This window comes from Hydra vulgaris, chromosome 09 (genome assembly GCF_038396675.1).
Source record: "Hydra vulgaris chromosome 09, alternate assembly HydraT2T_AEP".
Classification (NCBI taxonomy): domain Eukaryota; kingdom Metazoa; phylum Cnidaria; class Hydrozoa; order Anthoathecata; family Hydridae; genus Hydra; species Hydra vulgaris.
The window spans coordinates 35,024,511-35,168,689 of NC_088928.1; the positions used below are offsets into that span (position 1 = coordinate 35,024,511).

General features: G+C 28.0%; 6 protein-coding genes across 13 annotated transcripts in view; 4 read left to right on the forward strand and 2 right to left on the reverse strand.

Moving 5' to 3' along the window:
* The first annotated feature begins 11,987 nt into the window (after nucleotides 1-11,987).
* LOC100207390 (26S proteasome non-ATPase regulatory subunit 8) lies at nucleotides 11,988-27,220 on the forward strand. Its single transcript, XM_065805507.1, has 9 exons — nucleotides 11,988-12,136; nucleotides 16,796-16,865; nucleotides 16,970-17,072; nucleotides 18,132-18,225; nucleotides 18,298-18,369; nucleotides 23,116-23,142; nucleotides 23,257-23,330; nucleotides 23,426-23,537; nucleotides 26,989-27,220. The coding sequence occupies exons 1-9, from the start codon at nucleotides 12,029-12,031 to the stop codon at nucleotides 27,118-27,120; spliced, it is 792 nt and encodes a 263-aa protein (XP_065661579.1). The 5' UTR covers nucleotides 11,988-12,028; the 3' UTR covers nucleotides 27,121-27,220.
* A 1,706-nt stretch (nucleotides 27,221-28,926) lies between these two features.
* LOC100203807 (protein FAM98A) lies at nucleotides 28,927-57,003 on the forward strand. 2 transcript variants are annotated; one of them, XM_065805506.1, is made up of 14 exons: nucleotides 28,927-29,063; nucleotides 29,438-29,577; nucleotides 29,769-29,819; nucleotides 29,899-29,967; nucleotides 30,377-30,444; nucleotides 42,219-42,317; nucleotides 42,572-42,652; nucleotides 42,766-42,882; nucleotides 42,961-43,060; nucleotides 45,087-45,169; nucleotides 49,036-49,132; nucleotides 49,209-49,256; nucleotides 49,996-50,102; nucleotides 56,969-57,003. In XM_065805506.1, the coding sequence occupies exons 1-13, from the start codon at nucleotides 29,026-29,028 to the stop codon at nucleotides 50,079-50,081; spliced, it is 1,077 nt and encodes a 358-aa protein (XP_065661578.1). In that variant the 5' UTR covers nucleotides 28,927-29,025; the 3' UTR covers nucleotides 50,082-50,102; nucleotides 56,969-57,003. The 2 variants fall into 2 exon arrangements, with proteins under 2 accessions (XP_065661578.1, XP_065661577.1); XM_065805505.1 differs by lacking the exon at nucleotides 56,969-57,003 and adding an exon at nucleotides 56,748-56,945.
* Nucleotides 57,004-65,665: 8,662 nt separating this feature from the next.
* Nucleotides 65,666-74,652, reverse strand: LOC100208554 (interaptin). 4 transcript variants are annotated; one of them, XM_065805502.1, is made up of 10 exons: nucleotides 74,318-74,652; nucleotides 74,122-74,148; nucleotides 72,711-72,772; nucleotides 72,122-72,297; nucleotides 70,210-70,660; nucleotides 69,091-69,383; nucleotides 68,733-69,001; nucleotides 66,530-67,680; nucleotides 66,359-66,461; nucleotides 65,666-66,275 (listed from the first exon to the last, which is right to left on the reverse strand). In XM_065805502.1, exons 1-10 carry the CDS (start codon nucleotides 74,471-74,473, stop codon nucleotides 65,736-65,738), a joined length of 3,228 nt encoding a protein of 1,075 aa, XP_065661574.1. In that variant the 5' UTR covers nucleotides 74,474-74,652; the 3' UTR covers nucleotides 65,666-65,735. The 4 variants fall into 4 exon arrangements, with proteins under 4 accessions (XP_065661574.1, XP_065661573.1, XP_065661576.1 ...); XM_065805501.1 differs by having other exon boundaries at nucleotides 66,353-66,461; XM_065805504.1 differs by lacking the exon at nucleotides 74,122-74,148 and having other exon boundaries at nucleotides 74,318-74,606.
* A 2,705-nt stretch (nucleotides 74,653-77,357) lies between these two features.
* LOC136085431 (uncharacterized) lies at nucleotides 77,358-78,923 on the forward strand. The gene has a single exon (XM_065806738.1). It carries the CDS (start codon nucleotides 77,358-77,360, stop codon nucleotides 78,921-78,923), a length of 1,566 nt encoding a protein of 521 aa, XP_065662810.1.
* A 24,419-nt stretch (nucleotides 78,924-103,342) lies between these two features.
* LOC100215684 (disintegrin and metalloproteinase domain-containing protein 9) lies at nucleotides 103,343-130,910 on the forward strand. Of its 3 annotated transcripts, none has more exons than XM_065805508.1 (6): nucleotides 103,343-104,215; nucleotides 110,239-110,512; nucleotides 111,839-112,073; nucleotides 112,270-112,506; nucleotides 112,647-112,830; nucleotides 130,485-130,910. In XM_065805508.1, exons 1-6 carry the CDS (start codon nucleotides 103,432-103,434, stop codon nucleotides 130,874-130,876), a joined length of 2,106 nt encoding a protein of 701 aa, XP_065661580.1. In that variant the 5' UTR covers nucleotides 103,343-103,431; the 3' UTR covers nucleotides 130,877-130,910. The 3 variants fall into 3 exon arrangements, with proteins under 3 accessions (XP_065661580.1, XP_065661581.1, XP_065661582.1); XM_065805509.1 differs by lacking the exon at nucleotides 130,485-130,910 and adding an exon at nucleotides 127,746-128,457 and having other exon boundaries at nucleotides 103,353-104,215; XM_065805510.1 differs by lacking the exon at nucleotides 103,343-104,215 and adding an exon at nucleotides 106,323-106,476.
* Nucleotides 127,530-144,179, reverse strand: part of LOC100201493 (uncharacterized) — a 21,119-nt gene continuing 4,469 nt past the window's right edge. The window contains exons 3-5 of one of the 2 annotated variants that reach the window (XM_065805511.1): nucleotides 130,906-131,010; nucleotides 130,566-130,802; nucleotides 127,530-128,362 (exon numbers count right to left, since the gene is read on the reverse strand). In XM_065805511.1, the coding sequence (XP_065661583.1) occupies nucleotides 130,941-131,010 (70 nt within the window). In that variant the 3' untranslated portion in view covers nucleotides 127,530-128,362; nucleotides 130,566-130,802; nucleotides 130,906-130,940. The remainder of the gene's footprint in view (nucleotides 128,363-130,565; nucleotides 130,803-130,905; nucleotides 131,011-144,179) is intronic. The other variant, XM_065805512.1, reaches the window with a different exon arrangement.

A 144,179-nucleotide genomic window follows, 5' to 3' on the forward strand; every position in this document is an offset into this window, starting at 1 on the left:
AAAAAGTGTGGCCACGTGCCCCCTGCCCCCTCCCCTACCCGCATTCATCCTCGTCGGTCCTGAAGTCCACAAGTGTTTTTAAATTTGTTTATTTCCGAAATTAGGATTTTTTAACTGGAAAAAGCGCTTTCGAAGAGCATTGTTTGTTCAACGGCAAACGGCTTTACCTTTAACTGCAACCTTGATTTTATTTCCCTCCTCCTCAAATTTTCTTTTCAATACTTTTGAGCATTGAAGTTTGGCACCTCGTCTACCTTGATATCAAAAGAAATTTACATCCATATTTTCAGTGTTTTGATTTCAAATAATTATTTTATATAAATTTCTTAATTTCAAGTTTGAAGTATTAAATAAAAAATAAAAGATTCGCCCTACCTTTGTCAAGTTCTTCTATTAAATTTTTTCTTCTCGTTGTGACAGTAGAAGGTTGGGGTAATCCATAATCTTTCAGTTTAATCATTTTAAATTAGTTGAACTTTGTTATCAAATCAATAAACTAAGAAAGGAAAATAATCTATTCTGAAACTATTTGAGTTCATACACATATATCATTTGAAAATATTATGATTCTGATGTTCCAAAACTAAACTTTTACTTCCTTAAAAGATACATTTGTTGTTCAGGATTTAAATGATGTCTCTAAAGGAAAATTATTTTTTTTAGATTGTCAAGTTATTCAAACACCATGTCAAACTCAAATTACAAACATAAATCTGGTGCTCAAAAGAGAAAATATAAAAATGAGATAAGATCAAAAGAACCTCTTGGTTGTCAATCAATAACCAAATTTTTCCGATATGGAAACGAGGATTCTTCTAATGGTAAAATTGAGTATTTCAGAGAGCATAACTTTAGCATTGATGTCAGAGCTGAAGATTATTTTGAAATAAATTCAATAGGTGAAAAATCAGACAAACGAAATGCGCATGGATCCACTGCTTCTGAGAGACAAGACACAAGAGATAAGTCTAACGATGGTGTGGCGGAAAAAGAATTAAACGTAGATGATACTTCTGATTCTAATGTAATCAAAAACACTGAAATAAATCTTGATGACCCTGGTACAAGGCCCAAATTGATTTCAGATGGACAGCGCCAATATATAGTAACACTTTACAGCTTTGGGGAAGTTAGGCAGATACATGAAAAGTTACCTAAATTTTTATCAATTTTAAGTATTTTGCAAAAATAAATTTCTTTGAAAAAATATTTTGCGGGAAAAAAAAATTCCCCCTCCCCAAAAAAAAGAGACCGCAGACGGGCCCAGCATAAGACGCTGTTTTAGAATGTGGGGGCTATTGAGAGTGTTATTTATTATAAATAAATGTTTTGCATTCTATATATTTCTTTTTCATTTTCTTTATACAATTTAGAGTACCAGCACATGATGTTCAAGATGGTATCAAAGATTCTTGAAAACCAGGAGCTCATTATCGCAAAAAATAAATAACCCTATAGTAATTTGGCAATCAAGCAATTGGAAACTAATGCCAAGTATGAGGATTTCATAAAATATTTAGAGGATGATTCGGTTCGACTTGATTTGATAAATACTTTGTCTTTACATTTTAAAAAATAAAAATTATTACTTTAATATAATTTCACTATTTTAATTTTGAAAATTTTTTTGAGTTTTTTTAGTTGCTTAAAATTGTAAACATCTTGCGAGATTGGTTATGAATAGGTTTTTTTAAATTATATTTTTGTATGAGCAATCGTTTTTTGTATTTTTCTGTATTAAATATATTCTTTAAGTATAGTAGTTGTTGCAACCAATAGTGGCAAACTGTTTATTATTAATAAATATGTATCTATATATATATATAACCCTTTTTATAAGTTGGAAATCGCTTCTTAGCTTTAATTGATCTACGTTTTTTAGTAGGACACAGGCTTCATTAAGTTTTTAATTGAAACTATATTAAAGTTAGCTATAGTTGCATGTATAATGTCAAATCTTTAATAAATACACAAAACAACAAGATTTTACAGCACGATGAAAATATAGCATCAAAGCAATGCAACTGCATAAACAAAATTCGTCCATTAAATAACCAATGCCTTTCTAACAACATCGTATACCAAGCCACTGTAAGCTCTGGAGATCCTGAATTCAAAAATAAAGTTTATTTCGGTATAAGTGAAACCGCATTTAAAATAAGATATGCCAACCATCTTAAATCTTTCAATGCACCCAAATATAAAAATGACACTGAATTTTCTAAAGAAATATGGAAACTAAAATGATGTATTAAAAGTTCGACGTTGTCCATCGAAAAGATGTCTTACTCAAGATTGCTTAAAGATGTTTAAACTCTAGACAGATAAAAACGTCGTATTTTAACGTCCTAAAAACGTTTTTATTCATAACGTCTTTTAGGCTTATTTTAAACGGCTTTTAGGTATTTATTTAGATAAAAATTAGCGTCTAAAAAACGTCTTAAAATGGTCACCTTTGTCCGTCGATAAAACGTTTTACAGAATACTGCTTCAATACGTCGTACTCAAAGCAGCCTAAAGATTTATAATTTATGGTGGAATGAATTTTTGGTATAAAGAGTTATAATTTACGGTGGAACGAGTTTTGACGTTACAAAAACAAAACAAAAAAAGACGTCAAAGAGATTAGTCTTAAAGAATTTTTTTGAATGCTGGCATTTTTGATATTATTTCATGTCTTTTATTAAGTAAATTTTTTTCTCTGTATAATGATATATGAAATTTCTCGCGGAAATAAAGATTACAAACTTTTGATGCTTGATTGTTGGGCTAACATCGTGCTATTATCAGAAGATAAAATCTAAAAATATAAAACCTGTGATTACATAGAAATGTAATCATAGGTTTTATACTTTTAGATTTTAGTTTCTATATTTCTTTAGAAAGTTCAGTGTCATTTTTATATTTGGGTGCATTGAAAGATTTAAGATGGTTGGCATATCTTATTTTAAATGCGGTTTCACTTATACCGAAATAAACTTTATTTTCGAATTCAGGATCTCCAGAGCTTACAGTGGCTTGGTATACGATGTTGTTAGAAAGGCATTAGTTATTTAATGGACAAATTTTGTCTATACAGTTGCATTGTTTTGATGCTATATTTTCATCGTGTTGTAAAATCTTGTTGTTTTGTGTATTTATTAAAGATTTGACATTAAGCATGCAACTATAGCTAACTTTAATATAGTTTCAATTAAAAACTTAATGAAGCCTGTGTCCTACTGAAAAACGTGGATCAATTAAAGCTAAGAAGCGATTTCAAATTTTAGTTTCAACATTTTTGCTAAACGGGGTTTGTACCATATAATTTAATGTTTGCGATGTGTTTTTATTTTTATTTTTGTTTATTTGCGGTTGGTAGGTTAGTTTCGAATCGTATCCTGATTTAGTAAAGTCTCTTCATACAGAAAAATGGAATTATTAAACACAGTTTCATTTACTTCCATAGTTGATAATCTTATTTCAATAGCGCAAGGGATTTCTTTTAAAGTATTAGGTGGATGGTTTGAATCAGAATGAACATACAAAAGTAGGTCATTAGGTTTACAATATGGTTTATAAGAACTGTTAATCAGGTTTAATGTTACATCAAGATAATTGACAATTTTAATATTACATTGGATGGAGATAAGTAGGTTGTTACTTGTAAAAATATGCGTAAAATTCTTTTTGATTTTTCCATTTGTTAGCCGCTTTTGTTTTCAAAAATAGCAAACTCGTCGTCACGATACAAGCCAAAATTATTTTTATAGTGATTTTGAGAGAACTGAAATAATATAAAAATACCAACTAGTTCGTAAACTTTAGCTCCATCAAATGTTCCCATTGAATCATCAAATAATCCGCCTCTTTTCTTTATCCAGGCTTCATCGTGAAGTTGTTGAAATGGTGAATCGTGAAATCTCAAAGTGGAAGGCATTCAAAGAAATTTTTACTTTCCTTATTCGACACCGGAACTAAAATCTTTGACGTCTTTTTATTTTGTTTTGTTATTGTAATGTCAGAAATTGCTCCACCGTAGTTTTAATATGTATTTTTTAAACGGTTTTTACGTTACGAATTATTCACAATGGCTGATGATTGCCGAAAGGCATGAAACTCAGAGCTCCATCAAAAGTTGTTTTTATTCATTTTATATTAATAAATAAGTACTGCTCTATTATTTAGTAGTATTGAGCACTCTTAAACGTACAAGAGTATTTGCATTATTATTATTATATTACAATAATACATTATCTTTTTATGTACGAATATGTATATATATATATGTATATATATATATATATATATATATATATATATATATATATATATATATATATATATATATGTATATATATATATATATATATATATATATATATATATATATATATATATATATATATATATATATATATATATATATATATATATATATATATATATATATATATATATTAGGGGCGTTCACTATGCAAAGAAATTTTAAAGCCATCCAACTTGAATTTTTTTCCAATTTTATTGTTTGTGTACAATGTGAAAATTTTTATTATCACATTTTATTAACTATTTCAGAGCCCCCTCAAAACCCCTAAAGATAAGCCTCGATTTCCTGTACAAAACAATATCTTTTTTTAGTTGAAACAAAAAAAAATAAGTACACTGAATCACTTTTTTCTAGTTATTAAAAATTAAATGACAGAAATCAAGCCAAACATAAGCAGCTTGTATAATATGTGCTATACTACGCAGTTAAACCGAGCTTGTTCTTTTTTGTTAACAGTTATAGTGAAAATATCTAAATGCTTATAATGTCATTGTCCAAGAGTCTTTTTGCCCAAAATCAGGATTCTGCTTCCTGCAATTTTTGACGCCCTGCAGTAACCAATCTTTTTGTTGCATATCATTGGTTATGGTTGAGGCAAATTCTGAAATTAGTTTCACTTCTCTTTCTGTGGTATCTTTTACAACTTTTTCCGAACAAAAAATTTTTCAGCTTTTTGATATCCTGGTTACTCTTTCCACTGTTTAATTAAATTAGCAAGCCAATCTGTTTTTGGTACCAGGTAAAAAATAACTAGACAATGTGTAAGATTTAGGTCCCAGAAGATTTGACAAATATGTTTGACGAATGATTTTACAAAAAACTGGCTTTCCAAGACGAAAATATTCAGGTACTTAAACTCCCAAGAGTTTGGCTGCCATATCATTTTTCAAAGTGGAACTAATATGTTTGCTGAAAAAAGCAAATTGAACTACCACTTCTGTCAAATACCAACGGTGATTATTTATTTTGTAAAGACAAACATCAGCAACTTCTTCATCTATTTTGTTGTAGTCCAACATGTCGTAGATGAATTGCAGGTCATTCATAGGTGCATCAGCACCGATGCTAGCTTTTGTCCAAGCTGGTGTGTTGAAACGCAAGTAGATGTTTAAGAAGCTGTATGGTCTGTTTTTTTGATGCTTTACAACCAGGTGACTAAAACAGCTAAAGTTTCGATTGGCAAATGTTTATTCAATGTAGGCCAGGAAGTTTTAAATTCAGCAAAGAATTTATTCGCTGGACCAAAAATGTTTCAAAATAGTTTATTCCGAACTGATCCGACAAAGATTTCAAGAATGTGGTGCCAACAGACAAAGTAAAGAAGTATTCGAACTAAGTTTTCTTCAATCAATTTAGCAGCACCATTGTGGGTACTATTACTGGCAGTGGTATCAAATACCAATGCCACAACATTGTTGCTTAGATCCAAAGCTTCTGAAAGATCTAATGTTGCATTTGCTCGAGCCTTTCCTTTCAAATTAACGAGAGCAGGAACACCGAGCAACTTTCCTTCATTGTATTCTCGAGTATCTGACACAAGCACTGCTAACATTTTTATGTTGCACATCTAGCATATCTTTTAGCAATTTTCCGTCCCAGTGAAGGAAACCAAACTGAAGTGGGTTGAGCCTCACATTATCTATAACACTCACAGCAATCCTCTATTAACTTAACATACTTCGACAAGATTTTGATGTGGAAATATCAAAATTGTCCAAATTTCCAGCAGCAGCTTTAATTACAGCAGACACAATTGTATTTGTTTTCTTATCAGCAATTTTAGCTTGTCTGCTGCAGACTGTATTTGCAATCGCATTGCGGAATTTTTTTGGGGGAGGTGAAGAGTACCAAATTCTGATCGTCTTTTCGTAGGAGGTTCATTTTTCAATTCACAGTCGCACCCTAAACCAATATCTACTTCAGCAACATCAATATTTTTCTCAATATTATGTTCTTTATCATTAACTTCCATGTCCTCAACATCACAAGCATTCCATCTATCTTCTTTTTCTTCTCTTTCATTTTCTTTATGGCAGAGTATGATTTTCCTATCTAACCTCTTGCATTTTTACTTTTTTTTTTTTTTTTTTTTTTTGTAGTTATTTTAGGTGCTCCCAGAAGTCCTTACGGTCTTATCACAGAGCACCGCGGGAGAGCATTTAACGGGAAGTTCACGCCTCCTTCCGTACCAAAGTCGCTTGTTGAGCTGGAGCTGGCGTCGAACCTCGGACCTCTGGGTTCTGAGCCAGAACTCTAACCACTGCGCCACGGCTGCTCGAACTTTAATCTCTTTAACCATCATTTTTCTTTTGGGTTGTAAAAAGCCTGAGTTTCACGATTTCCTGTATGACATCAGGTGATCCAATATCAAAAAGACTATCCAACTTGGACAAGAAGTTATACGTCTTCCGCCGGCATCACTTTTGGAATTCTTTTCTTTAACTAGCAGTTCTACTAGTTTCAAAAACACATAAGATCTAACACCAAATCTTGTCTTTGTCTTGATGCGTGCCATGTTCCAGAAAGTTACAACTGCATCGGCAACTATAGAGCCAATCTCTTAATTTGTCACATGATTTCGGGCATTTTCTTCATCGCGTTGTAGAAAAAGAAAAAAAGCACGAGAGGTCTTTTGAAGAAGATTATGATGAAGACGGTAAAAGCTGGTTAGTTAAATCTGACAAAAACTGGAAGTGGTTGGCATATATATATATATATATATATATATATATATATATATATATATATATATATATATATATATATATATATATATATATATATATATATATGTTTGCATATAAAGTTTCCAAACCATTCAAATTTACTTTTTCCCATTCTAGTGTTTGTGTACAATGTAAAAATTGTTCATATTACATTTTAATAACTATTTTAGAGCCCCATTAAAACCCCTAAAGATAATCCTCAATTTCTTGTATAAAACAGTTGCAAATTTTTGCATTGATTACAAATTTCATAAACAAGCAAATTAATATTGTGATATTGACACAATTTGATATGCACTATTAATATGTATATATTAATAGAACTATTTTTAGAAATTGACGATTGTACCTCTCCACTTAGAAACCCGTGACGTCGGGTTTGAAAATTGGAAGGAAGGGGGTTCGAAATAAAAATTAAGAGGGACTAAGGCAGCCAGAATCAGAACTTGAGTAGAAAAAATTAAAATTTTTTCTACTCAAATTCTGATTCTGGCTAAACCCCCTCCGCCCCCTGTTTCTACGCCAGGGTATATATATATATATATAACAATAATAATAACTAGCTGTCATGACGCGTCATGACGGGTCTAGGGGAGTTTATTTGACCCCTACCTCTATTTTTATATTTTTTCAGCTATTTATCTACCCTCTATTTCTTTACTTTAATTTCTTTTTAATAAATGGTAGAAAAATTTTAATTTTGCTTATTTAAATATTGTTCTTAGAGCAAAAAAAAAATAAATATGCACACATTATTTGCATGCTTAGAACTCATTAGAAATCTTAATCCGTTTATCTTTTTCAAAAGAAAAGTCTCACCTTCTTGCTTTAAAAAAGAAAATCGTCTTTTTAATGTCCTTTTTAATGGGAGTTGCGTAATATTTCTTGCGGCGTTTTCAAAATTCAAGGCTTAGAATATAAAATTTCAACTGATATGGGTCACGGGGAATATGGGTCACTGGGAATATGGGTCACATTTTTTTTTAAATTTTCTCACTTTCATTTGTTACAGTGTATAATATCTTAAAGTATTTTATGTATATCATAAAGTATGTTAGATATATTATATCTATAAAACTGTTTTATTTTGTATTTTAGAATAATAAAAAATTAATTAAAAAAAAAAAAAAGGTTCCAGAGTTCAAACCACGACGCTCTGCTTCTGAAAGTTTACAATCTAACCACTTGGCCACACAGGCATGATGTTTGATGAAGATGTTAAAACTATTCAAGAAATAAAACACTTTATAAAAAGGTAAAAAAATTTATATTAATCAAAGTTCTGCAGTTTTCAAGCAAAAGTAAAACTGTAAAATTTGATATACTTGTATGCTGTAACTGTAAAACTTGATATACTTGTATGTTTTAATATGTTTTAACATTACATTATTTGAAGTCTACATAAGTTAGATTTTTGCATACACTTTCGTTCACATTTCCTAATACAAAAAGTGCTGCGACTCTTTCTCGGCATTACCTCGATTTCAAAAATGCAAACTAACAAATATAGTTTAACATTAGGGAAGAATAAAAGAAGATAAAAATAAAACTTAAAAAGGATCATTCAGGAATTATTTTTTTTCAAGAGTATTTTCCAAAATTGTTTACTATTGCTTTGCTTTCCAACACTGAACTGCCCAAAAACTTAAACTGACTCGACTAAATTGTGTTAAATATCCAACTATATTTGTCAAAAACCGACTATAACTTCAAAATCATTTTTTTCCACCTCCCGCAATTCCCCTCTTCCCTAAAATTGCCTCTGAGTATCTTCATTTATAACATTTTCTGAATCTCGAATTTGTATCTTTATTTATAACATTTTCTGAATCTCGGAGTCTGTTAGGGTAAATATATATTGTCCGACTTAGCAATTGTCCGAGTTTAGTAAAGCTTTCGTTATGTCGAATATCTTTGAAAATGTCCGACTTACCAAGATTTCGATACTTACCGAGAGAGAATGACACAGGAATGTTTTGATGTCGGGTGTTTAAAAACCACATATAACATGCTTTATCCAAATCCTCATTTAGGGAGGCTTAAATCCTCACACATTTTTTTGACTTCTGAATATATTGTGTTTTTTTTGTTTTTGACCATCCAGACAATGTTTGTTTTGGAATCCCATATTTCTTTCATATGGATAAAAATAATTTCCATTTGTCGAGTTCTTTTAAAATTATGTATTTTTTAAAATACATAATTCTAAAAGAAATTAGGTTCATCTTTAATTAAATAAAACTTAATTAAAGATAAACCAAATCAAAGATATCAGTGAAAAAGTTTAGATTATTAAATTATATTTGACGCAAATGTACTTTTATTTAATTTTCGAACGTTCTAAGTTTCGAATTTTTATTGATTTTTATGGGTTTAAATATTTTTGAACTTTTAATATAACAGTCATTAACAAATAATATTTTATCGAAGCAGAACCGTAGAATTGGGCTCGCGAGAGGTGCGGTCGCACAGGGCAGAAATTTTTGCATAATTTGGAAACTATATTTATACCTACACATATAATATAAATTATATGTATAGTATACATTAGTTTGAACTTTAATGTAAAATAAAATTGCTAAAATGTAATCCCTTTTTGGCCGCGTACAATTAATTACCACTATTTTTCAAGCTCAACTATTAGATGGGATAAATTAATGACAAATATTACCATCTTATTAAAAGGTCACAGTAATACAAGATGGTCTCCAAAGAAAGAAGCTGTCTGTCCGTTGTACAATCAAATTGACATAATCAAGTTTTTCCAAATATTAGTGAAGATTTCAGTTTAAATCCACACACAGTATATGGTGCAAAAGATATATAATTTATATCAAATTTATTTTGAGTTTATCTGCTTTCTGGATGTATGGTGCAAGATTCTAACTTTGATGGACAGAGAAAACAATAACTTGCAATCAAAGAGTATGTCTGTTGATGTTGCCTCAAAAAGACTGAAAAGTTTAGTCAATTCTACTCAAAAACTTAGAGAAAAGGGAATCAGTTCAACATTTGCAACAGCCAGGATGCTGGTAACTAAAATTGGAATTGATTCACACTTTCCATTGAAGAGGAGGCGAAGAGTAAAACGCATGAGTTTTAATGAGTCACAAGATGATAGTTCCTTACTTCAACCTGAGAGTGAATTTGAGAGACAAAGTGTTTTAGTCCCAACACAATTAAAATAGCGCTTTGAAAAATTATCTATAATTTCATTTGTCTTTGAATTTCTCAGGGGAGATTCTTTGTCATGTGTTTTTATGAATTAATAAAAAAAAAGTGCAATGCATCTAGCAAAAATGTACCTCAAAGATGTGGATAAAAATGAATTAATTTCTTAAGTGGAAAGTTTCAAATTTCAAGCAGAATCTTTAATGGATAATCTAAAAAATACAAAACTATTTAAGGTCTTCAATGGGCCAAGGCAGATTTTCAAATTTGTTTATCATCTCAATTGAATTAACATTGACAAATTCACTTAATAATGATGATGTTATAAATGATTTCGCATTATTGAAGGCCAGAAGAGTAAACTTAAAATGACATTTGGAAACATTGAAACATTGTTATTATTAAAGTTTAATAAAAATTAAAATTAGTTTGACCTTTTTTCTTTTAAGGGGGGCGTCAAATTTTAGTCTTGCACCGGGCGTCGTTTTGGTTTGCTACGGCACTGAATCGAAGTTTAACTGAATCGAAGATATCAGTGAACATTTTTCGTTACGTTTAGTTAAATTTGACGCAAAGGTATTTTATTTTCGAGCTTTTAAAGTTTGGAATTTTTAAAGAAATACTGGAAGTTTTGTTATTATACACACTTATATCCAATTCAAAATAAAAGTCCTAGTTAAGCGAAGTTTTTTTGCGAAAGGGACCCCAATAAACAGTACAAGTTAGTAAATGTCCGACTTATCCGGGGTCCTAGTTAACGGAATTCTTCTGTCTAACCAAGAATAATTAAGGAAGAAACTTTCGTATATAATAACGGAAAATCGCGTAAGCATTTTTCTGCCGGCCATAAAAGTAGCTTAGGTACATAGATAAGTTTAGGTACATAGATACAGTTTAGATAAAGTATACAGTTTAGATATGCATAACAGATAATTGATTAGTATAGCTTATACTGCTATAGATTTTTAAAAGCTTTTTAAGTCTGTTAATACTCTGCTATAGTAGACTGAAAAATGTCTGATTATTCAATTGTAATTATTTATTTTATTATACTTATTTTTTGAATTTAGTCACAATTTTTAAATTAAAATCAATTTTTAAAATAGCGTAATTCTGTTAAAAAAAGTTTATCACTTATGAATAATACAAGTTAGACCCAAAGAGGACAAATAGTATGCTTTAACAATTTTCAAACTACATTTATCTAATTTCAACAACTTTACATATTTCTAATAATATTTATCAACTAATTATTTTTCTCCTTTTTGAGTGTTTGGTTATACCTATTTTAGGAGGCTGGTGGTTGATGCTTTATAATTGTGGTGCTAATTTTAATTTTTGTCACAAAAAAATTATATATAATATGTAAATCTTTTTCTAATATTTGAAGTACATATTTAAACATTGATTCCATACTGTAGCCCAAAATTCTAATATAGGGTGTAACATAGGTGTTAACTGTCTATAAAATTTAAAACTTTAGGATTCCATTTCTTGAATGTTTTTTTGAGTGCACCAAGTATAAGTTTGTTTTTAAAATTCTTTTACTGATACCAGCAGTACATACATATATGTGCATATTACACCTAACATACATACGTACATATATGTGCATATTACACCTAACATACATACATATATGTGCATATTATGCCTGAAAATATGTTTGTCTTTAGTCTGTAAGAAAATGTTTATATTGAAAGCATAAAAAAAGCTCTTACATTTCTTCAAAATAATAATAATTTTGATCAAAAAATAGTTTATTTATACTACAATATTATAGTGAAAAATACTACTTTTTATATTTTTAGAAAAGTTATAAATGACAACTATAGGTCCTGTCCTACCAATGTATCAGAGTTTAATAAAAGAATGGGCAGAAAAGCCTGTAAATCTTGACAAAGTTGGTAAACTTTTAACAAGTATGAAGGTAAAAATAATTTAGTTTATATTTTAAAAAGTTAATTTTTTGTATCTCATTAATAACTTACAAAAAATTTGTGTGTATGTTATTAATGACATTGGTTTTTATGTTTATTTGACATATGATTAATGGCATATTAATATTTTTTTTTTTTTTCAATAATTTTTTAAAAGCGTGGGTGTAATATAATTCTTTATTGAGCTCACTTATTTTTATAGTTTTTTAGAAGAAATTTATTTTAGAAATCAATTCCATTTTTTTGCTTAATAAACATTCTTGGTTCGCATGTGTAATTATTTCAAAGTTTTCTTGTAGGCATAGTATGCGTTTTTGGAATATTACTATAGGTAGGTGCTGTTTTAAGAATGGACCAATTTAATATGAAATCATCAATATTTTTATTTTTCAATTCCCATATGCATTTTGACAGCATGCCCCTATAACTTTTTAAAGTGAACAAGGTTGCATTATCTAATTTTTATTAGGTAAATATCTTGATTAATGTTTGTTTATCATTGCTGTATTGCTATTTAGTATATTTTATTTTATTTGCATTGTAACAAGCTTTATCTCAATTGGTTACTTTGTCACAAAAAAAAATAAAGTGTCAATTCGCAATGTTAACGTCTTAATTGTTGTTTTTTTTAATTTTTTAAAGTGTAAACAATTGAGACATAATGTAATATAACTAAGTCTAGATTTGAGACATAACTAAAATACATCTCAAATATAGACTTAAGGTTGCGTTAAACCTTAATTGGTTACATTTAAAGAGGTAAAAAAAAAAAATGTAACGTAAAAAAATTTAAATTTGAGATGTATTTTAATTATGTTTCAATTCTTAAATGTTTTACGCTACGTCTCGATTGATTACACTTTTAAGGGTAATAAAACAAGTAGTTAAATTGCTTAAGTAACATTCAGTGCAATTTACTTATATGCAGTGAAACATAAAAATGTGAACACTCAGTGCAGTTATTTATATATATAAACATAAAACATTTAAAAAGATACCATAGGTGACAATGTTTTATCTCAATAGGTCAAAATGTTATGTATCTTGAAAAAAATGTTATGTATCTTGAAAAATATATATATTATAGTTGCGTATATATTATTAGATATATATTATAAATATAATATAATGTATAAATATATATTATAGTTGTGTTTTTAACTTAGTTTGTAAAAAAATACGACCTTGCCAAAGCAAAAATAATATTTACACGCGTATCTAATAGCTTAGATAAAATCTATTTTGATAAACAGTTTAAAAATTTGTTCGTTCAAACTTAAACTACATAACACAAAAACAATTTTAAAAGTACTAAAAAAAAAAGAAGTATTGAATCCAAGTTTCAAAAATTCAAATTTTTATTGCAAATGCCTTTCCATATAATTACTTGCTCTTTGGCTTGGAACTCTTTTAGTTATATCAATTAATTTCAACTATTTCAGATTCATTTTTTTAACTTTTCATATAAGAAAAAAAAATTAAAAAAATATTAATTAAACTTTTTATATATGAAAATAGGGACAAACGCAAAACAAAATAATATAAAATAGTCAATCGTTTTAATAAAAAAGCAATCTAAGATAGACTTAAATATATATTTATAAAAGATCAATTGTTTAAATAAATTGATCTAAAATTAAATTTGGTCAAGTAAACCTTTTTTTTAAAAGGGATTCTCAAGTGCTGAGACAAACTATGTTTATTTTGTAAATAAACATTAGAAAATAAGTTTTGAGTTTATTGAAAATACCAAAGCAATTTATTTATTGAGGTATTAACAAAAAACATTTGTTATTTTCCCATTATACTTCTGGTAGAGAGGTTAATATAAACTCCATGAATCTGCATAGTTTTTTCCGTTGTAAAAATATCTGGGTTGAATATTAAATGTACTTAACACAGAGTTTTTTAAATGTTTTACATAATTACACTATTAGAATGCGTTTCCCCCTTTTATAAAAAAACGTTTCGTGCATCAACTGGAGACTTTTGACAAAATAAAAGTTGTAATTAAAATACCGCTTTTCTACTTTGTTTTATTTTTATTTCTAAAAAAATATTTCCTTTTTTATTTCTATGAAATCAAATTTATTTGAATTATAACTTACAAAATAAATTTAAAAAAAAAGAAAGTATTTTTGGTTTTAAATGTTTATTAGCAGAACTTGTTTTTAACAATTATGAGTATAATTTTGAAATTTGCATATCTTATATTTATAGCACTAATATTAGTTTTGTTTTTAAAATAAAAAAATATAAGTTAGACTTTTAAAGTGTTTACTTTTCGTGTTATTTTTATTTAGTTATTATATGTTTTACAAAAGGTTACATATAAGTATATAAAGGCATTCTTCTACATTAAAATTAATAGCAAAAAGAAAAACCCAAACATAATGTTTATAAACTTGAGTTTAAGTTATTTGAAAGAATGTTTTTGTATTGACGTCATTTATTAACTACAAAAGCGCATTAATCAGACCAGTATTTAAAAAAAAAGAGAAAAAATAGTGGTGTTAAAATTTATAAAGTTTTTGCTAATTTCTCAAGAAATAATTTGTTCTGTAAAGTTTAATTAACATGAAACTTATTTTTCAAGGATTATTTATGATATAAACACATTATGTTTTGGCACTTAGGGATCACTTTAACAATTTTTTTAGAAAATATTACAATGCTAGATTAAATAAACATCAGAAAAACAAACGTTACTAACAGTTGACTTTCTGATGCATTTATGATTCAAAGCATTACAGTGTAACCAACCCTCGGAATTAGGGTCAGCATTCGACAATGCTGACCTAACTGCCGATCTGAAAGTGTTTGAGGTCGGAAAAAAATTGCCGACCTCGTTTCTATGTTTTATGGTAAGACCTTTGTATAAAAAATTTTTTGTCAACCTTAAAAGATTGAGATCGGCAAATTATTGCCAACCTCATTTTTCCTAATTCCGAGGGTTGGTGTAACTAACAGAACTAAAATGTCATCAATTATCATAAGGATTTTATTTTCTTCATTAGTTTTTTTCTTTCAGTCACAGCAGTTAGCAAGTCAGCCATAGAACAAGAAAATTGAAAACTAAATTTTCAATTTTCTTGGGAACCGCAACCAGTAAACCAGGTTTTTTTAGTTTTCTCAAAACCAAAAACCGTTTTTTTTTTTCTTTCTAAAAAACTGAAAAACCAGTTGTCAATTATACATTACTAAATAGATAAATAGCTTGAAGATTTCTTGTTGTGACAAGCTTTTGAAAAGCACTTTGATATTGCATTTAGTTTTATTTATTTCATATTTTTTCTACCAGTTATTATTAGATTACATACTGACATTATCTTTAACAATATTTAACTTTTAAAATACTTATAATAATCAAAATAATCCAAAAAAGACAAAAACCACTAATTGAAGTATTTTGTCAACTTTTTTTTGTTTTTGTTTTTTTAATTGTGTTTAATTTTTTGTTATTGTTGTTAATTATTTTATTAATCAATCAATTACAAAAAAATTAAAATAATATAAAAAACAACAAAAACAATTTTTTTTTCTTTTTTTTTTGACTTTAGTATTACTTTAAATATTATAAATCGTTGTATCTTTTTTACATTATTTACAATACTTTTACATTATGCTTTTGTAAAACAAAGTTTTCATGTGATCACATTCATAATTTTCAGTTGAGAATAGTATATTCAGTTATAAATAGTATAAAAATAAAAAATAAGTTATTGAGTTGCCACAAATAAAAAGGAAAAAAGAGTAATAAAACTTAAAATAAAAATAATAAAACTAAAAGAAAACAAAGAAAAACAAAACTTTCTGAAAAAGTTTACGCTTGATTTTTTTTTTTTTTTCATAAAGTAAAAAAAATTGCTAGATAAAGATCGAAAATAAAATAAAATAGCAAGCTAAAGATCGAAAAAAAATTTATTTAAAAATTAAATTTGCACGAAATTTTTACTTTTGTTAATTTATTATTAAAAACAGTGAACTTTTTATTGCTAACAAGCTTGGGTTAACTTTATTGTAAATATAGTTATGTAACTATTTTATATTAATATTGTAAATCGGAAAAATGTAAATAAATAAAAATAAAAAAAAAGATATGTACATTAATAAAAATTAATGTTTAATAATTAATGAAAAAAATTAGTTTCTTTATTTTGGCTTAAGCATGAAAAATTTTCTTTAGTTTACAGACGTAATTATGTTCAGTATATTCGGTTTTTGCCAAGCTCTAATATCTGTAGTTTTTAAAAATTTAAACCACAAATGCCATTTTTCAGTAGGAAGGAAAACAAGATTCAGTCAATCAATTATTAAAAAGTTTTAAGAGATTTGAAGAGAGTTCTGGAGAACACTTTTGTAAGACTATGACAGGAATGTTGTCTGGACCACAAGCCATAAGAGTTTAATTGTGATATAATTAAAGCAATGGAAGCTGGAATGATTTAAATGTCTGATAATGGGTTAACCTGTTTAACTGGAATGAGTATGAAGAGTATGGTCCAGTTCAGGAATTCAAGAGAATTCTTATTAAAAAAATTATTTAACTAAATTATATAAAACTTGTATCTAAATTTAAAATTATTTAAAAGTTTTTTAATCACGACTTACTTGTTGCTTTGTTTGAAATGCAATCTATATATTTTTAGCTTGCTTTGACTGAGCTGCAATTTATGCCTACAGGAGTAGTACCATCGCACCAAGAGTTGATTTTAGCACGTTAGTTTTCAAAAAATATTGTTTCTTTTTTTTATTTTTAATTGTTAAATAATATTTAATTAATCAAATATAACGAATAATATTTTTGAAGCTTTTTTTTTTAGGAGATGTATTAGAAATTGGAGTGCATTGGAGCATAGCAAAAAAAGATATACCTTCATTTGAACGTTATATGTCACAGTTAAAATGCTATTATTTTGATTTTAGGTAAATAAAAGTCTGGTTTATATAGTAATTTTGACAGTTGATCAATGTCAACCTTTAACTTTAACAGATAAAAAAGAAAAAGAACACTGAAAAACATGAAAAATTTTTTTGTTTTCCCAATCTTAAATCCTTAGTTGATGTAAGTACATATCCAAACTTTTTTCATGAAACATAATAATATTGCAAATAAGTGGCTCAAAAGTCATAGTAATAAATATATAAAAAATTTGGGGGGAGAGGGGATATGTGAGGATATTTTAAGGGAACCAAAGTTTCATATTTTGTTATTTTCAACTGATTTTATACCATGTTCTGATTGTTAGTGCAAATAATAGCGGTATCCCGATCTATTTAATTTACTTATAAATGAGCCTGTTTTATCATTATATTATATTACATTATGTTACATTTCTTACATACTCTTAGGTGCTTAATTCACGGAGGGGGCATTTATTAATTGTGGAATTTTTTATAAAAAATTTTCTTTGCAAATACAATGTTCTGTTTAGATGTTTAAATTTGTTTTGATGCATTGTGAGCTCATTAACTAAGTAATTACTCTAACTATAAATCAATGCTCACCTTATTCTTTAGTATTTTGTTAGATGTAATATTTTTTCTAATGCATTTCCAAAACATCATGCCTAATGTTATAAGGTACTGTTTGCAGGAAGTAGCTCCTTTTAATTATTCCAGGTCAGTTCAGGTTCATAATCGTCACGATCACCCTGCTACTAATATAGTGTAACCCAGTACTATCTATCCCATGCTTTGCTGCCTTGTAGGATGTGCTTTTTAGGCAAAGGTTAGCAGAAGCAAACTTCGACTTGAAAATCCCGTGCCTGGGATCTTGCTTGAGTAAAGGCAAAGGTGTCTCAATGAAAATACTCATCTTGGACAGGTGTTAACTGCATCGAATTACTGTCTTGCAGGAGGCCTCTTAGAAAAAGACTTTAGTAGATATAACCTGGAGTTACATTGAAGCATCCTAATGCTTTTTATAGGTAATTTTGAAGACTTTTAATATACAGGTATATTTATATATGATTATATTTTTAGTGGAATTGTACCCCAGTCACCCTACATGTATCAGTTACTTGGACTTAATCTGATGAGATTCCTGGCACAAAATCGACTTGCTGAGTTTCATACAGTAAGGATTTATTTTTTTTTTCAAATTTTCAAATTATTTTCAAAGAGATAAATATTATCTTGTTTTTATCAGGAACTAGAATTATTACCAGCAAAAGAACTTTATGACAATGTTTATTTAAAATGTCCAGTTCAACTTGAGCAGGTATGTTGTTGCTTTATATATATATATATATATATATATATATATATATATATATATATATATATATATATATATATATATATATATATATATTATATATATATATATATTTATATATATATATATATATATTTACATATATATATATATATTTATATATATATATATATATATATATATATATATATATAATATATATATATATATATATATATATAAAGCGTGTACATGAAATAAATGTGAAAGAATAAGCACGTCTTTTTTTTTCAGTGGTTGTATCAAAATCTTTTTAATTGTTTTGTATTTTGTTTACAACGTGTTATGGTTTCAAAAATATTTTAGTTTTTGGATTTAACTTGAAATTAGTTTTAAAAATGACAAAAGAAGAAGACGTAAGAGGAAAAATTATGCACAAATATTTACAAAATCCTAATAGTAGCTACAATTCGATGGCAAAATTGTTGCAAATACATTCATACACCGTTAGTTGTGTTATTCAACATTTTTCTCAAACAAAATTAATCAAACGCAAATCTGATGGTGAAAGAAAGGAAGGTTTTAAAGATATAAAACTAGTTAGAAAACTGGTTAACAGTTTTAAGAATAACCCAAGCCTTTCACTAAGGGAATGCATAAAAATATATGGATTTTCTCATAGTTTTGTTGCAAAAGTTAGAAACAAACATGGTTTTCATTCTTTCAAAGCACAAAAAGTGCCCAATCGTTCTGAAACTCAACAAAAAAGTGCAAGAACCCGTGGCAGAAAGTTGTATGACAATTTATTTCTAAAAATTTCTTTATTATTGAAGACGATGAAACTTATATCAAGTACAATCATCAACAAATTACTGGTGCTGTTAATTATATTGCCAAATATAGAGGAAAAGCAGATAAGAAATTTAAATACACAAAAATGACAAGTTCGCTAAAAAAGCTTTGATTTGGCAAGCTATCTGCAGTTGTGGCAACAAATCAGCACCTTATATTTCTCAGTCCACACTTTCTGGTCAAATATATGTTAAAGAATGTTTACAAAAATGCCTTTTACCTCTCATTAAATCACACAATAACAGACCTGTGTTCTGGCCTGATTTAGCTTCAATTCATTATTGTAAACTAGCTATGGAATGGTATAAAAAGAATAATGTGAAATTTGTGCCTAAAACAGAAAATCCTCCAAACTGCCCAGAATTAAGAGTTATTGAAAAGTACTGGGCTATTATTAAAAGAAAAATGAAAAAAACGAAAAAGCTTTGCAGAAACATCAAAGATATTAAAATATCATTTAAAATAGCATCAAATAGTTTTGATTCTTATTCTGTGCGCAAGCTTATGGGTACCACTAAAGCAAAAGCTCGAAATTTTATTAGATTCCCACAGAAATAATTAATTTTTTTTAATGTTTGATCTTCTTATATTATTGTCGTAAAATTATTAGTTGGTTCGAAATAAAAATTGAGGAGTACTTTTTTTTAGTTGTTTTCCTACTTACACATTTATTTCGTGAACAGGCTTTATATAGTCTTGAAAGTATGTTTTTTGATCTCCTGAAATTCTTTTATTTCATAAAACTATGTTTTTTGAACTCCTTAAATTTTTTTTTGCTGCTTTTTAGATATGTTTTTATTAGTCTTGAAGCTATGTCTTTTGAACTCCTGAAATCCTTTTTTTTAACTTCTGAAATATTTTAAATACTTTGAAGTAAAGTGCTTAACTAAATAAAAAAGCAACAGCTTACCTTGATAACCCAAGCCTATAAAAAATCATAGGGAAAAAAAAAAGTTTTATCAGGCTTAGATTTAAGGTGTCACGCTAGACATGATGTAGAAATCGTGTCTAGCGTGCGTACTAATTATGATTTCTACACGATATAGAAATTGTAATAGTACGCACAACGAAGAAATAAGTTAAGTTGATCAATTTTTATTTTCATAAGAGAAAAGGCGTTGTCATTAACAAGCAAAATTGTTCATTTAAAAGTTAAAAAAAACTTTTATTTTTAATTGATGTCAGTTATTTTATAGTTTAGATTTTTTAATATGTTCAATAAAGTATTTTATTTATTCTTATTACTCAAAATGTCTTTATTTACATTTTTTTTTTTTTTTTTTAATTTACAGTTTTACTGTTTATCTTAAGTTAGAAAAATTAAAGAAATCTTTGCATATTAATAAATAATTTTAAAATATTAAAATAAGTTATCAATGTTTTTATATTAAAGGATTAATTAACTTTCAGTAAACTAAATTTGCTGTTAAAGTACACCGTAATAACAACAACAAAAAAATCAAAAACGAAATTTGCTATGAAATGTATCATTTATGTTATTTTTCTGTAAAACACACAAAAAAGATAATTTAATATACATAAATTTTTATAATATTTTTCTATTTTATTTACAAATGCAAAAGTTTAATTTACAAAAAAAATATTTATAAATACGTATTAAAAAACTAATTTTTTTAATTTGCAAATACAAAGTTTACTTAAATTTTGTATTTTTAAGTTTAAAAAAAAAAAAAATTTTAACTTAAAAATACAAAATTTATCATTAGGTATTTATTAAATTTTTTTTAAATAAATACCTAATATGCTAGATATTTAATTGTGTTGACCAAATTTATTCGCTGCCCTCATGTGGTGAGCGAGTCTCACTCTGCCCCTTATATGCCTTTATTGCTTATTTAAATCAATTCTAAAATAGCATTTTGCAATGAGGTTCTTTTAATTAACATTCTATGCGACTGAAATTGGAGAGCCAAGCAAGTGTCTTGTTTAATAGTTATCTAGCTATTGAAAACTTTCACATTTAAAAGCTATCGATTTAAATAAGTTTTACCGCTGATGACGTTTTAAAGGCTTAAATATCAAATTTAATGCAATTTTAAATCACTATAAATTTATTTAAAATTTACACATAAAAGTTTATTTAATGATAAAAATTATAATATAAAATTAGGTAAACAAAAATACGAACATCTATTGAAAATAGTTCAATTTTTTTTTTCAGTATTTTAAGACTTTTAGTTTTGAAAATTTGTTTCAGCTATTTAAAAAGTTACAAGAGGATCATGGAAACTGTAAAAATAAGTTTTGTTACAAATTTAATACTATTAGGTTGTTTTTTTTATATTTATAATTTACAAATGAAAATAAATATAAAAGAAGACAATATATGTAAATAATCATTTAAAAAGATGTACATAATTAAAATAGATCAATAAATTAAAAGATGTACATAATTAAAAGATGTACATAATTAAAATAGATCAAAGTATCAAATTCATTTTCTTTAATTTTAATAATAAACAATTGTCTTTCATTCTTGTTTTCTTTCTATCACACAAAGAGTAGAAACAATTTAAGTATGAAAAAAGTTATGAAGATTGCTCACAATGAAACAAGCTGAATAAATACAATTTAATATTTACAAAATATAAAAATATTCCTGCACGAGCCATGGGTTGCTTTAAACTTTTTAAAGGTCAGAAACAATAACCTTTTTTTTTCTTTGCACATCTAAATTCCCAATTTCGCGAAAATGCTGTATAAAATTTTCTTAGCTGACATCCTAATAATGAATATATATATATGTGTGTGCACTTATGCATGTGCGCGTGTGTGTATATAGTTAGGGTCTGAATTTAGCAAGATTACACCTTTAAAACCGAGTACAGCTAGAATGCTTAACATTTGCAAACAATTCAGTATTTTATTTTTATGAAAAAACTGCAAAAAGAGGTGTATCAAATGAATTGGACCACAAAAATTAAAAGTTCTTATCTTTTTTTGCTGGATAAGGTATAAAATTGAGTTATTTCATTCCCAGCTAGGGTTATATTTTTTAAGGTTCAAATGCTCATTTCTGTATAACAGAAAAGAATTCTAAATAATGACCATCTTTTTTTAATTCTGAAAAGTTTAGCAGGTATGATAAATAAAGCTAATAATATAAGGAGATAAATAATTTAAACTACAATAAATATTTACACTTTAAGTAATCTTTTATGAAACTTTTAATAGCCATTGTCAGTATGAATCAGTTTTCTTTTAATATTTTCATCCAAAATATTGGCTTAACCAAAAAACAACCTTGTACCATTAGCAACTCTTTATGTTACATACATTAGTTTGTATGCAGGTGTATTTTATCCAGAACTTTATTCTGAACCATTTGTGAGTTTAAATTTGCTTTTTAAAATTTATGAATTCAAAAACTCATCAAACCATACAATAGTGTTCCAAAAAAAATCTGCCTTGTTAAATTAAAGTTAAGCAAAATATTTTTTACAATCCAAGTTGCTAATCCATTATTTTTGCTACATAATTTTTCAAGCCAATTGATCGTAGTTCACCTCAACGTTAATTCAGAGGTATTTATTGTAAAACATCTCATTCAGTGTGATATTTATGATTGAAAAGTGATTTATCAAGTTTAAATATTTTCAATTTAATCTAATGGTTTTCTTGCTCGTTTGTTATTATTACTGGCTGGTGTTTTGTACCACAGAATGGTATTTGTCTATCTAGATCCTTAGTTGACGTTTGTGTGACAGACTATTACAGTTCAAAATGTGTCATACAGTTTGAAATGTGTCATACAGTTCGAAATGTATCATCACGTCAGTGACATTTCAAGTGTTATGTATTTGTATATAGATGCATGTTTTATGCATCTATATATCAATCAATATGAATTTAGCTCATATTTCTTTATATATAAATGTTGCTACTTTTTTTATTTAGTACTTGATGGAGGGCAACTATAATAAGGTATGTTGCTTAGTAACTAAAGACTATTATTTTAGTTAAAATTATAGTTATATTATTATAAAATTAATAATTATAAATTCATAAAATTATAATTATTGTAATTATCTTTAACAGGTGTTTTTAAGCAAAGGCAATGTACCTGCTGAAAGTTATCATTTTTTTATTAACATTCTTTTGGATACATTAAGGTATTTATTTATTTTTAATTATTATAAAAATTAAATGAAAAATCAGTTAAGTAGTTGTTTAAACCATTTTAAAATTTTAAAATTATTAAATAAAGGGATGAAGTAGCTGCCTGTATTGAAAAATCATATAGTCATATTTCTACAAAAGAAGCTTGCAGAATGCTTTTCTTCGATAAAGAAGTTGATTTAACAAATTATGCTGCCACAGTAAGGGTTTTTTGTTCTGAAATGTTTGTTTCTTATTATGTTAGTAATTTTCTTATTTCGTTAAAAATTACAACTGTTAGACTAATTGCAAAATCATGATTGTACATTACACTGAATCTTTTTTGTATTTATTTTAAAGTCAAACTTTGATTAAAAATCTCTATATGTACTTTTTTTAAGAGCATCTTAAAGTGCAATTAATTTTAAGGAACTTTACTATTTTTTATTTTTTTGGATGTTGTTTTTTTTGTTGGACAAGGGTTGATTTATTTTTGTTGGTTGAAGGTTGACATTCTTTTGCTGGACAAAGATTTTTTTTTTTTTTTGTAATTTGGTCTCTATTAAACCAATATAAACCTAAATCCTTAATTTGTATTATTAAGGCTAAGAAATTTAAGTATAAATGTTTATCAATTCACAAGTTGCTTTATTGTTATTTATTGTGTATTTTCCTTATTAAACATTTTTATGCAATGTTTTATTTTTTGTATTTATGCAATGATTAATTATTTGATGTATCAAATGGGGTTTTTGTGTGTATCAAATGCAGCCCTTGTTTTAAGTTTTTAAGGCATTGTTTTAAGCGTTTAAGCAGGCCTTGTTCTAAGTGTTATGCGTAGAGTGATTTTACGTAAACAGTAAGCGATTTCGGTTAAGCGACTTTTTATCATTTTTTAACTTTTAAATTATTCTATAAGCGGTAAGATAAAAGAATTAATTTTTAAAAAAATCACATTAACTTTTGAATGATGTTTATGTAAAAATATTTGTTACAAAAGTTTGAATGACAAATATGTTTAATATAAGCACTATTTACTAATACGAAAAACTCAAATAAAATAAAAATTTTACTTGTTAATTTTATTGTAATGATTGATTTTTTAAGCTTAAAGCATTTATCATAAAAACATAATTTAATTCTGATAAAAAATATATGATTTAATTTAAAACTAATTTAATAAAAGTATATAAATTTATTCTGATAAAAAAAATATAATTTAATTTTGATTTTAAAAGTATCACTATGATTGGTTGAAATTTGGATGATTTTAAATTGAGTTTTCTTAAAGACAACTTAACCAATTGTAATGATTTTCTTTTTATAATGATGCTTACATAATAAATTTTTATTTCAACAAAAATAAATAAACCTTAACGGTGTGCAAGTAATTTAATTTTTTGTAAATTACCCTCCATCATCTCCACAATTTTACTTTGCTACACTTTTTTTGTAGCATTAATCCATAAATCTCGGAAATTTTTAACACTATTTTCACATTTCCTCTTTTCCTCAATATTCCCTTCACAGTTGCCCAGTACAATTCGATAGCTCAGGACAGTTGGGTGGATTAGTACCCTTTGGAACAAAATTAAATCTTTTTTTCTTATACCACTGAATTACTTTTTTGGAATAGTGGATCAATGCCAGATCTGGCCAAAATAATGTTAATTATTTGGGCTTTTTAATTAGTGGAAGAAGTTGTTTATTTTTACTTTTTAATTAGAGGAAGAAGTCATTTTTTCAAGCATTCCTTTTCATATAGATCTGGTGTCAAAGATTGATTTGTTATGAAAGGAGAGCTTTTAAAACCTCAACTGCAAATTGCCTGCCATGCAAGGAACTCAAAGTGATTTTCTTACTCAAATGTTCTTAAATTTGTCAGAAGCTTTATAACATTTTGACTGATAATAGTATTGATTATGTGGAAGCATTGAGTGATCTTTTTTACAGTAAGTTTCATCTCCTAAAGTGCATAAATTTTTTTTGTAATTAATTTAAGCAAGTTTATAGCTCATCCAATTGCCTTGATTTCTCCATCAAGCGACCTTTTTGGTATTTTTTTCTTGTAATTTAAACTTTGTAACTAAATCTTGTTGTGACTAAGTTGGATTTTGATGAATTGTGTCGACTATTGATTTTGCCTTCTTTTTGGAAATAAATATTGATTTTCCACTACTTTCCAATTTCATTTTACAGTTTTGTTTTCCTTATAACATTTTATAAAAATTTCAACAGTTGATTTTGGAACTTTAGATGCCTTTAAAATCATGGAATATGAGAATGATGGATTTTCTATGTAAAATTTCAAAAAAAATTTTCGATTTTCTGACTCTTTACCTAACATTGCAAAAACTAATGAGGAGTAAGCAAAACTACACTCACACACAAGAAAACTAATTATGTTAGCATCTTTATAAAAATAATCATAACAATTGATTAAGTGGTTTTTGAGAAAACCCAATTTAAAATCATCCAAATTTCATATAATTTAATTTTGATTCAAAATATATATTTAAATTTATTAAAATTAAAGTTAATGCTTGAGTTTAGCTTAACTGTCAAATTTATTTAAAAATATTACTAAATATTATTCAATATTGAAATTTTATTTGTTCTTTAAAAAAGTTAGCTCATTTTTATCGCAATTGTTTTTTTGGTTTTCCTTCCTAAACATTTTTTTTTTTACTCACAATTGGATCGGTGAATATTAAAAGGACGGAAGTCCAACAATGTAAACTTTTGGGAAACTAAAAAAACTGCATTTCCCATTGTAATAAATTTTTGTTAACGCTTTAATAATTTTTTTGATGGTGAAAAACAATTTTTTTGAAGGTGAAAAACATCCTCTTTAGAAAAAAATTATTAAACTATTAACACAAATTTACTATGGGGGAAAATGCAGTTTTTCTTTAATTTCAGAAAGTTTAGATTGTTGGACTTCTGCCCTTTTAACATTCACTGATTTGATTAAATTTTAAATAAACAACTGCATCAAAAACTTGCACAAAACATAAGTTAAACTTTTTTTTTTTATAACGCAAGTTAAATCATTGCGATTATTTTTTAATAAATGATATATACAGCAATTTAATTTTAATAATAAAATAATAAACTAATAAACTTTTAATAAATAAACATATTTTTTTTTTTGTTACTCGCTAATTTTTTTTTAATAAAAAATTGTTTGTAGTTGCAAAGCCGCAATTAGAAATAATCATTTTAAAAATTTAAAAATTTAACATATTTTAATTCATTTATGCAAATGTCGAGAAAAGAAAGAAATTTGTTAATATCAAACATTTTTTAAAATGCAATATTAAATTTGATTATATAATATTAAAAAATAAAAATAAAAAACATTCCTTTATAGTAATAATAAAAAAGCCGTTAAATAACATTTAACTCATTTTATGGTAATTAATTTTATTGCAGTAATTTAGAAAAGTTAATGTCTTTAAAAAATGAAGAGAATTTTATGATGTCAAATATTGCGTTAAGCTTATGCATTAAGCATTTTTTATTTAAAACAAGGCCTGAAATGGGATTTTTGTGTGAGTTTTTCAGAATGCAATTTCTTTCATAAAAATATTTTATTAAATAGATTTATTTATTAAACTTCACAATTTTTTTGTTATTTGGATGTTTTTGAAATAGCTTTTTTATTTTTAGCGAAAATGGGAAAAAGATTTATCTAAAAATTATTTTTTCGAAACTAAGCAGCAAACAAACCACGAAATACCATCAGTTAAGTTAATTGAGCAATTTCTTGGTTATGCGAAAGAATTAGAAAGAATTGTTTAACAGGAAAACACAATTGTTTGGGCTAATAACTTTTACTCTATTTATTCATTTTCATTTATGAAAAATATTTTATTATTTCAAAGATATAGGGTTTACAAAATTTTTTGTGTGTTTTTTTTACTTATAAATCTTTTTATATTAAATTTAAAAATTGTAAAATGCAGACTTGAATTGGGGATTGTCCATAAATTATGCAACATTAAATTTTGCAACACTAAATTTTGGCAGGTTTTCCTCGCAGTGTCTTAAGTTAAGCAAAAATCAAAATAGTGCGTTAAGTTTAATGAAAATAACACCCTATAAATAAAATTTCTGACAAATTTTAATTGCATTTACTATGTAATTTATTTCATGCACGCAAAAAACCTTTATACTTATTTGAAAGAGGATTTTATAATCTATTTAAATTTAATTTAATTAAGTTAAAAATATTATTTAAATATTGAAAATAAAATGGTCAAAGTAAAGGACCTCGAAAAAATTATGGAAATTTTTTTCCAAAAAAATTGAGGAAAAGGTAAAGCGTTTGTTGCTAAGCAGTTAATGGAATCAGGTTTGCCCAGATCAACTGCTTACAATAAAATTGGAGAATGGATCTCTAAAAAGAAAAGTTGGAAGTTGTTGAATCGCTAAGGTAGCTACTATAGAGAATATTCCAAAGATTGCTGCATTTTTTGGAAATAAGTCAGGGTGCTCCCAAAAGAAAGTAGCTCAAGTTTTTAACTATAGTCAAACTCGAATTTCCCAAGTATTAAAAACAATGACTAACATTGGAACTTTCAAAAAAACAAATCATCCAGATCGTAGCCATCAGCAGAAGAAAGCTATGCATCCTAAATGTTGTAAATTGTACGAAAATTATAAAAACTTGGATTTTGTTATGGATGATGAAAGCTATTTTACCTTAAACAATAGCACATTAGCTGGTAATAATAGGTTTTATGCCACTGATCCTTCTCAATGTTCTGACCAAGTAAGATATAATTTGCGTAAAAAGTACGAGGACAAGCTCTTAGTTTCTTGTTGCATCAGCACCTGTGGAATAAGCCCTCTTTATATTCATCACAGTAAGCAGGCAATCAAACAGTACACTTATAAAGAGATACTAGAAAAAAATTTACTTCCTCTAGCATCAGAATATTATAAAAAAGACAATGAGATTATCTTCTGGCCTGATCTAGCTCTATCACATTACACAAAGTCAGTCATCGACTTTTTAAAATTGAAAAAAATCAAAGTTGTACCCAAAGATATAAACCCAGCTAACGTTCTAGAAGCAAGACCAATTGAAAACTTTTGGGGTGATTTAAAACGGCTAGTGTATGAGAATAATTGGAGAGCTGAGAGTTTGGAAGAGCTTGAAGCAAGAATTAGATATTGTTATTCAAAGACGAATAAAGAAATTTTCCTTACTCAAATAAAACATCTTTCAAAAAAACTTTATAATATTGCTATATATGGTATTTGAAATAATTATTTTAATATATTTATAAACTACATATACTAACATATTAACAGTTGAAATATTAAGTAATAAAACTTATTAGTTCTTAAAATATTAATTTTTAAGTTTTGTCCAAAATTTTATTAATGAGGTGTTAGTACGTAAAAGAGCTTAAGTTATCCTACTTCTGTTTTTTAAATAAATTTAGTGTTGCATAATTTATGGACAAACCCTTGGTGTCTCGTTTCTCTGTCTTTTATGACTTATGCGAAAAAATTGTAAAACTTTTTAATGTACTTAAAAAGTTTCTAACATGTATCAATTTTTTAACATATCAAATTTTTTAACATATCAAATTAAATATAACTGTTATGAAAATAATTATGGTTTTTGATTAGGTATTCATAAAAATTTAATTAAGGGTTTAAATTACTAATGTGTTGTATGCTTCTGTTAATCAAATGGAACATTCAATTTTAGAAGCTCTTCAAAGTTTAGAGTAAGTAATAGTGTTTTTGTTGTTATTACAAATTTTTATTATGAGGAAATTTATTAAAGTATAAATCTTTTTTTTTTTTTTCTCTATATCATAATTACTGCTTTACTTTATGAAGAAATTTATCAAGTTTCAACTTACTAATTTTTTTACAAAAACATAATGCATAACTTTTTGTAGTTGTTAATTTTTTTAATTTAATTTTATTTTATTTTTGGGAGGAGGGGGGGGGGTTAGAAGTTAATCAAAATTTTTTGTTGCTTAGGTAATAATTTTATCTTGTATTTGCTTATAAACTCAAAAAAACTTCTAAAAAAGGACAATATTTCTTTTGTATTTTTGAAACACTTAAATAAGCAGCTATGCAATCTTTTCAGATACAATGGTGAATTATGTTCTTATGCAACTTTAAAAGAAGCTGTTCATGAGAAGACTGTACCACAGTCTTTTAGAAATTTAGTTGTATGGTTGGCCTCACACATTAAAATGGATATTGACCTTAAAGAAAATATTTCAGGTTAGTTTTAAGCAGAACAACTACTAATAAATGATTTACTAATAAAAAGATTTTTTCTTTTAATTTTTTTTGTTTTTTTATTTTTATTTGAATCTTCTGTTAATTATTTAATACCTAGTTATTAGTTGATTAGTGACTCTATAGTTATATAGTGACTCTATAGTTTCTATAGTTATGGTCAAAAATTTTAGGAGATGATGCTACATTTGATCTGGATGTTAAAGGATTAGTTAGAGAGTTAGGTAATTATATACTTTTTAAATTGTTTTAATAATTTAATTGTTTTTTTGTTTAATTTCAATATTTTATTTATTTTGCAAGGTTGTCCTTATACTGAAGTAATTCAATCAAACAGATTTGACACAGCTGAAAGTCGACTTTTTTTATTAGGTCTTATTTCTTTTTTTTTTTTCTTTCTTGTATTTTTGTTGATTTTGAACTATTTATATTACTATTTATACTATATATATATATATATATATATATATATATATATATATATATATATATATATATATATATATATATATATATATATATATATATATATATATATATATATTATATATATATATATATATATATATATATATATATATATATATATATATATAGTATAAATAGTAATATAAATAGTTCAAAATCACCTAAATACCTAAATATATATATAATAAATACCTAATATATATATAATAATAATAAATACCTTAATATATATATAATAATAATAATAAATGTACATTTCATAAATATAAATATGTATTTATTATTTTAAATAAATATTTATTTACTGACACAGATTTTCTGGTCACTGAGTTGCAAGCTTGCAGAATGACAAAAGATCATAATCAGATGGAGCATTCCCAGGTATGATCATAATCAGATGAAGTATTTGCTGATAAAATAAAGTAGAACATTTTGAATAATTGTTTAGTTATGTGTGTTTAATTATAACACACATAACTAAAGAATAACATTAAGTTAACAGTATATGTTGTTTTTATTTAGGCTAATTTGTTAATAGTTCTTAACAAATTAATTTAAAATAAGAAAATTATATAATTCTTACGTAATTTAGCTTCTTACTTGATAATAGTTTGTTCAGAACTCTTTGTGATCTGTTAAATGTACTTCAATTCAACGTATATTTAAAAAAAATTTATATTTTTTTGCATTTTTTCAAAAGAAAATCATATTTAGAAAAAAAAATTAAAGTAATAATTAATAGATTAGAATAATTAGTATAATTAGTAATAATTAATAGCTTTAAACTTCTGTTTTATAAACTAAGCCTTAATTTGCTTAATGTTGTAATGAGCATATTTTCAATATTTCATTTTTAACCATATATGGCACATGCTGCATTATTGAGTAACTGGTTTCAGAATATTTTTGTGGCAATGCCACAAGTATACTTGATTTCTTTGCAATAATCTAAATTATGTTAGATTTCGTATCAATAAAATTTTGAACATTAGTATGAAAAATTGTATTCTAGTGTTAGAAATCTAGTGCTAGAGAACCAACTGACTCAAATTATTGTTTAATAAAGTACTATTTTAATGGGCTGTAGCAGAACATTTGTCTTATTTGTCTAGTAAAATAGTAATCCTCCCGCATCGCAGGAAGAATTAGTCATTAAATAAACTTTATTTTTTATTTTTTTTAGAACATAATTACTACATAGCTCGCTATATAACTACTATATGGCTTGCTAAATAGATTTTAAATAGCCCAATATATAGGTGCTACATAGCCCACGGGCTACCCACCTCCTACATAGCTATTATGCAACATTCTACTACATAACCTGTTACATAGCTACTGTGTAGCTCATAACTTTACATAGCCAGCTACATATTTACTACATAAATTTACAACTATCTATGTTGCATCTATGTTGCAGGTCACATTGTCCGTGGCCTGCAACATAAATACTACATAAGCATAAAAATATAGTATAAAATGTTTAAAAAAAAATTTAAACAAAATAAATTAAGCTAATTTTAGTGATGTAAAAACAAATGTTGCGAAAGTAAAAAAAAATAATTATTTTTCAAGTTGCACTTGTTAATTTAACTTGTAGGATAACCCAATATATAGGTACTACATAGCCTGTGGGCTACCCGCCCACTACATTGCTGTTATACAATATGCTGCAATAAAACCTGTTTTATAGCTACTACATGGCCTGTGGCCTACAATGTAACTTCTACATAAGCATGTAGCCCGCTACATGCCTAGTAGATTTTGTGTTATTAAATATCTTATATAGATATCCTATATATGGTCATCTTAGTAGATACTCCTAGGATTAAACATTAAATAAATTAGAATGGTATTTTTTTTTTAATATTTAAAATGGCATTTTTTTTTTAAATATTTAAAAACATTTTATTTTATCACTCAAACTACCATAAATCCTTATTGAATTGATTATATAATTATTTTTGTTAAGATCCCTTTCAGATTGATTATAAACAAAATTAATTTTTTACTTTTTCTCTATGCAACATAGTTTATATTTTTTACTTTTTCTCTATGCAACATAGTGGTAGACCAAGAAAACTTAATTTAAAGGACCAATAGCGATTGATTCAATTAGCTCGAAAAGATGACACACGATCCGCCCGAGATATTCAAATTGAATTAATCAAAAAAGGCAGTCCCAAGATTGCTCCCAGAACCATTATTTGTTATCTTAACCGAAGTGGGTACTTCAGTTTCGTTCCCAAAAATAAACCCTTATTGACTCCTGTTCAGCAAGAAAATAGGGTAAAATGGTGTGAAGAACACCTAAGAATAAGATGGAATCAATGGGTATCAAACAGAGAAAAAAGCAGTGGAAAAGAAAAAAACAAAAAATTTAAATGATTTAGAGGTTGCAATTCAAGAATTTTGGAATGGGCTTTCCTTGGATTATTTGAAGTCATTAATTGACACTATGAACCATTGTGTTCAAAAATGTATTAAAAAAGTCCAAGGACACATGAGCGGGTATTGATCAATATAATATTTTTAAAATTAAGCTTTACTCTATATTATCTATTAAACAATTTTATTATTCATTTATTATTTTGAAAATAAAAATTAAAAAACTTGGTCTCATTTTTTTTGTCCGGAAGGTATATATATATAGTATATGTATATATATAGTATATAATATATATAGTGTATATATATATATATATAGTATATAATATATATAGTGTGTATATATATATATATATATATATATATATATATATATATATATATATATATATATATATATATATATATATATAAATATATATATATATATATAGTATATATATATATAGTATATATATAGTATATATATATATATATATATATATATATATATATATATATATATATATATATATATATATATATATATATATATATATATATATATATATGTGTGTGTGTGTGTAAATTATGTTAGTGTATTTTACAAATAGAGTGCTCAATTTTCTTAAAGAACAGAGCAATAATTAATTAGTAAAAAACACTTATCTAACTTTTATCTTCGACTTGAAGTTTCACCATTGCTGGATCATCAGGAAGAGTCTTCTGATGATCCAGCAATGGTGAAACTTCAAGTCGAAGATAAAAGTTAGATAAGTGTTTTTTACTAATTAATTATATATATATATATATATATATATATATATATATATATATATATATATATATATATATATATATATATATATATATAGTATATATATATATATATATATATATATATATATATATATATATATATATATATATATATATATGTACATATGTATATACAGTATGCAAAAAAAATAATTGTACACTTAAATAAAAATCATAATTTTAAAGATTGCATCAAAAAAAAGAGTTGTTCGTTAAAATATTTAAAAGTTTTTTTTAGATATCTTATTAAGTATTGTTTTTATTTGTGTATTGGTAAATTAATTGCTTTTCAAACCCTTTGAATTTTACACAACTGATCTAATGATGCATATAGTTGACTGCAAATAATGTCAAATTGATCAAATTCCATGGAAATTAATATCGAGTGGGGCCTCCTTTAGCCTTGATGGCCTCATCTAGATGTTTTGGCATTGAGTTGATCAAATTTTGGGTCTCTTCTGTTATTATATTATACCATACCCTTATTATAGCTTCTTTCAAATTGTCTTTGCGTCTAAATGCTTGGTCGCCAATTTTTCTATCCAAAATATACCACCGATTTTCTATTGGATTCAAGTCCAGACTTAGAGATGGCCATTCCAAAACACTGATGTTATTTTTGTCAAAGCATAACTTCATTTTCTCAATTGTTAAGAAGCATAATCTGATTGGAACCGTTGCTAGTGTGGCTGGTAGAGGATGAAAACGCAAGACCACTAGTGCAATCGATCGAAATATCATTAATGTCATCATTAATGTGAAGAAAAATAGATTTGTTTCCGCAGCTAAATTAGTTTTAAAAATTCAAGAAGATCATAACATCACAGTGACTCCTCAAACAATCAGAAATTGTATTAGAGAACAAGGATAAGGAGGTAGAGTGGTTCAAAATAAACCTTTTTTAACTTCTAAATAAATGATACGTCGATTGGAATTTGCATCGAAGTACTTAAAAATGCTGATATCATATTGAAAAAATTTTTTGTCAAAATGCAATCTTGTCTCATTGGATGGAGTCCAAATAGTGTGGCGAAAATAAGGAGAAGCTTATAGAGTTGTTCGAGAGGTAGTGTAATACATGAAGGAGGAAATGTAATGGTTTGGGGTAGTATGAGTTGAAAAGAAGTGGGGAAATTTACATTTATTGATGACGAAATGGATGCTTCAATGTATTGTGAAATTCTCAAAGCTAACTTGCAACCATATACTTAAAAATTGAGAATGGGAAGCGATTTCATACTTTCATATATTTTGGATAGAAAAATTGCGACCAAGCATTTAGATGCAAAGATAACTTGAAAGAAGCTATAATGAGGACATGGTATAATATAATAACAGAAGAGACCCAAAATTTGATCAACTCAATGCCAAATCATCAAGATGAGGCCATCAAGGCTAAAGGAGGCCCCACTTGATACTAATTTTTATGGAATTTGATCAATTTGACATTATTTTTAAACTGTACAATTTTTTTTTTTTTTTGCAGTCAATTTTATGCATCATTAGATTAATTGTGTAAAGTTCAAAAGGTTTGAAAAGCAATTAATTCACCAATACACAAATAAATTCTTAAAACAATACTTAATTAGATATCTAAAAAAAACTTTTAAATATTTTAACGGACAACTCATTTTTTTGATGCAATCTTTGAAATTATGATTTTTTTTTAAGTGTACGATAATTTTTTTTGCATACTGCAACCCTCGGACTTAGGAAAAATGAGGTTGGCAATACTTTGCCGACCTCAATCTTTTAGAGGTAGGAATCAGGTCGGCAAAAATTATTTGATACAAAGGTCTTACAATAAAACATAAAAATGAGGTCGGCAATTTTTTGTCGACCTCAAACACTTTCAGGTTGGCAGTTAGGTCAGCATTGCCGAATGCCGACCCTAATTCCGAGGGTTGATACTGTATATATATATATATATATATATATATATATATATATATATATATATATATATATATATATATATATATATATATATATATATATATATATATATATATATATATATATATATATATATATATATACACATATATATAAATGGAGCATTATATGCACACTTATGACTAAATCATACTAAAACAGGAAGTTGCAGGGTCTTCAGTACATACCTCGACTATCCTGCTGCTGCAAAGGAGTGTTGATACATCGACCAGGGGTTTGGTATGGGGCAGCAATTTTTCTTTCATTATTAGTTTTTTTCTTCTTTTTCTAAAAAATGAAAGCACACATTTTTAGCACTTGTTATTCTTTTTTGACCACAGCAGCCTGTACTCTGTGCTTCTAATTTGACCTTTATTTGGAATTTGGAATTTATTCTTTTAACTGGGAGACATTGACAGTTTTAACAATACCTTTTTGAGTGCAATCTGTTTCTTACAGAAGAACAGCTACTTATGCTAAATGACTTGTGGTCACTTACTTTACTCATTATTAATCTTAAAACAAGCGCATTATTCAAGAAGTTAGTGTGTGACTGCATAATTTTAAAAAATACTCAAAAATAACTGAAATTTAATTATTTAAGTTGTCATGACAACCTAAAATAATGTAGATCTATTTTACAGACCTACAATAATGTAGGTCTCTAAAATTGACATAATTTGAGTTATGATAGATAATATCAACTAAATTTTTTTAATTTTATATTATTAAAATTTTCCATACCTTTTATAAAGTTGAAAATTTTTTTAAAAGTATATATATTTTATATATGTTTCTAATCTATAACAAAAATGAATGAGAGAAAGTTAAATTACACTTAAGCAACAAAAGATAAGGAATTTTCTTTTTTTCCTGTCATTCACTGTTTTTAAAAAAACTTATTTAATTTTATATACAAATATTCTATGGTAACAAAGTATAAATTACAATTTTTTATTAATAAGACAAATTAGGCAATAACAAAAAAATACAATAAAAAAGATATTAAATTATTTAACAAAAGTGAAAAGTGATATCTTATAATGGTTTAACTGTTTGTTCATTTCTGGATTTTTCCATTCAATGAACAAACTTTCCTTAATCTTATGCTCAAATTTATTGAAGGCCTGGAATCCAATATTGACAAAACAATCATCATAACTATTAAAATAATTATTGTTAGCATGGAGATGTTTGTGTGTATATATATATATATATATATATATATATATATATATATATATATATATATATATATATATATATATATATATATATTATTTGTATTAGTATTTGTCTCTCCTGTAGTGTTCAATCATTGGTGTTACATTCTGGGCATACAAATTTATAAACTTTGGATGATTTGAACCCTACAGGAAGCGGATCCTTTGGTGAAAACATATTGCAATCACAATTTCAATTTAAAAAACAGACTTTTGACCAAATAGATGGTGTTGCTATGGGCTACCAACAAGCTCCTGTACTTGCTAATTTATTTATGGGTCGTTCTGAAGAAAAATGGCTATTGGCATAATTCAATATTATTTACCATGAAGAAAAAAAAAGGAATCTAATACCTCTTTTTTGGACATTAATATAAAAAAGTAAATAGTTCCTTATGTACCTCCATTTTTCATAAGGAAACTTATTCAAGTCTTCATACTTTTGTAGTTTCATCTCTTTTTCAGATAAGGTAATTGAATTAAATGCTAAATTGATAGAACTTTTAAAATTAATAATACTAAGCTTGGTTTTTACTACAGCATTAAAAATCTTTTTTAAGATTCTCAAAAGCAGTAAGTATCCAACTTGGCTCATAAATAAAATTTATATTTCTTATCTTATCAAAAAAACTAATTCTACTAACACATTAAAGTTTTGTTAAATAATTTGATATCTTTTTTATTGTATTCTTTGCTATTGCCTAATTTGTTGTAATTAATAAAAAATTGTAATTTATACTTTGTTACCATAGAATATTTGTATATAAAATTAAATAAGTTTTTTTTAACCCAACTTTTTACAACTGAAGATGACTATAAATATATGAATTACATTCTGGGCATACAAATTTATAAACTTTGGATGATTTGAACCCTACAGGAAGAGGATCCTTTGGTGAAAACATATTGCAATCACAATTTCAATTTAAAAAATTTGAGCATAAGATTAAGATACATTATACCATAGAATATTTATATATAAGTTAAATAAGTTTTTTTTTAACCCAATTGAAGATGAGTATAATTATATGAATATATATATATATATATATATATATATATATATATATATATATATATATATATATATATATATATATATATATATATATATATATATATATGTATGTATGTATGTATGTATATATATATATATATGTGTATATATATATATATATATATATATATATATATATATATAAATGTATATATATACATTAGGGTAGGTCGATTTTTCACTCTTTTTTTTAAAACCGTAACGGCTTAGATGCTGAAAGTTGTATTTATATATAAAACAAGAAAATAAAGGTGTTTAGTCAAACGGCGGCTTGCGGATTAGCGATCAAAATTTAAAAGTACCCTCATCAACATTTGGTATAAAAGTATTAACTTTTTGCTTCTGGTTTCATACTTTTCAATACATTCCGACGAAATTTCAATCAAAAATGTTTGACACACCAAGGAATAATTCAAATATTTGTATTTAAAATTATTTATACGGTTTATCGTTTCGTTTTATTCAGCAAAAATGTTACAAGTCCAATTTATATTTAAGTATAAATTTTTTACTTGTTGTATTACATCGATTATCTAATTAAATGCTCCATAAAATCCAATAAATAATCATTATTAGTTTATTAAGTTATTTAAAAAGCAATATTAAACTAAAAAAAAAACTATTTCAAGAATGTAACAAACAAGTTAAGCAAATAAATCATCGTAAGACTAAGAATAATGTCCTTTTGACAAAAACCTTTTACACATTTTTCTGCTAAGTAGTTTTGTTAGTATGGATTTATGCCTGGCTTCAAATCCATATATGGTGTTAGAAGCTTCAGAAACTAATTTGACACATCTCTCAACGCTCTGGGAATGAGAGTTGAGGTTTTGAATATTAGGCTTTATTTTATTTTTAATGAATGTGTAAATATCTTCATCAAAAAACTCTTTTGTAGTTGGTGGTCCCATTTCGATATAAGCAAGACCAGCAATATCTATAAGAGATATCCAGCTTGTAGCATTCCAATTTAGTTGAGGGATTTTCTTTTCTATACTATAACTGCTTTTGTTTCTAAAAATAAAAACATCGTTACTTTTAAAAAACTTGCAAAAAACAAAAAAATTAATAACCTTAATAAAAACTTAATATTATAAAATACAGCACAATACATTTTTAAAAAAGCTTTGTATACAGATGCCTGATAAATTATAAATATAAAAACTAATTTTAAAAAGTTTACTGTTTCCTAAGAGTGAGTATTGTCTCAAATCCGAATGTCCTGATCTGTTCATCATTATTTTTAACCATTGTGTAGAGAAAATTTGCAGGTATCAAACAGAAAGCATTACCTTGAATGTGTTTTTTTACAGTTCTTTTTACATCATCAAACTTAATAAGATTCAATTGATTAATAGTGAAAAACAGAGTATGGGGGAATCTTGCAATTTGGAAGATTTCTTTATTTGAAACCACGATGGAGCATAAACTTTAACAATATAATCGGTAAGCATTTTCAGACTTGCGTTTGCAGAAATATCTCAAGTGTATAAACAAAGAATTCGTATAGAAAGGGTTAACCATCGAGCATGGTACATTGGACCTATTTTACAATTAGCTCTCTACCTAATCCAATACCTTTACAATATTTGTAAAGAAGCCTTTGATCATGACTAATATCTTATAATATCTCATGTGAAATATATCCTTCAGTGGTAGAAGTTTGAATTGCTTCAAATTCTACTTGAGGTTGTCTATGAATGTCTTCAGAGCATCTTTTCCCAATTGGTCCACTAAAATTTTGTGGGCCGGTTGTTTTTCCATCTAACTTTTTAAAAAGGGCTTTTAGTGGGAGTTCATTCTGATGAAGGCTACAACCTATTGTGTGAAGTTTCCTTCCTATCAACTCTTCTAGATTAACCACCAACCTGTGTTTGATGCAGTATTGTCTAAAAGAATAACATGGATGCTCTTCAGACTGTCATATTCTTCAAGTACACCTAATGTCTCAAGAGCAAGAACATCCCGAGTAGCACCAACAACTGGTATTGTTCTGTGTATTAAGTAGATCCCGTGAAATTTGCCATTCCTCTTGTGTAAAAGTAAGGTGATACTCTGCAGCAACACATTTTGTTAGGAAATTTTTTCCTTCAGAACTATTTGCTATTAAGTACATTTACGTGTTCTTACCTATCTTTCCATCTAAACCAATGCAAAATAGTTGTGTCTTTTCTTCTGAATCTGCGTTTTTTGAAATTATTTTTACTTTTGACTTTTGAGCTCTGTCTAATTTACACTTATCCATTAGAATATTATTGATGTCAACTTTTGGCGTTTCCAAGAGCTGCGTTGAGATTTGAAGAACATCCGCCTCTGACCAGCTCCATTGCATATCATGGAAACTTTTGAATACTATAATCTGCCTGAGTTCTTTTACTTGGTTTCCATTCATCCTGTTGCTTAAGTAAAAAATTTAAAATACTTATGATAAGTGATTTTATTATAAATAAGCATTAAATATATACTAAACTAATTAAAATTTTAAGGCCACGCAAATAAAAATACCTGATGTTATTATTCCAGATATACATTCTGGGGATCTAGTAATAAACTTGAAAGCTCATTATTAATATGTTTGTGATGTGATATATTTCCTTTTTTCTCTTTAATCCTGCTGTTTTGTTTTAAAGCAGATGCATCAACCAAAGACATCTGAAATAGCCCTTTTGGTCCTGTTTTTAAACGCTGGTCCCGTATATTTCTATATTTGCTCTTTCTTCTATTGGGGCTTTTGCTTCTTTAGGGCATATGCAAATAATGTGTTCCAATTTGCATTTTTCTTTTTTGCACTTTGCATAAACATTGTTACATGATACAACATCCAATGAACAATAACAAGCAGATATGTCAAAAAGTTTTTCTAGTTTAGAATCTAGGTTTCGTTTGATATTTGCTTTAGCATGTTTGCGGTTTATGTTTTTAACAGTTACAAATAGATTTTTAATTTTTGTTTCAATAGATTTATCATTTATTAAAGGCAATTGTGGATTGACAGATAACCATGATAACCATGTAGATTTTAAAACACATGAAACATGCTTAACAATTGCCCAAAAGTTTGGCTTAATATCAGAACAATCTAAGAAGTAATAAAATTGAATCAATTGTCTGTATGTGCTTGGCTCCATCGTAATTAAATCACAAGGACAACCTCCGTAATTCTCTTCACTTTTCAATCGCGTATAGGGCCTTTTTTTTATTTTTGGCATTTTTTATTTTCTAAAACTAAATACTTTGTTCATATTATTATTACGAGACATAACTTATTTGCAATAAATAAATTTAATATTAATTATAATTTGCAATAAATAAATTTAATAATAATATTTAATATATAATATTAATTAAATATATAATAATTATATAATAAATAAATTAATAACACTTTATTAAAGCATTAAACTATTTAAATTTTGCACAAAATAATAACTTACTTGATAATAATATTTTTTTAATTATTATACTAATTTACTAGTAAAACGTGCTTATTGTTTAGTTTAATCTACTTTAACTGCATTATATCATTCTACAAAAGTTACATTTATAAAATATAAACCAGTTAAGCATGTAAATCTAGTTGTATAGGCTCGGGAGAATTAAAAAGTATATTTTAAGAAATATTTATTAGCCGCTTATAAATTTGATTTTTTGGCATTAAGTTAAAAGCAGTCAGAGACTTTACTAAAGACTACGAAGTTAAATATTGTTTAGAAACAAAATACAATACATGCATGCTTAAAAAAATGAAAATAAATTTTATAAAACAGCAAAAAGTAGTTTACAAAGTATGCAAATCTACTTACTCCATCAACTAGATCAACCTAGCCTTATATATATATATATATATATATATATATATATATATATATATATATATATATATATATATATATATATATATATATATATATATATATATATATATATATATATACATTTATATATACATTTATATATATATATACATATATATATATATATATATATATATATATATATATATATATATATATATATATATATATATATATATATATATATATATATACTGTAGCATATTTATGTGAGCACTTGTTCACTTTTTTTGCTTATCTAAATTGGTACAGCTTTTTTAGAAAAAGAAGAAAACAAAGAATAATGAATGAAAAGATTGCTGCCCCATCCCAAACCCTCCGTCGATGTAGCAGCACTCCACTACAAGTTGGGCTATTTTTCAGTCGATGTATGTACTGAAGCCCCCGGCAGCAGGCTATTTCAGTATGACGTCACACTGCTCGCCTAAATCAGCAGTATAAGGGCATGGTGAAGATCATTTGATCTTCACCATGCCCCTAATATTGCCATGCTCAATTTGTTTTTTCACAGCAGCTGTGTTCAATTTGTTTCTCCACAGAATCTGGTTCTTATTTTGAGTTATAGTGTTGAAAGACGATTGCATTACAATTTTTTTTTAAAAAGAGCAGTCTCCTCAAGTGTAATGTTCCCTTAGCTTTAAAGAGAATAAAAGTGGAAAAAAGTACAAGTTCTTGTCCCTCACTGTACTTAACTTGTTTTTCTGTGCAGTAACTTTGTTTAACTTTGATTTGCATTTTGCAGTTAAAGGGTTAAAAGAGATTTTCTTATTTTAAATTAAAAAAAACAAACTTTTTTGACTTTACTGGCTCCCTTGACCTATGGGAGATGAATAAAGCTATTGCATATGTATGATATATTTTAGAGTCTTATATATATGATTCTTATTTAATCTTGTTTAGGAGAACAGCAGCATTCTTACAATATGTGTACAAACAATATTTAATGTTCTCAAAATTTCAATGGACACAACTCAACCATTTGTTGCGATTGAGACCAGTGTGTGTATTTTTAATAACAACTAAAATATTGATATGTAAACTTTCATATTTTTCTGAATAAAATTTAAACTTTTACTGTTGGTATGGATTTGTTATGAAAAATTTGATTTTTTTAAATATAATTTTAATATAAAGTTTATATAGTTTTTAAATAATTTTTGTACGTAATCAATTCCTTTTTTTTTTTTTCAAACTTTTGTCCAAGTGTGATTTTAGAAAATATTGCTAAAATAGATTGCAATTTTTATTTCAAGTTAAAGAAGCTGTTATCTACTTTACCAAAGGATTATATACCTCCTCCCTTACTTAAAAAATCGCTTTCTCAAAATCAATGGGTAAGAGAGTTATTTTTAAATGTCATTTTTAACATTTGTAAAATTAAAATTTTGTTCCGATTGTTAAATAGAAAGCATAAAAATAAAATTATTTTTTATTTTTGTGTTTTTAGGATCTAGTTTCTAAAATTAATGATGGTCTATGTCAAGAGTACAGACTGAGAAGAGAATTACTCATCAAACGAGTAGACGTTACTATTCAATCATTTACTTGGACTGAAAAAATGAAGGTTCTCTCATTATCAAATAAATATTGTAAATATCAAATGAAATTGTTTTCTTTTTATAAATAGTTTATTTTTCTTCAGAAAAAAGTTGATGAAGTTTCAGAATCATTTAATTCTATAAGATCAGCTTTGCAACCACACTCTCTAACTTCTATTGCAGATGTACTTGCTGCACGAACTGGTTGGTTTTTCTTAAAATTTTTCAATTATTAAATTAATCATTGTTTTATCATTTGTATTTCAGCTTTTGGAAGAGTTTGTTTAGAGTTCTTTTAATGAAACATCTTTAATACTTAAAATTTTGCATCTTTTTTAACTAAAGTTATTTTTGTCTAAAGCAACATTTTATTTTATTTAAAAAAAATTTATCTTTCTGTAATTTACTTTTAAGGTTTCTATTGTCTATATGCTGACTAGTGATGTACCGATAGCACATTTGCGGCCGATGCCAATGGATGGGAAAAGGCTGATGCCGATACTGATGAATTAACTAATTATTAAAATTTTGAAAATATAAAGCCATACAACTTTTAAATCGTGCAAATTTTTTCATGGAATCAGTACTGGTAAACAAATACTTGGACCCAAATCAGAGCCAAACCATTATTTTAAAAAATATTAGAAAAACTCAGTTAAAAAAGTATACATTTTACTATGAAAACTTTCAAAAAGTAAATACAATTTTAGAGGGCCGCTTTCTATTTCAATTTTAAAAAGAAAATGGTACTAAGATAAGCAGTTTACTTAGAATTCTTTATTAATTTATTAGTAATTTAGGTATCTAAATAACAATCATATAGAAATATAGAAGGCTATACTTGAGCACATAGATAACAATGCTTAAATAGGTTACTTTTAAGTATAACAATAGAACAACACAAAATAAAATTATGGTAGATTATTGGAAAATCATACTGTTGTATTAATTTTTCGCTGATGTTATAAGAACCTAAAGAATGTTTATCCTATGTTTAACCTATGTTTATTTTATTTACTCCATTTACTTTCTGAAATGCAAAGAGCTTTGCAAAAGTCATTTTTGCATATGTTCATATATTAAGTACTGAAATTTAAGTGTACAAACCGGTATACCAGGTTCAAAATTGGCCTGGATATGTCACTGCAAAGATCACTCTTGATTAGATTTATAAATATTCTTCCACCTTCTGTTAACATTAAGCATTTTCTAAATATTTTTTACTTTGCTTTTAAAAAATTAAAAAAATTTGTTTTTAATTTTGTTATTTTAAATAAGTACTTATGCTCATTTTTAAAAAAACAGGAGAAAAACCAAGGAATAGCATCCACCCACCCAATTGGTGGGCCTGAGTCAAATTTTTCAGGTTACTTCATTTCGTCCTAACATCAACAACAAAAAAGTTGAGTGTGGTGTTAAAATATATATTATTGTTATATTGTTTAAAATAACAAACAAGTAAAGTTTTACTTAGTTTTTTTATTTTAGTTTAGTAATCTCTACAGATTGATTAAAATGTTTCTAAAGTGACACTTTTATGTTTGGAAGCAACATTTATTAACCTAATAGAAAAATTTATATGCTGATTTACTATTTCACCGTCCATTCATTCATTCTTTGTTTACAGGCCATTTGAAGTTGACATGTAAGTGTATTGGGTTGCATTGGAAAAAACTAAATATTGTGCTGTGATAAAGTTCTTTATTCTCGATAATTTATCAGCAGCAAAAATTGGTACAAAAATGGTAAAAGGAATCTCCTTTATTTTCTTTTTCTCTGCTCCTTTATTTTCAAGCGTTGACAGGTTTTAGAATTGGTTATACAAGCATAAACAATGAAGAAATTTAAACTTTTAATTTTACCATTTTGAATGCTAAATGGTATTTGAGGTTATCAAGATGCAAGAATTTAATCTGCGTTAAAAGAACAAAATAGTGAAATGTCACAAAAAAATGGCGTTTAAATTGAAATTTTCTATTAAATGTAGCAGAACAAGGTCTGAAACTAAATTTTATAAATGTCTGTAATAAAGTCTTAAGTCATATGTATGTCTTATCCCATATGTATACATATAAATGTATACACACGTATAGTATATGTATGGACCTATGTATACAGACATGTATATAGTATGTATATAGTAAAGACATCCTATATGTTTATATGAATGCTAAGCTTTATACTTAAATAATGAACCTTTTACTTTTTTAATTTAACTTATGAAATTTAGATTTGTGCACAATTGAAAGAACGAGTAGCGGCAAAACAAGAGATAGTCTGAAATGTGCTATTAACAAGCATATGATTGGCGCTGTATGTATTTTGATGATTTAATATGTAAATTATTTAATAGTTTGATAAAAAAGAAAAAAGAAATTTGAATGTCAAAATAAAATTATATATAAAGATAAAATATATAAAATAAGTATATACATGAAGTATAAAAATTTATATAATGTAAATAATATATTATAAAAGAATTAAAGTGAAAAAGGTACCATATTTATACTGTACTTTTTTAGTAAATAATTGTGTGTATGTGTGCACATGCACACACATACACTCACACATTCACACACATATGTATGTGTATATGTGTGTATGTATGTATATATTTATGTGTTTTTATATATATAAGTATATATTTATATATATCTATACATATATATATATATATATATATATATATATATATATATATATATATATATATATGTATATGTATATATGTATATATATATATGTATATATATATGTATATGTATATATATATATGTGTATATATAAATCCAAATTGAACTAAATATGAGACATGATCCAAAAGTTCTTGTAGGTATCTTCACTGGTTTTATTCATGGAGCCTATAAGATTTGTAGTAAACAATATTTATAACAAGAAACATTTACTGGACTTATGTAAAAGTTTTAGCATTGACTTTTACCAACAAACTGGCCCAACTGGAATGAATTTGGATGACCTTCAATATTTAAACACAGGCTTTTGAAAACCAATTATGCATTTTATTCAGATCTTAAGTTGACATCAATACAATGTTTTTGTTTGATGAATTTTTTGAAATGTTTTTTGCAAAAATATTTTGTTTAATAATCTGATGATGAAATCATCTAGTGGTCTTGAAGTATTACTAATAAATAACATAATTGTTTTAAATTTCTCCATAAAAAAAAGTAATTTTAAAAATAACTTAGTATAAACATTCACTCAAGATGTTTAATTCAAGAAAGAACTACGAACAACTCAGAAAATATTTTAAGAATGGTGTTTTATTTATCTTGAATATTCTGCTTTTTTGAAGAATCTAAGTATTTCCTAAGGTGAAGTTTTAGAAAATACCTAAATTAAATAATGCAAGATGAATTCCTGAGCAACACTCTTTTTGAATTTATTATTCTACCAGATACTAGCTCTTTTGGAATTTATATTCTACCAGAGAGAAGAGACTCACTACTTGACATTTTTAGATTTATCTCTTACAGTTAGGTGGATCAATTGTTTACTGATTAAATGTACAATGCAAATGATTATTGGAAGCTATGTAGCAGCTTGCGCGGTCACGAAAAAGCGTTAAACTCAGTGAAAAAATTTTGGAATCAGGAACCATCTAGACCGGAAATTCCCAGATCAAGACAGTGTGCAGAATGAGCAATCAAATATCTTCAAGATCTATTTTATGACCCAGGAACATGGGGTCACTGAAAAAGTCATAATCCTAATATGTGTATATATATATATATATATATATATATATATATATATATATATATATATATAAATAAATTAGTAAAAATACTTATCTAATTTTCTTCAGCAAGTTGTTTCGCCATTTACTTACATTTGCTTACATTTACATACTTGTTTAAGAAAATTAGATAAGTGTTTTTACTAATTTATTATTGCTCTGTTCTTTAAGAACATTGAGCGCTCTATTTGTAGAATACACTAACATAATTTATATATATACATATACAGTCTACGAAATTCGAAGGATAAAGTTGGCACAAGCGTGCCGACGTCAGGTTGGCAAAAAAAATTTTGGATTTTTTGCTTTCTGTTACGATAGGGGTAATGATTAATTGATTATAAAAGGATTGCTTTATAATAGCATAGCTTCAGGCAATAATATTTTAAAGAATGTAGCAATTAAATTTTGTGTAGTAAATTAAGTATATAGCAAATTTATGAATTAGTGATTTTTTAGTTTTGAAGTTGTTTTTTTAACAACAAAAAAATGGTCATAGTTTATGTATTACATTTTAATTGGTTTTTTGATTGCTCATAGAAAGAACGTTGTTTAGAAATACAAATTTAGTTAATGTGCTGTAGGCGAAGATTTTGTTTAAACCGGCAAATTTTTTAATAAAATGAGTAGACAGTTTACATCTGGTTGTTTTAGCCTCTACGGGGAATAAGCATTTTATTCTCCTACAGTCATAGTGGTGTTTTTCAATACTAATTGTATTATAGTATAAACTTGTAACTATATGTAAATTGATGGAGGGAACAAAAGTTAAAAATACAAAAAATATTGTTTTTTCTTATATACGAACATTGTTTCCATGCAATGGCGATTGTCTTATTGACATATTTTCATAATTTACTCACCAGAATTTTCTGTCCAATCATCATCAGAAATATTGCTTAAGTTAATGTTAAAAATCAAATTTTCTTGATTAGAAGATTCACTGTCAGAAGAAACAAGGGTTTGCAAAGCAGTCATTACTGAAGTCATTTTGTTTTTGCGTACTTTTGATTTCTTAACATTAGAATGGCTCTGTATTCGCCTTGGATTGTTTCTTACTTCGCCATTTGGGTATTGGTTCAAAAATAATTCTATTGCATGATCATAAAATGTTTTATCAAAACTTCTTGCGCATTTTAAACAGAGAATACTTTCTAACCGTTTATTAGAAATTTTTTGGCGGTCATTAGAAAGTACTCGTCTCAAAATTAAAAATACCCTTTTGGTTTCTGCATTAGAGGTTGGCATTGCAATGGATAATTCCACTATATGTAGGTTGTTTGTTATATCTAACTGGAGTTGCACTTTAAAAAGATTTGGCCACACTTTTTCTACCAATTTTCCAAGCATAAATCTTTTAGTATGCTCCGCTAAGATTTTTTTCAAGTTCCAGGCGCGTATAATCACAGTTGTTTGCTTTTAGTAGAGTTTGAAACATTGTAGCTATTACATTAATATTTGCCATAAGTTCGGCTATTTCTAACATCTCGCAGGATTTTGAATCATACAGAACTGCTTGCTTGAAAAATGGGTTCTTTAAATACCAAATCAAGGTGGACTCAGAATGCTTCTCGTAAATTGGAGATAACGTTGAGTATTTCATCAGTAACTTCTTCAAGCGCTTTATCTAAGTTACCTTTAATAACATAATCTTCTTTAAATAGTGTGTTGTTACTACCAAGTTCTTGTCTGGTTTCTCTTTCCAGGTTTAAAATTTAAAAAAGAATATAATATAAAAATAAAAGAATATAATATAAAAAAGAAAAATGAATTGAAAAAAATGAATGAATTTTTGTTTTAATAAAACATGTCAAACTTGAAGTAATTGCAATAAATAAATTATAAACTAATATTTAAAGTATATTATATATTTTTTACATGTATTTTAATTTGCATGCCGACACTTTAGGATATTCAGGTCGGCAGTTGTATGCCCTCCTAGAGCATAGATAGGTTGGCATTGCTGAATGCCGACCTAAATTTCGCAGACGCATTTTCGCAGATATATATGCACATATATATATATATATATCTTTTTATCAACATCCAATATCCAATTAGTTCCATTTTGTATTTTCAAAACCAGATTAACAGCAATATATATATATATATATATATATATATATATATATATATATATATATATATATATATATATATATATATATATATATATATATATAGCCACACACACATATATAACATTTTGCATTGTTGCATCACATTTATCTTTTTATCAACATCCAATATCCAATTAGTTCCACTTTTTATTTTCAAAACCAGATTAACAGCAATTTTATTAGGAATTATTTGTCAAATAGCAATCTAAAGCAACTTTATTCTTAGTGTCAAAGATCAATTATAACAATTGATATTACAAAAAAAGATGTTTTTAATAAATGTACACATTTTTATTTAGGTACCTGACAGAGGGGGCAGAGCATCTAGCATTCCTCCTCCACCAGATATGCCTTTGTTTAAACCCAGGACACCAGATTCTATGGCAGATAATAGAGGTGCTTTATTTATTTTTATTTTTTTAGTTTGGTTTTTAACTAAGGATCCCTATGTAAAAATTATTATGTTTTTTAGGAGGACATCAAGAGCCAGTTAGAGGATCTTTTCGAGGTCGTGGAGGAAGTATGATCATTTAAATCTGTTTTTAATAGTTTTAATTTCTGTTTTACGTATATGTGTGTGGTGTGTATGTGTGTGTGTTTGTGTGTATTTAGCAATGGCTCTAATACAAACATCAACTAAAAGTTTAGGTTCGGATTATTTTTGCTCAATTAAATGTCCTTCATGCTTCACTGTTTTATTCATTGTCTAAATAATTTTCTATTTAAAGCTTACATATGGTAAAATATAAATTATGGTTTCGCTGATTTTTTAGGGATTCCTGAAATACTATTTTTCAAAAATACTTTTCAAGAGTTTTAAGAACTTTTTTTCTTCAAGAATCATCAAAATTAATTAAAAGATTTTTATTACAATTATTCTGAGGGTTTAGGGATTCAAAAAAAGATTTATGAATGCAAGTTGATATCAAAGCATCAGTTGTGTCACTCTAGATCTGTTGAAAGATTCCCAGCATTTTTTTATTATAATACGTTACAATTCATTCTGTTGCAGTAGCTCTTTATATCCTGAATTAATACCGGTTCCCTCATATTAATTAAAACTGGTTCCCTCATAGCACTGGATCAATTTCCAATCAAGACATTCTTTTCATACACTCGTATTGGTCATTAAAATTTCATTGTTTTTGTTGATAAATTTTTATTTTTTTAAATAATAAAATTAAAAATATTTTTTATTTCTGATGAGTTTATTTATTACGTTATAATAGATTTATAAATTTGTGTAATTGTCTGCATAGGCTGGCGAGGTCGTGGAGCATCTGATAGTCATCGCGGAAGTCGTGGTGGATATTCAGGAAAAGAAGATAAAATTTATTACAGCTGACAGCAATTATCTTCATGAAAGGTTAAATATTTATGGAACCTTACAAATTTAGTTAAATGATTTTTTGTTGTTGTTATTGTTTTTGTTTGAGTGAACTTTTGTATTTAAATGTATATACTTAGTGATGTATGTCTCGGTTTGGGTGCCCGATTTTATCTGAATTTCATTCAGGAGTATATAAAAAAGTAAAGAGTATATAAAAAATACAACCTTGTTGACAAGTTAGTGAATTTATAATAGTTAAATGTAGCACTTGCTTAAAAAAAAGGGGTTCTCAAAAAAATTTCTTCCCTTCTTTTTTCAAATTAAGCCTTGCTCTACCCGATTTCTATCTCCTTGTGTAGCTGCTATTTCTGATTGTAAATATTTCGTCTTTATCATAAGAACATCTTTTTTATAAGATCTCTCTCGAGTTAATTTAATTTCTGAAGAATAAAGGTAATGTAAAAAAATTTTTTAGTAGTATATAATAATATATTGTTTAACATTAATAATACGCATGTTAAACATGCGTATTATTAATGTTAAACAGTATATTATTATTACTATTTTTATTTAATTGTCTGGTACTTAGGTCCATTATTTTTAGATTACTAAATCTTATTTTATCTCTATATTTAGAAGTTAAGTTCTAAAGACTTCTGCAAAATCTATAACAGTGTCATTAACAATGGCAACATTCCATTTTTCATATGTGGTTTTAATCTTATTACCCCTCCCAAGAATATGCTAAAACTATTTGCAAAGAAATTTTTTATAATTCATCTGTTAAATCTTATGGCCACACACTTCCTGTGATCTGTGATCCAAATCACTTTTGCTGCCATAAAGATATTGCATAAACTATTTTACAGCTTCTGGTCTTAATAATATTTCTGTCAGTTCTACAAAAGTGTTCTAGAGATCAGTACCTGGTTCACACTTCTACAAAAATGTTCTTGATTACCTGTCCTTGTGTCACAGTTTTACAAAAGTGTTCTAGATGACCCAGCTATGTGTCACAGTTCTACAAAAGTATTCTCCAAAACTCTGTTTAATACTCTCTAAATTTTAAACAAGTGTTTAACTGAATAAACTTAACTAGATCTTGTTGTCCTGCCTGCTGAAAAAATAGAGTTTATGGTTTCAAATTTTTAAAACCCTGGAAATTGTTCAGACCCCTCTAAGTATTGGCCAATCAGTCTTCTTAGTATTGTTAGCAAGGACTTTGAATCTTTAATTAACAAACTTCTAATATCTCAACTGACTCTCTGAAAATATTTCAATCCTTTTGGTTTACTATTAACCTGTTAGCTGTTCTAAGATGCATTAGATGGAAGCGGTGAAACAAGGCCTATCGCTCATGACATCAAATGCTTTCAATAAAGTTTGGTTTGGTGGTCTTTGTAAGCTCTCTTTATATAGTGTATCTGAGAAAGTTTTTGAGACTTCTGAATCATTACTTTCGACCTACAGCATTAAAGTTGCTCTTGATGGCAACACTCTCCTTTGTTTCGAGTAATTTCTGTGGTATCCAACAAGGTTCCATCTTTTATGTTTTCTCAGATTATTTTTAATAACTGATTTTTAATGGAAGCTAAATATAAATTCCTTTGCAAAGTTAGCATATACTAAGGTTGAAATTTTCTTGCTCCTGATTCCATTCTCTGTCTATAAATTTTTTGTTCGTTTTCGTATGGAATGCTGTTGATATATTTGGGCTGGTTTATCTTATGAATCTTTTAGATATCGTCTGAAGTCACATAGTATATGTTGTCTTTTTTTTCTTTAACTCTCTCCTTTGTTTTTAACTCCCGAGTTATCATCAACTTATCACGTGACTTATCATGTGATTTTTCAAATAAGAGCCACATTTTAAAAACAAATATTAGTTTTCTTTTAGATTTCTATGATTTTTTTCTTTTAAATTTTCAAAAATTATAATGCAGTTATTATTTATTTTATTTAAAAAAAAGTTTTATCAATAGCAAAAAAGTGCTAAAGATTTCTTTCTGAATCAATGTTTCATTTTAAAAAAGAAACGCAGAAATATTTGCTTTTATGAGTTCATGCATCTTATGATTTATACCATAGCATACTATTTAACAGGCCATACACTGTCATGTCACTGGAGGTGATTTTTTTTACGCAGAAAAAACACAATTAACCTGAAATAAACTTAAAGTTTAACTATTTTTTAATATGCATTATTATTATGTAATGTATAAAAAATATTTAAATAAATGGTACTGTTTTTTTCTTTTTTTTATATTAACTGTATGTCATTATTATTTTTATTTCAATTTTTTTAATCAAACGTTTTCTGTTGGACTATGTTTTTTAACTCTTAGTTTTAAAATTTTTGGCCTTGGTTCTTTTGTAGACCTTGGAGAATACAAGTTACAATAGTTTTAAAAAAATATGTTAACACCATGGTTTCTGTTCATTTTTAGTTTGATTTTGACATCAGATTGCACAAAAACCAGATTGCAGGAAGAAGAAGTTCAAGTAGTGTCAGCACGAAATATAATATAACAATATATTACCAATTGACATACAAAATCACCAGGCACAGTTTAACCTCCCTGATTGATTTCCTCAGTAAACTATCTGAATTTCTCATTATAAAAGTACATGTTATCTGAATCTTATCATTTCGGATAGTTAATAGTTTTGATATCTATAGATAATATACTTTTTAATTCTGGTAAGTTATCGAATATCAAAAGATTTTCTTCATTCAGTATAAACCTTCACAAGAATGCCCTCATGTAATAAAATCTAAACTCCGTTATTGTCTAATTGCTAAAGTAGATTAGTCTTCAGAATACCAATTTTGTCTATCATTTGCTGTACAGTAATAAGATATGTACCGCCTGATCCTTGCCTGAGGCTTTAAAACTGCTTCTCTAAAAGACCAGTCGTGAAAAAGAAAAACATCTTTATGATTTGTACCCAATATCATTACTAGTAAGATAGATACTGTTATCTTTTGTGAAACTTTTTAAAAGAACTATTTGGGAAGATTACATTTGTTTAGCCATGTTTCCAAATTCTAGCATTGCCACAAAATGAGACCATTTTAATAATATTTTTAATAATTCAAGTTCCTGAGTTTTTTCAGTTATCCAGTTATTGCCTCTTTTTTTTTAAAAGTGCACAAAATCGTATAAAAGATTTTGTTCGCCTAGATACGCTGTACAATTATCTTTTGTTCGCCTAGATACGCCATCTTTATCTGAAATTTGAAAAGTCTTGAATTACCTGAAAAAGACCTGATTTAAGATGGTAACAGTTATCATCACAAACTATACAACATGACTACCTTTTTAGGTTTTTTAGGTACCTTAGGTTTTTTTCAACTTTTATCATAATTTCTGTTGTGATTTCAGAGCCGACGAAGCCGGGAAGGGGGGATGGCCGGGGGCCATCCCCTTTCCCTACACACATTTTTTTTTCTAAAGGACCTTTTTTTTTTAAAGAAAATTCTAGATATAGAATTTTTCAAAAATTGACGATTGTGCCCACTTTAAAACCTTTGTTGTCGCCCCGGATTTGTGACACAATATTTAGAACCTGTATGCATACAGTTTTTGACACCGTCCTCAAAATAAAAAGGCCTGTTCTTAGGGAATGCAAATTTTGACGAAAATAAAGAAATCGGAATTCGAAATTAAATTTTTTCGGAATTCGGTCGAATCCCAAAAATATTTTAAATTTTTTTATGTCTATAAAAATAACTTATTTGAGATAATTCATTGTTATTTATTGCATAAAAAATACTTTTTTTAAAAATAAAAAGGGAGCATAAAATTATACCAAATTCAATTAGTACAGAAACATTCTAATATGGTATATCATTTAATAATAAAAAATATAAAATTGTTGCTTTATTTGCCTAAAATATGCCTTGAGGAAGCAGAGATCACTTAAAGCTGCGTCTCCGAGTCTCGTTCGAACTTTTGTACAAAAGTTACCAGCAATTGAGAAGGCTCGCTCAGACTTCACGCTCGATGGTATAATCAAAATCAAATATGAGTAGACGGACTCTAATATTTTGCCACGAACGCCGTTCTCTTCAAAGAATTTCATTTCAGATTTAATTTTTGAAATTAAGCTCCTATTTATTATTTGTTGAGTTGAGTTGGATGTTATGTTGGACGATAAGTTCAATTGAATTTTGTTCTCCGACTTTTGCATTAATGTTAAGGGCTTAGTTTGTTCTTCCAACATCACTTCTATCACATCGTCAGCTTCTGACTGCTCGCCTGAAGAAATTTCCATGTTAGTGTTAAATATCAATCTTTGTGCAAAGTTTTCAATAACTTTGGCTATTGTTTTTTTCAATGGTCTAGTGAAAGATGCTTGAATCTTACTTTTTCCGCCATTGTTTAAATACTAAAGAGTTCCAGACACATTAGTTCGTCTTTGGCTTATTCGGTCTTCTAACTTCTTTAATTTTAATGAAAGTTCATCAGATCCGAAATTCTCAAGCATAAAAGAAAATGCCGCATTAGCAGAAAGCAGATTTGCATCTTCTTGACAAAGGGCTTCAACAATAAGCTTCTCTGGGAGAAGCGCAGAGATAATATTTTTAATCGACAAAATTTCAGCATCTAGAATAACAATATCAGATGCAATGTCAATCAATGCTTTTCTAACACAGCTTTTTAGCTTATTAAACCTTTTAAGCATTTTGACTAAGCTATTCCATCTAGTTTTAGTGTCAATAATAAGTTTCAATTGTTTTCCAAATTCTTGTTTCATGTATACTTGAAGAATATCATTTAATGTTCTCGATAAACGAAATTTCTTTAAAATCGAACGAACTTTTTTGATGAGAAAACTAAATCCAAATTCTTCAGTCTCAACAAGCTCAGCTTCATTATAAGTTTGTTTAACCAAGTCAACATTTTCATCTTCAATGTATATCTCATCCGATTCATCGAAGTCACTTACTTGATCTTCTATACTAACATCTTCTGTATATGTGTGAGCCACCAATTCAGTTGTATTCGAATTATTATACAGAACATCAATTACAGCTAAATGTATCGCATTCGTGAAGCACAACTGCTGATTACATGGTAAAAGCCGTCCAACTTTTTGCATCACAACTGCCCCATCAGTTGTTATAGACGTAATATCTTTATCGATATTTAGATTGTTGTCTTGCAATGTGGTTTTCAGAGCCGTAATGCATTTCTCTGGAGGGAAACGTCCTTCAATAGGTACTAAACCTAAATTCCATACTGTTTCTTGCCATGGACATACACATTTAAATAACATTGGTTTCTTGAAGATGTCATAATTTTCATGAATAAGCTGGCTCGTTTCTCGTTTCATTCATCTAGAGTTAAGCAAAATCTTGTTCCATGTTCTTTTAAATTTATAAAATCCTGCATCGTTTTAGCCCGCATTTTTTGTGCGTATTCTAAAATCATTTTGCAAATCGAGGTGTTTTTGGTAATACATAATCTCGAGCGCCTCTAGCCAAAAACAAATTTCTCAAATCGATAGACGTATAGAAAACTTTGAATGGCATATTATCTAAGGCACACATTCGTGATACGATTGCAGAAAGTGATTCATCTTTTTTGTTGAATAAATAGTTTGTAATCATCATTTTTGATGCGCTGCTTTCTGGACCTTCATCTTGCACGACATCCCGTTTTAATACATTAATATTGTGTATTGTTCTTAAATGCGTGTGCTGCGGTGTTGTCGTTGAACCAGCGGTTTTTACTTTTTCATAACATATTTTACATTTTGCTGTTAATTTTTTTGATCCTCTTAAAAAATAAATCCAAACAGAATTTTGATTTTTACATTGCTTTATGTATTCCGAATAACTTTCCTTTGAAGACATTTTAGGATGTACTGTTGATGATAATTAAACTTGTTAAACAAAAACTGCTATTATTCCTGCTATTATTTGCTTACCTATTTAAAAAATATTGATCTAAATAATTTAATACACACCGTGCTCCAATGAGCAAATCTCAACATTGTTGAAAATCGTAAAATATAAGACTCAAACACGAGATTATACCAAATATAAAAATTATTACACGCGGATATGAAATGAAGACATGAAACTGTTAACTGCAATAACGCAATAACACAATATCCAAATCTCAACAAATTATTACGTGTGGATATGAAATGAAGATATGAAGCCGTTAACTGCAATTTAAGAATGTTTTCTCTATGTCTACTTGTATTATGCAAGATAACTGTAATTTACAATTGTTTTCTTTATTTCTTCTTATAGTATTAGAATGTAGAATATTTATATGTACAGAAACAAAAACACAATTTAAAAATTGGAGAGAACACGAAAAAATACATTTTAATTTCGGAACTCGCTGGAAAAATTTTCAGAATTCGAATCTTTATTATGAAAACGAATTCCGGAATTCTCGAATTTTGAATTTCGAGATGCAATCCCTACCTGTTATAAAGTACCCCATGATTAAACATTTAAATGCAAAGGCTTACACTTAAATAAAAACTCTCTCTCTCTCTCTCTCTCTCTCTCTCTCTCTCTCTCTCTCTATATATATATATATATATATATATATATATATATATATATATATATATATGTGTGTGTGTGTGTGTGTGTTTGTATGTATGTATGTGTATAAGAGTACTATTTAGTGTTTTGTACATTGATATTTATAGATATCGATATATCATTAAATGACCTTATACACAATATGCTTCTTTCAACAGACGATCACAATACTTTCGGAAAATATTAGACAATTCAGTATACATGACAATGTATTTTTCTTTTTGTTCTTAAAATAAAAGTATTTTATATACGTTACAAACATTAATTTATTGTATATTTTTTTAGTGCTAAGACTCGTTGTTATTTGTTGTATTTCTTTTATGTATAGTTTGAATATTGAAATTTCAGAATAAGACAACGAAATCGTGGTTGGTTTATTCGACTAAACATTTCTTTTTCGTTAAAAAATATTAAAATAATAATTAATGAGTTGACACTGCGCATCAAAATCAAGTAACTTGATACAAAAATTTATTATTCAGAATTTATTATTTGAAAGATTTCGAAAGCGTTAATCACTTTTTAATTTGTTTCAAAATAAATTAGGCGTTACTTTATTCTTTTTTATAATTTTTTTTCTGGCCGTTTTTTAAAAAGTGCATCAATGAGCTGTGTTTTTCTAAAAACTGGTTTTTTAATAATGAGGAGCAAATAACTCTTTAATTCTTTTTGTTCATTAAAAATCATTTTAAATATTTAACTTAAAATTTGTATAGCAAATGCTACTAAATGATATTTTATTTTAATGGTTCAGCAATAAAAAACAAAATCTAATTTAAACATGGTTATTTTATAAACTAAGCAATTTTGTTTTTGGAGTACAGTTATGACATTTTGACAGAAGTATTACTATAATCTTTTATTTATATTTTATAGTGGTTTACTTAAAAGAAGTAACTAAGTGGATAAAAAGTACTGAAATTTGAAATAATCGTCCAACTTTTTAATTCTCTAAGACATAGTGTATAGCGTCGGTATTAGTCTGGAAATTTAGTACAATGATTAAAAAAGCTTGTATGTCTTTTTTCATTTAATATACTTTTTCATCTTCGTTTAAATTTTTTTATTTGCTATCTCCTTTATTACTCTACTAAAATAGTTTTGAATAGTTTTTATAGAGTTATTGTCGAGTAATGAATCCAATACTGGTATTACCGGGATTTTTTAAGTTCTGAAATACTGGTATTGTGTTGGCTCAATACCGGTATAAAAAAATATATTTATAGGGCTTGTACGCGATTGCTTTCTTCTCGTAAAACACAAAATTGAATATTTAAAACTTCTAGATGCAATACACGGTTTTCAAAACTCAACTTTTGTATACACAAATATATAAATATATACACAAGAATATACAGAACAAAAAATTTCGAGTAAGCAAACCGATTATCGCTGTAAAACACATGCAAAACATCTAATTAAAATGAATAATAATAACGATTTTAGTTCTCCAAACACAATCTATTGATGACTTTAAACTATTTAGTGTAATAGGATTAGTCTTTTCTACCAGTACGTAAAAAGTCTACATTTGGACTAAATCTAAGATAATTTGGATAGAATTTAACAAGGAAGTTCACGCCTCATTATCTACCAACTCATTGATAAAGAATGAGGTTTGAACTACCTGGTTAAGTGTTGTTACTCAGTGCTCTGTGATTAGACCGTTAGAACTTCTGGAAGGACCTAAATAGCTAAAAAAAGCAACAACTTAACAAACTACTGCTATGTTGCATATATAGTCAGAGCTGGCATCAAATGTGCTCGGATATTCTATCCGATTCAGGATATTTATTTCTGGATATAGAATATCCTGAGTAAAAATGAGAGATATGTAGTCAGCAAGAAGACAGCAACTCAAGACATAAGTATACAGCTTTGCTTTCAGGCCTTCAATGGCCTTCCCAGCCTGCTAATTAGACCCAGGATATTATCGTTTTACCCCACCCCCTCAGCCTATTAAAGACTTATCAGTAGATAAAAAACCTTTCTTGTTATTTTATATAGTAAACCATATGGTGACTTTGAACTTATTATAAAGAAAACTCTACTAACAAAGGATTAGGAGCAACAGGATATAAAAAGATTATTAAATTAAGCATAAACCAAAACTGTAATAAAAATAATGACAGTTATTATTTTGTTGTAATATATAAAATTGCTTATTATTGTTTTATGAAACAAAAATATAATTACAAATATGCTTAAATAATATTTTTCAACTTTCCAAAATAATCACTAACTATATATATTGTCGCTGAAAAACAAAGCTATATGTACAAGTTTAAAAAAAAATCAAGTACAAGCTTTGATTTTATATTTATATATATATATATATATATATATATATATATATATATATATATATATATATATATATATATATATATATATATATATATACACACACACTTATACTTAAAGCAACGATTAAATTACATTTTATCATAAAGTAGTATTATTTCATAACAAATCATTTAAAATTCAAAAGTGCTGTACAAATTATGATGTGATTAAGACTGTGAAGAAGTGATATAGGAAATTCTTCTAATTATATGTTTAATGAGATTTCTAAGTTTAGCAATATTACTTGTTTTTACTACTTCTTCAGGTATCATTTGAGAAGTTCTTTGTTTACCAGATGGGAAAATAAAGGTAATCCTATTAGCAGCATACTCACTAGCAATATTAAAACTTTATCAGCCATAATTGATGATAAGGAGGGAATTTAGTGAAGTAGCCACAATCCAATGTTATCGCCTTATCTGACATTTTTTCAGTATACGCCTCTGAAACAAAATTTATGAAAAAACTAGAGGTAATTGATACAAGGAACTTCATTGTATTGTGGTGCTTGTATTCAGACCATGTTGTACTAAACAGTTCTCTTATCCAAGATTTAAAATTTTTTGAAACAGTATCAAGAGAAACATTAAATCTACCAGCTATGTCATTGCTTTACAATCCAAGGCGTAATTTCAACAGAACAGGTAAAAATTCATCTTGTGCACATAATTTTCTGTATCTACCACGTTTTTTTGGTGTTTTGTACAATTGGTTTTATAAGGTCATGGAGAATGTTCAAAACTTTTATGGAAGGAATGTTTGAGTAGAAGTTACACTTCTCATCAGTTGTTAATAACTATTTGTTGACTTTGTTTTGAAGATTCTTTTTGACTTTATTTTTAATTACATTTACCTGAATTTGTAATTTTCTGTTTTGAAAATGAAGATAATGAATTAATTTTTGTAATTTGTCAATATTAGTTTTTTGCAGGTTACTAATTAAAAAAATGAGTCTTGAGCTTGAGAGAACTTGTTAAGATTAGAAAGTGGATTAATATAGTTTTCATTTTCATTTACTACTTCTACTACTACTGGTACTGGTTCAATAATAAATTTAATGTTTTTTTTTTTATTGAAGTTGACACTAAGTAATAAGGAACTAGAACATGGCTGTTTAACAAAAAAATTCTCTTGATTTTGATCAACAAAATATGGTATTACAGTACAGGGGCGCCCAAAGCATTTTTTGGTCTTTGAGATAGCTAACTTCCAGACATGGAGCAAACTCCAAACATTTATATGTTTATACTTATGTCAAATAATTTATTATTATAAAAATAATAGAAACAAGATGCACGAGTTTCTTTGCGTGATTTTTTTTTTAAATGACCAGCACTGAATTAAAATATAGCATCACGTTACTCGCTTTAAAGTAGAACACATGTTTAAAAGAAAAAAATTAAATACCGGTATTACCGGTATTGAAATCATATGGTTTCGGTATTGGATGCACTATTCTCAAGGTTTACGACGTTAATTTTTCACAAATGTTTTGTTTTCTTTACTCTCTTAAACAATTCGCAAAACTCGTATATGCTCGACACATTAAAGTTTTTACGCATAAATTGGTATAATTACAATATAGCATACTATTAACAACATTAAAATTGGTGAAGAATCGTCATCACCGAAATCATAGTTATGAATTACTCCATGCTTATTTACGGATCAAGAAAATGCCAAATGCACCAGCACTTTTCATTGCTCCTAAAGATTTTGAATGATTAAAATAACATTTTTGACTAGCTTTCCAACAGTCGTACGGTTGACGTTGTTTCTCCATTATTGACATCTTCTGCAATATTTACCTAGCCCCCTCGTTTATAGCTGTTTACTCTGTTTAAAGAGCTGTATCTTCATTTTTCCCATGCGCCATCAATTGAAACTTTACTCTCTCCAGTAGGTGTTTTATTTGTTGAACTATTTTTTACTTTTTTGCAGCATTTTTTATAAACTTTAATGCTGAGTAGAAAGCCTTTGATACTTTTTTCATCATTAAATTCATTTCGTTCATACATAACTCATACAAATTAACGTTTATAGTTTTAAATTCTTTATCTATTTTACGAAAAGCTATTTTTTGAATTACCTTTTTAAATTTTGTTTATGGGGCTTGCCGTTAAGGCTGAATTTGTCTTCTTTTTCCCCCAGCCGTGAAATAATAATTCTTTTTCTTTTTTATTTCATTTTATATTTACATGGTAAATATCAATAAAATATTTTAAAAACAGACGGGACTCAAAAAAAATATAGATGATGCAATTTCACCTCAATTTTTTTCATAGAGCCCCATATACTTAGCCCCTCATGTTAAGTATATCGATTAAATTTATATTTATATTATACTGATTATAACAGTATATATATATATATATATATATATATATATATATATATATATATATATATATATATATATATATATATATATTTAAAAAAAATTAAAAACATTTTTTATCAAGGCTTTTATCAAGGTTTTTTATCATATGGAGCAAAACCATCCCGCCTAACCATCCCTCGTGTTCATATGGAAAAAAACACCTCGCCAAAGCGGGACGTTTTTAAGGTCACGCGATGTTTGTTTTCAAATCACGTCAATTTTTAAATTTAAAAATAAAAATGAAAGTTTAATAAAAATTATTTTGATTTACAAAAAATTATTTAATAACTTTTAACTTTTACTTTTTAATATGAAAAAACTGATCCTACCTTAAATGAAATGGCGCTACAGGTGATATAATTTTGTTTATATTTTTAAAGTCGCCAGGCAAACACAAAACGAAAAAAGCAAAAAAGAATGAAAAAGCATTTCTTCTCTCAAAATTTAAAAGTTCTAACTATTAGGAAAAAAAGTTCGAACCTAAACGTTAAAATTTTTGCGTAAAGTTCGATCTCAAACATGTTCAAACTAGCAGCCCTAATTGCAAGTTGACGAGGAAGTCGAGAAGTTAATCATGCTTTCATCGATACTTTTAAAAAGCACTTTAGTTCTTTGTACAAATTATACAAACTATGAATTTTTTGGCACGAGAACAACAATAAACTTTAAAATCAAGCTGGCATCATGAATCTTCCCAGCGGGTTCATATCGTTTGTCGTATGTCTTAAGGACGTTGCACGCACTTGTGACGTCTATAAGACGTTGTAAAAACGTCTTATAGACGTCTGTGCCCGCTGGGTTGAAGCAATTTAAAAGAGTAGGTTTGTGATTATTACAGGAAGCATTAAGAAGCATTAAAATATGATTAAATACGGATAACAGTATTGTTGCTAGTGTCGTTGCTAACGATGCTTTTTTATACTAAACTACAAACTGTCCAAAATATGTAAAACTTTGAAGTAAATAAAACTAGGTTTACTATAGTTTTAAAAAAACTAGGTTTACTATAGTTGAAATAGACTATTAAAGCATTATATATATATATACAAAGCTTATATATTATAACAAAAAATTGATTTTTTTTAATAAAACAATTTTTTTTTGTGGTACCTTGAACTTGATTTTGTCATGTCACAAATCTCATTGACTTTTATTGTATTACTTTGATTTGCAGAAATATTTGAATATAAAATCAAGAATGGTTGCATTTTCGATTCAAAGGCGAGTTTAAGAAGGGGGAGGGAGGGGAAGCAGCCCTTTCTTTTGGATATATATTTAAGGCAAGTATTAATATATATTAATAATCTTTATATATTATTGCAGAACTTATATTGATTATAGGGAGTATTACCAAAAAGATCAACTTTATAGTGCAGAAGTTTTGGGCACCGTCGGAATAGGAGTTTGAGAAAAGTGTAAACATGTAAATATCTAAAAAAAATATGATAAATATGTTTGCATACTTGTTATCTTACATTTTAATACCATTATAATGTAATGATTTTATGCAAAAGTTTTGTGAATATTTTTTTTATGTATGGCAATTTAAAGCAGTTTTCGATGATAAGTCCATTTGTTCTTCTGCAAGTTTTCCGCGTTCTTTAAACAGTTTTACAGAAGTTTATTTCTTATTTGAAATTATGTGAAATTACTTTCGTGATTTTTTGTTTTTATTTCTTTATTCACTGTTAACGAATCTTTATTATGAATTCATAAAGTAGTAGTATTAAGAAACAAAATAGTATTAAGAAACAAAAAATAAATTGTAGTATTAAGAATGACGTAGTATTAAGAATGTAGTATTAAGAAAATGTAGTATTAAGAAACGAAAAATAAATTTAAAATTAAAAAAAAAAACAAATAAAAATACCACAAAATTCCTCAAAATCGTAGGCGCGGGTTCGGATCGTGGTCATGTTTTAATTTTGTAAAAATTTATTTGAAAGTATAAAGTATTTTTATGTTTCTATTATTGTTGTTTAACAATGTTTATAAATTGTCGCGTTTTGTATTATTGTTGTTTGTTAACAATTATATTATTATTTATAAATATTTTATTTTTTCAATAATGATAAAGCCGTAAGCTACAGCTACAACTACATCTTAACATACCGATACTTTAATTGCCAAATTTGGTAACATTGCTTCTGGGAAAAAATAAATTGTTGATGCCATATTGTAAAAAAGAGTTAATGATGCAATATTGTACTTTGCATTCGCTTATAAATGGTGTTTACATTTCTTATGTCCAAAACGCTCAGGTTACTCATACCAACAAGTAAAAGCTACAATTCCGTCATCGCTCTCAGTTAAATTTTTAGCTGAGGGCAACTAAAACCCAGTGCCATCTCTGAAATCGTATATTATATTTAGATAATTGTATATTTAAAGAGTCTTCTACGTACGTCTTAATTGTCACCATATTTCATACAAAATGACGGGATTGTAGCTCTTTCTTGTTGGTATGAGTAACCTGAGCGTTTTGGACATAAGAAATGTAAACACCATATATAAGTGAATAAAAAACATTTCATTTCGTGTTATTGGTGAATAAAGGAATAACGAATTTTATTTGAAGAGCAATTATTTTATTTGAATGGCATCGAGAGGTTGTTTGCACCCAGTAGATGCGTTTTGCTATGCATGTGGACAATTTAAAGAACAAATTAAAGAAGGTCAAAAAACTTATTCCGTGAAAGCAAGTTGCAAAATACGTTTTGGAATCAGAAGTTCATTCTAATGAATTACTTTCCAGTGTCTCAAAATGTCAAAATGTTGCTAAGTGCCTTGATGTATGACAACTATGGGTAGAAGCTCATCAAAATGATGACTTCGAAATGATGTCACTCCTCATGGAATTTTAAGGCATTTTTCAAAATGGTTTCCATGGATATGTGGAATAGAGCAACTTGATGTATTAGGCCGAGATTGTACAGCAGTCAGTTTAAAGGAGGACAGTGTTCAAAGCTATTGGATAACATACAAACATTAGACAATATTCTCAAATCCAAGTTTGAAGTTGTACCTGATGAATTGAAAAAGCTTGCAATGAAAAGCACTAAATAAAGAAAGCAATGAAAGAACTAAATAATGTCAAAAAAACAGCTTTGGTCTAAGTTTGGATTTTCTAAGTTTAATGTTTGTAATAGTAGACATGCACATTTCAAGATTTAATTTTAAAGGAGACATTTATGTTTTTAAAAAACTTATATATATTTTTAATCTTATATTTGTAATTCATATATGTGTAAATATAGTACATTCAAATAGTAAGTCTCAATATGGTTTCATTTGTCATAGGAAATAATTAAATAGCTACTTAAAATATAAATGTTCCATTATTTTTAGACCTCCTTATAAAGAGCTTGACCCATGCATAAGTATAATTTTTTTAACATTAAAAAACAAAGTTTATAAATTAAAAATGTTTGTTAAGTAACTTAGTAACCATAATATGCATCAAATAAAAGGTCTGTCATTTGTGAATGTTTTAAAGCTTTTAAAATATGTAATAGTCTTCGAATAATTCTTGATCAAATAAAGTATTTATTGTAAATGTAAGGAAAAATACTGGCCTTTTGGGGAGCGTAAAAAAATGTGTTGTTTTTTTTGGACCCTGAAATTTTTTTCGTTGGTGTTATTTTCTGAAAGTAGCGGTCAGTACGGATTCAAAAGAGTATGATATGACCCGGGAACATTTTTTTTGGTTTGAACCTACTTCCACTGGGGTGTAGGAGAGATGCGGCTTTTAGTTTTTAAGATTTAGTATTTTTACTCTAAATTAACTTTCTTTAAAAATCTCGTTTTATAGTATTTTTTTATAGCAATTTATTTTCTTTAAAAATCTCTACGTTTTATAGTATTTTTTTATAGCAATTTATTTTCTTTAAAAATCTCTACGTTTTATAGTATTTTTTTATAGCAATTTATTTTCTTTAAAAATCTCTACGTTTTATAGTATTATTTTATATCAATTTATTTAGTGCAAATAAAAAGCAAATAATATTTTAAAAAGTAATAAACAATAATTAAAAAATAATAAATAATAATTTAAAAAGTAATAAACAAACTTGAAGTGCTAAAAGAAAAACATTAAATTATAAAATTATATATTGGAAAAAAATATTTAAATTTTTTATTAACTTATTTATATGCATATTGATATTGAAATAAGACACATTTCTAATTTATGCTGAGTAATGCCTGCTTTTTTAAAACTTAGAAGTTTTTATACTTTTAACAAAAAGTTGAACTCTTCGTATTTATGTGGATACGAATTTAAAGAAGTACTTCAAACAGTTTTTAAACTCTATTTATAAACTCTTTGCTTAAAAAACAAAATTTGTAATAAATAATAACTTGCAGTTTATCAACGTGTTAATCGTTTATTTGAACTAAATTTCTTATCATGTCCTACACTACTAGATAATTTTTTTACAGGCGTTTTTGAATCTCCGTATGGATTCAAGTCAATTTTATTTTTTAAATTTCCTATTGTTAACTCTAGTGATTGTGTTCGTTTTGCTATTGTTTGATCATCGATGTCTCTATAATATTTATTTTCTAATGAGCGATAATCATTGTTCTTTAATTTGTTTTCTTGTGTATTATAGCCTTGGATTACGTTAGAACTGGGTTTTTTTATCGCTGAAAATAGATCTTGATCACACACAGTATTATTATCCGAGTCAGATATTTCTCCATTAGGTATTTGCATTTGACGGTCAAGTTTTTGCAAAGATTTTCCTAAAATAGCTTTAATGTTATCCGTATCCTTTGTTATTGTGTTTAAAGAATGACCGAAACTTGATCGCAAATGATTCATTTGGTCATCGCGTCGATTATACATCTCTTCAAGTTGTTCACGACGTCGTTTTTCATAGTTTAAAGCCTCCTCCAATGATGCCACCTAAAGTTTAATAAAATATGTCACGCGTGTTTTACATATTCAATCAAGCATATGAAAATAGAAAAAACTGCTTTAACTGAAACCTGCATTTGTAATTGTTTAATGCTCGTGGTATTTTGATGTCTTTTTCTTTCTTCCTCTAATGCGCGTTCGTGTTCGCGTTCGAATCGAGCCAATTGGTTGAACCTAAACCAAAATAATGTTATTCTACTTGAACAGTGTAAAATGTTTTAAATAACTTAAAAAAAACTTACGTCTTTTCTTTATCATCTTCGGCTTGTGCAAGAAGTCGCTGAAGATTTGCTATTTGATCTTTAAAATACTTCTTTTCTGTTTCACTGTCTGCAATATTTTTTTCTAGTATTCGCTTTTCATTACTTAAGTTAGAAAGCAATTCTTCGTATATTTTTGCATCACCTTCTATTCGATAAAAAGTTGATTTTAGACTCTGATAGTTTTCAACCGTTTGATCCGACTTCATCGTCAAATCTGTTATCAAACTTTCTTTTAACCGAAGACGTTTCTCCGCATGTGAAAGAGTTTCTCGAAGTACAGACTTCTCGCATTCAGCAGCAGAAACCTTTTCAAACATAGCTTCAATATTTCTGCTTTGTTCATCAAAACGTTTATTTAAAGTTTCATTTTCGCGTGTGAGAGTTGTTATCTTTTTTTCAGATTCCATTTGTGAGTCACTTAGCACTTTTATTTTTCGTTCGAGCTGTTCATTAACTGTTTTAAGTTTTTTATTTTTTGAATCATAAACTTTACAATCTTCTTTTGTATCGCTCAGAGTTTTTTGGAGTTTTTCATTTCGTTCTGTATACTTATTTAAGTTTATGTTCAGTTCTTTTGTCTTATTTAATAAATTTAAGATTTCGTTTTCTTTGTCAGCTAGCTTTTGTGAGCGTTCCTTCTGTAAACTCTCCTTAAGTTTTTCGTTTTCGTGTTGGTGTTTTTCTAGCATATCGGAAAGACGATCAGAATACGATTCTAAATGTATTAGCCTTTGCGCAAGAGTTTTGTTGTCTTCTATGAGCTTTTCTAATTCCGATTTTAAATTTAAGTACGCATTGTTTTTGTCGCTGTTTTCTTTTTGCATTTGATCTAATTGTAACTTTAAATCGTTAGACAATCTAATCTTCTCGGTGATTTCATTTTCGTATTGGAATTTTAATTTTTCTTCTAATTTTTTTTTTGCAGAATCAAAAAAATAACGCTCTCCTTCCAATTCTTGAATCTTCACTTTCAATAACCGTTTTTCATCCTCATAAAAATTAATTTTGCTCCTGTTTTTTTCCTTGGAATCAATCAGATCTTTTTCGAAATTATCAATCTTTTTTTGATTTTCAATTAAATTCTTTTGCAAACGGTTTATTTCTTCGCTCTTTTGAATAATATCTCGTTCCTTAAAAAATCATTCTTCATTTTGTTTAAACAACATTCAAATAGTCTTTCATAAAATATTAAGAGCTTAAACAACTCTAAGGTATTTTAAAAAATGAACGCAATTAAAATAAAGAATCAAAATCATTTGTTATTGGATCATTCTTTAACCGCTTAAAAAAATATATTTTTGCTAAAATTATATAACCACTAAAAATAAATTATAAAATATATAACCGCTATAAAACCTATAACTATTATATAACCGCTATAAAACATATAACTGTTATAAATGATTTGAACGGTATTAAGTGTGTATTTTAACTTATATAACCGCTTAAAATGTCTTTAAAAACCACTATAAATGTACAATAACTACAAAGTTTTTCGCGTATTTTTTGTTAATGTTTTACAATATATTAATACAAAAATTGTAATAAATATTAGATATATAATTTTTTGAAGGTTTTTTGTAAATGAATTTGAAAGTTATTTATATACGATTAAAAGCAAAATAAGTTCGTCACATGAAAGCTTTAAGGCAGGACAATGAAACATATGCGGAGACTTCAGTATATACATCAACTGTTAGGGAAACTAGCCCAATTCAAAATAAAAATAGCAGCAAAAAAAAGTTCATTTTTATCAGTATTTGTTTTTTTCTAAAAATCTAAGACTCCAAGTGGGCACAAGATATAGGTTAGATATCTAAAAAAACGCATCAATACATGTTGTGGACGTTCTTAACACTGACTCAAGTATGATAAACTAGTAAACACAAGACATATATTAAACGCCTAAAGCTTGTCTTATGTTTGGTTGAAAATTTACAACATTAACTTTCTTTTAGTTTCTTGAAAATATGCAATTAAAATAACTGTTTTATACACTCGTAACTATAATTTTATAGTTAATTCTTTCTAATTATTTTGGCTTCTTAATCGCATATTTGCACATTGTCAAACAACGATTTAAAAAAAATAGTTAAAAAAATGAAAGATTGTACTGATGTTATAGCCTTACTTTCCAATCATTTATCAAACATCGGTTATCAAATATCAAACAAAGTCTTACTTGATTGGTTATAGTTGAAGATGCCTTTTGAAGTTGCTCTTCAAGTAACTCCTTTTGCTTTATTTCAAGACAATTTTTTTCCTGTTGTTCTAAGAGGTCGTTTTTAAATTTTGTAACACTCTCATGTAAATTACAACTTTTATTTTCACTCTGTCTTAAATGTTCAGCTAATGTAGAAATATCAGTTTGAAGAGATCTGATTTTTGATGTTACTGTTTCGAAGTATGCCTCAAGCTCATCTGCAGAAACATCTTCATTAGAGTTTCTCCCTATTATTAAATATAAATAATTTAAACAGTGTGTAATTACAAATAATAAATCTAAATATTTCAAAAAATGTTTTCTACACAAAAATTACCTAAATTTGCTGCTAGTTGACTTTTTATAACTAAGTTTAATTCATTTAACAGAAACTCATTTTCAGCTCTCTGTTCTTCTCGCAAATTAAGTTCTGATTGTAGTATTCTCAGTTTTTCAGTGAGGTTTTTCATTTCAAAATTTTGTTCGTCATTTTTTCGACGATTTTCGTGAAAATTACGCTCTAATTCTTCGCATTTTTCAACGAGTTTTGTCTCGTTAATTACCAAATTATCAATGTCTTGTTGAAGACAAGCTTCGCGTTTTTGGTGCTCTTTTTCCTGGTATTCATTCCTTCAAATAAAATATGTTAAAATTATACAGTATACAAAAAAGTGTAAAGTATATTCTTTGTAACTTAAAATCTATATGTAGATCAGTAAAAGAGACAAATGAAAAATAATATTATAAACTTTATTTGTTTGTTTTTTTCGATCAAAAAATCATATTATAGTCGTATACATTAACGCTAATTGATAATAATACGTTATAGACCATATTATAATCAAAAATTTTTAAAGCAGAATATATAAATAATTTACATAATTTATTTGTTATAATTATTTGCAGACGCATTAAATAGTAAATTATTTATAATCATTTAATTATTAATAATGGGGTCAAAAACAAACAAAAAAATATTCTTTATATTCATTACAAATTATTTTTTATATATTTAACTTTTTTGCGGAAACATAAAAAAAAAAATTATTATTCGATTTGCCTTCAGAAATATGTCTAGAAAGATAAATTAAAAATTGTCTAACTTTTAAACACGATTTAAAGTTTTTTTATACATTAAACAAGTTTGATTTTATGATGAAGCATCAAAATTTGAACAAATTGCATTGAGATCAAACAAACCGATAACATTAATTGAAATTTTTTCCATATGGAGGGACCCCAGACCTCAAAGACGTTCTTGAAACATTCCTGCTAAAAGTATATGAGAACAGAAAATATTTTATATTAGATATTGAGATTGAGATTTTTTTAACAGTTTTTTTTAAAACCAACCCAGCAAATGCAAGACGTATTTAACGCGTCTGAAAAAACGTTTTAATACATTTAAATACGCTTTAATTGGGAAGGTAAAGAAATAAGATAAAATATTAAAGACCTTTTTTTCAAAGATTCGTTTAATTCTCTAAGATCAGATATTTCCTGTTGTGCGTGAGTAACTTCGTCTTTTAAACGAGTAATCGAAATGCTTTGCTGCTTAAGTAAAAGATTCGAACATTGATTTTCAGATTTGCATTCTTCAAAACTACGTGTAATCTCTAGAAGTTCGCGTTTTAAAGAATGCAATTCAAACTCAAGATCTCTATTACGTTTAGATTTTACTTCATTTTCCGCTTTATAGATAAGCACTGTTTCTTCTAACTCGTTATGTTTCTCTTTAAGTGAGTTAAGCTCTCCGTGTTGTTTCATTCGCAATTGATCTTTTTCAATTATGAACTTTCGTGTTTGGTCAAGTTGTTTTGCAACACTTATCCTCTCGCTTTCTTCTTGCTTCAGTTTCATTTCAAGTCTAACAATCTCTTGTTCTTGTAGCATGTTAACTTGTGATGCTAAAATAAAGTGAAATCAATTAATTTCGATGTAATCAAAATAATTTTAACAGAATTGTCAATAATTTAAATACTGTAATCTGATAATTTAGATCTTCATTGATTCCTTTGCACCACTCAAATAAAATATTTTATAATGCCTAGCTGCTTCATTTAAAAAAATATTTAAATTTGATACATTTTTTCAGTAATTAATCAAATTCTGAAGAATATTCACAAAGAAAATTGGTATTGCATTTATTTTAGATATTTTCAAGATACTTGTGAATTAAAGGTGTTTTTTAATGTTCCAGATAATGTATTATTTTAATGTTCTAAAACTATTTATTTGTAGAAACTGCATCCTGTTTAAAAAATATAAATAAAATTATTACTATTTATCATTGTATAATCTATTATAAATCTTATTTATTCATAATCTTATCTAAAAATAATCTAGTCAAATGAAAAATCAAACATAAAACTGATATGCTTGCATTATATCGAAATCTTTTCCTTCGGACGTCTCAATCATTTATGTTACTGAGATATATATACGATAAAATAGATTTTCTCTAAACTATTACGATGTAACTTTAGTACTGGTTCAGCATCAAACTTTCCAATATACGTGACAAAAACCAGTTTTTAATATTTATTAAATTATATAAATCATAACAAATAGTTTTTTATATTTATTTAAATAAGAAGCAAAACAAAAAGAGATAAAATAAAAATTTTATGAGGCGCAAAAGTTTTTTTAACTTTTTAAGTTTTAGAAATAAATTTTATCAGAAACACACAAGTTTTTGTTTATTTTTTAAGTTTTAGGGATTAAAAAAAGCATAGTCATTTTAATATTTTTAATTCTGAAACCAAAAAACTGTTAAGTAGGGAAAACACCTAAACTTGTGAAGCGCAAATTTAAAAATTGTATAAATTTTTTTATACAATTTATCACTTTATTTATTACGACGCTGTGTATAAACGATGAATAATAAAATAGAGACCTTGTGCGACTAGAAATTTTGCGATTTGTCTTTTTTTGTCATTTTTATTGTAATCTATTTTTATTGCTTTTATAGGTGAATTATTAAAATTGCCAGTGTAATGATAAAAGTTTTTTTAGATTAAAAAAAGCTTTTTGTTAATTTAGAAAAATATCAATTTTTATTATGCCTAAGTTAATATCTCCAACATTAATGCAACATCATTATCTCCAACAATAATGTAGTCTTTAAAGTCAGGACAAAAGCATATTAAGGTATATTAATCAATTGATTATATTATTAATAGATAAGTCATCCTTGGTAGATCTAATTTTGCATAATTTATTCCAATTTAGTTAAACATCCCTGTGATTTTTATTAACATTGTGCAAACTAATTGAGGTTAAGGCTATTAAGGCTGACTATTTATATTTCCAAATTACTTAATTGGTATAAAAATTGAAAAAATTGTTGAAAATAATTTTCTACTTGCCGATACTTTGCTCTTTTTTTAAGTTATTTATTTTTCGGTCGTAATCGTTTTTCTGTTCTCGAAATATAGCCAGCTGTTGCTCAAGAAAATTTGCGTTTCTTTCTTCTTCGGTAAACCTATCGTGCAAGCATCCAATTTCTTGTTGAAGGAACGATTTTTCTTCGAAACGTAGTAATCTAATAGAAATGGAGAAGTAAATAATAAACTATTTTTAATATACTTTAAACGGCGAATACATGATTTGCTTTTAGCGGTAAGTGAAACGCCCCAAACAAAACTGGTTTTGATTAGTTGCAGGCAAAATTATGTAAGGTACCAAAACCATGCGAGTGGATCGATTGAAAGTGGGGTGAGTATAAGATAAACAAACTTGTTGTTTTAATTACTTTCAGGAAAAAAAGCCTCTTTTTATTTAATGCTAGAACATGTTTAACTGTTCAAAGTTACTTTTTTTTTACTTTAAACTTATAAATGTTAAAACCAATAAATGTTTAAAGCAGGTGTTTTAAATTAAAATCATGTATCCGCCATTTTTTAAATTGTAATTAGATTGATATCTACCATTATTTTATTGTATTTAGATTAATACCTCAGCTCTTCAAGGTTTTTCTTTGCATTTCGGAGTTCTTTATGCGAATTGTTTACTTGTTCCTATTTTAAATAAAAGACTTACATGATAATAAACAACTTTGCTTTTAAGTAAAAAAGTTATAAGAACCAAAAACCATTTCTAATTTACAAAATATTAAAACTAAAATTACAAAGTGTATCTTAATATAAAAAATCGAGTAATAATCAAATATATAAAATTATATTTTAAAATTCAGCGAAGAAAACAACGGAATTTTCACCCTTTACTTATTTGTGCAAAGTATCGAAAAATATTTTCACTTGTGGGTGCGGGAGTGCGGGATTTCTTTCACAGCTTTGCTCCTTAGATTTAAATAGGAAATGATAATAATATTTAATTTAATGAAAATTTTTATTAAATTTTTAAGGTGCCCTAAGAAATATGACAATAACAAGTTATTAATACAAAAAAATATACAAAAAACAATATAGTACATAAAACAGGTTTTCTTTGTAGATTTCTAGGTATTTTTGTAGATTTTAACTCTATATCTAAGAAAGGATGTCATGGATACTTAAGTTATAATGTAAAGTAGGAATTCTTCATAAAAAATTACGATGTAGTACAATATTAAGATTTAATTTGCCTCCTATCCTCACCGGCCCGCCCCCCTACCCCTTCGCGTAATTGTGTGAGGGCAATATAATTTTTTTTTTTCAAACTAAAACTTGATCAAATTTTATCAATAAAATTGAAGTTTCATTAAATATATTTAAGTATTTAAACATTCCCAGCAAACATTCTATAGCAGAATTTCAGTAGACCTATATAGGCATATTGAACGAACTGCTGTAGTTATGATACGCTCAAATGCCTATATAGGTCCACTGCAAATCCACTACAACAATGCTTGTTGTGTTTATTTTAGCTAAATCTAGTTTATAGCCCTCTTCCCAAAAATAACGAAAAATATATTAACTATATAAAAATAAAAACAACGAAAAATAAATTAAAGATATATATACCTACCTTGAAGCGAAAAATATATTCACGATTGAAATTGTTATATATTTTTACATTTTTTATTTCCCAAAAACTCTTTCAGAATCCTTTATTCAGACTCCTTTATTCAAACTACTTTATGACTATTTGACTTTTAAGATTAATAAAATTTATTAAACAACGTTAACATTTAAGAATAATAAAATTTATTATATAGCGTTAACTTTTATTTTTAATTTGTAAATATTTATTATGACGCCGCGTATAAACGGCGGATATCAAAATAGAGAGGCACCTTGCGCGACTAGAAAACCGTGCGATTAAAAACTGTCCAATTAACAAAAAACAAAAATTAGTTAGGCGGTTTACATGACCTGAGAGGCCATCAATAAAATTTCTAATTAATATTGTTAAAGTTTAAACCAACCTCTAACTTGCATTCAGCTTCTATTATCTAAAAGTAATCAAAGTAACCAAAGTTATGTAACTATGTACTTAACTTTTTTTTATTTTACATTGCTTTGTTTAACATTTTCCTTAAAGTAAAATTTTAACTTTTTAAATTAACGATTAAATTTTACCTACTTAAACATTTTATTGACGATGGTAAAACTAAGCTTTACCTTTGCATGTGTTTCTTGACACCTCGGAGAGAACTCAACGATAGAGATAGCGATTCCGCTATCGCGATCAGAAAATAGATGATTTGATAACTCGTCACATTTTATTTCTTCACTAGGAATATTATCCGCCTGTAAAACTTCTTTTTCTTCCAACATAACAACCACACTTTGAATTAAATCAAACACAATAGTCTTTTTATTTACTTTTTATTATTTGCTTAGCTTCTTTTAGTAGTAAAAATATGTTTACAATATAACACACATTTCTCGAACATAAAAAATGCAGACAAAAACAATAAGCTAACTTTAAACTTTTTTTTCGTCGTTTTTATGTTAAGAAAAAAAAACAATTTGCAGAAGCTGCATTTGCTACTAATCATACTCAAAGTGTTTTTTGAAATAATTGGTTAATAATACTACTAATAATAATAATTGAAATAAATAACGTTTTAAAAAGAGCAATAGTAATCTCTAATAAAAATTATATCAACATAACTTTTGAGATTAAAATAATTTTTTTGAATAAAAACTAAACTGAAAAAGCACGATAATTTTAAAACAAAGTTTATTTTATGAGAAGCAAATTTGTATAAACTTGTCATATAAAACGATTTCATATTAATTTTTTACGCGATGAATGCAATTTTTTTTAAACCAACTGGGAATTCATCAATTAACAGAATAAATCGTTTAATTTTAACAATGCGTCACCGTATTTTTCAAGACGTATTTACTGTAAAATTATTTATTACATCCAAACTTGCGACTATCCTAGTCAAACGTTATATATTTAATAACGACATTATTAGTTTAACATTGATCTATTGACGAAACTTCGTTTCGTAAAACTTTTTTTTAACAGAGCAGGTGAATATTCAAGGCTGTGGTTTTTTAAAACATTAGGTGCCGGAAAAAAAAAAAATTCTTATACACTTTGAAAACTTTTTGCAAAGTATTTAGGAAACCAGCTGCAACTGGGATATTCTCTTTAACAAACTTCACTTCGATAAAAACTTACTCTCTATATATTGAATGGAAACAGTGACGAATCCATAATTTTTTGGTGTTTGAGATAGCTAACTTCCAGACATGGAGCTAACTCCAAACATTTGTATGTTTATAACTATGTCAAATAATAAGACTTTACAAAAAATTGCGATGATTATAGTCTGGTAACGAAAAACCCTTTGACTTCCTCCCCCCCCCCCCACTCCCCAAACGTGAGGGGCAACAAGTTAATAATATGTTTTTTGTATTATTCTCAACTAGACTTATATTCATGGATAAATTTTAAGTTTCATAGAATTATATAAAACTTGTAACCCCTTAAATTTTATATGGTCATAATTTTAGAAGGCTGAGAGATAATCCTATGAAACTTAAAATTTATTCTCAAACACAAAAAAATCCTGCATCCGTCACTGAACGCAAAACTTTCTTTATACTATAACAGCACTGCAATAGTTTAATCTCCGGAAAACACGGAAACTAACTGCACGATTACCCAAGACAACCATCAAATAATATCTCAATAAATTTAATCTGGGCATTACTTGGGATAGAAAAGCAATCAATTGTTGCCTCACATAATAGAATAAATGATGATAATAGAGTATCGTATTTGCAAACAACAGTGGAAACTCCGATTCAATCTAAACTTCTGTTTGCACATCCATTTTCCATTATTCATTTGAATACATCGTTTGCAGTTCTGACGCTAACCCACGGTATGTAACGGTAACCCACGGTATGTGACGCTAACCAATGGTATGTGACGCTAACCCAAGGTATGTGAAGCTATCCCACGGTATAGAGCTCTATGAAAGTAATGAGTTTATAATGAAAAGACTTTAGCAAAATTTTTGTTTGATATAAAGGAGTAATGCAATATTTATAAATAAAGAAAATAATAGTTATAGATTTACAATGTAGGGTAGGGTGGGGCAAGATGACCCGTGGGGCAAGAAGTCTTTTTGCTTATGTGAGAGTATCATAGGACGGTAATGTTTTATCCCTCTATAATACTATTCATAAAGTTAAAACAAAATCGTGGAATAAAAAATGTTTTTAATATTGCTGGTAGGTGAGGTTTAAATTGGTTTATTACTTTTTGGAGTATTTTGTTAGTAAGTTGCTTCTAATTTTGAATGTTTATTGGATTGGCAATACTTATGCGATTAAGGTAAGAAATGTGTTGTTTTATAGAGAATTTATCCCACAATAATATATAGTCAAGAAATTTTATAACTTAACAATAAAATTAATTTTATTTGTATTAAACTTGCACTCACTACAGATGAGGCAAGATGTCCTCGGTGACGTGGGGTAAGATGCCCTCAAAGGGCTTCTTGCGTCGTGGTTTTACGGAATTTCTACCATTTTTAAAGTGTGTTTAGAACATAAAAACGTTTACTAATTTAGTTATTGACAATGTTTATATGTTGGTTTATATGTTGATAACTATTATACATATTCATAAATAGCTTTTTAAAATAATTTTATATATTAAGTAAATGTTATAATGTATATGCTAAGTAAATTGAAGCTGTATCACATGCTATTGCTGCAATTCAATACATATTTGTAAAAGTTTTACAAATATGCATTGCATTCAGCTGAATGAAGTTGTATTAATACAACTTCATATATTATTACATGCGCATAATACAATTTCTACTAAAAGGAGCTGTGTTTAGCATGCAACATCATTAATAATTGCAACATCGTGTTATTGTTAATAATCTTGAGTAATTTTGTATGTACATGTAACTTTAGTAAGTTCTTATTTAACTCAAAGAGAGTTAATTTATAGATGTTATGTAATGTATAAAATAATAATGTATTGAATAATTATATAATACTGTGTATGTGTTGGTATGTTTATATAATTAAAATTTTAATGTTTTAATATTTCTTTAGATACATATTTAAATATTACAAATAATGGTGAGAAATTTTGTGCGAAAAACACAGAGAGGTGCAACAAATGATAGAATAAAGTCAGCATTAGATGTAATAAAGATGGGCTGCAGTCTAAAGAATGTTGCATCAGAATTTAGTATTAATAAAAAAACATTACAATCGAGATGGAAAAGTAAAAGTAGCTGGTGGTTTGTCTCTGGGTGGAAAATTTCCTGTTTTTAGTAAAGAATTTGAATTAAAGATTGTTACACAAGTTCAGATTATGGAAACAGCATTATTTGGCTTGACAACAATAGATGTGCGTCGCCTAGCATATGATTTTGCTAAGCAAATGGGAATCGATAATCCTTTTAATAAAGAGTCAAAAATGGCAGGAGTGGATTGGCTGCGAGGATTCATGTCTCGCAATCCACAACTTTCTATTCGAACTCCACAAGCCACCAGTATAAGCAGAGCCATTGGCTTCAATAAACCAAAAGTAAATCAGTTTTTTTCAGTATACAAGTCATTATTTGAGGAACATAAGTTTTCAGCCAAACAGCTCTGGCATATGGATGAAACTGGAATCACAAATGTCCATAAGCCAGGAAAAATAATTGCAACGAAAGGCAAACGACAAGTTTCGAAAATAACTAGTGGAGAAAGAGGTGCTACTGTGACAGTTGTGTGTGCAATGAGTGCAAGTGGCACTTATGTCCCACCCTTATTTATATTTCCCCGTAAGCGAATGACTGATAGGCTGGCTGTTGGTGCACCTACAGGCTCAATTATTAGAGTTAGCTCCAGTGGATGGACTGATTCATCTTTATTCATTGAATGGTTAACACATTTTGTTGCTGTGACTCATGCATCTAAAACTAATGAGCAATTAATGTTACTTGATGGTCATCACAGTCACAAAACACAAGAGGCCATTAACTTTTGTCGTGACAATGGGATCCATCTCATAACTCTTCCACCTCATTGTACACACAAGATGCAACCTTTAGATCGTACATTTTTTAAACCATTAAAAGTTGGCTACAATACAGCAGCAAGCAACTGGATGTTATCACATCAGGGGCGTAGAATTTCATTTTTTGACATGGCAGGTATTTTTGCAACTGCCTACAACTTTACTGCAAACATTGACAAAGCAATCAATGGGTTTAGATGCTCTGGTTTGTACCCAATAAATGACCTTATTTTTAATGATGAAGCCTTTGAAGCAGCTTTGCTCACTAATGAAGCTGAGCCATTGAAAATCTGTCAGCAATCTAGTGAATTGCCTAATTTGCCTCTTGTTGCACCTATACAGTTGGCAAATGTCATGAGCACAACAACTACTGCTGCAAAATTGAAGGTTGTTGATGATGCAGTTTTGCCAATTGTTGATGAGTATCTTGGCCTAAATTCTCCCTTAAATATTTTGGAAAAGATTTCTCCACGTCCCAAAATTCCTGTTTTAAGACAACGAAAGAGAAAGACAGAGTCAGCTGAAAACCTTACTTCTTCACCTTTCAAGAAGCGACTAGAAGAGCATGAAAACAATGTAAAAAAAAAGCAACAAGCAATCATATTGCGTAAAGAAAAAGCTGCACTTAATAAGGTGATCAAGCAAAAAATGAAATCAATAAATTTGAAGACAAAAAAGGTGAAAAAGCCTGAAAAGCAGGAAGACCTAATGGCATATAGAAACAAATGAAAAAGAAGAAAGATATGGTTTCTGCCTCTGAAATTTTTATCACTGATACAACTCTATGCACCATATGCTCTTGTCCATACAATGTGCCACCGTTTGATGATTGGACACAATGTAGTAAATGTACATCTTGGTACCACTTTTCATGTGGTCCAGATGATTCAGACTTATGCTACTACTGTGAATCATAATCATGTATATGTTATTTGAACATTTATGTTAGTGATATAAATTAAAAAAAGTTATTTATCTTCAAGACAATTGCATAGAATAATTGCAGTGTTTATATTTCATTTATTTTAATAAAATGTAAAGAGTTTTAATAAAGAACTATTAATAGCTTTTTTTTTAACTGATAGTTATTTTTAACAACTGTTAAAAGGTTTGGGGCAAGATGCACTCTTTGGAGCATCTTGCCCCACGGCTGGGGCAAGATGTCTCCTTGCACAATTATTAGTTTTTTTAATTTTAAAGTTTATCACCAGTAATAAAGTAGTTATTTTATCTTACCAATGTCTTCTCTTATAAGTAGACTTTGATATTAAAAAAAAAAATTACAAGAAAATGTAAAAGTATTTGTTATATACGCTAAAGTTTGTTAAGGGGGGCATCTTGCCCCACCCTACCCTACTGAAGATACTTTTTAATTTTGGTATTGGCTGTTCAATAATGGAATGCAAAAAATTATTTTACTACCAAGTATTGTAAAGCAAACAGAGGATTATTTTACAACCAAGTATTGAAAGAAGTCTCTGTCGGAAAAAATAAGGATAACGTTAAGTTTACATGTATTATTAATGTTTAATATTTATTAACATTAATCTACCTAGCATGAAGATTGCATCAAAACAAAAGCCGTATTTTTTTGCAAATTTTACAGATTTTTTTGATAAAATACACTGCATGCAGAGTATTTAAAAGGCGAATCCATAAAGGAGGGGGCGATAGTTGCCCCTTTGACAAAGTGGTTAGAATTCACAGAACCATGCGTTCCAAGGTTCAACGCCTGCTCTAGTTTAATAAACGACATTGGTAAGGCAGGTGGCAAGGTTATATTTTAATAATAAAAAGTTATTGAACTCCAAACATTTATATGTTTATACTTATGCCAAATAATGAGGGTTTGCACAAAATTGCGATGATTGGAGGTTGGAAACAAAAAAGCCCAAAAATTTTCGCCCCCCTGCCCCAAACGTGAGAGCAACAAGTTGATGAAGTATTTCATGTACTATTCTTAACTAGACTTATATTCATCGATAAATTTTAGATTTCATTTTAAAATATTTTAGCGTTCAAAAATTATGACCATATAAAGTTTAAACCCCCCTCAATTTGAGGGGGTTGCAAATTTTATATCGTAATAATTTTTAAACGCTAATAGATAATACTATGAAACTTAAAATTTATCGATGAATATAAGTCTAGTTAAAAATAGTACAAAAAATACTTCATCAACTTGTTGCTCTCACGTTTGGGGCAGGGGGACAAAAATTTTGGGGCTTTTTTGTTCCCAGCCTCCAATCTTCGCAATTTTTTGCAAACCCTCATTATTTGACATAAGTATAAACATATAAATGTTTGGAGTTTGCTCCATGTCTGGAAGTTATCTCAAACACCAAAAAATTCTTTCTACGCCTCTGCATACACCCCTGTGTTAAAGTTCCAAACTGCTATGATCTCATACTATCTAATTTTATACTTTTAAAAATGTGTACTTTTAAGTTATAAATTGTTTAGTTTGGAAATAAGAAGAATTTAAAAATTTAGAAGAAACTTTTTGAAAATTTTTAATAATTCACAAAAATAAGTCTGATATTTAAAGTTTTATTACTGATGTTAAATTATCAATGATCTTATGCCTTTGATTTTATTACCTCTCTCATAGATAAGGCAAAACTCTTTTTAAAGAACATTTTCTCAAATTCATATCTTGAATCTAATGACCAAGTTTTTCAATCAAACAAGTTAATCCTAAAAAAAGTTATAAAATTTTTTATCTGTTCAATTGCTATCAAAATAATTTTTTTCTCAACAATTTTGGCGTCGACTTAGCAATAAATGGTCAATTTTGTTTTCGTCTTGCACCAAGTGATCTTGGTCTAGGTTATACACTTATGGCCTTATAAACAACACGTTTGACAAAATGTTAAAAACATATTATGTTATACTTAAAATTTATGCATGCATGCATAAATTTTAATATTCCTATATTTTAATAAATATTCCTATAAAGTTTTAAATTGTATAAAAACACAGAAAAATATTTTAAGTTTGAAAAAATAAGATTGTTTACTTATTTTAAAGTAGTTGGAAATAAAATAATAATTTTTAAAATAAAAATTATATAACCATGGATTGGAAGTCTGTTTTGTGACTTCCAACTACTTTAAAGTAAGTAAACAATCTTATTTTTTCAAACTTAAAATATTTTTCTGTGTTTTTATACAATTTAAAACATTATAGGAATATTACTTTTATCAATTAGTAACGAAACAAAAAAAAAAAATTTTTTGTTTCGTTACTAATTGATTGAGTTTTGTGAATTTTTAATTTGAGTAGAAGCTTTTAGTTCGAGTTGCACGAGAAGGAAAGTACAAAAAATAAATGATAGCAGAGATGTATTTTGGTTTGGTGTTGTATTGCACAGAATGCCATACAACCCCAAGCCACCCAGCAAACATTCTACAGCGGAGCTTCAATAGACCTAAATAGACATTTTTGAGCGGAACACTGAAGTTTTGCCCATCGGTTACTTAGTGGACCATTAGGGGCAGCCAACTATAAAATTTATAGCCACTATTAAAATGTCAGAAAGTTATCGGCTTGCATTTTTAGCGGCTGCCACTAATGGTCCACTAAGTAACAAATAAGCAAAATTCCAATGAACCGCTAAAAAAATGCCTATATAGGTCCACTGCAAATCCACTAAAACAATGTTTGCTGGACAGTATTGTTATGGCAAACAATTGATCAATCATTTTATATTAAATATTGACAATGATCTAAAATGTGCTTCTAAAAAAACTAAGCCTTTTGTTAAAACAACGATATCTTGAATGCCCACCGCACAGTCTGGATTTAAATCCTGTAGAACATTTATGAACTTTTTTTTAATTAAAAAAAATTGACGAAAACAGAAAATTACTTGAAGTTATTGTTTTTTTATTTTTTTATTTTTTATTTTAGGTGCCCCCAAGAAGTCCTAACGGTCTTGTCACAGAGCACCGCGGAAGTGCATTTAACCAGGAAGTTTACGCCTCCTTCTTTACCATGACTCGAAAATATGTCCAGAGCTCGTTTCGAACCTCGATCTCCTGCTTATAAAGCAAGCGTTCTAACCACTGCGCCACGGCCGTTTAATTTCCGATTTATAATACTTTGATTCCGTTTTTTTGTTTTTTTCGTTTCGTTGGTAAAATTTATAAATGAAATCTTCAGTATTATTTATTTTAGTAAATATTTTTTATTACATTCATTATTACTATTATTTATAGTATAACTAATTTTAGTTTTTGTTTTTTTTATTGTTGAATTTTTGTTTTTTTTTATTTTTGCTGCATAAATATATAAAAATACTAGATATTTATATGCGGATATTATTGCTAGAACACTCACAAGCAAGAGGTTCAAAAATCAAATCCACCCTTTGCTTCTGAAAGTACTGCGCTTAACTTGTCTCCGCGCAACGATCTTATTTAACAAAGACCGTGTTTCGGATTTTAGAATTACAAGAGTTGCAAATAAAAATAAAAACATCAACAACAAAAAACGACTCCATGAGTCTAGTGGAGTTTTGGAGCCTTGAAAAGGAGAAATAATTAAAAGTTTCACAACAAATACAGATGGCCGAAACAATAATTTACAATTTTATAATGTAAATTAAAAAAGAGATTAGAAATTAATTAAAATTAAATACTCATTTAAAAACTATACAAAAATAAAATATATTATTATGAGAACTAGTAAAACATGATATTATTAACTTATATATAAAGCAAAATTGATGCATAAACCAAAGATCACAGAAAAGTCTCATGATCTAAACAACGCTACGCTAGGTCGACAACTAAACTTTAAAAAACTTTTTAAAAAATTTATCAGTTTCACCCAGATAACCTTAGAAAAAGTTGCGCATTCCATCCCTAATCAGTAATTCCTTCAATTTTGCTTTAAATTCGTTGAGAGTTCTGAGTAATTGAGAGTTCTGAGTAATAGAATTTCAATCCACACCTAATAGAATTTAAAAACTCAGTTTACGCAAAAAAAAAACATTTTGGCGAAGCTGAATAAGTGCGAACTTACCGTGTGTGAATTGGCATAAATGTGCCAAAAGAATTTTATAAAAATTGGAATAAGTGCAAACTGGTATAAGTGAGAATTGCTATGTGTGCCAAAAGAATTTGCAAAGATTAACATAAGTGCGAATCGGCACAAGTGTGAATTAAAATAAGTAGGAATCCTATGCCAATGTTTTCAAATTTTTTGGCTTAATTATGCCATTTTGCACTTATGCCGGTTTGGACTAATGCATATTCGCTATTTTGAAATTCGCACTTATCAGTCGCCTCGAATATTTTTGTTGTTTCAATATTTTGTCAAGGATTTATGCTTACTTATTTTGAATAATGAGTTAAAAATGTTAAGTTTTTTTTTTTATTAACTAGTTTGTTGGTGGACATTTTTTATTTAGTTTATTTAGCTATATGTATATATGTATATACATATATACATATAGCTAACAACAAATGACATTAGTAAGGAAGGAGGTGTAAACTTATAGTTAAATGCTCTTCCGCGGTGCTCTGTGATAAAATCATAAAGACTTCTGGGAGCACAATTTATATGAGTATTTAAATCTAATATTATTCTAATGACATGTTTTTGGTTATTAAAGAGATTTTTTAATGTGTGCTAATCTGAGCTAGTTTTGCTTGATTCAAATAATAAACAAAAAAGAAATTAATCAAAAACAAAATTATTCTCCGCAAACAAAAGCTTTGAAACCATTTAAAACTTAAATGTTTTTGCGCCAATTTGACAATGGTCAATAAATACACCTAACAATTAGCCTAAGAATAGGGGGAAGGGGGGCTGGACGCCACAACACCTAAAGTATATTTATTCTCATCTAAAGCTTAATAAATATTTTTAAAACGATGAATAATTGCGTGATCACTGGAATGATTATTTTTAAATTCAAATTGCTTATTATTAAAATTATTGTTATTTTTAGAAAAAAAGTCTGTTATACATGTTTTCTAGAATTTTTCAGAAGCATAGAAGTGTGAAATTTGGACAATGACATTTCAGTAACAATTACTAATGTTGTAACCATCATGATGAAATCTGTATATAAGAATAGTTCCATTCATAGGAAAAAGAATGTCACAAACATTTAAACAATGTCCAAGTACAATAGTGTCCCAGTATAATTTTTTAAACTTATGTAACTATAACACTAATTTTAGATTAAAATCTAAAAATAGTGATATAGTAGTAAATGGCAGAAGTTATATAGTAAATCAACTGAGTGTATGTGTTTATTTAGTTATATTTTATTTATAAAGGTTCAGAAAATTAATTATTGTAGATGATTGTAAAAGATTTGGAAGAGAAAATCTTGATGAAAAATTTGTTGACATTCTGTGTACAGTAATTATTTCAAAGATTCAATGTACTATATACCTAACGAATTAACTATGTAACTAATAAAGTAACTATGTAACTAACGAAGGAATCATTTTGTGATATCATCCTCACACTGTGGTAATGCCATCATAAAAAAAGCATCTTCACTGAAACTTGATTATGAGGTGGTTTCCTTTTTTTCCAATCAAATGGTGAGTAGCCGTGGCGCAGTGGTTAGAGTTCTGGGTGCGGATTCACAACTTTTGCGTAACTCTTGCGTAGCTGAGCAAAAGTTACAAAAAACTTACGCAACATATTTTTTGCGTAACTATTTGGTATTCACAACTTTTTCGCAGCATTTGCGTAAAGTTAAGGTTGCGCATGAGTTTCGCAAAACTTAGGCAAAAACTTACGCAAAAACTTACCCAAAATTTAAGACAAATATTTTATAACTATTTGTATAAAGGAATTAGTTAGTATTACTAATTTTTTTTTATTAAGACACACAGGACAATGTGACCAAACAGTAAATATTTCTTTTTAAAAGACAGGGCTTAAATTTACTTACAATTATTACTTTTTGTTGTTGTTGTTGCTATATTTAAAAATGTAGCAAAACCATATAGGGGCTATTCAAATAATACGTGACATTCTTATATGGGATGGAGGTGTTTGAAAGTGTCACCAAATATCACATGGGAGAGGGGTGCTTAGCCACAGTGTGACATGACAAAATTTTAAAAATTTAAATTCTAATCACAGCGGAATAGTAAACCTTTAGCATAAAAATACAAACTCAAAGATATTTTTGTTTAAAAATAATGTCACGTCACAAATAGGGCGGGGAGAGATTGTTTAAAATGTTACATATACAAAGAAGAGAGTCTAAAAACAGCAAAAAAGTGTTTCGTTGTACTTGAATAGCCTCATATAGCATATACGTTTAAAATATATACTATAAAACATATAAGCATATACTATATAATATATATATATAATATATAAGTATATTAGCATATACTTTTAAAAGTAATAGGATATATAGCATAAGCATTCTTTGAATTTATTTTGAGTATATATTAGCAAAATAATCAAAATAATTAATAATTGGATTAAAAATGGAACAAATAGGAGTCGGTTGGTTTTTTAAATGAGATATCGAAGTGCTACACATCTATTATTTTAAATATAAACATTACAAGCACTCATTAAGAAATAATTCGGGCATATTTATTCAAATCCAAATGGGTAATATAAATTGTATTATCCTGGGCTTATGTAAGATAATTATTCGGCTTCCTGTATGATGCCATCAGTGAATGCCCATTAGTTTTATTTAACCCTAACTCCAAACCTGCAGCAAACCTTATTTGTAAACATTACTGGCTAAATAAACTAGCTAAAATATACAGAAAACTAGCATTTGAAAGAACTTTTTTTTCTACTTTAAATATAAAAAGAAAAAGAAAAACAACATGAAATTAATATTTTGAGGCTTTTTTTGGCGCCCATAGCGGTCCTATAGTGCTAAAAAAGGTATGGGTTCACCCCTGATCAGATCATGCAACTTGTCTTGCATTGCTTCAGGAAGTTAAAACAAAATACTTTAGTTTAGCATAAAATTTCATGTTCATAAAATAATGAAAGAGCTAAACTAAAGTGTTTTTTTTTTAACTTCTTGTTTTCATTCTTACTTCTCATACCCTAAGGTATAAGAAAACATCATGATAATTGTTAAAATTTCTTTTTAGTCGTCTTGTTTTATCATATAATTGACTTGAATCAAAAACACCTTTATTTGCAATAGGGAATGACAGTTTCATTTCAAATAAAGAAATTGCTTCAATAAATTCAAGAAATACATTTAATTGCATTCTTGTATATGTGAAACTATTTATAAACAAAATTTATATTGTCAGAAATATAAGAAACATTTTGAAAACATAAGCAAAAGTTCAACAACTTTTCCATAACATACTATGAAAAATACATTGTATTTTTCATAATATGTTATGGAAAATGTTTCAATTTGTATTAATTAATAAAAGTTGAGTTTGAATTATAACCCACTTGTTTTTTGTAATTTTTTTTTCAGTGATATTTCAGATTGAGAGTTTATGGTACCATATTTGCACAAATAAAAACATGTTTTTTATATTTGATGGATAGCGTAAAGTTAATTTTGTGAATCAGGTACATGCAGTATAAAAAAGTTTGACTCTTTGACAGAACAAGTATTGATTAAATCACAACAACAAGTCTTGCAGTAGGTTTTCAAGACACCAAATACAGTACAATCTAATAGCTACAACCAGTGTGAGCAATATGCTGTCATCTCAAGAGTTGTAATGCTATTTTCAACAGCAACAGATAATAATTCTACTGAATTGTGAAAAGCACAATCACTCCATTTGGACTAACTGGTGGATCAAGGAAATTTTTATGGAATTTCTGCTCTTTGCAATAACAAACTACAACAATGAGATTTCATTTAGATATACAAAAATAAAAAAGATCTACCAAAACAATTTAAACTATTACAGAATATGTTTATCATTTGCAAATAACATTATTATTTACCAAGAAATCAGGCTTTAAAAAACAATGCTCTTTTTTTTAATAATTTAAATTATCCATAGAATTAATAATATCTCCTGATAATTGAAATAATTAAAAACAGAGCGTTATTATTCAAAATAATCTTAATATTGTTATACCTTTAATACCTTTGAATAATTGAAATTATCGAAAAACATAGCATCATTATTTAAAGTAAGTTTAATATTTAGGTTATAATACTTTTTTACTTCAATAGCCTGATTACTCAGAGATAATTTTTGCATTATTGTATTTTGATAGTCTTATTCTCATTTATAAATTAAAAAAAATAGATATTTGAAAAACTAATGAATTGATTACATATTTTTATGAATATTGTATCTATATTAGCACAAATGTTTTCTCTCTCACATTTTTTTTTTTAAATTTATAAAGTGAGAGAGAGACTCACTTTCTCTTTATGCTAGTTATGCAAGTTAAAGTAAATACTTTTTGTATAATGTAGTATAGATAGTATAGTATAGATACAACCATAAGTTAATATAGTATGGATACATCATATAGTTTTGATGTATGACAATAACTACTTATTAAGTTAACTTATTTAATAAGTTATTGGTATACTACAAAGCTATCTAACATATATCCATACTATGGTCGCTCTCCTTGTTTTAGCTAGGCTATGAGAGAGTGAACCATCCATTATATAGTTTGTGTGTATATTTTTTTAATCTTAAATTTAAGGTGAAAACAAGTTTTATAAAACAAGTTTATGTAGTACATCTAAATTTTTGGTAAATATACTGCTATTGTTGTTGTTGTTGTTAAAAAAACTATAGTTGTATTATTTAAATAAATAACTTAACGTATAGCATTATAAAATTAAGATAAAATTATATTTTATTGGCAATAACAAACAAAATCTGAAATCTTTTATAATAAAAAAAACCGCCATTTTTAAATATTTTTAGATGATTCAAAGTTACGCCAAACTTAAGTCAGAAAATAGCAGACGTAACTTTTCTTGCGTAAAGTTTGCTGAGCACTTTTTAGGAAAATGTTGGGAATACCGTTTTTTAGACTTTTTGCGTAAGTAATAACTTAAGTAAAAACTTCGTAAATTTTTGTAAGTTTTTGAATTTCGTAAGTTTTTGTTTACGCAAGGTTTGTGAATACCACTAAGTTACTAAGCGTAACTTTGAACTTAAGCAAAACTTACGCAAACTTTACGCAAATTTTGGACTTACGAAAGTGTTGTGAATCCGCACCCTGGCTCAGAACCCAGAGGTCCCGGGTTCGACGCCGGCTCTAGCCCAATAAGCGACATTGGTAAAGGAGGTGTGAATTTCTAATTAAATGCTCTTCCCCGCGGTGCTCTGTGATAAGACCGTAAGGACTTCTGGGAGCACCTAGAAAAAAAAAAAAATGTGGACCATTAAACACTGCTGGTAGGTCTTTTTTTAATGTTGACACATCAGTCATGAAAGTGTAGGCAACAAGAAAACACAGACCAAGATTGTTTACAGTTTATTCGGTGTCTCGTTTAAACCTTATGTGACATAACATTGATATTGATAGTAAAATAGTAATAAGGCATTGCATTTGGATGCTGTATGATATAAAAAAATGCAGTCTTTTCTGCACCTAAATTGACATAAGCTAGTGTAATTAATAATAAAATAAAATAAATATAAAAAATAAATCTAAATAAACAATAATTTCTGAAAATGAAGAATAATTTTGCCACACAACTGTTTAGTCAACAGGTTGCAACAACGTTGCATTTATGTGGCACCAAACATATTGACATTAGCTAAAATAATGGCAACTAACATTTTTCATTAAACTGATACTCTTCTTAATCTGATGAATTCAAAGTTTTTTGATGATCTGCCTACTGCGCTGCAACAGTAAATAAGAAAATATGTTGTAGAAGCTGACGCAATTTTTTTTGTAGAAGCTGACACAATTTTTTTCATAGAAGCTGACGCAATTTTTTTTGTAGAAGCTGACGCAATTTTTTTCGTAGAAGCTGACGCAATTTTTTTCGTAGAAGCTGACGCAATTTCTTTCGTAGAAGCTGACGCAATTTTTTTCGTAGAAGCTGACGCAATTTTTTTCGTAGAAGCTGACGCAGTTTTTTTCGTAGAAGCTGACGCAATTTTAGCACATTATTTATCATAACACACAACTCGCAAATTTATCTGAAAAGTTTTATTGCGTTTGTGTATTTTGAAAAAAAAATCTTATTCGAAAAAAATATTTATTTATACATTTGTCGTAATTATATATTTTTTAAACTCCGATCTAATGTTAAAAAATTAATAAAAAATGATCCAAAAAGGTCACACAAGTTTGTTTTCTAATATTAATAAAGTTATAAATGTTTCGCTTTTTTACTTTTATTTCTGTAGTAATTATTATTATGCTCAGTTATTACTGTTTATTAGTTTATAAATAATTCTCAATACTTACCAATATAAGTTTATTATTCGTCCATATCCCTAGTTTATAAAATCTTGTTTAAAAACAATTTAAATTAATTAAGAGTATACGATATTATTAACGGAATATCATTCAAAAAATAGTTTTAATAAATAATATCTTTATTTAATACATTTGGAAAATCATATTCTTCAACTTGTAGTTTATAACTTTGATTGATGGTTTCGCAGTGGTATCTTTAATTTGTTGAAGTTTGATTCATGATTTCACAGTGTCTATTGTTTTCACAGTAGTATCTATCATTTGCTGTAAAAACTAAACAGTTTTTATTCGTGTGCTATATTATTTCAGTCTTTATCATTTAGTGCATCGAAATGCTTAAAATGCATGCAATTTCTTTATTCTATATCTCTGATATTCGATATCTTTTTTTAATTTTTTTTTTTTTTTCTAAATTTTATTTAGATACTCCAAGAAATCCTTACGGTCTTATCACCGAGCACCACGGATCACCATTTAACCATTTAAGTTCACGCCTCCTTCCTAACCGATGTCTCAAAACTTGCCCAGAGGTGGTGTTTGAACCACAGATCCTTTGTTTCAAAGACAAGTGTGCTACCACTGCGCCACGGCTGCTCAATTTTTGATGCACTTTTGAGAAAATAAATTAATATTTTCTAAGTTCTGATTATTTTTCTCTTAAAAATAATAGTAAATTAATTCATTTTTAAAATATGTAAACTTAGATTTTTAAAAAATAAAAAAGAAAAGAAAAAAAAGAAAATTGCTATTTAATTAAACAATTTGTTATTTAAGATAAACAACATAAAACATAAAATCGGTTGTTACTATTGTATCCAAACCTATTGTATCTCTCCAGGAGAGATACAATTGGTTTAAAACGTTTAATGGATACTCATTGGACATCCAAAGGACGTCTAAATAACATCCATTAGATGTCATAGGACGTTTTGTGCTTACTGGGCTGTTATTTCCAAATCAATTTTATTGATTATATCTATAATATCCAAATTGATTGTATGATTCTTATTGATTTCAATATTTTTTGATTTACTGAATTAATTTTCCACTTTCTTCAAATTTAGGTTATAACTTTTTGATTCATATCTTCTAAAAATAATCAAAACTTTACTGTTGTATATCCTAGACTATTCTGCCTTTCTGGTTCCAGAAACTTAATCTTATTTCAAATTTTATCTTACCAACTTATAGGTAGTATAGTCCCCTTATACTCACCATGCAGTATACCCAACTTTGTTTTTAAGCGCTCTTTTGCGCATCACAATGTGCATCATTACTGTTCATTAAATCCAATAGAATAGAATAATAGGTGTAAGTTAAAAGCATCATTATTTTGAAGACTTCTCTTGTTGCAATTTACATGCAGTTCACTAATCATAAGTTATGGAATTTAGTAACCATGACAACAATGAAAGGTTTGTCAGGTCTTTTAGCAATTTGCAAAAGCATTGATAAAAAATTATCATGAAACATGATTATTAATTTATTAAAGGCATAAACTAAGATCTTTGTAGCATATCTGTTTTTAACTTTGTGTTCCTTATTTAACAAATTGAGCAAAGCATGTTGATTGGAAACACTAGGGAATAGATTGTAATACACACCTAAACAAGTATTTCAAGGTCTGCTTTCAAAAATTAAAAACATCAACAAGTAAAAGCAAGAGCATAAAGGCAGGTAAGTGAGGGAAGGGGAAGAGTACCCAACAGGTTACGGATTGAAACATTCAGGAAAATGCTAACGACAATTGTCATGGCAAAACTCTTTAAATCCACGAATATATACAGATGGTAGAGTAACTAAGAAAAATATCAAAACCTTTTAATTTTTTCGTGGTATTCGATTTTTAAGGTTTTAATAAAAAACATCTTTAGTTAGTCAGGATCTTTTAAAATAAAGTGTTATAAATAATGTTAGCCAAAGAGAGAAGTACTAAAATAAATATGGTTTGTACAATATCAATATCAGTATCAATATTTTATATTATACTTGTTTATTGAACTTCACAAATATTTGCTAATCGAGTTAACGATAGACTGCCAAAACCTGGATTTATAATATAATTAAATTTATTTTTAATGAAGTTTTTTATGAAAGTAATAAAAATTGAGTTGGAAAAATTTAAATGATTTTGGAATTTTGTTTGGTTACTCTACTCTATGTTTATTCTTGTCTCTAAAGAGTTTATTAGGAACTCTTGTTAGCATTGACCTTGAATTTTTCAGGCTAACAGGTAATGTTGCGAGTAAAAAATCCATTCGCTCAAAAAATAAAAGTTGACTGCTAAATCAGTCTCAAAATTAAATTAAATATATAACAATAGTGTATTTAGTGCTCGCAAATATGCGAATCGTAAAGTAAAAGAAGATCTCCGTCTATCAATTAAAAAATACAAAAAGCAAAATTTAGAATTAACTTAGTGATATCCAGTTGGTAACTATCCAAAGATATAAAGCTGAAATAATTGAGATGTTAAAGACTACTACTACAAGTACAAATATGAGATATCATGGCAAAGTTAGCATGTCCTTCGTCAAAACAATGTACTAAAGTTAACTGAAAAAAAAAAAACTTTAAGCAATGATACAATGATTTTTATTTCACATTGCGCAATGATTTTTATTTCCCATTGCGCAAGGATTATGCAACTCCTATGTTATTAGGCTGGCATTTATTTAAAGTTCCCGTTTATTCAAAGTTCCCGTTTATTCAAAAAAATCCATGTGAAAAAAAAATTCCATTTTTATTTCACATGGATTTTTCCAACAAACTAATAAAAACATTTATTTAAACCTGAAGTTAGTTGTAAGTTTTTCAGATATCACTGGACAACAAAAAAAAATTTTTTTTCTTTATCTTTAGCAATTTTATTCAAATTATACTAATTTTGGGCTGAGAAAAAAGAAAATTACAACAAAAATTTTTTATTCAAACACTAGAATAAAAATTATTTTTTATTCTAGTGTTTGAGACATACAATAGCAATAAATTTTTATTTCAGTTAATTTGCAACAGAGCAATATGACGTATAATTTACATATTCTAATAATATTTAAAGTACATTTTGTTTTTTTTATTACAGATATATTTTAACAGTTTTAAACAAAGAAATCATGATCATCAAGCTAATAGATATAAAGATAATTATGGAATATTGTGACAAGGTTGTGATATTTTCGCTTTCCTTTTGTAGACTGGTTCTGGAGCATCCCTACATACAAACCAACAGTAATCTGCAAGCATAGCCGCATTCCAGCAATCCTGGTATCTTTGTTCTATTACAGAAATAACTTTGTGAAACCTTTCCCCATGTTCATCACTTACTGCTCCACCGCTAGTGATAAACATGGGGAAAGATATTCGTTGAGCCACAAATGCCCCAGTACTTGTCCTTTTTTGTTCATACCCTTGACAAAATTTTTTCATAAACCCAACTTAATATGTAATGGTGGAAGAAGAACATCTTTTGGATCCACGAGTGGTTTAGCAATAACATTTTTTCATTTGTGTTGAGATTTCCTGCGAGCTAGACTTCTTTTATATAATGTGAACTTCTGTCTATACTGTTCCACATACAAAAAAAGCAGCAGTATTTAGTATACCCTAATTGCATTCCTAAAAGCAATGCAATTTCTATAGCAATGACTTTTAAATCACAACAAATTTTCCATTTGTGTAATTAATTGAGTTGAACTTTTATGTTTATATTAGTCTCTTTCATGTGAACTGCATGTATGGCCAATAGGAACAGAAGGAAGACAGTTTCAATGGTGCAGTAATACAGCTTTCAAGCTTAGCTTAGATGAGTCTATGAATAATCTCCATTCAGCTGGATCATAGTTCATAGTAAGACAATACATTAATCTAAAGACATCAATGTAAATAACAAGATTATTTTTCTTCTCAAAAAAAGAAAGCAGATTCTGCTGCCATTATCTGTTATGTGAAACCTTGACATCAAATTGGAGAACATTCCACTACTTTAGTCTTGATCCTAGAGGTTTTGTCTTCCTGTGACAAGTCCAGAACTCGAACAAGACCACTTAATTCTGCTTGACTCAATCTGTGTGGCATATCTGTTAATACAAAATCAGGATCTTTTGATGTGGAAATCTTTTTTTCTTCTATTTCTTCTATTTCTACTTCATTTCTGCCTTCATTTTCTGCTTCTAACTCACATTTTTGTGGTGGAGTAGAAACTGGTAAACTACCCGAATGTGTAATAGGTCAAATGGCAGATGGAAAATTAGTATATTTAACTGTTCCTATTTTCTTCATTGACAAACATGCCTTAATGGGTGTGTTCAAGCAGAAATAGCAGTCATCTGTATAATTTTTAGGCTCCCTCAATACCATGGGAACAGCAAAAGCCAAACTTCTTTTTTTATTTTTTAACCATTCTTGTTGTGTAATCAAACAAAAGCATATATGTGAGCCCATATACAGCATATATGTGGAGCCTATCACTTTTCCGGGTCCCCTACCTTCATTCGAAGTAATGCTGGTAAGCAGTCTTCACAAGAGGTGTCAGAGTTCTTTATTGTAAGGAAAATGTTATTTCACCACAAATGTAACAAAAATTGTCCACTAAATATACACACTTCCTTGGCATGTTGGTTTGTCAAACTTTACACTAGTAAATCAAAAATAAAATTAAGAATAGATTAGACCAGAAACTTAAGCAAACACACATAACTAATATCACAAGTTTAAAATATGAATAAAACATTATGGATAGACAAAAAAAATCAAAAAGTTTTTCTCAAAAAATGGGAAATTATACCCTTGAGAAAAAAAATTTGCTTTTATTTCTTAAACTAGAGCTAATATGTCATTTTTGAATTCAGCAAGTGGAAAATACATAAGAAATACTAATTTTGGTTCTGAAACAAAATCACTGTTGGGCAGTGTATTCAGCGTTCTTTGCAAAAGTTCTGACTTACATTGAAAAACGCAGAAATATAAGCAAAGTGATTTTTTTTCCCCCAAAACAATCGTTTTTACAAGTAAAAAATTAGTTCTTTTAATAATTTGATTATCTCAAAATTCTAAGTGAATATTAATAGACAAATATTTCTCATATTTTTGTTGTCTCCCAATGTTACAGCTATTCTTGTAATTTAAATGTGACAAATGTTAAAGAGTCAGTTCCTGAAAAATAAAATATCGTTTTTGCATACGTTTTACTTTTAACTTTTGGTAAGTGCGTCATTTCTGTCACTACTTATGAGTAATTACTACAAAGAATCAACTGATGCGTTTTCCCAAAGCACTATGTTGTAATTTCATAAAATGGGTGGCCAAAAATAGTTTTGAAGAAAATACTTTATCTTTTTGTCATTTAAAGAAACAATTTATTAACTTAATAAGTTCAAACACCTGGACTGCGCGATTTTTTGAACCAATTTTAAGAGTTTTTATATAAATGTACAAAAATTTCTGATTTTTTTTTCAGTAATACTTAATAAAGAAAAGTTTTTTAAGATTTCTTGGGCCCAAATAACTGTTTTTTTTTAGGGACGGACTCCGAGCTATAAGCCACACCAGTGACTATTTTATTTAGTTGGAGCAGGTTACTTATAAAAATAACCCATTACCCTCACAGACCAAATTAGAAAACTATGTAGTAGGCCATAAATACTTAAGAGGACACTAGTATTTCTATAAAAAATTACAAGCTTGTTTTATATTTGAAAATTATTTAAAAATATCTTTTGATATTGCATTAGAAACGCAAAGGAAAATTTACTTTTAAAAAAATTCTGCCAAAGTAGACATTTTTCAAAATTTTTAACTTTAATATTGCTACATTTATTCCACACGTCAATGTTTTCATCTTCCAAATAATCTTCATTAGTAGCTTCTAAATCGTTCATTATTTCATCTTCTAAATTAATAATTTCTGTTGGTTCCGATAATTCTATTTCTGACAAATTTATTGATTCCTTATTGTCCACTTCTAAAATTAAAAAACTATTTACTTCTTCTGGAAGCTTGAGTACTACTTTATTTGTCCGTCTAGATTTCAAGGAAATAGAACTGATAAAAGGATAGGAAGAACTCATTGCACGGTTAAAGACTTTTTTTTAATTTTATTGTCTCGAACATTTAAAAGCATGTAGTTCACGATGTCGTATGTAATATTTCTTTCGGCATTTAGATGCTTCCTTTCCTAAAACTCCTAAGGAAACTTGTGAGTTTATCATTATTTCTGCTCTATGTGCAAGAACTTTGTTAACAGTTGACGGCATTTTGTACGAATCATACTAATCTAAATATCGACGATATACTGTTTTGCTCAAATAACTTTGGATTCGATGTTTGCTGACAACTTATTGCAATTAAGACATTTTTAAACATTTTAATAATAATGATTTAGTAAGACATTTTTGAAAATATTTAACAAAGTCTCAACAATTTCTAATACTTGACTTAATTCTTTTGCGACAGAGAATACTTTTCTGCAAACATTTTCGGTTGCAGATGTTCCTGCTCCACTAACTGCAGGGAACTCAACTCTAAGATGCTTCCTTTTGAACATTAATTGCTGGAGAATTTCTTTTTATTTCTGTATGTTGTCTTGAATTCTTTAAATACTCTCTATTTTTTGAATTTGAGTCGGTATGATATAGGTAAGACACTATAGAAATCTTATCCAAGCGTATAACGGAGATATCTTCGATACATACTTGGATAAGATTTGCTTATCCAAGCATGTAACATGCTTGGATAAGCAAATCTTATCCAAGTATGGATAAGATTTGCTTATCCAAGCGGAGATATCTCCGTTACATGCTTGGATCAAAAAAAAAAAGATGCTCTTATAAGTGTCCCTTTTTTTTTCTGTAAATCCACTAAGAAAGTTCTTCAAACACGTCATTGTAGTTAAAGTAGCTCCACAAATACAATAGCATTGCGTTGACGATGTGTTTGTTATAACTACTAAAATTTTCCGTCAATCATGCACCAAATCAATATCAAAAAACTTCCCATTAACCTATTCAATACTCACTGGATGCAAATCAAAATTTCATTTTCTATTTGACGCTGTTTGTCTGAAACAACTACGGAAGTTTCTTTGATGAAATGAAGTTCATCAAAGAAACTGCCGTAGGCATCAAGTTGGTGCACAAATAGCCATTTTGTGAATTTAACACACTTAGCCTTAAAGATGTTGTTACACAGGGTTAGCCTTAACTAAATTTAGGTTTTCTGAATTGTGTCCAAATTAATTTCAACGTTTTTCGCCTTTTTTTCGCGCTTTTTTTGTCTTTTACGACCATATTTAATTCGCCATTTTTTCTGCCACAAATTTAATTGCAAAAGACAATCATAGAACAAATTTTGTTTAAAAAAATGTTAAGAATCGGTAAATCCTCAGACTATTTTAGATCATGAAAAGAACAGAGAAAATTAAGAAAAGTCTTTTTTGTGGTTCCAAATGCCATATGAAAATAAAAAGCCAAAGCCATATAATTTCTAAATCTCAGAGCTGTTTTTCGGATTATAACATGGCTGATGATCGATACCCTACTGGATTATGTCCAAGGTTTGTATACTTAATAATTTTTAACTAAATAAATATATATAAAAAGTAAATATGTCATAAACGTAAAACCATTCACATAACTGAAAAATTGGATACCTTGTTAAACTCAAAGAAATAAGATTTGATAAATGAATCAAATCTTATTTTGCTTGGTACTAGCATATCTTTATCTTTTTAAGGTGTAGGGGTATAGTTGAAAGAACAAATGTTGTTGATCTCAGGCAGAAAATTAATTTTGACATTGACTGGTCAAAGATGACTATCCCGGCTAAAACACGAAATGGTTAAAATGTTATTTTATGTGTATATCTGTTGTAAAGAAATATAATTTCAGGAAACTAAAAACTTGCAGCTGTGAAGTATGCGAAATCACAAGAGCCCAGAGAAGGATACCCAAGAAAAAATCTGGTATAAAGAGATTTAAAACGGCAGCTATTAGTCCGCGGTGTAGTTCTTGTCTGACTAAAGTTAAAAGCGGATTGCATCATAAATGCAATGCAACAATGCTCAGGTAGAAAACGCTTTTATAACTTTGATTATTTGACTGTGAGAGGTTGTATACCATGTTCTAAAGAAAACAAGTTCGTAAATGTAATTTTATTTTTCAGAAATAACATATCAGATGCATCCTGATATTAAGGTATTAGAAAAACCGTATTAATTTGCGTTACTAATAGAGAGATAAGTGAAAAAGATGTTAAGAATAATAAATCAAAAATGATAATTTTAATTTAAAAAAGCCTTTGTAAGCTTTTGAACCAATAACCTTTTTAACAATGTAAAGTTGTCAAAACTTATTTCATTCAGTCTCCATAGTTTTGTCACTTATTTAGATGTCATGGGACAAATGGCTTCTCACGTTATTAAAGAAAAGCTATGTAGTGAAAGTGGTAACACCATTTCATTGAAGACAGGAAGTAGTAAACTGAAACTATCTATTGGATCTGAGAATACTCCAAAAACAACCAATTTTACTCACAAAAATCTTCTTTATATTCAGAATTCTCTTTCCTTAAGTAACCATCAAATGATAAAACTTGCTAATATGATAAGGTAAAATCACAATACTAATACAAATTTAATTCCACACAATATTATGATGCAAGATTTGGAGTAAAACTTATATAAAAAAATTAATAATAACAGAGTTGTTGAAAAAAGAAGAAACGCTGTAGAACCTGGACTGAAAGACTGTGTCTCTGATTTGGACAGTTACCTTCTCCCATTATTTACCGAAGAAAATGTTTTATTTGAATTTAAAAACAAAGGGAAAACTTTGGAATATAAAAATATAGCAGTAGCGTATTGCAATGATGTTACTCTTTTTGTTAAACAACTCCTGGATCTTAAATGTGTTGATTCTAAGAATCAGTTGCTAAAAATTGCTGTTGACGGGGGAAGTGGTTTTATCAAATTTTGTTTAAATATAGTTACTCTCAATGAAATTTTTGAACTTTACGGCAAAGTTGAAATAGATTACTTTAAAACAAAACCGGTAACAGCTTGCAGGTCTTTATATAAAGATGGTCTAAAAAAAATATTTAAAGATTTGTCAGTAAATGCTTCATTTCTTCTTCTGGTAGCTCCAGAAATCCCAGAAAAATATTTAAACATAAAAATATTATTTGAAAAATTAAATCTTGAAAAAGTTGAGCACATTGGGGTATGCGACATAAAACTTAGTCAAATTCTGACAGGTATAATTCATCCATGTTATGTATGTGAGTGGGATAGAAGAGAAACATGGACAAATGCTCCATACAGAACTTTCGAGAGTTGTCAAAACAACTATACAAAATTCTAAGTGTGCACAACATTTTAAGAATTGTATAAACCCTGTATTAGTACATGGAAACTCCTCTGAATTTCTTGTAGATAGATTTGTTTTACCGGAGCTTCATTAATGGAGGGAACTGTCAACCATGGAGCGGATTTGGTCGGAAATGAATATGAATAAGATTTACGAACAGTTGCAAATTGTTAAGACTGGTCAGCATAGTAGAAAATTTAATGGAAATTCTTCTCGTAAAATTCTTAAAAAGTGGGAAGTCTTTAATGATAAGCTGCCAATTAAACTAAAGTCTTTTGGAGAATGCTTAAGGTTGTTAAATTTAGTTGTTGAGTCTTGCTTTGGATCCGGACTTGATGAAAACTTTCAAACTAATATCGAAAATTTTGCTATAAAAATTTGATGCTGATGCCTGTTATAAAAATTTGATGTTGGAACATGGTATTACTTTAACACCAAAATTTCATATCCTGTCCAATCATGTATATGAATTCTGTAAAACAAAAAAAATGGGCCTTGGAGTTTATTCGGAGCAATCAGAAGAAAGTGTTCACTACCTCTTCAAAACTGCCTCGTGGAACCGGTACAAGGTGTCCGCAAATAATTCTAGTTATGGACATAATTTAGTAAGGGCATTAAGTTCTTATAATGGAAAGCATCTTGTTTCTCTTGGACATGTTGATCTAAATGTTGATATTTTTTAATGATTCAATTCAAGAAGAAATAGTTTTTAATTTTATATTTGTAAACTTTTTGATGATTTAAAACATTACGATTATGTGATTATCCACTCTTAAACTATGTAATATAACACAATACCATCTGCATTATTCATTTCCAATAAATTGTCTGTAACTTTTACAATAAAATTTTGAATAAAAACATGGCGGACCAAAAAATGGCGCAAAACACTTGCAAAAAAAAGCGCAAAATAAAAGGCGCGAAAAAATCTTTAAAATACCATAATTATTTAATTGGAGTTTTCTGATTTGGTGGACTATATACATAGTGATCAGTAAACTATACTCTTTCAGAAAACGTTGAAATTAATTTGGACACAATTCAGAAAACCTTAATTTAGTTAAGGCTAACTGTGTACAGTTGCAAACATCCTTGAATCTTGACTGTCAACAAAAAAAAACCCTGGTTGAACAAAGTTTGCCCAAACAGGGGTTTTCCGATTGTTGACTTTGCTGGCCACTATCTCAGGGATTACTATCATTAGAGTAAAATTATTTTGAATTTACCTTAATCAGAGTGTTTTGAAGCAGTAGGGATTTAGTTTTCGAAAATCTGAGACAATTTATTTTTTTATTTTGGCCTCCCCAAAACACATTGTGCAATGTTCCTTCTTAAATGCCAAAACTGTCAGAAATCTGACGTCCAATATAGTTACTCGATTGGTGGTTTCTTTTAATAACATTGGCGGCGAAATTAGAATACCATTAAGTCTCATATTGGATAATTTTAATAAAAATTTTATTAAAAAAAAAAGCAACCAAACACGCACGCACACACACACACATATATATATATATACATATACATGTACATATATATATATATATACATATACATGTACATATATATATATATATAAATATATATATATATATATATATATATATATATATATATATATATATATATATATGTATATATATATATATATATTGTTTGTTTATTTTTAATAAATAAACAAACAAATACCTCATATTTCCTCAATTCCCCAATTTTGTTTATTTATTCAAGTAATATATTCTTTCAACTTTTTTTATATATTATTAAACTTGAATACACTTTAAAAAAATCATAGGAAAAAAATTGTAAATACGTCTAATTATACAAGTGGTCTAAAACTTATTCGCAGTACTGTATATATATATATATATATATATATATATATATATATATATATATATATATATATATATATATATATATATATATATATATATATATATATATATATATATACAGTACTGCGAATAAGTTTTAGACCTCTTGTATAATTAGACGTATTTACAATTTTTTTCGTATGATTTTTTTAAAGCGTATTCAAGTTTAATAATATATAAAAAAAGTTGAAAGAATGTATTATTTTGAATAAATTAACAAAATTGGGGAATTGAGGAAACATGAGGGATTTGCTTGTTTATTTATTAAAACGATGTGTCATAACAACAATATCAAAAAAACAAGATATTCGAAGAATGCTGTTACAGAAATCAGAGAAAATGGCTCCCTTGAATATAGAAAGAAAAGTGGTAAACCTCCTAAGCTAACAAAAGATGAAAATAAATATTTAACAATCCTATCTTAAAGAAATACAAAAAAAGCATCAACCGAGCTGGCAAAAGACAATAACACAGCAACGATGAAAAATGTCAGCACTTCTTTTATTCGACGGCACCTACTTAAATCGGGATTAAGAGGGTGTGTTGCAATTCGAAAACCATTATTACGGTGTGGCAATAAAGAAAAACGACTTAAATATTCAAAACAACACAAAGATTGGGCCCAGAAAATGCTTAATCGGGTTTTGTACACCGATGAGTCCAAATTCAAAATTTTTGGAACGAAAGGACGCCAATATGTTTGAAGAAGAATTGAAAAAGCCAATTAGCCCGATTGTTTAAACCCTACTATTAAACGCAGAGGAGGCTCTTTATCTTCATCTGGAGTAGGTGATTTGATCAAAATAGGGGGGGGGGGCGACTCACCGAGGAACGTTATGTGAATATCCTAAGGCACCATGCTGTATTATCAGGAATGAGACAAATAGGTCATAATTTTATTCTGCAGCAGGACAATAACCCAAAACGTTGTTCCCGAGTGGCAAAAAATTATTTAAATAAAATGGCAGAAGAAAGAGTACTGGAATTGATGACCTAGTCTCCCCAGAGTCCAGTTTTGAATATAATTCAACATATTTGGGATTACCTGGACAGAAAGAAGGTCTAACATGCTCCCCGAAATGATGAAGAATGTTTTGAAGTACTTCAAAGAGAATGGCACAACATACCATAGGATTTTATAACTAAATTGTATGAATCTATTCCCCGGCGAATATTGGCTGGGATTGAGGCAAAAGGAGGACATATTAGGAGGTAATATAAGGAGGACAAGGAGGTAAATATTAGGAGTTTTTTTATAAAGTTTGACATTAAAAAGTTTGTAATTGTTCCATATTTTGTGTGAAATACATGTGTTTTAATAAGTTTATAATTTAAAACTACAAACTTAAATATTAGAGAAGAATTCTCCGGGATTTTTTGAAAAATGTAAGTGGTCTAAAACTTATTCACAGTACTGTATGCATATATATATATATATATATATATATATATATATATATATATATATATATATATATATATAAATATATATATATATATATATACATATATATATATATATATATATATATATATATATATATATATATATATATATATATATATATATATATATATATATATATATATATATATATATATATATATATATATATATATATATATATATATATATATATATGTATGTATGTATATGCATAAATTATATAAAAATTTCATATATGTATATGCATAAATTATATAAAAATTTCAAAAATATGAATCATTTCATAATAGAATTATTATTTTAGATTTTAGTGAACAGAAAATGAAATTTTATAATTAAAAACGAAAAATAGGGAATTTAACAAGTTTTTTTTGATTATATGTTTTTTTTCTCGAAGTTTTTATATAAAATGATTCATATTTTTATATAATTTTGCTTCGTTTGAGATTCAACATGACATACTTTTAAAAAACATCGAGAAAAATTTTTTTTTAAATAATATTAGGGATCTATCTATTGTTTAACAGTACAAGTTATATAAATATAAAATTATTTAAAAAATGTATTGATTTGATGATATGTGGCATTCTTTATAACAATTTTCTTGTAAAAAATGTAAATACAAAAATTTAGTAAATGAAACAAAAAAAAGTACATTTTTATATTCAGTTTAAAAAAACCGTTTAAAAGAGAGTATATTTTAAAAATAGAAGACAGAGGAAGTAAAACTTTAAATTTTTGCAAGAAGGATGGCTGTTAGGTGAGTGGGAAATTTCAAAAAATTTCAAAAAATTCTTACTTTCATTTATTGTCACACACACATTTTTTATATTTTAAATCTTATTATCTAGCCCCGTTGAAGTCATTCAGTTAACTAAATTCATTCAGTTAACTACTTTAATTTACTAAATTCATTCAGTTAAAAATAACTAATATACTTTATATCGTTTAAAAAAATTTTTAAAGTGTATTAGTTATTTTTATATACATAAATATTATATATAATAATAAAGAAATAATATTAATTTGTAACTGAGTATAATAGAAACTGAATGACGTCAAATTAGATATTGATTTCAAACGTATACCATGCAGTATGAAAAGCTTACTACGTTAGAAACATTATTAAATTTAAATTTATATAGTATTAACAAATGTTTGTAATAATATTAATGGTTTATGGTTTACTACAGCATGTTGAAGCGTCCAATGAGATTGTAGTACCGAAGCTTACAAAGCTTTCACACGAAAAAATTGTTGTTTTAATAACGGGAAAAATTAACGTTCAGATTGTGCTAAAAAAATACGACTATACTTTTACTTATGGTCCAGTTTCTTTTGATCAATGTTTTTTTAATGGAAACATAAATAATAATCCAAGATATTATGCTGCCATGGATGTGTGCAATGGTTTAAATGGAGTATTCTTTTATCAAGATAAAACGTTTTACTTGACGCCGCGAAAGAACAATTCTTTGGGAGAACATACTCTTGAGGAAATTAGGAAGAACCTTACGAAAAATTTTCTAAAAAAATCTTTGTATTGCTCATTTGACTTTAAACTATCCAATTATAGTAATTCAACTTACCAAAACCCAAAAAATTTAAGGATAAGAAGAGATGAAGAACAATATGCTGATAAATACTATGTAGAATTGTATTTTGTAAATGATTATAGCGTTTTCAAATATTACAAAAGCAACATTAGCGAAGTCATTAGAAGAACAAACTTAATCGCAAGCATTTTAGATGCGAAATATGCTGTTTTACGAACGCGAATTATAGTTGTGGGAATAGATGTGTGGAATGACGGAGATAAAATGGAAGTGGTAGATGAATCTCTACAAACTATTCAAAACTTTATGAATTATCGAACAAAATACATTCAAGTTAAAAACGACAACGCGCAATTTATAACAAAAAAACCATTTGACAAAGGTAAAGTTTTTAATTTAAAAATAGCTGTATTTATTACGAACGTTCAAAAATTATCATTCTGACACGCACGAATGCTGACACACACACACACACACACACACACACACACACACACACACACACATATATATATACTTAACTATATATTTATTTTTAAGAAAACTAATGGGGAAATAAAGATACAATAATTATCACAGAAAAACATGTCAACAAAATTTTGCTTGGTGGATAAAAAGGGATAGATTTCCCGGGGCATTTGCGGCAGTCCTTTTGAACTTTCATCTGTATTTTTTCACACTCCCAGGATAATTTGAAAATATTTTTAGCGCTAGTTTGTATTTATTTTAGCTCACAAATGACGTTACAAAATTAATTGAAAGCCCAAGTTTGCTTATTGAATATGATTTTTAAACAGCGTAGTTTAGACCGTAGTTTTAAGTAAATGAAACTATCAAATTATTTTTTCGTTTTCGTTTTTGACTCAAATTTTAACAGCCCGTGAATAAAAGAATTTTCAAAAAATAAATACAATAAAAAATTACATTCTAAATTACTATAAAGTTGGTTTAGAAATCGTGATTTATTTTATAAAGAAGCCAAATAATAAATTAGGTGAAAATACCTTTAGCCAGCTTAATTTTAATTTGCAGCCAGTAAATAACAATATTGTTTTTAAAATTAAAAAAAAAAGTCTTTCAGAAGCATAATAGCTCGTTTCTTAATTTCTTAATTTAATGCGCATAATCGTGAAGCTTTCCTGTTACACCAGCATATATTTTGAAATATCAGAACAATTCTTATAAATTATAAATTTTTACGATCTTTTCTAAAATTCGTCAATCCAATAATGACAAACCTTTAATTGTTGGGTAAGTTTATCAGTAGCAAAGATTAAAAAACTTCAGAAAAAGCTGAGCGTTCATTGTTTTTGCTTCAATTTGTTCTCAAACTCATTAAGCGTAGCAATTATTTTAAGTTTATTAGTTAATATCTTGTTCCATAATTTTGGCCCTCTAATAGAAATTCAAAATTTAGTCACCGAAAAATCACTTTTTGGTCGAATATAACTGTTATTTGAAAATCTGGTTAGATATCTTTTTTGATCTATTTTGAATAGGTGGTAAAGTTTTTTTGGAGATTTTTGTTCTGATTTATTTTGAATAGCGGGTAAAATATTTTTATTAATTTTGAACGTAAATATAAGAAGTTGAAATATAATGAAGACATTCATTATATTTGAAATAACAAATAATGCTCGGAAGTGTGTAAAACGGCCCACATTGGAAAAGATTCTGATTGCATGCTTTTGTTTATTAAATGGTTTTTTTAAATTTTTTTTTATTTGTACTGCAATGTTTGCGTAATTAGGGTGGGAATGAATTAACGATAAATATAAAAGCTTTAAGCATGTTGGATTTAATTTTACTCTACAAAACAGGCCTATGCTCTTTGTAATTTTATTTTCAAGATAATGTATGTGATCTCTCCACGTCTCATCAAGAAGTACGCCCAGAAATTTCAAAACACCACGCATTATTTATATGTTTAATGTCTTAGTTTTGTTAATAATGTCATAGTTTTGTTAACAAAATGTAATGATCGACAGTTTCAAAAGCCTTATTGAGATCAATAAATACAATTAATGTATATTTATTTTCATCAAACAATTTAAAGATATCATGAACAAAATGAACAATAGCCTGATCAGTAGAGTGCCTCTTTTTAAACCCAAGTTGCTTACTATAAATACTATTTATTATATACTACTTTATTTTTTGGTTTCATAAAAATCTTTAATGGTGGATAAGAATCATTCCCCTATATATAAAGCATAACTTTTTATACACATCAAGTTTATATATTTTCAGAACTTTCATTTTAACAAAAAATGGTTTCGAATGAGTGTATTAAAACTAATTGACCAGGTCTTATGTTTATGGAGGTAAAAAAGATTTAGACCAATCCAAAAAACTTTGTATCTTTCTTTTTTTCTGTGCTTTTTCCCATCCAATACTAGCATAAACTAGGTTGATAATTATAAATAAATGACTAATAAGCTTTTTTTTACATGTTTGGGCTTTTTATAAAATTTGCTTTTAAAGTTTTTGTGCCAGTATAGTTTATGCGTCGTTTCTATGCAATGTTTTCATTAAGAAAAACACTTAAAAACTTTGTGACAGTTTCTTTTTATTTCGTTACCGTCGATAAAAACAAAATCAATGAAAACGAACAAGAACTTCAAATATTATTTTTAGATAGAGGTATCAATTATAAATACAAAAAATAAATGAATAAAAATTCTGTTAATAAATTTTAAGTTTATAAAGTTAACCTATCACATTCTATCGTTAAAAAATTATCTAATACCAGTAGACACAAAACGTGTTAAGACGTTTATTAATATATAGTGGTAAAACGTATTAATCCGTTTTATAGATTAATCCACTTCGATTTCAAAATTCACAGTCTATATTTCAGAGATTTTTTTTTTCAATGCAAAAGGGCCATTTTGACTTGTTGCTGGAATAGTTATACTTCAAAGACTGTAACGCAATTTAAAAGCATTTTTGGCTTCGTTCTCTCTCCAACTAGTCTATTATATTTTTTTGGCTATACTATTCTATTATACCTCTTTGGCTATACTCGCAGGTCTCTAATCGCCGTTCTTCCTGCATAATCATTTTGAAACCTTTTTTTACCTAGGGATTTTTTGTTATAAACGCCGATACATATTTTAAACTTATTTAAAAAAATACACTAGCACGTGACTCAACGCGTTAAAAAATTTCCTGAGATCAAAGTTTAAGTTTATAGCAACATTTTATATTTATAATAAATAAACTAAATTTATAATAACTTGTTAACTGTTTGAAGATTTTAAAAAGCGTTAAATAAATCCATTTATTTTATTTATTTTTCATATTTTATTTTATTTATTTATTTTTTGTTCTTCAGGTATACCATATAAGGATACATTTATTGTCGCGAAAAAAATTATAAAAAATATATATACACAATTATTACGTATCAGATTGATAAAAATACATTAATATAATATCGATACAAATTTTAATATAAAGTTTGGTATATTAACTATTATACATGTTAGTTTTTCCGAACTATAATACCTAAAAAAAGGAAATCAAATAAGATTCAGCATTTTTAGGTATTAAACTAAAAAAAGTTTTGATTTATCAAGTTTTTCTATCGGGCCTTGTGGCATAATTGAAAATTCAGAATACCGGGTTTTAGTTTTTTTTAAAATAATAATTATGGAAACTACTTGATCGCAAATTATAATTTTGGGTAAGTGGTGGCGAAAATATGTCTAAAAAAGAATTCGGTAGCATATTATTTTTATATTTGAACATAAAAATAAGAATCTGATATAAATTAAGTTTTTCCAAATTTAAGACTTTCATATCACAGTTGAAGAAAATTTCAACAAATATATACAAATCGTACGTTAATAACAAGATATATATAGGAAGCAGGGACGAGAAGAAATCTAATATATCTTATCGCCAAGCTCCTTGATAAATTCCGTAAATGTAAAGTTTAATTTTAAAAAAAAAGCACTTCCGTTAAAACTATATAAAATAAACAAACGTAAAATTGATAAAGCTTTAAATAAAAAATCTATTATTAAAAAATAACAAGAAGCGCTATTAACTTAAGCATGTTCTTTTAAAAGCACGAAAATATTTAATTTTTATTTATTGAAAAATCATGAATTAATTTTATTATTTTTTTTTTTTTTTAATAATAAACTTCAGAACACAAAATAAAAGTCTAAGGATCAAAAAATAAAAAAAATAACAACACATATTTAACAACAAAGACATAAATATTTTTTGAAAAGTTACCAAGTCCATTTAACTTAAGCGTTTCTAAAATTAATATACTTTTCATTTAGTTGATAGATCAATCTTAAGGGTATTTTGCAATTTTAGAAATAGTTTCGTGGTAAATCATTTTTTAGTAATAACTGTCTAAGTTTAGCCTTAAACTCATTTAACATTGTAAAAGCTTTAAGTTTAGTTGAGAGTATTTTATTCCATGCCTTTGGTCCTCTAATTGAAATTGAAAACATAGTTGGCCCAAAATAATTTTTGGTTTGTATATGGGTGTAAAAGTTTTTGGAATAATACTTTTATTAATTTTGAGCATAAAAATTAGAAGATAATAAATATTTATTTGGTAGATATTTAGTATATTTAACTTAGAAAATAAATGTTGGCAGAGCGTATAGCGGCTTTCATTGGATATAATTCTGATTGCATGTTTTTGCATATTAAAGAGTTTTTTTAATTTATTTTTATTGGTAATACGCCACGCAATATTAGAGTAATTAAGATTACGCTAATATTGCGTATGAATGAATAAAAAAGAAATATAAGAGTTTTAAACAACTTGAATTTAAAAGAGGTTTTACCCTATAAAGTAGGCCAATGTTCCTTGATATTTTACTTTCAATATATTTTATATGATCTCTCCATGTTACATTTTCGTCAAGGAGTACTCAGGGCTGACGTCAACAGGGGTGCCCCTCCAAAAAGTGGGAGCTCCCCTCCCACACACACTTTTTTTTCTAAAAGATCTTTTTTTTTTTTTAAAGGAAAACTAGATATAGAAGTCAATTTTAAAAAAAAGTTTTTTAAGATTGTGCCCCCCGCTTCGAAACCCATGTCGTCGGCCCTGGTACTCCTAGAAATTTTAATGATATTTCTCTTTTTTATTTTGCAATTGTTAATACAAAGATTTGGAAGTTTTAATGGAATTTTGTCTAGTTCATGATAGCGATGGAAATAAGTACATTTTATTTTAGTTATAGAGGTTATTTGTTTGCTTTAAACCATTCAACAAGGTTTAGTAGTTCTGTGCTTGTAAGTATTGTTGTTTGATTAATTTTGTTTTGTGTGTATTAGCCCATATTATATTGGCACATGTGAGATGACTATAAACTAGACTAAAGTAAAATTTTTTTCCTGAACAGAAATTAAGAAATGAGCGAGATTTATATAAAATACCTATTGCAGATGATATTTTTGATTTAATTTGCCCAATATGATTTCTCCATGATAAATTTTCATTTAATCGAACACCAAAATACTTTGCATACTTTTTCCGTTTTATTGTTATGTTGTTAATCAGCAACTCTGGAATTTCTAATGGTAGAGACATTGACTGACCTGTTTTATGAAATAAAATGGAGTTAGTTTTTTTACAGTTTAAAGATAGTTAATTTACTCTGAACCATAAATTTAAGTTTTCCAGTTCAGTATTCATTGTTCCGAACATCGATTTTAAATTACTATGATTATAAAACAAAGTTGTGTCATCAGCATACATTTTTGAAGATATTATAGATGATGCTTTATGCATATTATTGATGTAAATTAAAAACCTTGACTTGAGGGACCCCACAATCAATATCAAGAACACTTGACTCCTTGTTTATTACAAACTGCTTTCTGTTACTCAGATAATTTTTTACCCATTATCGCTTTAGTCTTTTAATACCTTATTTTAATTTTGACAGTAAGATACCGTGATTAACTGTATCAAACGCCTTTGAAAAGTTTATAAATACTCCCAGTACATTATCTCCTTTATCAAAAAATTGAAATATTTTATTTGTAATTCAATGATAGCATGCTCTGTTGAACAACATTTTAGAAAACCAAATTGATTTTTATATAAAAGTTTGTTAATTATAAATTCGATTGAAGATTACTTTTTCATAAACAAAAAACACTGGTAGAAGGAAAATTGGACGGTAGTTAGACATTATTTATATATATATAGTTACTTTTATAGTTCCAATTTCGATTTATTTCTTCCTGTTTTTTTTTTAACATTACCAGTTAAGGAAATAAAACTTGTTTTCATTTAATCCTGACTGTAAAAATTTTAAAGAAAACATTGTAAAAAAATTTAAAACATAGAAGAGTGTATATCGAAAATAAAAATAATAACTTGCAGTTTTTATTGAATAAAAAGACGAAACAAATTTTTTACAGGTTTCACAGCAGGAAAAGCGCCCGTTGGTACGATGTGTTCTGGAAAAAATTCTGTTGGTATAAACCACGATACTTATGACAATCCTGTATATATATCTAATGTTGTAGCTCATGAACTTGGTCACAACTTAGGAATGGTGCACGACGAACATACTCAATGTCTGTGCTATGATAATGAGAAAAGTAATTGCATTATGGGATCATATTTAGATGGAGATGTGAAAAGTTTCTCAGAGTGCAGCGTTCGTTATTTTAATGCATTTATATCAAGCGGGTAAGTACGCAGTTTAATATATAAATAGTAGGGATGTTTTCAAATTTTTTTTTTTTTTTTAAAAATACTTAAAAAAAACAGAAAATTTTTTATTATTCTATTTTTAGCAGCTACAATTTTTGAATTTTATTAACTTCTGTTTTTTTAATTTTTTTTAATTTTAGCAGGATAATTAATTTTTTAAAAAGCGATTTTTTCATTACCTTTCTGTTATTTTTGTTTGCTTTGTTTTAAAAGTTTTATTTTCTACATTTTTAAACTAATAAAATAACTTTAACCAATATAACGACTAAATGATAATTCTGATAATTTTTACAGCCTCAATAAATACTAGAAGTGATTGGGGTGAAGTTTTTTTATTTTATTTTATTGTATACTGTGTTTTATATTTTCCACAAAACCGCATCAGCGTGTTTTTAATTAAAGTGCAATTAATTGAGAAAAATGATCAAATTTCATCTAATATTATTTTAGTGTTCGAAAGTTATGACCATGTAAAGTTTCAAAACTCCTAAAATGAGGGGGTTATAAACTTTAAATATTCATAGTTTTCAAACGCTAAAATTTTATTAGATGAAACTTGAGTTTTGTCGATAAATATCAAAAAGAATATTATTTAATATTAATATTATATATTTTATTATTTATTAATACTAGAATAGTAAAAGTAACTCATAACGTTCTCATCACAAAAAAAAACACGTAAATCATAAAAAAAAGTATTTCTACTATACTGAAAAATATTTTAAATATTTCGTGGATATGAATATGTTTCTATTTTTAAGTTTTCAAGTTTGTCATTATATTATTGGAGTTTTGGACCAGAATACAGAATATTAATGCGAAGCTTAAAGCCAAAATCATGATCTGGGACAAGTTTACCAGATAAGTTCCATTTTAAATTAACCAATACCATTGCTGATCTTTTAAAAGTTATTTCCAAAGGATCAATTTATATTAATTTTTTATGCTACAGAGAGCTCCAAAACGATCTTAGAACTGTAACTAAAATTAACAGGGATAATACGATAATGTAATGGAGGTCTTAATTATTTCTGTAAAATGTGCACTTTTTCATTAAAGCAGTCAACATTATAAAAAAATTTAGTGCTTAGATTAAAGCGATGTTTTTGTTGTTGTTGTTAAAACACATTTATATATACTTGAAATAATTTCAGATTATTTCTTTGGCATAGTGGGTAAACTCGATTTGATGCTTTGGAATTAGACACAGATAAATGAAAACTTTATTTAAATTTTAGTTTTTTGTCAGAAACAAAATCTCTGTTTAAACTTCTTTATTTATTAAAACTCAATATTTTTAAGTAAGGGAGCATGTTTGTACGATTACCCTGTTGGCTGGGTTAAACCACCCATTTGCGGAAATGGTATTATTGAAAAAGGAGAAGAATGTGATTGTGGATCAAGAAAAAATTGTGCTTTCTTTGGTAATTGTTGCCATCCAGTAACCTGTACTTTGCATAAAAATGCAACTTGTGCTTCTGGAGGATGTTGCCATAAATGTCAATTTCAACCAAGAGGAACAACTTGCCGCAAAAAGGTAAATATAGTAACATTACCGCGCATTTTAAATACAATTTAAATAATTTTAAATTGAAAAGTTTATGCTTATTTTTAACTTACTAACTAAACTTTGTTTTATATATATTCTAAAATATATTTTTGAAATTTTTTATGTTTTTCTATTACCCATTTTATTACCCAAAAAAAAAAAACACTAAAATAAATGAATTTAGAGTAAAGAATGTGATCTACCTGAATACTGCAACGGCGAGTCAAATACTTGTCCAAAAGACGTATATATTCAAGATTCCTACAGCTGTGGCGCAGGAAAAGGATTTTGTAAAAAAGGCGTTTGTTTAACTCACAAACGCCAATGTGTTGATTTGTTTGGTGCAAATGTTTCGTCTGGTGACGCATATTGTTACAAGCAGCTCAACATCAAAGGAAGCGATGCTGGACATTGTGGAGTGGTGAGCACAAACAACAAATTTATTTTCTTCCATTCATTACTAGGTTTGCCAAAATCGTAATTTTGTTGGTTTTTTGTGAAATGTGTAATTAAAAAAATACATATATTACTTTCCATTCAAATACGTTTTTTTTAAATTAGAGTTCTAATAAATTTCTGCGTTGCAACTATACTGATGCGCTATGTGGGAAATTGCAATGCAACAAAATCAATCAAGATAATTTATTACACTATCGATTAGTATGGTCAGAACTTAACGACACAAGGAAGTGTGAGAGCGTGAAGAATAACTCCACTAATATTTTAAACAACTTAGTCAAAGATGGTAAGAAACAATCTTTAAACTTATAAAAAGAAAATTTGACACCTTTAAAATAGAATGAATAAATTTTATAACTTTTTCAATGCTATAAAATAATAACTATAAAATAATAACTATAAAATAAATATAAAATGCTAATAACTATTAAACTATAATCTGTAATTAAATTTTTATCATCTTTTGAAATATACAGTAAAATTTTTAACATTTACATAAACTGGATCTTAATATATTACTAAATCATTTTTGACATGTCAAAAAATTTAATCAAAATAATGATCAAACTGTGTCGACACAGTTTGATCATTATTTTGATTAAATTTACTTATTTTCAAAATCTTTTATTATAAGGGAGCTTATAATTAACTTTAACATTTTCAATTTTAACGCATTTCTTGGAATGCTACCTTCTCTAAAAATTTTTTCTTATGAAGTTTCTGGCTCTATTTTCTCAAAATAATAACTATTTTAAAAAGAGAGAGAATTATTGTTTTGGCAATTTCTTCTTTTAAGCAAATAACTTTCATAATTTACATTAAACTTATATTTTCATTTTCATAAAATTGTTTAAAGTTTCAACGACATAACTTTTTTTATTTTTGATATTTCAGTTTTCCTTTTATTAATTCAAAAATTTTTCCATTTAAATTTTTAAGAACTGAAAAAGTATTAATAAATTTTTTAATTTTTTATATAGTGTTTTTTCTTTTTAGAATTTTAATTTTATTTATTTTTATTTTTAACTGAATACCACTGTTTAACTTTTTGAATTTAAGTTTTCATCATTAAAATATTTTTCGACTTCATAATTTGATATATTTTTTTAATAATATAAATGAAATAGATTATTTTAAATAAGTGTGTTACGTAATAAACTAAATATAATTAATATCACGGGTATCTTAATAAACAAAAAACCACTTTAATCAAATTTAATTTATACAGAAGAAACAGAAGTAATAGATATAGAGGCGGTGGTGTAGCTTTGTGGATAAAATAAATGACTTGCATAAAATAAATTTATGTGAAAGTACTTAAGCCTGGGTCGTAGTTGTAGTAAAGTAAACAAAGTATTTACTTGTTTGTGTATTGACAGAATAAATTTGTAATTAGCGGGCATAAATGAAGTGCATACGTGCTTAGAGGAAGGGATAGTGTTAGCCAAAAGCCTACAAGACTGTACTATGGGAGGGGATGTTCCGAACAGCAAGTACGTACGCGGTTTGAGCATCTTTTGTATTAATTTTTTCAAACTTTTTTTTCATATTTTTTTTCATTTTTACCAAATTACTTTTCTTCTCCTTTAATAATATTTGTCCGATCTTTTTAGTTACATACAATAAAACGTCGAATTAGCTAATATTTTGTTTTTAAATTTTACAAATTTTGTAATAAATAATACGTACGTACGCACACAGGGAGGGATCAATCAAAACGTACAGATGCGTGTAATGGAGAAAGGGGAGTCTAAAATCAATAGTTTTACTGTGATATGGAAGTTCTCTTATCAATAATTTAAAAAAATATTTACAATCGCAAGTTCATTTCTTAATAAGAAAGGTTAATTTAATAATGATGACAGACTTGTGATCGAACATAAATCTTGAGTTCATAAGAATTTTGACTTCATAATTGTAAGAATTCACAAAAAAACAATTCACAAAAAAGAAAACATAAAATAATAGATTTTTTCAATTCGGTTTTTCATTAAAAAAAAATTAATATTTATTCAAAATAAAAACTGGAGATATGGCCTCTGTATCCCCACCTAAAAAATTTAATTTGGAAGAATGTTTTCTTTCCAGAAACATTTAAAATACTGATGCTTGTTAAAGATAATTATACTGAAGTAAGTCAAACATTAAACAATGGGAACTTTATAAGCCTGCTGATCCACCATAACCAAAAGAACTTCAACCGTCAACTTCTATAGTCAAAAAGTGCAAGTCACTCAAGCTTCACAAAACCATTCAGTCTCTCTGCTTGCTTCTTACATTGCTTGAGTGTTTTACATAGTTAGATCTACAAAAACTTAAACCTAAACTAATAACAAGTGGAAATAAATTTCAGATGTCCTACTGAGGACTAAGTTGTTTTCGATTGATCATAGTCTTTTTTTTTATGGAGAATTTAATTTTTAACCGATATAAAATAATTTAATTTTCAACCGATTATAGGTGATTTTTATTTCCAAAGACCATTCTGCATTTTAAATGTTTTAAGGCACTTAAAACATTTAAAATGCAGATAGGCACTCTTTTGAAAGAAAAATTTTCCTCGAGTTTTAAACTTTATTTTTTTAAATCTTAAAAATGTATACAAAATACATACCGGAATAGACGAAGTTATTTAAGTCATTCGAAAATACAGAAGGTTATTCAAAAATACAACAAGTTTAAAATTCAGTCAATCGAAATTTCATTGTGTTGAAGAATTAGTTGTATTTGTTGTAATTAGTTGTAACTCGATGTAAATATTTAAAATGGAAAGTTGTCGGTTAAAACTCAAAACCGTCATACTCTTCAACTTTAGAAATATCAAAATTAGTTGCATTTATTGGTCATCCTTCTGAATCTCAAGCTTGAATTTCAAAAGCAGTTTTCATGAGCAGTTTTAAAAGAATACCAGGTGAGATTTGCCCAAGCTTATCATGAGCACACAAAGAACCAAAGTTTTTACTAAAAACAAATAAAAACTTATAATGCATCATATGATCTAATAAATGAGATCGGCATAGCAAATGATACGCTCACATTTACATCTGATGTCTACATCTACGCCAGGATTTCCGCATCTAATAGAAAATCTAGGTCAACGACATTTTCCTTTCAATAAGTAACTTTTTAAAAATAACCGTTAATATTTTATGTATTATTTAAATGAAATTGGAGGCATTCATAAAGTATGTACGCAGTAAAACCACTGATTTAGTTACGCAGTAAAACCACTGATTTAGTAACCTCTCCCCTTTGTACCACCTGTATTTATTCAACAAACCCCTCACTCTCTGTGTACGTACGCATTATTTATTACAAAATTAGCCCCTTTTTCTAACTCATAATTTTTTTAAATTAAATTAAAAACTTTTATTAAAATTTATTTAAAATTAAAAACTTTTAGTTAATTCGACATTTCTGCGTTACATAGCTTACAGCGTTATTCACTTTTATATGCGTATCTATTCATTTTTATATGCGTGTTTATTAATTCTTATTTGCGCACTTTTTCATTCTCAAATGCGAATTTATTTATTCGTATAAGCGTGTTTATTCACTATTATATGCGCGTTTATAGGCGAGTCAACCATAATAAACAATAGCCTCTCATAGCATAGCTATTAAGTATATGCCAGCATACACGCCACAGCTTAATCCAATAGAAAAATTTTTCTTCATCTTTAAAGCATACTTACAAACAAGGAGAAAGACCTTGAAATACGGTTGGGGTAATCAGGAAACTTAAGGGGGACCCCCTCTAAATTTACCCAAATTTTATAAAAATATTTTTATTTATTTATGCATTTCAAAGTATGCAGAATTCAAAATTATTTTTTTATTTACTGATTTTAATCATTAAATCCTTCAAGTTTAGCATTTTTTTAAGGTACCTTAAAATTTATACCATCGCAACGCCCATAGCAATGGTGTAGCACCTCATTAAAAATCCTATTAACTTACGTGTATTTTTAATTAGCTGCAGTAAAATGCTTGGTTTGGCTTCTTTACTTATCCAGCGAGCGAAAAAAGTCTGGTTTATCAAGTCAGACTACAGTTTTCTGTTATTTTGAAGCTTTTAAAGTTGTCAATTTTCTTAATTTTTTAAAAATATGGGTAAAGCGTGTAGAATAAAATCAAAAACAATAATTAAAAAAAGGAGGAGAGGTTTCTTAGGGAAGAAATTTAACAGTCTTGACAAAGAAAATATTGAAATGGAGTTAAATGATAATCCTTCTGTAACAATTTTGATTGATTCAAATAATACAACTGTCAATAATAACTCTGTAAATAACGAATCTGGATTAAATTTATTTTCTACATCTGTATCTGCGAAGAAGGTACAGCCAATTGAATGTTCCAGAGCTTTTACAAGAATGAAAATATCTGGATACAGGATTATAGATTGCTCTATATTATCTGATATATTTAGTGCTTTAGCATGCCCTCAATGTGGCGAGTGTTCATCCTTGTCATTGTCCAAAAAAATGCAAGACAAAAAAGGACTTGCCTCAAAGTTACTTATCAAGTGCTTTAAATATGAAAATGAGTTGTATACTTCAAAACAATGTAACAGAGGATATGATATTAATTGTAGAACAGTATACGCAATGTGTGCACTTGGACAGGGACATTCTGGTATAAAAATATTCACCACTTTAATGAATATGCCACAACCAATGACCCAAAATAATTATGATAAGTTAGCTGTAAAAATAGATGCTGTCACACAAAAAGTTGCTGAAGATACCATGTTTGATGCAGTAGCAGAATTGCATAAACATGTTGCTAATGTTGAAATTTTTGATATTGGTGTGTCGTGTGATGGTACTTGGCAGAGAAGAGGCTTTTCATCATTAAACGGTGTCTTTTCTGCATTATCAATGGACACTGGAAAGGTTTTGGATGTCGAACCAATGTGCAGGTTCTGCAAAGGTTGCTTTTTAAAGAAAGATCTTTTAAAAACAAACCCTACAGCCTATACCCAATGGAGGAACTCTCACATTTGTAAAAACAATTACAAAGGATCTGCAAGCGGTATGGAGACCACTGGTGCAAAACGTGTGTTTTTATGATCTATTGACATGTACAAACTGCGATATGTGAATTTTTTAGGAGACGGGGACAGTAAAAGTTTCATTAATGTCATTTTGGCATTCAAGTTAATAAGTTAGAATGTGTGGGACACTATCAAAAACGTGTTGGTACACGACTACGAAATTTAAAGAAAAGAGAAAAAGGTCTCGGTGGGCGTGGTTGTCTTACAGATGCAGTAGTTGATCGTCTGCAAAATTTCTTTGACGTTGCTATTAGGCAAAATGCTGGAAATTTAGCAGGTATGAAGGCAAGCGTATTGGCTACATTATTTCATGTTGCATCTTCCAAAAAAATAACTTGCACTTTCCTCACTGTCCTACCGGCATCAACAGTTGGTGCAAGTTCAACTTTGATAAAGCAAATAAAACCAACACTTACAAACCGGGTTCAGGTCTTCCAATGAACATAATTTTGAAAATTAGACCTATTTTTGAGGATCTTAGCAAAGATTTAGAACTAAAAAAATGTTTACATGGGAAAACTCAAAATGCAAATGTATCGTTCAACAGTATGATTTGGGACCGATTACCGAAGACCAGATTTGTGTCACTCGAAAATTTGGTGTATACGATGCGGTAGCAAATTTTAATATTGGTATGAAAGCTTCAGTGTTAGTTTTTGAACAATTAAATATGTTACCAGGTGCTTTCATGGTTAAAGGTTCAATAAAATAAACAATAAAAGAATAAAATAATCTAATTATAGAATGAATGAAAAGAATAAGTTGAGGCGACAGTTAAATAGAGCACATATGACATAATGACAATAATTTGGAAAAAGAGGGTATAACTTATGAACCAGGAGAATTTTAAATACTGTTTTTTAGATTTAATGAGGTTAATGATTGCTTTTTTATACATTTTTTAATAAAAAAAATTATTAATTTGTTTTTTTCTCAGTATGAAGTATTTAAGACGCCGGCCAACATTGCTCGCCAACCATTCGAGAGCCGTTTCTAAAATTTTCAGTGGTTGTTTATTAACTGGTATAGAGTGTTTTAAGTTAAATAGTTTTTTTTTTTTTTTACACCTGCTGTTTATGCTGTTTTAGTACCATATTATTGAATATTGGACTTTGACTTCAAAATACCTAATTTTATATTTGTAAAAAAAAATTCTGTTCAACTTAAAACACTCTTCTACTCTATAAACACCATATAAAAATTTCAACTTGGGTTATTTTGCTCCCTGCCCACAATATTGGCCGGCGTGAAACCTGTTTTTTGGTAACTTTTTTATGGTTTCCATAGCAACATGTTACCATTTTATTTTTTTTTGTACTTTTTTCTTATTTTTTTTTTCTATATGATATTGATCTGACAAATTTTTTCTAAAAATTGATTTAAAATTAGAGGGGGTTTCTCCTTTAAAAAGATTATGGATACTACAGAGTTTAATTTAATTCCATTTTACAATCATATGCGAGTTAGCTAGCTGGCCAGCGTGGGCTCGGCAACCATTTTTTAAATAAATAGCAGTGGCAACAACCTAATTTTTGTTTTGAATAAATCTATATAAACACATAAAAGCCTATTTATTGTCTATTTAAAATTATATTAGAGATTTTATGGGTGGTTGACTTGCCTATAAACGCGCATGTAAAAATGAATAAACGCCCATATAAGAATGAATAAATGCACATATAAGAATGAATAAACACGCATATAAAAATGAATAGACGCGCATATAAAAATCAATAAGGGATCGTCCATAAAAGTACATACGCTCGGAAGGGAAGAGGGGGTCTACAGATGGCGTATATGAGATGGAAGGGGAGTTGATTATATATGAAAGAAGACTCTAAATTAAAAAAAATATCAAAAAATGTTAGATAAGTTAAAAGCGTAGGAACATTTATGGAGGTGGAGGGTACTCGAAAAAGCGTATTGCAAAATGCGGGAGGGGTCAACGAAATAAATGCGTACGTACTTTATGGACGACCCCTAACCCTGCAATATTGAATTTTTAAACTGCGAAATGTGATGCTTTTGTTAAAATAAGTTTTTGGGAGAGAGCTGTTTTGAACGCCATCTTCCTTTGTACGCATTTGTACGTTTTTGTTCGTGATAACAATTTTTTTTTGGTCAATCAAAAACAATCGCACTTTAATTAATTGGCGGTTACACGAAACCACTACAAATTGCCAGGTAATTACCTAACTAAAAATTGCTAACGTAACTCATATTTTTTATCTTCTTAGAGGTAAAACTTATATTTTTATAAACATACAGATAAAAACTTTAAGTATAAATAAAATATAACTATTCTCAACATAAGATACATAATTTCACAATAGGAATATGTTTATTAACATCTTAGATAAGCTTTTATAAAATTTAATTAAGTTGAAACATCTGGTATAGTATGTAAACTTATCCTCTTTCTTATAATAAATTACAATATTTCTAGGGGTTATATATACCCTCGTTATTCAAGTAATATAAAAAACCGTTAAAAAAAAAAAAACTTCAATGTAATGTGTTCTTGCGTCTTAAAAAAGAAAAATAAGGTTTCCAAAACCACGATGTGACGTAATCACCGTCGTCTTCATTCAAACCGCCTTCACCCGGAGAACACTGGTGAAACTGTATATCCAAGGACTCTCTCACTTTTCTCTTAAAATAGTCTTCCTCTACTTTAACAGTGTTGTTTTTATTCCAGCCAAAGGCACCATGGCAATTTCTGGAATTTCTTGGAATTTCTGCAGTAAAGAACACATAAATCATGAATTAAAGTTTCTAACAGAAATGTTTACAGAAAATGGTTATAATAAAAAAATACTTCAAAACATTGTCAAAAAAATAAAAAATAATAAGCAAAATAATCAAAATAATCAACAAAACAACAACAATAACATCAAAAAACTAGAACCAAATTATATTTCTCTACTAGTACTTATACTTCTCTACTACTATAGTACTATACTACTATACTATATATATACTATATATACTCTTATACTTCTCTACTACTATAAAACTAGAACCAAATTATATTTCTCATGGGTACCAAAATTAAGTAATCAATTAAAACAGATATTTAAAAATGTAGGCTATACTCCAGTTTTTAAATCACCAAAAAACCTTCAACAATTAATAACTCAAAAAAACAAGCCTCGACTTCCCAACAACTCTTACCCAGGAGCCTACAAACTGGAGCGTTCGTGTGGAAAGCTCTATTTAGGTGAAACAAAACTCAAGGTTTCAACTCGCATTTGCCAACATCAAAAACATACTTTTGAGGAAAAATGGAAAAATTCGGCGAAACGGGGCATTCCAGAAATTGCCATGGTGCCTTTGGCTGGAATAATAACAACACTGTTAAATTAGAGGAAGGCTATTTTAAGAGAAAAGTGAGAGAGTCTTTGGAAATACAGTTTCACCAGTGTTCTCCGAGTGAAGGCGGTTTGAATGAAGACGACGGTGATTACGTCACATCGTCGTTTTGGAAACCTTATTTTTCTTTTTTAAGACGCAAGAACACATTACATTGAAGTTTTATTATTTGTTTGTTTTTTTAACGGTTTTTTATATTACTTGAATAACGAGGGTATATATAACCCCTAGAAATATTGTAATTTATTATAAGAAAGAGGATAAGTTTACATACTATACCAGATGTTTCAACTTAATTAAAGTTTATTAACATGAATTTTTTAATATTTTGTTGATCCTCCCTTATTTTTTATAACTGCACGAAGACGATTCCGCATGCTATAAATGCAATTTAAAGTCATTTCTTTCAAATGTGCATTAAGGTTCCAATACCAATTATTTTTTTCAATTGGGTCATACTTGTAACCTTTTCTAGCGAAATTTCTCTCTTTAATAGCTCCCATAATTTTCTATGGGGTTTAGATCTGGGGAGTTCGCTGGCCAATCCAAAAGTGGAATTTTTAGAGATGCCAATAATTTTTAAACGGATTTTACTGTGTGGCATGGTGCTCCATCTTGCATAAATATTTTCTTCTGCTCATTTAGAAACCACTTCTTCAATTGAGGTAAAAGACGGGTTTTAATGACCTCTTTGCATCGGTCCTGTTTCAATATATCATTTACAATGTACAGTTGACTAAGGTCTTTTCCACAAACAACCGACCAAAACATGACTTTGGGAGGGTGTTTAATTGTCTGGATTATACAATCTTTATGAAATTTTACATTGGAAGCCCTTTTCACATATTAAACCTTTTGAGTCAAAATTGTATGGCAGACTCATCGCTGAAGCATAACTGGAGAAAACAAAATAAAAATAATTACTAAATACCAACACTGAAATATTAGGGAAAAAAAAAATTATTTTTGTATTATAATGACTTGCCGATTTCCAGTCATCAACAGTGAAACTATTATACTTCTTTGCCCAATTCAGGCGCTTTTTTCTCTTAGAATTGGTTAATTTTGGCTTTAGTGCTGACCTTCTACTTTTAATGCCTTTATTATAGACAACTTCAAATCAATATAAATTGTGAAGTAATTTTAATTTTGAACTAGTTTTTTTTTTTAAATGAATGGTAAAACAATTAAATTTAATTATAAGGTCAAAACATTGTTAACCTGATTGTTTTTTTTATGAGTTAATTAGAAGTTTAATGACTACTTGGAAAAATGTCTGAAATTAAGCGTGCAAAAGTATTAGCGCACTCATTTAAAATGTATTAGCACACTCGTTTAATTCCTTTGAGAAAAACTTACTTGGTTAACTTTTGTTAAAAACTCTCTGCTGATTAATAATAGTCAATAAAAAATATAAGAAGAATAAATTGAAGTGGCAAAAATATCATTTAAAATACAGTTAGTTAAAACTTTAAAATTGCAACAACAAAAATATGGGTTTAGGGAGCATATCAATTGAAAGAAAATGGCATATTGTTGGCCTGAACAAACGAGGTCTCAGCAATCGAGAAATCGGACGTCAACTTGAAATCAGTGAATGCAGCGTTAGAACAACGCTCAAAAACTATAATGAGTTTGGAACAGCCAAAGACAAAAATCACTCTGGTTGTCCCAAAAAATATCAGAAAGGGACGAAAATAAAGCAATTATGATCGCTAGACGCAACCCAAACACGAGCATAGCCGAAATCGCCTCAGACCTGAATACAGCGTTGGGTGCACATCAAGTTAGCCGATCAACAGTTAGCAAGCTTATGAAGAAAAAGCATTTCAATTCATACCTTACAATAAAGAAGCCACTATTAAGTATCTAATACCGTCTCAAGAGAAGAAAATGGTGCAAAGAGAGAGCTGAGTGGACTGTAGAGCAATGGAGAAAAGTAATTTTCTCGGACGAGTCATATTTTGAACTTATTAATCGCAAGAAAAGGGTTGTCATGAGGAGATACAAAAACGAAAAATATACTCCTCGTTTTATCATGTCAAGAGTTCAAGGAGGAGGAGGTTCAATTGGCATTTGGGGCTGCATTGCAGGATTTAGCAATGGACTGGTGCATCTTTACACTGATCGCCTTAATCAACTTTGATATAGAGAGATATTAGAAGATTATTTAAAGCCATCAATGGACGTTTTCAAGGCTGACTCCACCTGGCAATTTTAACAAGATAACGCTCCTTGCCACACAGCACGCTCATTGAAGCAATACATGGAAGAAAAACGGTCGAATCTAATGCCTTGGCCCGCTCACTCACCTGATTTAAATCCTATTGAGAATCTTCAGAGTTGGATGGACTGCAAATTACAAAAAAGCAAGCCCACTAACTTGGTGCAGCTCAAAACACAAATGCAAGAGTTGTGGAATACCGTGCCACAAGAATTAATCCGAAAACTTATAGATTCTATGCCACGTAGAGTCTTGGTATGCCTTAAAAACAATGGTGGTCGCATAAAATCTTTGAAAAACCATAAGTGCGCTAATACTTTGCACACTTTTTTAATATTGTTTTTATCACTCTTATTGTATTCTAATTAAATTCGAGATAATAATAAAGAAATATCTTTTATATATTTGACAATGAGTATTTCTGCTTTATATTATGAATAAGTTAAAAAAAAATTATCAACCAGCCTTTTATTGTTTTCGAATTACACTCATTTGAAGTTCACTTACGTAAAAAAAATATAAGTGCGCTAATACTTTCTGGAAGCACTGTATATATATATATATATATATATATATATATATATATATATATATATATATATATATATATATATATATATATATATATATATATATATATATATATATATATATATATATATATATATATATATATACATATACTTTGAGTCCATTTTATTTAACCAAAAATTGAAAATTACAAATTTTTATAATTTTACAAAATTTGGTTGGGTGTCACTCATATAGTTAAAGACTAGTCATTGGAGTGACACTACATAAAATAAACAAAAAAATTCAACACCAATATTAATAAATGAAAGCAACCGTAAATTAAATCATTTTTATAAAAAAATAAAAAATAATATATATATATATATATATATATATATATATATATATATATATATATATATATACACACACGCACACATATATATATGAAGACCTCAGTGGAAAAACCGGCGTTGTCACATTTAAAAAGTATAGAGAAAGTATTTGTTGAACATTAATAAATGTCTTCATTTAAAGCAAAGAAAAAAAAATTTTGTATAAAAAATTACAAAATGTTTTGTTTTTGAATAAATTTTAAATAAAATAATTATAATATAAATTTTTTTAAATTGCTTAGTTTCATTTACTTCAAATAAAGACTTTTATTAATGATCAATAAATACTTTCTCAATACTTTTTAAATGTGACAACGCCGGTTTTTCCACTGAGGTCTATATATATATATATATATATATATATATATATATATATATATATATATATATATATATATATATATATATATATAAACACACACACACACACACACACACACACACACACACACACACACACACACACACACACACACACACACAGACACACACACATATATATACACATATATAATGGCCTACAAAAATAACACCGCCAGATTTGTTGCACTTTCCGTAAAAAATTAGGAGACCAGTTTTTTTACGGCTCAAGTATAAAAACTTAATTTTTGTTATGCTTAAGAGTCTTATTTGTACTATAATTGTTTTATTCTTATTTTATTAAAATGGTTTAATAATAGTTAGATTTTCTTTGAGTACTTGCATTATTTTGTGATGGATTTTTTGATAACTGATTACCTGCTTCAGTTTATTTATCCGAAATAGGTTTTCAGATAGCTATATATAAACATGCTACTGAAAATAAACTTATATCTAGCTAAGATAAAATAAACTTTAACGTTGCCTAAAACTCTCCAATGAAAATAAAATCAAAGGTTTGTAATTATGTATTTATTATAATTGAAATTAAAAGAAGAAATACATTTTTAAAAGGAATATTTATTTGGTCTTAGTTTTTTTCTTTGGAATTCTTTCATTAGATCTTTCCTCAACGAATATGTAATTTCATTTTGCAAATTATTATTAAAAATATTATTAACAATACAAGATCTATATTTGATTCTACACTTTTGGTGTTATTCATTAGTAAAATTGACATTGCTATAGCAAATCTTTAAAATTTGTTCTGCAAATTTTTTAATTAAAAAATAAAAAGAATGACTGCAATGTTTTATTAGAATAAGAGAAATAACATGTAATATACCAAAAAGATGACAAATAAAATTAGACAGAGATTAAAATGGATATATAGGTTCTTTTCTGCATAAAATAACGTTTATTGATTGAACGTTTAACATCAAAATCTTTTTGTTAATTTTTGCCTATATAACTTGCTTTAGTATATATATCTGTGCTATCTTCAGAAAAGCTGACACAAGTATTTATGTAGACAACTAAGCAATATCTTGCATAATACTTTTTAAGGATTATCAAAATTCTTATATTTTCTGGGAAAATCTACCAAAATCTTCTTACTAATGCATATTTTTAAAAGACTCACAAAAAGTCAACTACTGGTCATTTAACTATACTTACTAAAACCTAGCTCCAAAAGATCACTTTGTAAATTGGAACTAAGAACAAATGTAAAGCCTTCTTCAATCAAATTATTCAAAAGAGATACAATTGCTTGTAGTGTTGTAATTAGAGCACGAGAAGTTTGTTTGATTAATGTAGAGTATTTATCAAATTTTATTTTGATCAAATTTTAGTACAATTTGCAATCTCTCTGTAACGTGTGGGTTTGTTACCACCTTTCAAAGCAGCATTGCTGAGATTGATTGGATGAATTGAGTTTCTGCTTTGAATTAAGTATGATAAATAACATATAAAACAATGATAAAAATTGTGCTGGACTATTTCTTTCAGGAAAGTAACTCTATATTACAGCTGCAGTTGTTTCGTCAAATATTGTTAATGTTATCAACATGCTTGTTGTTTCCAAGATATGTGACTTGATAATTAATTTTTCTTGCTTGTTTAATAATTGATCTTTTAATAAACTTTAAAAAATATATTCCCTGCAATGTAACCAGCAGTAACTTCAACTTACTCTCTGGAAAAATCAAATGAAAAAAACATTTTTTTGCGTTTAACAAGTTGTTGCTTACATTTTTTATAAAAGGAGTATATCAAATAATAAGTATGTTTTAAATACTTCTCTTCTAAACTGGATGATAAATTAATAATTTTCCACCTCCACCTCGCTTTATGAAACTATAAAAATGCATTAACATTGGTAGAATGGTTATCAGTAACAGTTCTTATCTTAAATTCAGACTGGTGCATTGAGGTAATACACTCATCAATTTCTTTTTTCAAACATAAACCTGTTATGTAAACTTTAGGTGAGGATTTTAAAACACAAGAATAAATTTTTGAAGCCCTATAATCATAAAAACAAAAACAACTTCTTTATAAAGATTATTTTCTCAATCTTTGCCAAATTGTTTACCACTTTAATAATGGACTTCTTTTGCAAATACATCTTACCCACAAGAAGCAGGTAATCACTTAAAATCAAATTTTTTTCAATGATTTTTTAAATGTGTTTTAGTTTTTTAATTTGCAATTTTCACCACTGTGAAACCATTTAGGCAAAGAAATATGATAGCATTTATTAGGCAATGAATTATTAACAGCTATTGACTCCAAAACAGTTGGTATGCCTGACATTTCTTGTCCTACTGTAAATAAACGGCCTGATTTGTTGCATCTTAATTGCTGCACGTTTGAAACATGCAGCATAATAGATTATTTACATTCCAAAACATTGTTATGCAGTGTAAATATTTCAAAGATAAACCCATGTTTTATACCTAATAATTGCAATTATAATAAATACGAAATTACAAACCTTTAAAATTATTTCCAATGGAGAGTTGTGGGTAGTTTTAGCAACATGTAAGATTGTTTTTAGTAGCATGTTGGTAAGTGTTAATATAGCTATCTGAAAGCCTATTTCAGTATTCTGTGTTATTGGAACAAACTAAAGCAGGCAATCAGTTAAAAAAAAAATCCAGCACAAAATAATAACTTAAAGAAAATCTAACTATTATTAAACGATTTTAATAAAATAAGAATAAAACATTTATAGTGCAAACCACGACAAAAACTAAGTTTTTATACTTGAGCCGTAAAAAAACTGGCCTCTTAATTTTTACCAAAAATACAACAAATCAGGCCGTGTAATTTAAGTAGGCCATGCATATATATACATATACATACATATATATATATATATATATATATATATATATATATATATATATATATACATATATATATATATATATATATATATATATATATATATATATATATATATATATATATATATATATATATATATACATATATACAGTATGAAAAAATTTTTCATACCCTATCATAAAGTATGTTGTAGCAATAAAACAAAAACCAAATTGATTAAAATAATTTTAATTAAAATTTATGAAATATTTGTTGTAGCAACTATCAACAATATTAACTATAGTATTTGAAAAATTAAATCTTGTTTTTAAAAAAAGTGAAAATTATTTAAAAATTGAGATATTAGGAAGCGTCAAAAGTATTCACACCTCTCAAAATTTTATTTAGCATATTCGAATTTTTTGTTTTATTTGTTAATTAATATTTAGTATGAAGTCCTTGGACATCGATAACTCCTTGCAAGTGATGAGGAATACTATCAACTAAGTTTTGTAAATAGTTTAGAGGAATATTATACCAAGCTGCCTCCAACGCTAAAAAGAAGTTTTGTTTGTTGATAATGCGCTCATCCCTATTAACTTTGTCAGAAACCTAGTGTCTTTGAAAAGTACTTTTTTGCAAAGGCAAGGCGTTTAGTTTTATTTTTTCTCGAAATAAAGGGTTTTTTTGTAACGCAGGATCCATAAAACCATGCAGAGCGAAGTCTACGTTATATTGTTCGTTTAGAAACGTTCACGTTTATTTTAATAGCTCTGGCAGAAATAACAGGCTTTCGCTTTACTTCTCGTACAATAAGCCTATCTTCTCGAGATGTTGTTTTTGGTGGACGGCCTGAACGTGCTTTACTTTATACACTTTCAGTTTCTATATTTTTGCATTATTGATTGTACCGTTGCCTTGCTTTTATTATATTTTTCAGCAATTTTTCTATACTCGAAGCCTCTTTCATGATCATCAACAATCATTTGCCGTACATCAACACTAATTTCGTTGGTCTTAGGCATTTTGGAAAACTTTTGACATGAAACAGAAGTTATTTAAATATCTAAAATTTAGACAAACAAAATTAAATAACTTACCAGCAAAAACAATCAAAAAATAAACTTACAGCACTAAATAATTCAATAGGTATGAATACTTATGTCGTATTTAAAATTGCACTTTTTATGTTATATACTAAATATAACCAAACATAATAACTTAACATCTTAATTATCACCACAGAATTATTTTTAATTATCATGTTTAAACATTATTTTTTCATAGCAATAAAAAATAAACACGTCAGAGTATGAAAACAAAGTTTAGTAATATGCTTGGGGTATGAATAATTATGTCGCATACTGCATATATATATATAAAAAGTAGTAAAAAATCACTTAACAAAATTTTATATATATATATATATATATATATATATATATATATATATATATATATATATATATATATATATATATATATATATATATATATATATAGTTGCGAAAAATAAAATAGCACCACTAAGCGTATTTTCCTTTTTGTTAAGAAAACACCATGCTAACATGTTTATTTTCTAAAACAAATCATTTTGAGAAAAAAACTGCTTGGTGTTGCTCGATTTTAATCAAAAATGCTAATTCTGACCGAAAAATAAAATAGCACCACACACTCTTTTGTTGTAAAATACTCTTATAACGGTAAAAATAATTGTGAAAATAGCAAGCGTTGGGTTTTTTTTTGCTGTTTTATTCGTTTTATGTTAGTGCGTATTAGGAGACATTTACATATAAAAATGGGACGCAGAAAGCATTGTAGTGCAGAAAAACGAGAACTGATCCGAAAGTTGATATCAGCAGGGAAATCTTATAGAGAAGTTGGTCGTTTAGTTGAGTGTTGCAATAAAATGATAAGAAATGCCATAAAATTTCAAGAAAAGCCTGAAACACGTGGTCGAAAACGTTCTATTTCAAGATTGCTGGCCAATCGCTTAGTCCGACAGGCTAAAAAGGAACCTTTTAAAACAGCTGAAAAAGAACTTTAACATCGATGCAACAGTACAAACAGTTCGGAGTTGTCTGCGAGTTAATGGATTAAAAGCCTGTAGCCCCAGAAAAGTTCCACTTTCAAGTGCCAGACATGTTGTAAAACAAAATGCGTTTGCTAAAAAATTGGCCACTCAAAAAATGGAGAAATGTCTTATGGACAGACGAAAGTAAGATTGTGCTTTATGGTGGAAAGGGCTCTCGGGCGTATGTCAGAAGACCCCTGAATGCAGAATACAATCCAAAGTATACCATCAAAACTATTAAACATGGAGGTTGTAGTATAATGATATGGGCATGCTTTTCTTATTACGGAGTAGGGCCCATTCATCTACATTACTACTATTATGGACTAACACGTTTATGTTGATATATTGGATAAAGTGATGTTGCCGTATGCAGACTATGAAATACCATTGTCCCGGGTGTTCCAACAGGACAATGACCCAAGGCACACTAGCAAGAAGGCGAAGAATTGGTCTGAGGAGCATAAAGTAAACGTTATGGAGTGGCCAGCACAGTCGCCAGATTTTACCCAATCGAGAATTTGTGGGCTGACGTAAAGGAGGTGGTTGCTGCTGCCAAACCCACCACGAAGGAGTCACTTTGAAACGTAGTTAAGAAGACATGGAGCGAAATTCCGCTAAAACGATGTCAGGACTTGGTTAACTCGATGCCAAGACGTTGTGTAGCCGTCATTGTCAATAAAGGTCACGCTGCAAAATACTAATATGTTAAGAAATAACTAATATTTATTGTAAAATGTTTAAAACAATTGATCTCATAATATTTCCTTATTTTAAAGTACACATTAAAGCCGTGGTGCTATTATTTATTTCGCGTTTTATTTGATTTTTTTTTGAATTTTTGTTTAATAAATGAATACTATATATTAAAACTTGTATATTTTGTTTTTTATAAAAATTATAAGCCATTTTACTTTTAAATATGTATTTAAAAGATTCTCAAACTATCAAAAATAGTTTAAAATTCTAATTTCAACCAATTTTTGGTGGTGGTGCTATTTTCTTTTTCGCAGCTGTGTGTATATATATATATATATATATATATATATATATATATATATATACACACACACACACGCACACATACATTTATATATTTATAATACTTATCCAGGTACGCGTTGTGGAAGTGCAAGCATATGCATCAATTACACATGTATAAGTCTACTTAAATATCAGATAATTTTTAAAATACCGAAATGTCCGCTAAACTGTTCACATCACGGAATTTGTAACAGTAATGGTAATTGCCATTGTTATTCTGGTTGGAAAACTCCGTACTGTGATAGACCAGGAGATGGGGGAAGCATCGATAGCGGACCTCCTCCAATAGTATCAGATACCATTATTAGTAGCAACATATTAGACATATTGGTGTATTTGTATCTGGCAAGCGGATTAGTATTTTTCATTATTGGTTTATTCTGGCACACTAGAAATGTTAGAAAAAGATTAAAGTATGCTGAGAAGGAAAAAGATTTCGAAAAAGAAAAACTGTTAAGTTAAGACAATGCTAATAAAAAAAACATCATTACAACATCGATCACAACTTCATATGCATATTACAACTTCATACATTTTCTTTTTTCACTTGAGAATTCGTAATAACGTCAAGGTAACGGAACGTCTCAAGAGCCTTTCTTTAAAGGAAAAAAGTATATAAAAATCAATATATAACTTTAAATAACATTATAGTATTTGAAAATTAAAAAAATAATGAACTTATTTAACAAAAATGTTTTTTTCATTAACAACCGGTCTATTAGAAAATCAATTTCTTGCTAGAGGTATTTTTGCTTTTTACATTATTTGTATTTTGAATGTCTAAAAATTAGTTTTATTTGCCAGTAAATTGCAAATAAAAATAGCCTAAAATTTACATGTGATAATTTTACCGTTAATCAAATTAAGATGTATTTACACTTCTTAAATTGATTAACGGGAAAAATAATCACAAGAGCATGCGTTTGATTAAAGGGAAAATAACCACGTGAGCATACGTAGTTCATAACTTCAATATTTCCGAAGCAAACAACGCATACTAACGTGATTATTTTCCACTTCCGTTTCCCGTTCCTGTAGAGAAACAGAAGAGTGCAAAGTCGAACTTTATAAACAATCGATTAATCGGCCGTATTTATTAATACCATAATAAACTTCACATTTAAAGACATTCCAAGATATAAATTGTTTGTTTGCCAAGATTAACATTATAAATATTTCTTCGTTTACGTAAACGCACCACGCGCGAATCCACTATAAATGCACTAAAATTTTTTTTTTTTTTAGAATTTAAAATATTTGTTACTTTAGATTGAATTGTTTTCAAACTTAATAATTTCAAAGTTAATAATCATTTTTAAATTTTCATAAAACAAAAAAGTCCATTTTAAGTTTTTTAACATGAGAAGACTACGTGTTCTTTTTTTTTTTAAAACATGTTTTACGCTCAACCTGTCAATGCTCACCTGCAATTACATCCAAACCTTTTTTTGGATCACTTTAAAATTTAACAGTCTTGACAAATTTATAAACAACATTTAAGAGATCTTCAATTAATGAGGGATGATTATTTTTGTTTCAATGTTGAGCAAACAATTTCTCACAGTTAAAAATATTTTGTTTTTCTCAATTTTCTATTAATAATAACAAAAACACCATTGCTCGTAAGATTTTTCTGGGCCCATATATTTTAAAGCAGGTCTCTTTCCACGTCATTAACTAAAAATTTTTATTTTCAGAGTTTCTTTTAAATAAATCTTTTATTTCGAATAGAGGCCCCTAAAAATGCAGGGTACGGGACTATAGCCCCTGCTAGCCCCTCCCTTAATCCAGCACTATGTTTTCTAAATGAACGATTTCAAACTATTTTACTCTCATTGAACAAGCCAAGAGCAAAATAGACATTTTTCAGGGTGTAGCACTCTATTTGCAAGTTTTCGAAGTTTAAATATAAATGGATATAAAGTGAGATTTTTCACAGACAGTATAAAACAGTTTCCAGGATACTCCATAAGTTATTTTTAACATTTTCAATCAAATATGTGTATTTATCTTATGCATTATAAAACAAATAAACTTAAGAGACTTTTTAAATCATTTCATGTTCTGTTAATAATTTATTAAATGCAAAAACATTACATTATACATCACACACACTAAAGAACATAAATAAACGGGAATGCCAGAATTTCTAAAAACCTTAAAACTTCTATAAGCATAAAAACACAAGAAAATTGTTTACTTCAGAAAAACAAAGTTTTCTTTTGCTTTTGCTTTTTAAACAAAAAATAATAATTTAAGGTGGCACACAACCAAATAAAAGTAAGTTTTTTGAAAAAAATCAATTTTAGGATTTTTTGGTATTTGGATTCTACAATCATTCCTCCAACATAAAATAAAAAAATTATTCTTAAAAATAATATAAAAGTTGACCTAATAGCATTATAGTAGATGACAGTTTAAAAAAGTTTCCTTAACAACGTCTTAGCAACCACCAAGCATTTGAGTTTTTATGTATTCAAAACAGGAAAATACCATCACAAACTTGATTTTAATGTGTTATATGCAGACTCTTGTTAGTTTTCCGTTTTAAAAGTCGTACTTCAAAACTTAATTAAAGAACAGGAGTGCTTTTTGATTTGTAATGTGAGTCTCTTATGTTGAAACTTTTTCCTTATTTTGTATCAAATTATGTTAAAATTGATTTTAATTTAGCTGAAATAAAAATTTTTTAAATGAATAAACAAGGAAATACAAGTAAAAGAAATTTATCAAAAAGAATAAAACGAAAATAGAATGGTGTTGTTGCAAATTTAAAAACTAGCATTTCATCATCTTACACAAACCAAACAGATAGTAGCTGTTCTAGTGAAAGAAAAATCATATTAAACTGTTCGAATACATTTGACTCTGAAAAAGATAATTATTTTGTTTTTATTAACTTTTCAATTCTCAAAGAACTGATAGCTGAAACTGCATGCAATAACTGCTTTCAGTCATTAACTTTATCAGATGTTGATTCCAGTAGAAAAGGATTTGCACATTTATTGCAGTTAAAACGTGAACAGAAATGGTTTTCAAAACCATTTTCAGAAATGGTTTTGAAAACCATTTCTGAAAATGGTTTTCAAAAGTTAAACAGAACTGTTGTGGTAGCTTATAAAAATACTGCAGAGAAAAGTATGTTATTGGCAACTAAAGACTCTAAAAAAATCGACATTGCTCAGGATATACCATGTGTAAGAGTTTCAATTGATGATACATGGCAGAAACGTGGTCACAATTCATTGCTTGGTGTAGTTACAGCAATTACAGCAAAATCCGTACCAGGATTTTGACATCACTCCAATAAAAATTGAATGTGTAGCTCATGTACAAAAACGATTGGGCACACGACTTAGAAATTTAGTCAAAGCACACAAAGGCACTAAAACTCCCTTATCAGGCAGAGGTAACCTAACAGAAAAATGTATAAATTCTATGCAAAACAATTATAGCATGGCAATTTGTCAAAATGTCAACAACTTGTATGTTATGAAAAAAGTAGTTTATGCTATTTTATTTTATTTCACCAATTTTGAAAACCTGCAAATGCAACATCAGTTTTGTCCAAAAGGATTGAAAAGTTGGTGCAAATATTGAGCTTTCAGTCATAAAAATTACAAACCAAAATCGTGTATACCTATCTGGATTAAGAATCTTCTTTTACCAATCATCAAAGATCTTCAAGCTGATGATTTTCTAATTAAATATTTTCATGGTGCAACACAAAATTCCAATGAAGCTTTAAATTCAATTATATGGTCTCGCGTACCTAAACACACATTTATTAGTAAGTCTACAATCGAAATGGGAACATACTCAGCAGTGCTACATTATAATGATGGTGCTAATGGTGTACTAAAAGTACTTTGGCCTGAATGGAATTGTCACATTAACTTCATCATGTAAAATTGACAAAACCAGAATTCGACATATGAAGTCAAAGTCAAGGGTTAAAAGTAAAATGCAAAGAAAAAAACTAAGAGCAGTTAAAAAAGGTTTTATGGATGATCCACAAGTAAAAGACAAAAGTAATAGTTACATTCCCAGTGGATTTTGATAATTTTTAAGTTTTACTTTTTTTAATTTTTTTTCTTCTTATTTTTGCTTTTTTAGCAATGTCTTTTTTGAAACTTTGAAACACATTTTCTCATTAACCAAACTCTGGCTAATTATAAAATTTTCAGGACTAGTTTATTACAATAGAATACTTATTTTGACCCTCAGATTTTTAATGCAGAGCTATAAAAGATGAAATATTGCAGTTTAAAGAGTTAAAATTATTGATATTTTATATAAATGTAAAGTGATTTTGTTAAAAATGCAATATTTTTTGAAATAATTTGAATAACAAAAATTCCCACGGTCAAGCAGGATAAAATATGCTTAGGAAACTACATACAATACAAAATTTTAGTTTGAGTTATGAAGGCAAAATCAAGTTATCAGGTTTTGAAGTTTTGCTTAAAACACAGCTTTTACAAGGTATTTTTAGCCATTATGAACTTTTTGTTCAACAAAAAAAAATTTTATATGCTTTTTTTTATTTAACTTTTATAAGTTTTATTTGCTCAAAAAAAATTGTTAAAATTTACAATAATTAAAAAAAACCCTGCTTTCAGTTATGTGCCACCTTAAAACAAAAAAAAATAAGTTCAAATGACTTCTCATGTTAAGAACCTGTTCTGTCGTAGCTGACTTCGTTTAAATGCATTTCTGTGTATATATAACCCCCCTTTTGTGGTGTGTGTGTGTGTATACAGTAAACTCCCGTTAACTCGAACATCCAGGAGTCCAAGGAAAACGGTTCGACTGAACGAATATTTGACCTAAGCGAAGTAAAAAAATTTTTCTTGCCTACAAGGGACTTAAGAAACTAGTTCTTGGAAAACTATTTTAGTTCTACATTATTTTACGAAAAAAACTAACATTTTAGTGACGAAATAAAAAGATGCAATCAAAATTATGTTTTAAAATTTAGTTATTTTAAAATTAATTTTAATTTTAATCAGGCAAAAATAGCATTAGAACAACGTTAATATAACATAAATATAATGCGTTTTTGATCTATCTTTGATTTTTCTTGAATGAATTAAAATTGAACTGAATCCAAGTACTTTTTTTTGCTGTCTCATATTGCTTTTTTTGTTGATTGGTTTTTCTTTACAAATGCGCACTTAACGAATTTATCACACATCACTGATATGCGCTGGATAAGTTTTTAACAGTAGACTTCTTGAAAATTTTTTAGGCGTTTGCATATGTTTTACCTTCAGATTTTCTCCATTTGTCCCAAGGTTTTTTAAACTGTTTCATACCTTTGCATGCAGTACATTTTTTATATGCACTAGCATATATGTAAGATTCACAAACTTTTTATCATTTCAGATCCAACTTTGATTGAAGACACTTGAATTGATTTCGTTAATGTATCTTAGGCAAATCGCATATTTTTATTCAAACTACAAACACAAACATTGTGTGGAAATTTTGTTACAGACTTCACATTGCGTGGGCGCAATTCACAAAATTTGCTCAGTCTGATTTTGATGTGATGTCCTTCCTTGAATAACCGGAAAGCTTCTTTCAGCATATGTTATAAATGACGCATTGGAATATTGTTTGTTTTTCCGTCAGGCAATTGAATCTATATGAATTCTTTTAAGTTGGGTGATTTTTGGAAAACTTCATCTTCAATATAAATTTACAACTGATAAAATATCACTTTCAGAGTGTCCATACAGCTCTGCACATTCTGGAGGTAAACCTGGATTTTCTTTACAAGCTGAATTATTTAAAAGATTAGGAAGAACTGCTGCTTTTTTCCCCTTTGTATATGGTAGTACTTTTTTCCCTTTGCACATTGTAGGCTTGGTATTCTGCATAACGTTTTTAATCTTACTTCTAATTTTGATTCTATTTCTTAAGAATGTACTATGAAAACGCAAACAATAAACCAATATTGCAAAAATATTTTCTAATAATACTTCATGGTATGAAAATGCAAAACTTATTCGACTAAAAATCAAAATGAAAATTGAATTTTGACTTACTCGATTTAATCTTACACTATTTTATAAAACGCTAATTATCCCAACGATGGGTTCAGTGACGCAACAGTTTTAAAACTATAGTTATAAGTTAATATAATGCTTTTTAACAATTTTTTTTTGCAGAGCGAAAGCAAAGTTACTTTGTATAGCAGGACTTCTGAAAAAATCTCGCCGAATCGCATAATTTACGCCCTATTACCTTATTTCATATTGACAATTAATTTTTTTTTAATCTTTAAGTTGACTGACGCAACCTAATTTATGCAGACGTGTATGTCAGATAAAGGGTCGTCCATAAGGTACGTACGCTAATAAGAGGGAGGGGTCTTCAAATAGCGTCAGAAAGCGTGTGGGGGAGAAGGGGGGAGAAAGGGTTGTACGTATCACATTTTTTTAATTTATCACAATTAACTAGCTAACCATTAAAAGTTAAAATTCTGACTAAAGATCCTAATTTGCCAACATAAAAAGATGTATGGTGTAGGGGAGTCGAGGGTATAATGTCTCTCTATGCAAACTCATGCCACCTTTTATATACTGGCCCTGAGAAAGGCAGACTTGAATTTCAAGCAACTCCTTTTTTTGAGTCCGCATAAAACAGGTTTCAGCAGTACTGTGACTAGTGGGTAGGAGGCCACCCTCCCAAAAAAAACCTGTCATTAGGGTCTCAAAATCTTCCAAATTTTACCACTAGATATTGCTAAAAGAAAAAGCTCCTTAAATTTGCAAAAGAGCCTTAATAATGTAAATATATGTATGTATGTATGTATGTATGTATTAGGGATATGACTTTTTTGCAACCTACTAGGCCTGTATCGTAATTCAATGAACTTTTATGTAAAAAGAACGAATAAATGTTTCATTTTGACATATTTTGAAAAAAGGTCACCCCAAAACCAAATAATCGAATTTTCAATAGGTACACTTTTGTACAGTAAATGAATATTAAAGGCTGAAGATGTTGTAAGAGTCATACTCCTGTTGTTATTTTATTTATTTATGCAACATGTACTGTGATATAACAAAAAACATTATGTGATATATAATTATACAAGTATTACAAAATTAACAGTATCAAAGCGTCTAGTACAACAATATACATAACTGTCTGTGTCTATAGGCCTACTGTGTTTAGTACATGGGTCACATGATGCTCACGTCTCATAAAGAGGAAGCATACAGGTCTTGCATCACCTTGATTGCACGTTCAGCTATCTGATTACTTCGTGGTATGTCGATGACGGATGGCTCTTTCTTCCAGTGATTTTTGAATGACTGCAATGCCTTTTTGTAAGGCTTCAATACATCAGATAAATTCTTGAAGTCATTGTCATTGTACTTTTGACTACTAAACCAATGTTCTGCCCACTCATATGAAATGAACCTGCAAACCTTCTCCAAATTCTTTCTCGCTTCAGGCATAAGAATGAACGCCAGAATGGCGAGAATGGCTCTTGAGTTCCATCTGGCATTGCTCATATTAGGAATGTTCTGAAAGTGAATCAGAGGGAAGTTTCTTTGTTCTTCATAGAACCTAAACACTCTTGTTAAATGGTACAAAAACTTCATATCGTCTCTCCACCCTGATTTATCAAGAATTTCAACAGTTCCATTCACAAACTTATCCTTCAGTTCATCATACTTATTCAACAGTTCAGACACAAATGGGTATTCAATGTTTGGAGATTTGGTATCACCCCCAAGTTCTTCGTCCATCACCAGACGGAGAATCCTGTCTAGTACGTGATGCTGACAACCGATAAATTGTGGTATTGTGACACCCTTTAATTTAAACATACGTTGCAACTTCACAACAACTCCATTTCTCTTCCCAGTATTGACGTTTGTTGTATCAGTAATGATCATCTTAATTGAATTCCACAAATTGTATTCATCAATAAGTTTGGCAATTTTTTCAGCAACAGTTTCAGCTTTGCCATCTTTTAAACGCAGTGCATCAAGTTTCACGTCAGTTCTTTCATTCTGAAGTACAACTACCTGATATTCCTTATCATCTATTCGTTTGCCGTCAAAGTGTAAGGACCACTGTTCCATTTAAAGTTGTTGTATCATTTCTTTTTTTAGTTTACCTGCCTCTTTGAATATGGACTTGTAAATTGCTGATTGACTTGGAGTTGGAATATCAATACCTTGTTGTGATAATACATTGCATATTTTAGCAGCTTTCTTTGTGGAAACTCCACTTGATGTAACCATACTTACAGCAAATTTACTTTTGTAGTGCTTTCTAGTTTTTTTCTGAGTGTCCTCATCATCGTCTTTATCACCGTCGTCTTTATCATCTTCACTCTTACTTTTGCAGTTTTCAGATTTAGTACCACTGTCTGTGGTAGACAGGACTTGTGATGTGGAAGGTATTGCTGTTCCAGACTGGACTTTCCTTCTCTTGGAAGGGTGAATGGTTTCTTTACTTGCCACTTGTCCTGTTGAGTACCCCACCTGTCCTTTACTTTCTTTTTGTAGGTGGTATAGACGTTTATCTTCCGAGGATAACCACTGGCCATTCACTTTCTTGATGTCAAATAATGCATTGAGAACATCATGTTTTCCACGCTTGACACATTCATCATAGACCTTCAGCACCTTCATAAGCTTTGCTCTTATCACTTGATCAGACACACGTGGAAAATTCAGTTTATTGTCCCGCAATTTTGTAATTTCCTTAGAAATTTGGTCTATTTGTTCTTTTCTTCCTTTAACATATGCTCCGAGAAACTGGTATCTTCCTACGATCTGCAATTGAAGTGGTATTCTGGATTTTTCATCGAGTGAATGTTCTTCTACAGCCACGCTTCCTCTTCTTCTGTGTGACTCTTGAAATCTCACCAAATTTTTAGTCCAAGTCTTCTTGTTCTTTGTTACTGTGGTATGACTTTTCTTGTGAGACATCATATAATATTGTTACGACTTTACGGATAGCTGAGCGTAAATATCCGTTTAATAAAGTCGTTTAATTAATAAAATACTTTAACTGTATAGTAATCCAATTATAGTTCGATAATCCAGTCAATGTTGATAACAGTTCGATAATCCAGTCCGTATCCTAACGATAATGCTACAACTACTTATACTTCGTACACTTACAGCGTCTTTAGTTCGCTACAGTAGTTCCTTATTAGCTCAGTTACACGCAGAGTACTTCATAGAACTATTCACATTATCAACACTGAGCTCTGACAGCAGCTCGCTTATATAATTATTTAGAGCTTCCAGAATGTTCTACTAAGTTCTATATTCTTCTACAGTCTGTTACAGTCGTCTATATCACCGTGGTAACACAATGACGTCATCACATAACAATTCCAAGTATTTGCCGGCACACGGCCGTTTCGTTGCCATGGTAACGTGTGGCGTTATATTTATAAATTCATAACAAAATAATGAAATAAATAGAATTAAGCTGAGAATTAAGCTTAAGATTAAAACATCGGTCAAAAATGAATGTATAAAAATGGTAAATCAAATTTTTATTTTGGGGGTGACCTTTTTTTGTTGCAGAAAGCTATTTGGGCCTTTTTTCATGATTTTAGGTAAAAGTTCATCGATTTATGATACAGGAAACATTTTATTTGAAAAAAAATTAAAAAGTCATATCCCTAGTATGTATGTATGTATGTATGTATGTATGTATGTATGTATGTATGTATGTATGTATATATATATATATACAGTATCGGACAAAACGAGTGCAACCAAATAATGCTAATTTAGTTTCTTTATATAAAAGTGCTGCATTTTTTCAATTTAGAGAAATAACTATGTAACCATTTAGAGACAAAGTTCTTCAAGTTTTATTCATCACAAAGTTCACTATTTGCACACGAAAATAAATAAATTAATCAAAAGTATTAAAAAAAGTTGATTTCCTTCTGGACAAAACAAGTGCAACTCGACAAAATGTTGACCAAGCTGTATTTCGCTATCAATATTTCGTGGCGAATCCTTTGTCGATCACAGCCTTGCATCTTCGAAGCATAAATTCGATCAGGTGATCAATGAAACTTTGTGGAATCGCTGCCCAGGCCTTTTGGATTTGTTCAAACAGTTGATCCTTATTACGAACACCTTCACGATTAATTCTGCGGTTGACGATCTCCCACAGGTTCTCGATAGGGTTGAGATCCGGAGATTGAGGCGGCCAATCCATCACCAATAGGTGGTTGTCTTGAAACCACTGCTTGAATATTTTTGCAGTGTGTTTCGGATTGTTGTCTTGCTGAAAAACCCATTTTATTGGCATATTCCATTCAGCATGAGGTAACATAACATCTTTCAGGATATTTTTATACATGAAACGGTCCATTAATTCATCGTTTCGATGTATTGGACCTAGACCATTAGCAGAAAAACACCCCCAGACCATTACATTGCCTCCACCATGCTTCACGGTCTTATGGCAGTAACGTAAATCGAGGCATTTTCCGGCCGGTCGACGTACATGGCAAATGCCATCGCTCCCAATGATGTTGAACTTCGATTCATCACTGAACAGGACAGTTCGCCATTTCTGCACATTCCAGTCAATATGAGATGTAGCAAACAGGAGTCTTTTCTTCTGGTTTTTTAGTGAAATCAGCGGTTTCTTTGCAGGGCGTCGAGAAAACAATCCGGCTTCAACAGCACGCCGTCTGATTGTTTGGTCCAATACAGGCAGCTCTAATTGCTTTTGTATCTCGACTGATGATACCCAGGGACCCTTCTTGACGGATCTGATGATCATAGAATCCTCTCTAGAAGTGGTGGAACGCAGTCTTCCACCTTTGTTATCTGCTGCCAACTTCCCCGTAGAACGATATTTGGAACATAGTCTTGATATGGTCCATTTTTTCACACGATATTTATCACAAATACTTTTTGTGACAATCCACTTACATAATCGCCAATAATTTTCTTTCTTAGTTCCAATCCAAGACTGTCGGGAGCCATTTTTGCACTTGAAGTCATAAAAATAATAAAAATAATCACGCTTCTCAAGGCTTACCGTGTTACATTTACCTTGTGATGATACAATAATGCTTTGTGGAACACAACGTCTTGGTTGGATGTGGACTGTATTGATGTAATGAAACACTTGTTGTATTTCACTTCTTGTATTAATGTTCTTCGATAAAACACTTTGATAAAACTCACTTCGATAAACTGTCTTGATAATACTGAATGATTGACTTCCATATACTGACTCAATTACATGTCGATTTACATGTCTCTTATATATAAAATGAACCTGTGTGAACCTGTTCTGGAACATTCTAGATGCTTCTTTTCAATGCTTCTGAAAGCTTCTGGATACTTCTGGATGCATCCAGATGCTTATTCTGGAAACTTCTGGAAGCTTCTGCATGCTTCTGGAAACTTTCTTTAATTATTAAAAAAATTCTGTGACGTTGACACGGACCAGACTTAATAAAATGAAACAACCCAAAAAAGTTGCACTTGTTTTGTCCGCTGCAAAACGGCACTTGTCAACGAAATTCTGCCTGTGTTCTGGCACCTGTCAGCTGATTGCTCATGTCATGGCATGCTATGACTCCAGACTCCTGAACTGTTTGCTGTGGTAGTATAGTTTGTTTCTTTTTTAAGACATGTAAAATTAGGAACACTTTTTAGTATTGTTCGATGTTGGTTGCAAATGTTTTGTCCAATACTGTGTGTGTGTATATATATATATATATATATATATATATATATATATATATATATATATATATATATATATATATATATATATATATATATATATATATATATATATATATATATATATATATATAGTGTGAATTTCACCACAATAAACCGTACTTATTTGCCAATCCATTTTTGAAACCAGAAACAGTTGTAAAGAATAAGAATGCTTTACAGGAAGTGCCCCATTTTGATCCTTAAACATCAGACAGGTCCCTAATATTAAAGGAAAAAAAATATACCCAACATGACATACTTTCTTTAAAAGTATGTCATGTTGGGTCTCAAATAAAGCGAAATTTTATAAAAGTTTCAAAAATAATAATAATTTTGTATTTAGATTATTAGTTTACATTTTAATGCGTAAAAACCGCCGTTTTATCACCTTTTTTTTTTAAAGATGTTTTTATAAAATATGATTATTATTTTTGAAATTTTTTTTTGTAATATTAGGGACCTGTCTGATGTTTAAGGGTAAAAATGGGGCGGTTCCCCATGTCTCATTAACATTTTTATTAATTTTTGTTCATTTACAGGTAGATGCAACAAAATATCCATTAATAGACCAAACTTTTATTTTCACCCCAACCTAATATATATATATATATATATATATATATATATATATATATATATATATATATATATATATATATATATATATATATATATATATATATATATATATATATATATATAGTAGCGTGCAAAAGTTTAGAAGCACCAACTTTTTTCAGTTTTTACTGCATAACTTTTTACAAACTTTCATAAATAAGTTGAAATTTTTAATCAATGTGCTCTATATTATTTCAGTTTGAAATACGAACCACATTAGTTGTAAAATTGAACGGTTAATTAACATTTAATTTTTGTTTTGAAAAAACTTTTGTGCAAAAGTTTAGAAACAACTGAATTTGATTAATATTTATTTCAAAAAAGCTGAAACTTTTACCAAAATTCAAAAAATAACAATTTTTAACAATAATTTTAATAAAACACTTATTTGGCAGCATATCCAATTGCCTTTAAAACAGCATCACAGTGACGAGGCATTTAATCTAATAATTTAATGAGAACATCCTGAGGACTATTATACTAGCATTTAATCAATGCAAATAAATGGCCTAAGTTGGTTGTTTTCTACCCACTAATTGCCGGTCGATGTACTTATATATATATATATATATATATATATATATATATATATATATATATATATATATATATATATATATATATATATATATATATATAATATATATATATATATATATATATATATATATATAGAGCCGGAACCAGCTTTTTTTGGTCTTTGAGATAGCTAACTTCCAAACATGAAGCGAACGCCAAACATTTATATGTTTATACTTATATTAAATAAGGATGCTTTGCAAAAAATTGCGATTATTGGAGCAATTTTTTGGCCTTTACAGGGCCCAGATCTCAATTCTATATCAGCAAAGATGCTGAATAGAATTGAGATCTGGGCCCTGTAAAGGCCGTTCAAGAACTTTGATTTTTTGTGATTTAAAATATTTCTCAACAGATCTGGCACAATGTTTTGGATCATTATCTAGTTGTAAGATTAATTTGCGAGTCATTTTATGCTTTGCATGTGGCAGCATAACGTTCTTTATGTCTAAATAAACTCTCTGGTCCATTATACCTTCTATATGATGAATGGGAGCCACATTGTCACAACTACAGGGTGGCCAGCCAAAAGCTAATTTAAAATTCCAGGATATTTACAAGACTTTTCACAAATAACTTGGGGTTTTTCAAGGATATATTGATCTTTTCTCAACCAGAAAAAAACGAAAATGTCGTCTTCAAAATATGTTTTATATATAAATAAGAATATATGTTGTAATATAGTCGTAGATAGTATGGTACAAGTTAAAAAATATTTTATATTGTATATATATATACATTTAGACACACTAGATTAACAAGCACTTCTATTTAATCTCTTTCTTAAATTGTTCAAGTTTTTTTAGTGAAATATC

Excerpts from the sequence above, each read along its gene's own strand:
- LOC100208554 (XM_065805501.1), bottom strand. The coding sequence starts at position 74,473 with ATGTTGGAAGAAAAAGAAGTTTTACAGGCGGATAATATTCCTAGTGAA. Across the intron at positions 72,773-74,121 it reads AAGCTGAATGCAAGTTAGAG|GAACAAGTAAACAATTCGCA; the intron begins GTTGGTTTAAAC and ends TATTTAAAATAG. Across the intron at positions 66,462-66,529 it reads GAAGATGATAAAGAAAAGAC|GTTCAACCAATTGGCTCGAT; the intron begins GTAAGTTTTTTT and ends ATTTTGGTTTAG.
- LOC100203807 (XM_065805506.1), top strand. The coding sequence starts at position 29,026 with ATGGAACATTCAATTTTAGAAGCTCTTCAAAGTTTAGA. Across the intron at positions 42,653-42,765 it reads CGCTTTCTCAAAATCAATGG|GATCTAGTTTCTAAAATTAA; the intron begins GTAAGAGAGTTA and ends TTGTGTTTTTAG. Across the intron at positions 49,133-49,208 it reads TTCTATGGCAGATAATAGAG|GAGGACATCAAGAGCCAGTT; the intron begins GTGCTTTATTTA and ends TATGTTTTTTAG.
- LOC136085431 (XM_065806738.1), top strand. The coding sequence starts at position 77,358 with ATGTTGCATCAGAATTTAGTATTAATAAAAAAACATTACAATCGAGAT.
- LOC100215684 (XM_065805508.1), top strand. The coding sequence starts at position 103,432 with ATGTTTGTAATAATATTAATGGTTTATGGTTTACTACAGCATGTTGAA. Across the intron at positions 110,513-111,838 it reads AATGCATTTATATCAAGCGG|TAAGGGAGCATGTTTGTACG; the intron begins GTAAGTACGCAG and ends AATATTTTTAAG. Across the intron at positions 112,507-112,646 it reads ATGCTGGACATTGTGGAGTG|AGTTCTAATAAATTTCTGCG; the intron begins GTGAGCACAAAC and ends TTTTTAAATTAG.
- LOC100207390 (XM_065805507.1), top strand. The coding sequence starts at position 12,029 with ATGACAACTATAGGTCCTGTCCTACCAATGTATCAGAGTTTAATAAAA. Across the intron at positions 16,866-16,969 it reads CCAAGAGTTGATTTTAGCAC|GAGATGTATTAGAAATTGGA; the intron begins GTTAGTTTTCAA and ends TTTTTTTTTTAG. Across the intron at positions 18,226-18,297 it reads GACTTGCTGAGTTTCATACA|GAACTAGAATTATTACCAGC; the intron begins GTAAGGATTTAT and ends TGTTTTTATCAG.